Source organism: Babylonia areolata, chromosome 3 (assembly GCF_041734735.1).
Source record: "Babylonia areolata isolate BAREFJ2019XMU chromosome 3, ASM4173473v1, whole genome shotgun sequence".
Taxonomy (NCBI): Eukaryota; Metazoa; Mollusca; class Gastropoda; order Neogastropoda; family Buccinidae; genus Babylonia; species Babylonia areolata.
Window position 1 is genome coordinate 3,925,736 of NC_134878.1, and position 120,000 is coordinate 4,045,735.

General features: G+C 41.4%; 5 protein-coding genes across 12 annotated transcripts; 3 read left to right on the forward strand and 2 right to left on the reverse strand.

The window, feature by feature from the left end:
- The first annotated feature begins 1,539 nt into the window (after positions 1-1,539).
- On the forward strand, positions 1,540-20,939 carry LOC143279674 (E3 ubiquitin-protein ligase RNF14-like). 4 transcript variants are annotated; one of them, XM_076583751.1, is made up of 13 exons: positions 1,540-1,720; positions 2,156-2,303; positions 2,867-2,965; positions 3,540-3,780; positions 4,554-4,788; positions 6,559-6,684; positions 8,849-9,031; positions 11,689-11,788; positions 12,656-12,802; positions 13,968-14,158; positions 15,718-15,874; positions 17,405-17,630; positions 19,182-20,939. In XM_076583751.1, the coding sequence occupies exons 2-12, from the start codon at positions 2,187-2,189 to the stop codon at positions 17,621-17,623; spliced, it is 1,815 nt and encodes a 604-aa protein (XP_076439866.1). In that variant the 5' UTR covers positions 1,540-1,720; positions 2,156-2,186; the 3' UTR covers positions 17,624-17,630; positions 19,182-20,939. The 4 variants fall into 4 exon arrangements, with proteins under 4 accessions (XP_076439866.1, XP_076439865.1, XP_076439864.1 ...); XM_076583750.1 differs by lacking the exon at positions 19,182-20,939 and adding an exon at positions 18,907-19,035; XM_076583749.1 differs by lacking the exon at positions 19,182-20,939 and adding an exon at positions 18,907-19,021 and having other exon boundaries at positions 17,405-17,639.
- Positions 20,940-26,679: 5,740 nt separating this feature from the next.
- On the reverse strand, positions 26,680-42,110 carry LOC143279675 (transcription elongation factor S-II-like). 2 transcript variants are annotated; one of them, XM_076583753.1, is made up of 10 exons: positions 42,041-42,110; positions 40,374-40,459; positions 39,778-39,846; positions 39,106-39,217; positions 38,109-38,357; positions 37,430-37,483; positions 36,780-36,934; positions 36,173-36,319; positions 35,683-35,754; positions 26,680-29,436 (listed from the first exon to the last, which is right to left on the reverse strand). In XM_076583753.1, the coding sequence occupies exons 2-10, from the start codon at positions 40,440-40,442 to the stop codon at positions 29,428-29,430; spliced, it is 936 nt and encodes a 311-aa protein (XP_076439868.1). In that variant the 5' UTR covers positions 40,443-40,459; positions 42,041-42,110; the 3' UTR covers positions 26,680-29,427. The 2 variants fall into 2 exon arrangements, with proteins under 2 accessions (XP_076439868.1, XP_076439867.1); XM_076583752.1 differs by having other exon boundaries at positions 42,023-42,104.
- Positions 42,111-47,729: 5,619 nt separating this feature from the next.
- LOC143280417 (uncharacterized) lies at positions 47,730-53,765 on the reverse strand. Its single transcript, XM_076585054.1, has 3 exons — positions 52,665-53,765; positions 51,717-51,863; positions 47,730-48,234 (listed from the first exon to the last, which is right to left on the reverse strand). Exons 1-3 carry the CDS (start codon positions 52,966-52,968, stop codon positions 48,050-48,052), a joined length of 636 nt encoding a protein of 211 aa, XP_076441169.1. The 5' UTR covers positions 52,969-53,765; the 3' UTR covers positions 47,730-48,049.
- A 3,613-nt stretch (positions 53,766-57,378) lies between these two features.
- Positions 57,379-77,468, forward strand: LOC143279677 (integrin beta-1-binding protein 1-like). The gene is made up of 5 exons (XM_076583754.1): positions 57,379-57,534; positions 60,364-60,528; positions 71,616-71,711; positions 73,645-73,788; positions 75,704-77,468. Exons 1-5 carry the CDS (start codon positions 57,463-57,465, stop codon positions 75,767-75,769), a joined length of 543 nt encoding a protein of 180 aa, XP_076439869.1. The 5' UTR covers positions 57,379-57,462; the 3' UTR covers positions 75,770-77,468.
- Positions 77,469-89,322: 11,854 nt separating this feature from the next.
- Positions 89,323-111,019, forward strand: LOC143279678 (uncharacterized). 4 transcript variants are annotated; one of them, XM_076583755.1, is made up of 5 exons: positions 89,323-89,518; positions 98,168-98,901; positions 100,111-100,200; positions 102,239-102,415; positions 104,330-111,019. In XM_076583755.1, exons 1-5 carry the CDS (start codon positions 89,500-89,502, stop codon positions 104,543-104,545), a joined length of 1,236 nt encoding a protein of 411 aa, XP_076439870.1. In that variant the 5' UTR covers positions 89,323-89,499; the 3' UTR covers positions 104,546-111,019. The 4 variants fall into 4 exon arrangements, with proteins under 4 accessions (XP_076439870.1, XP_076439872.1, XP_076439874.1 ...); XM_076583757.1 differs by lacking the exon at positions 89,323-89,518 and adding an exon at positions 91,490-91,592; XM_076583759.1 differs by lacking the exon at positions 89,323-89,518 and adding an exon at positions 91,510-91,583.
- The last annotated feature ends 8,981 nt before the right edge of the window (positions 111,020-120,000 follow it).

Here is a 120,000-nt window from a genome sequence, read left to right on the forward strand (position 1 = left end):
TAATTTTGAAGAAAAACAAAAACAAAAACAAAAAAACCCACCTCCTTTCCCGGACCTTCTCGATTTCGGGATTTGTGAATGAATGCCAAGAAAGTTACTTATTGGTGAAAATTATTCATTTTGTACTGAACATTTACTGGGGTATATTTACAAAGAGCAGAAGAAATAATCTCTTGATGTCTATAAAGCTCGTGTGTGAGAGAGAGAGAGAGAGAGAGAGAGAGAGAGAGAGAGAGAGAGAGAGGCAGAGGTTGTTGGGGCGGGGGGGGGGGGGGGGGAATGAAAGATGTTCCTGACACTCAGTTTAAAAATGGAAACATAATTAACAGCATTGATGATTTTAATCAACAACGAAAATATTGTTATCCTACTTATACAACGTAGATTTTTGTAATGTTGCGTAGCAGTGAAACCGTGAGTTTAAGGGGGTGAAGAGGGAAAATACAAAGGTAAAAATGACAGGACTGTTTTTAAAAGCGAGTGGGGAACAAAAGCAGTATAAGGGAGGCTATTCAACTTACCCGGGACAACAGATACATTGCAGTTGCCTCCCATTGACTGTAAACAGTATCCTCGAAAGAAAAAGTTACTAAATTTAGCTAAATTCATTAAAGAAGGTTTTAATGTGTTTCGTTAGGAGCCAGTTTCAGTCCGGATTCTTTGCCACTTATGCCTTAACTGTACTTGTTGAATAGGAATTAAAACAATGACTTGTCTTAATCTTGACACTGCATCCCGTACATATCCATTTGTAATTGCATGATCATATTTCTTTATATGTCTTTTTCTCTCCTGTATAGATCAAACCAATCCCAGTATTACTGGCAAATGGGTGCTAAAATAACATGCAAATTATTGTGTATTTTATTTTGTTACACCATGTCATTGTTATTGCTATGCTCCAACTAACCCCCAGTTCTCAGTTCAGGCTCAACTAGTCAGATACAGAGCCGTATTGTAAATCTAAGTTGTGATCTGTGCATTTGTCTATTCCTATTGCATTGTACCAGATTACATTTGGCCTTTTATTTCATTTTATTTTTCCCCCATTTGTATTATCCCCCCTTTTGTTTCTTCTTTTTGAATTATCTTCGCTCTTCCTGTGTGGCCATCATCCTGTTATTGTAATGTTTCCTTGTTTCTCGATGACTCAAAAGAGTTATGGGAATAAAATTTTAAAAAACTCTGAAACTCTGAACTCGTCGTCCGGAGTTTGTCTTGTCTGTAATCCTGTGATAATCCCTGTACAGGGTAACAATCCACAATAAGTCTGTGGGTATTTCTGTTTGTTTGTTTGTTTTTGTTGTTGTTGTTCGTTTTGTTTTTTCGTTTTTTGCCAGTGCGTTCTTCAAACTGGAGCGGCAGAGCAGGTTGATACGAATAGGAATAGATATTGTACACGCACGCTCCCGCGCGCGCGCACACACACACACACACACACACACACACATGCGCGCGCGCGCGCGATACATTGGCATGTTTCGACAAGTTAATTTGTGGGCAGTGCTGTAAAAAGTCAGTTTCGAACGACAACTCTGCGTGCCGCTTGGAGACGATTGCACTTGCTTCGAGCAATCGGATAACTTTTTTGTTAAGTTTCGTATGCTGTTACCTGCTTTCATCATTTCATCGGTATCATTAAATGATTAATGACGCATGACAAAGTCATTGAAAACGAAAGACTCTTAAGGAACTCTTGAAATAATCACACTTTTATTCGGTAAGTAGTTCGACATTGCATAAGACACTCTGTCATAACTTTTCTTTTTTTGTGCAGTAAGTCGATTTTTTTTTTTTTTTTTTTTTTTAAATTCACGAATTCATGCTTTGTGTGCTTGTGCAGTGTGTGTGTGTGTGTGTGTATGACTCGTTATAGGAGCCAGGTCGGCTCTGTATGTGTGTGTGTGTGTGTGTGTGATTCATATGCTGAACATAGTTATTGAACAACGAAGTTATCCATATTGTATGAACATAGCCTAGGCCCAGCAATAATATGCCGGGATAGATACCTTTTTGCATACTAACAGTGACGGGTATTTTTAAGGCAGTCACAAAGTCAGCGTGAGTGTGTTTGTGCTTTTTTGCGTGTGCAGATGTGCATGCATGTACACGCGTGCACACATATGATTCTAAAGAAATGTTTGATGAAATTCAGCCAGGCGAAGTGAAGACATCAAGGTCAGAAAATGGATGGTGACCCAGATGGGGGCTATACACAGCCAGTGTCTGTGTCCACTGCCAGTTTGGAGAACATGGATTCCAGCATTGTTTCAGAGGACAATCTGAATGAACAGCGAGATGAGGTCAGTTTACTCTTTGTTTGGATTCCCCTTTTTTGTCATTAATTATTATTCAATTTGTTGATATTCACAAATGGTTGTATGTTATAAATTATAATACACATTTCTTTAAAGTCGTTGAATTAAAGTGAAAGATGTGGTCAGTCACTCAGTGTGCTTTAGCTACACACAGAGCTAATCAAGTGATAAGTCACACTACTATTTCAGTAATTATAAGTTTATGAAAAGTGAACATGTATATGCCTATATGTATGCAAGTATGTATGAAAAGGAGGCACCATGGTGAAATCAGTTGATCATTGGATCCAGTGTTCACCAGTGATCAGGGTTTTGTGTCCTTTGGAAATGAACTTTACTCCTTTTTTTTCACTCCAACCAGGTGTGAATGGGTACTTGATTTTGGTTGGAAGGAGATGATTGGGTTCCATCTTCCAATGCTTAGAGCTCTGGACACGGTGGATACGAATTAACTGCCCCTGAAAATAGTTGTGTCTTGAAGACAGGAAAAGGCTAGTTTTATATGACTTGTACAGATGATGATGTATACCTGTTTTGGTGTTGAACAGCTGTTGGCCATTCAGTCCATATTCGATGATGGAGACGAAGAGAGGATCACAGTGATCAGTGAACCAGATGAAAAGGGCCAAGGACTGTTTCGCATACAGGTGATGACTATGTGTGTGAGTAGGTGGTGTTTTATGCCTGTGCTGTATACATGTTGTGTGTCTGTGTTCTGCGTGTGTTGTGTTGTGTCAGTATGTGTCCGTGGTGTATGGTATGTGTTTTGTGTACATGTCTGTAGGGATGGTGTGTGTTACTGTCTGTGTTGTGTGAATATGTGTCTGTGTTGTAGTGTGTGTGTATGTGAGAGAGAGAGAGAGATCATGTGTGTGTGTGTGTGTGATGGTGTTTTTGGTGTTTGTAAATTAGTGTGTTCTGTGGTGTGTTTTGTCTGTATGGTGGGGGTGGTGTGTGTGTGAGTGTGTGCACGCATGTTTGTGTGTGTGTGTCTTAAGTTTATCACCAACTGCATTTGCATTTTTGAATGTTGGTTTCCTTCTTTTTTGATGCCATTAAACTTCTTTTGTGGTTGGTGAACAGCATAGCAGGGAATGACAAAAGATGGTCCTCGTGAGCCCATGATGTGTTCTTTTGACAAGAAGAAATGAAGGATACGCCAGTCTAAAGAATAATTTTGATTCTATGAAATATAAAGTTCCACACTATGGTCCACTCCAGATCAAGATACCAGTGGTGATGCCCTATGAGGAGTGCCAGATAGACCTGATGCTGCCCACATCGGAGGACTCCAGCCCTGCCCAGTCAGGAAAGCAGAGTCCCATGGGGGCTGAAGGAGGAGAAGGGGTGGGGGAGGGGCCTGAGGAAGGGGGAGGGGCCCAAGGGCTGGGGGAGGGAGCAACCGCTTCAACTCCGCCCCCAGATTTAGGGAAAGGTGTGGCCTTGCAGAGATCACTTTCAGGTAGGTGGGCTGTGTTTTTAGTTTCCTATATTTTCTGTTGTTTTGTTAGCAAATGTAATTGGGCTGGAGAATGTTTCTCAGTATTTGCAACCCTCCACATCCTCCCCCCAACCGCCCCCCCCTCCCCACACACACACACACATACACCCCCCCCCCCCCCCCCAAAATAAGAGAGAGAGAGATATGAGGCTATTATGTCAGTGCAGGAAAAGCATGAGGGGTGTCTTTCTTTTTTTTTTCTTTTGTTTTCTTAACCACACCTTGTAATTGGATTTTATTTTCCTTAACAGGGGACAGAAAATGTTTGTGCTGAGAGCTGTGCCATGTAACAATGCGATGCAGGAAAACAGGTTGATACAGGCTTCACGGCCCAGCTTTTGTCAGACACCAACAACAAAGAGTTAGGTCCACGATGCTTACAATTTCACCAGTGCAGCTGGTATCAATATTATCATTATTATTGTTGTTATTATTATTATTGAGTTCAGGATTTGGTAAGAAGATACCAACCTTTGAAACCAATACATAAAACAAAAACGGACAAAATAAAAATGACAGGGTCAGCTGGCTCAAACTTTTTGTTCATCATGTCTGCATTTTCTTCTTTTTTGTGTGTGGGTAGAGGATTTTGTGGGTTTTTTCTTTGTTGTTGTTGTTTTTTGTTTGTGTTTTGTTTGTTTTTGTAACTGGCAGTTTTAGATGAGGAAAATGGTGCCATAACTGCAAACACAGTTAACTGTAAAGAAAAAATCAGCAACAACAAATGTTGGCAGGTCAGCGATGGACAGGGTCAGTGAAGGTGCAGTACCTCCACCCGCTGTCCCTCCACTTGACACTGCCCCCCAACTACCCGTCAGAGGTGGCGCCGTCGTTCGTGCTGTCCTGCACGTGGCTGCGAGGTCCCCAGCTCAGTGCCCTCTGCAGGCAGCTGGATGACCTGTGGGAGGCCTCTCCCAACATGCCCATCGTCTTCACCTGGATCGACTGGCTGGAGAAGGAAAGTTTTAGGTCAGTTCTTGGGAGTTCAGCTCAGCTCAGTTCAGTTCAGTTCAGTGCAGTTTCAGTTGCTCAAGGAGGTGTCACTGTGTTCGGCTGGATCCACATACGCTACGCCACATCTGCTAGGCAAGATGCCTGACCAGCAGCGTAACCCAGTGCGCTTAGCTCATTCACCACCAAGTTTGTGTGTGAAAAACACTCCCCTGCGCCAAATATTTTAGATACGATGCTCTCAGTCACAGGCTTCGGTTCATGTCAGAAAACCACGATGGACCTTGTTCACTTCGAACTGGGTGAGGGAGCAAAGGTTAGTCATTGTTCTGTTGGCGGGGAAATGGCTGCAGCTGTCAAGCTTTGATACACCATGAAAAACCGTCCTTTTAACATGATCCCTCAATGTTAACTAATGTGGCGGTGCACCATTTAGTTGACTAAGGTCGTCTATGGTGGTGAAAGAGTTAATCAGGCCTTTCGGGAAAATACAATGAAATAAGATAGATTTTTTAAATGATTGAATAAATAAATGAATGAATAAATCAGTCAGTAAGTAAATCAATTAATCAATCAGTCAATAAAAACAAAAATCAATAATCAAAGTTCTTGGGAATGAGATTCATTGTTTAGTGTGGCATAAAACATGGAAAGGGAGGTTGACAAATGAGACAGTATATTGTGTGTGTGTGTGTGTGTGTGTGTGTGTGTGCATGTTGGAGATGGAGAGAAAAAGATACTTTTTGTTTATGTTGAATACCAAGATTTTTTTTCTTTCATTTTTATCATTTTGAAAAAGAGAACTGTTTAAAAAACCTGTGGCAATGACAGGCTGTACGTCTGTTAAATGCTGTTTGGTGTACTTGATGAGCAAACTGGTCTGTGTATTGTTTTTACTGTATGAATTCTCATTGAAGTCTGATTATTCCTTGATGTCACAATGTTTCTTATACTTCACACACAAATACTTAAATAAAGTCTCATTGTTTATTGCTGTATGAAAAACGAGAAAAGAAAATATTGCAAGGCTGGTAAAAAAAAAAAATAAAAAAATTATTGGCATAGTATATCAGTATCATGGATACCCTTTGTTACCTGACATGTTGATTTCTCTAGGCTATATGTGTCTTCTTGTTCATGCTGTCATTCAATGTCAGCTGCCATTATGGCAGAGGAACAGTAACATTTGTACATACTTCACCTTTTTCTTTTCTTTCTGTATTGTATTATATTGTATTGTATTTTCTTTTTTTGTCACAACAGATTTCTCTGTGTGAAATTCGGGCTGCTCTCCCCAGGGAGAGCGCATTGCTACACTGAGAGCGCCACCCTTTTTTTTTTTTGTTTTTTTTTTTTTCCTGCTTGCAGTTTTATTTGTTTTTCCTATCTGTTTACCTGTGGTGATATTGATTTATTCTGGTGAGTTTTGAATGAATAATATTATTCTGGAGAGCTTTGAATGAATGGAGAGTTTTGAATGAATAATGTTATTCTGGTGAATTTTCAGTGAATGATTCAATTCTGGTGAGTTTTGAATGAATCATTGTTTTCTGGTGAGTTTTGGTTGAACAATTCCAGTCTGGTCAGTTTTGAATGAATAATATTGTTCTGGAGAGTTTTGAATGAATGGAGAGTTTTGAATGAATAATGTTATTCTGGTGAATTTTCAGTGAATGATTCAATTCTGGTGAGTTTTGAATGAATCATTGTTTTCTGGTGAGTTTTGGTTGAACAATTCCAGTCTGGTCAGTTTTGAATGAATAATGTTGTACTGTGAACTTGTTGCAGCTGCCTTGGTCTGACAGACAAGCTTGTCCTGGTGCCAGAAGGGGAGGATGGCGAAAGTGAAGATGTGGACGATCGGGCAATGTCGGAATGCACAGATATAGGGCTGGCAGTGCATACCCTGCTTCAGTAAGTGCACTGCATTGCCTGTAAGAAGGGCTAATGTTAGTGTCAGAAAAAAAGAAGAAGAAAAAAATTGGGGGGAATTTCTTTACCTTTTTTGTGAGAACTAACGGGGAAGCTGGGCATCGTTTAAGATTTGTATTTGTATTTCTTTTTAATCACAGCAGATTTCTCTGTGTGAAATTCGAGCTGCTCTCCCCAGGGAGAGTGCGTCGTTATAATACAGCGCCACCCATTTTTTTTTGTATTTTTTCCTGGGTGCAGTTTCATTTGTTTTCCCTATCGAAGTGGATTTTTCTGTAGAATTTTGCCAGGAACAACCCTCTTGTTGCAGTGGGTTCTTTTACGTGTGCTAAGTGCATGTACACGGGACCTCGGTTTATCGTCTCATCCGAATGACTAGCGTCCAGACCACCACTCAAGGTCTAGTGGAGGGGGAGAAAATATCGGTGGCCGAGCCATGATTTGAACCAGCGCACTCAGATTCTCTCGCTTCCTAGGTGGACGCGTTACCTCTAGGCCATCACTCTACATATGCTTCCTTTCACAATTTATCCCAACGCCACTGAGAGGTAGAGACACCTGCCATACTGGTTAAGAAATTTGAACATCATTCCCAAAGACAGATCCAAAAAGTGGATGGCATTCAGCTTTGTGGTCACTGTCTTCCTATTGGATCACACATTGAGCAGGAGTCAGCCTACAGTGACACTCGCTTTTAAACGCATGCTCTTCCAGTCACTTCTTCTTCTTCTTCTGCGTTCACTCATATGCACACGAGTGGGCTTTTACGTGTATGACCGTTTTTACCCCGCCATGTAGGCAACCATACTCCGTTTTCGGGGGTGTGCATGCTGGGTATGTTCTTGTTTCCATAACCCACCGAACGCTGACATGGATTACAGGATCTTTAACGTGCGTATTTGATCTTCTGCTTGCATATACACACGAAGGGGGTTCAGGCACCAGCAGGTCTGCACCCTTTACCTACCAGGCACCGTCACCGTGATTCGAACCCGGGACCCCCAGATTGACAGTCCAACGATTTAACCACTCGGCTGTTGCGCCCGTCAGTCACTTGTTAATGTGATCACTCCACTGCAGCAGCTGGTAGAAATGAGAGGCACTGCCCTTGTTTATTGTTGTATTTCATTGTAAGTTGAAGGGAAAGCTGTAGGAAGTATGGTGAACTGACTCACTCATCAGTTTTATGTGTGCATTGGTTGTTAGAATCACCTGTAATGGTAAAATTCAGTGACTAAATCGATGATAAGAATTTTGCTTGCCTTTGAATGACTCAGTGAATAAACTGTGTCTGTTCTGTGCTGCTTGAACTGTATGACTGTGTCAGTCTAAGGTTGACAAGTGAGGAATTGCAGGAACTGTCCATATTACTGCAAGAGTGAACGGTGTATTTCATCATATATCCAAACTCATTTTATTGACATAAGATTCAATAAATGATCAGTGTCAGCTGAAAGTGCAAGATATATTTGTCACCTTGAAGACTTGAGTCAGGTTCTGTCACGTTTCATTAGACTTCAGTCAGTTGCTAAGGATTGTTCTTTTTTTTTCTTTTTTTTTTCCCCCTGCAAGGCCTGTCTGAGCATGTTGGGTTATGCTGCTGGTCAGGCATCTGCTTAGCAGATGTGGTTTAGCATGTATGGATTTGTCCAAACGCTGAACTGAACTGTTCTGTTTCCCATTGTCATGAACTTGTGTTTCACTTGTGGAAAGAAAATGATTACATAGTTTGAAAATGATACATATCATCCTTGTTTTCGGATGTCTGTTGCTTTGATTCAAGGTAAAGTAAAGTTAGTATTTGAAAAACCAACAGTGAAAGAGTTAATCAGGCCTTTCAGGAAAATACAATGAAATAAGATAGATTTTTTTTTAAATGATTGAATAAATAAATGAATGAATAAATCAGTCAATAAGTAAATAAATAAATCAATTAATCAATCAATCAATAAAAACAAAAATGAATAATCAGAGTTCTTGGGAATGAGATGCATTGTTTAGTGTGGCATAAAACATGGAAAGGGAGGTTGACAAATGAGACTGTGTATTGTGTGTGTGTGTGTGTGTGTGTGCATGTTGGAGTGGATGCTCGTATTTACTTCTTTCTTCTTCTTCTTTTTTTTTTTTTTACAATCTTATTTGACAGGTACAGTAACCAGAAGGAGGCTGTTGAGTTCTGCAAGTCCATGCAGGAGTGCTGCCTGTGTTTTGATGAGAAGCCAGGAACCAAGTTTTTCCGCCTGGAGCCATGCAAGCATCACTTCTGTTTTGACTGCATCACCACACACTGCAACATGCATGTGACAGATGGCACCATTCAGCTTCTGACGTGAGCATCAGTGGTTTATTTTTGACTCACTTGTGTAAACAAAGTGAGTCTATGTTTTAACCCAGTGTTCAGTTGTCTGTGTGTGTGTGTGTCTCTGTGTGTCCGTGGTAAACTTTAACATTGACATTTTCTCTGCAAATACTTTGTCAGTTGACACCAAATTTGGCATAAAAATAGGAAAAATTCAGTTCTTTCCAGTCATCTTGTTTAAAACAATATTGCACATCTGGGATGGGCACAAAAAAATTTAAAAAAAGAAGCCTAATTATATGCAAACTGCATTTACTGTTATATTTATATTTTTTGTATTCTCTAAACTTGGCACTTTGACCTCTTATTCTGACACAACAACAAGAGCAGTCATTATTATCATTTTTTGTTCAAACAGGAACTTCTTTTGCTAAGCATGGAAGTTTTATTTATTTTGCAAACGTTTTGGTGCAGATAGTAAAAAAAGGAAATTACTCTGTAATTAATGCTAGGGGACTTAATTTATCACAAGTGAGTCTTGAAGGCCTTGCCTCTCTTGTTAATCATTTGTTTATCAGCATTGCTTTATCCCTAGAGGGTGGTGTGTTGTTGTTTTCATCGGGAGGGATAGAAATGTAATTCTGTTTGTGAAGATGTAAACTTTTTTGTAGTCAAAATATTCAAAATATGAACTTTTTTATATTCTCTGGAGGACTTGAACTTATTTCCACAGAATCAAAATTTGGAGTGGAAACAGCAGATGAGGTGAAGGTCCACTGAATTCCAGAACCTGTGACAGTTTCAAAAGAGGGTCCAAGAAAGAGAATATGCCTGTGTGTATTTGTCAGCAGATTTGTGGTGTGGTAAAAAGAGGAGAGGAGCGGGGGGGGGAGAATCTAACAGAAACAGTTGAGGGCTGTTGAGAGTACATTCCCGTCTTTATATCTAAAACCCCTTTCATCCTCATCATCCTTGTCGTTCATTTATCTATTTATTTCATTTCATTTTCTTTTCCCTCAAGGCCTGACTAAGCGTGTTGGGCTAAGCTGCTGGTTAGGCATCAGCTTAGCATATGTAGTGTAACGTATATGGATATGTCCAAATACATGTGGAGTGATGGCCTAGAGGTAACGCGTCCGCCTAGGAAGTGAGAGAATCTGAGCGCGCTGGTTCTTCTTTTGCGTTCACTCGTATGCACACGAGTGGGATTTTACGTGTATGACCGTTTTTACCCTGCCATGTAGGCAGCCATACTCCATTTTCGGGGGTGTGCATGCTGGGTATGTTCTTGTTTCCATAACCCACTGAACGCTGACATGGATTACAGGATCTTTAACATGCGTATTTGATCTTCTGCTTGCATATACACACGAAGGGGGTTCAGGCACTGGCAGGTCTGCACATATGTTGACCTGGGAGATCGTAAAAATCTCCACCCTTTACCTACCAGGCGCCGTCACCGTGATTCGAACCCGGGACCCTCAGATTGACAGTCCAACGCTTTAACCACTCGGCTATTGCGCCCGTCAGCGCGCTGGTTCGAATCACGGTTCAGCCGCCAATATTTTCTCCCCCTCCACTAGACCTTGAGTGGTGGTCTGGACGCTAGTCATTCGGATGAGACGATAAACCGAGGTCCCGTGTGCAGCATGCACTTAGCGCACGTAAAAGAACCCATGGCAACAAAAGGGTTGTTCCTGGCAAAATTCTGTAGAAAAAATCCACATCGATAGGAAAAACAAATAAAACTGCATGCAGGAAAAAATACAAAACAAAAAAAAAGGGGTGGCGCTGTAGTGTAGCGATGCGTTCTCCCTGGGGAGAGCAGCCCGAATTTCACACAGAGAAATCTGTTGTGATAAAAGAAAATACAAATACAAATACAGTGACGCTTCCTTGAGCAACTGAATTGAACTGAACTGATCTGATCTGATCCTCTTCTTCTTCCAGTCTGTTGCTGAAAATAGTAGCGCTGATTGCTCAGAATGGATAAGGGAAGTAGAAGTTAACATTGCTTTGAGTACTGTTACTTTTCTCTTTTTTTTTTTGTGTGAAAGAAAATACTAGTGGTACAAGTACTTGGTTGTTGTTGGGGTTTTTTGACTCAATTGTGTAAACAAAGTGAGTCTATGTTTTAAGTTGTGTTGGAAGTTTTATTTATTTTGCAAACGTTTTGGTGCAGATAGTAAAAAAGGGAAATTACTCTGTAATTTATGCTAGGGGACTTAATTTGCTTTAAACTGATCTTTCTCATCTTAAACATTACATTTTGAAATTATACTCAATACATAAAAAGCTTGGATCTTTTTTAAGTGTATCACAAGTGAGTCTTGAAGGCCTTGCCTCTCTTGTTGTTTTTGTTGTTTTCTTGTTTTGTTCTGTTTCTACACAGATATGATTATTTGAAGTTTTTATTCATTTCACTGCATTATTTTTGTTTCTTGTCAGCTTTCTTATATATTATATTATGCATATATTGTACGTCATTGTTTCATAAAACTTTTACTAAATTGAGATAGATAGTGTGCTGACCCAGCAATAAGTCAGTGATAAGTCTTTTTCAGAAGGCGAAGTAAGGATTGTTTTGAAGGTTTAATGTTTCTTGTTATTGCTTGTTTTGTTTTTTGGAGGAGGTTGCTTTTTTATGCAGTTTAATTGTTTCGATAACTTTTTTTTTTCTTCCACAGTTGTCCATATTCAGAGTGTGAGACAGTGATTACTCCTGACGTCCTGCAGAATGTGCTGACCACTGAAAACTTCATTCGCTGGGAAATGCTGTCGCTCCAGGTATGGTGGAACAGCGCAGAGAGAAGAAAAGTTTTTTGTCACCTTAGTCTTTTTTTCTTTTTTGTATGTGTGTGTGTGTGGGGGGGGGGGGGTCTTTTTCTTTTCTTTTTTTTTTTTTTTTTGTGTGTGCAGCATTCTTTGTGTGGTCTGCACACATGTTTTAGTGTGAAGGGAAGGATCAATTTTACTTTCCAAAGATATCTGTGTGACCCTTCACAACAAGAGGGGATGGAAATCATTGAGTCAGGACTCAACCTTTCATCCTTTTTGCAGCATGTCAATGGCATCAGTTATCAAATGTTGGCAGATTTCAGTTCTGCAGGGATTGCTTTTTTCCCCTTCTGTGTGAAATTACTATTGGGAATACAGATTTTAGATATTTCCTTTGAAAAAAATACGTTAAATGTTGTTTTTTCCAGTGATTATCACGGTATGAAATTTTTACACCACATTTTCTGAGAAAAGATGGGGGATGGGTGCATGATTGGGGTGGGGGTGGGGGGGGGGTTACTTGGTTCAGGAGACAGTAGCTCAGGCACTGTATGTGTGTTGGGAGGAGCATTGAATGCATATATATATATATATATATAGTGTGTGTGTGTGTGTGTATGTATGTGTGTGTGTGTTGGTGCGTGTGTGTGTGTGTGTGTATGGCATGACATGCTTTTGTGTCTGTGTGTGTGACTCTGTGTGTATGTGTTTTTGTCATTCTGTGTGGGGGGGGAGGGGGGGGGGGGGGCATGACATGCTTTTGTGTCTGTGTGTGTGTGACTGTGTGTGTGCGCGTGTATGTGTGTTTGTCATTCTGTGTGTGTGTGTGCGTGTATGTGTGTTTGCCATTCTGTGTGTGTGTGTGTGTGTGTGCAGCGGTCCCTGGACCAGATGGAGGACGTGGTGTACTGTCCGCGGTGCCAGGCTGTAGTGATCCGGGAGCAGGACGCCTCCCTCAACCTGGCCTACTGCATGGCCTGCTGCTACAGCTTCTGCACTGAGTGCGAACAGCCATGGCACCAGGTGACTTACATTCTGCGTCGTCAGCATTTGTGTGGCATCAGAGAGCTCAGCCGTTGCTCGTCTGTCACTGTTGGAGCTGTTTCTGCACGTTCTTCTTCCTATGAGTTCATTCGATTGGTATCCATCGTGCAGCAGATCTTTCAAACTGTTCATGTCATTGTCCCAATGTATGCATTGAAAACAGATCTTTCTAACTATTCTTGTCTATGTCATAGCGTGTACAGTGTACAACAAATCTTCCTAACCATTTATGTCAGTGTCAGAGGGCGCACAGTGTACAACAGATCTTTCCAACCATTCATATCAGTATCCCAGGGTACACAGTGTACAACAGATCTTTCTGACCATTCATATCAATGTCCCAGGGTACACAGTGTACAACAGATCTTTCTGTCCATTCATGTCAATGTCCCAGGGTACACAGTGTACAACAGATCTTTCCAACCATTCATATCAATGTCCCAGGGTACACCGTGTACAACAGATCTTTCTGACCATTCATATCAATGTCCCAGGGTACACAGTGTACAACAGAACTTTCTGACCATTCATGTCAATGTCCCAGGGTACACAGTGTACAACAGATCTTTCTGACCATTCATATCAATGTCCCAGGGTACACAGTGTACAACAGATCTTTCTGACCATTCATATCAATGTCCCAGGGTACACAGTGTACAACAGATCTTTCTGTCCATTCATACCAATGTCCCAGGGTACACAGTGTACAACAGATCTTTCTAACCATTCATGTCAATGTCCCAGGGTACACAGTGTACAACAGATCTTTCTGACCATTCATATCAATGTCCCAGGGTACACAGTGTACAACAGATCTTTCTGTCCATTCATGTCAATGTCCCAGGGTACACAGTGTACAACAGATCTTTCTGTCCATTCATGTCAATGTCCCAGGGTACACAGTGTACAACAGATCTTTCTGACCATTCATATCAATGTCCCAGGGTACACAGTGTACAGCAGATCTTTCCAGCCATTCATATCAGTATCCCAGGGTACGCAGTGTACAACAGATCTTTCTGACCATTCATATCAATGTCCCAGGGTACACAGTGTACAGCAGATCTTTCCAACCATTCATATCAATGTCCCAGGGTACACAGTGTACAACAGATCTTTCTGACCATTCATGTCAATGTCCCAGGGTACGCAGTGTACAACAGATCTGGAAAGACTGGACCAGCAGGCCCGTCGACAGAATCTTGACCAGCGAGCCAGAGACAGATATGAGGACCTGCGGCGACAGGCTGAGGAGAAGGCCAAGACCCTGATTGAACTAAAAGCAAAGACTGTACCCTGCCCTCACTGCAAGGCCCTAGTGGAAAAAATCGAAGGGTAGGAACATTGTTGTGTGACATTGTTGCATCAAAGTTAGAAATTCAGATCACTTTCGTGCACTTTCCATGGTGTCAGAAACACACAGATCAGTGCACACACATCCATGCTTAGCCACAGAGCCATTGTGGCAAAGTGGTCAGCATCACAAAATGATCACTGGTAGATTGTGGATTTGAACTCCATCAAAGGTGTATCATTCTAGCATTTTTTTTGCTTTTATTCCTGTTAATGTGATGTACAGCCTATCCATGGAGTTTTGTAGGATGCAAACTGTTAGAGAAAAACAATTTGGAAATTCAGTATCAAAGTCAAGAAAGGTGCCCAGGGGAGTTTGTCAGGTGATTTTTTATTTTATTTTATTTTATTTTTTTTTTTTAGTATGTAAACTGTTAGAGAAAAACAATGTAGTATGCAAACTGTTAAAGAAAAACAGTGTAGTATGCAAACTGTTAGAGAAAAACAATTTGGAAATTCAGTATCAAAGTCGAGAAAGGTGCCCAGGGGAGTTTGTTTGTCAAGTGATTTTTTTTTTTTTTTTTTTTTTTTTTTTTTTTAGTATGTAAACTGTTAGAGAAAAACAATGTAGTATGCAAACTGTTAGAGAAAAACAGTGTAGTATGCAAACTGTTAGAGAAAAACAATTTGGAAATTCAGTATCAAAGTCGAGAAAGGTGCCCAGGGGAGTTTGTTTGTCAAGTGATTTTTTTTTTTTTTTTTTTTTTTTTAGTATGTAAACTATCAGTTCTGCGTGTACTTTATTTTCAGTTATTGTTCTTATGATATATGTGTTATATAATTGAATTTAATCAAACAGTACTTTGTTTTCAGTTATTATAAGATGGCATAAGTGTTAACTATTGAATCTGTTCTTGGAGAACGTTCTTTTTGGTTATTATTCTGATGGTACTGTTGTTGTACAGTTAATCTGTTCTAAGGGTACCTTGCTTTCAGATATCATTTTGATAGTGTAAGTGTTATACTTATGAATGAAAGGGTACTTTGTTCTCAGTTGTTAATTTGAAGATACAAGTGTTGTATTTTTGTTTTATTTTTGGGGTTGTTGTTTTTTTAAGGTTCTCAGTTATTCTTTTGATGGTACAAGTGTTATATTATTATTTGCTTGCTTTTCTTTAAGCAGATATGTAACATATTCAGATCAGTCAGAATGCTTTGATGCCTTCTAGAAACTGAGTTTCAGTTTCTCAAGGAGGCATCACTGCATTCAGACAAATCCGTACAAGCTACACCACATCTGCTAGGCGTATGCCTGGCCAGCAGCATAACCTAACGCGCTTAGTCAGACCTTGAATGTATACATATGTATTTGTGTACCTAGAAATTGAAATTGAAATGATATTATTGAAGGTGTGTTCTAAGGGTACATTGTTTCCAGTTATTATTCAGATGGTTTCATTGTGTTACGGTGGGTTTATTTGTTTTGTTTGTTTTTCTTACGGCAGATGTGTAACGTGTATGGATCAGTCCACACGTTTTGACATACCACCTTGAAACTTAACCTGATTATTCTGATGGTTCAAGCATAATTTGTTGTCCAGGTGCAATAAGATGACGTGTCGTTGTGGGAAGTTTTTCTGCTGGATGTGTGGGAAAGGCATCACAGGCTATTCTCACTTCACTGAGAAAAGCTGCGTCTTGTTCCGCTACAACCCAGAGCCAGTGACGCGCGTCATACAGCGCCAGCGACCTCCTGACGTGAGTCATTTCATGGCAGGCACAGCAGCCTGATAGTTCTGGCATTTTTCAGTCTGAAGTCCCAGGGTTTGAATCCTGGTCACAGTGCATGGTGGGATATGGGTGGAGATTTTACCAGTCACCCTGGTCAACAGATGTGCAGACTTGCTAGTGGCTGAACCCCCTTTGTGTGTATATACAAGCAGAATGGTACTTGACGTTTTGCCTACACATTTCATCTGCACTCGTTTTGTATAATATATATGCGCGTTTCACCAACAGACTGTCAAGGAGGCTCATTTCGCCTACGCCTTGTGCACCAGACTGCAGTAATGTAAACACCCAAATACTTTTTGACAGAGTTTACCAATGGCATTAATGCCTGTTAAAATGTGCGTTTCAAATCTGATTTGCATATGAGTATGTGTACAAGATTTCCATCAGTCTTTTGCCCATATACAGAGGCATTGTTAATCCTTTCCGGGCATTCATTTTGTCTATGAATGGCTGTTCTTCATGCCCTTCACATTGACCAATGGCTTCAAAGTTCAAAAGTCTGAAAGCATACACAGTTTCAATTGTCCTTTCACTTTAGGTGTATATTTTCATAGTACATTCAGTTGTAAAATCAGAAATTGATTTCCAGTCAGATGAATAAAGATGCATTGTATCCATGCAAAATGTGTGGCCTGCTTCTGTTTTAGAAGCTGAAGTTTAAAAAAAAAAAAAAAAGAAAAAAAAGGATTCAATCAGGAAATGTGAGCATGACTTCACCTGTCCACAAAAACCAATGTGGGTGCTGTGTAGAAATAGGAGTGTGTAGGCAAAACAGCCATGCTGACACAATGTCGGAAAAGGAGGGGGCCGGTTTTGGAGAACAAAGCGCAGGGGAAACGCTGGTAGGTAAAACCCCTGAAAATGAAGTACTGTTGTCTGTATGGCAGGGTTTTAAAGAAGGTGATAGATGTAAAAACACACTTGTGTATTTTGAGTGAACGTGGTGGTGATAGCCCACAAAGCAGAAGAAGGGTGACTTGACACGTGTGGTGTGTGCATGTTTGTGTACTTTGTATTGGTGGATGTGAAAGAAACTGACTGCTTGGGAACAAGTTTCTTTGATCAGGAACATTTACAAGATAAAACAAGAAACCCCGACTTTTCACACATACGCACTCTCACTTGTACAGATGTGTACAAAACATCATTTTTATTCACAAATTTTATGGAATGCCCAAAATTTGCAAATCTTTGTAATGAGTTCATCCCAAAGAAATATTTGAATCCAGAATCGGGTTTTTGTTTTCACAATTTGTTGAAAGCAGGGAGGAGAGAGTGTTTGAAAGTGGGGAATTTCATCAAGAAAGGAACAATTACAAGATGATATGACCGCTGCTTTTTTCAGTTTTTATCACCAATTTCATTGTTTTATTTGTTGTTTGCATTTCAGTTTTTGGTGTATAACACCAATGTCGTTACTGTATACGCTCTATACCCCAACAGGGGTCAAAGGATTAAATATTCTTGACTCTTGAGACCACCATGTGCTTGCAGGCCCTCCTGTGGATGCAGGCCCAGGCAGAGTTGCAGGGCGGGGGGATGGACCAGTCCATACGCTGCCTGAATTGCAAGCAGCTCAACTTCAAGCTGAACAGGAACAACCACATCCGCTGCTGGAACTGCAAAGTCAACAACTGCTTCTACTGCCGCTCCCGCATCACTGGGGTCGTCACCCAGCATTTCATTGCTGGTGGCTGCCCTCAGCATAGCTAACCCTCAGGTCTGCCTGGTCTGTGGATGTGACATTGTGTCCTTGTTTGATAGCGTTGTGTTCTTGTTGGTTTGATAGCGTTGTGTCCTTGTTGGTTTGATAGTGTTGTGTCCTTGTTGGTTTGATAGCACATTGATAGTGTTGTGTCCTTGTTGGTTTGATAGCGCGTTGATAGTGTTGTGTTCTTGTTGGTTTGATAGCGTTGATAGTGTTGTGTTCTTGTTGGTTTGATAGCGTTGATAGTGTTGTGTCCTTGTTGGTTTGATAGCGTTGTGTCCTTGTTGGTTTGATAGCGTTGTGTCCTTGTTGGTTTGATAGCTCGTTGATAGCGTTGTGTTCTTGTTGGTTTGATAGCGTTGTGTCCTTGTTGGTTTGATAGCGCGTTGATAGTGTTGTGTCCTTGTTGGTTTGATAGCGCATAGTGTTGTGTCCTTGTTGGTTTGATAGCACGTTGATAGTGATGTGTCCTTGTTGGTTTGATAGTGATGTGTCCTTGTTGTGTCCTTGTTGGTTTGATAGCGTTGTGTCCTTGTTGGTTTGATAGCGTGTTGATAGTGATGTGTCCTTGTTGGTTTGATAGAGTTGTGTCCTTGTTGGTTTGATAGTGATGTGTCCTTGTTGGTTTGATAGCGTTGTGTCCTTGTTGGTTTGATAGTGTTGTGTCCTTGATGTGTCCTTGTTGGTTTGATAGCGTTGTGTCCTTGTTGGTTTGATAGCGTTGTGTCCTTGTTGGTTTGATAGCGTTGTGTCCTTGTTGGTTTGATAGCGTGATAGCGATGTGTCCTTGTTGGTTTGATAGTGTTGTGTCCTTGTTGGTTTGATAGCGTTGTGTCCTTGTTGTGTCCTTGTTGGTTTGATAGCGTGATAGCGATGTGTCCTTGTTGGTTTGATAGCGTTGTGTCCTTGTTGGTTTGATAGCGTGATAGTGATGTGTCCTTGTTGGTTTGATGGCATTGTCCTTGTTGGTTTGATAGCATGATAGCGATGTGTCCTTGTTGGTTTGATAGTGTGATAGTGATGTGTCCTTGTTGGTTTGATGGCATTGTGTCCTTGTTGGTTTGATAGCATGATAGCGATGTGTCCTTGTTGGTTTGATAGTGTGATAGTGATGTGTCCTTGTTGGTTTGATAGTGTGATAGCGATGTGTCCTTGTTGGTTTGATAGCGTTGTGTCCTTGTTGGTTTGATGGCGTTGTGTCCTTGTTGTGTCCTTGTTGGTTTGATAGCGATGTGTCCTTGTTGTGTCCTTGTTGGTTTGATGGCGTTGTGTCTTTGTTCTTTTGCAGTGAAAACTGCTCCAGTTCCCTCTCTCTCCTTGCTGCTCCAATCATCTTAAATCAAGGGGAGGGGCTATCCTTAAGACAGAACAACTTGACCTTACAGGATTAAGCCAGTCAGTCGTTAACTCATTGAACACTGCACCCAGTTAGTGCTCTTGAGTTTATTAAAACAGTTTCCATGTTCCTACATATGCATAAACTGTGAGCCAAGGGAACAAACACTTCAGTTTTGGGGGAAAACCTGTCACTTTCAGTATATTTTCTGCTTTTTTCCATGTCAGTATGGCAGGGATGGATGCCTGCTGAGGCTGTTAACTCCACGGGGTGAGTGGGTCAAGCTCAGCTCTGCCTGTATCAGGAGATGACCTCCCTTAGTCATCCAGGACCATCATGTGAGGATTCAATCATGTTTGCTGGAAGTTTAGTAACAATAATTTGATTATGTTTCACTGAAAATTTCTCCATGAGAATTCAATCATGTTTGTTGGAAGTTTCAGAAGTTTGCAGTGATACATGTTGAAATTGTTTCTAATCTATATTTATTTGTTTTTAAATGATAATGCTCAAATGTGAAATAAACAAACCGTCTGTAATCACTATAAACACTTATCAATGGTCAAGTTGTTCCTATGGAGGTTGTTTGGGTAGCTGTTTGCATGAGGGGTCAGGTTTTGTTTTGTATGGGGTTATTTGGGTAGTTGTTCACTGGTGGGGTTGATGTGGTAAAGTTCCTCTTACCATCACATTTTGATCCTGCGATATCTTGGCAGTGCAATACCAAAACTTAAGATCATCTACTTTGTTCATATGCATGTCATAAAGATGTGTAAAGGATCTTACTGAGGATTGTATTTTTTTTTAATGTTTTCAAAACTTCCTCTTGTTCCTGGATCAAACCCTTAAATTGTGGACAAAATTTAGGCTGCCTTTACTTGATTGATTTTCATCTGTTTCTGTTGCAAATTACCAGCATTTTATACAAGTTTCTTTTGCACCTCACTGTACCCGTTTTCCTTTGTACATTGGCTCCTGAGTTAAATCTACCTCAAAATGTTTGCCAGAGAAGCTTGACATGGAATTTATTCTTCACAAGCTTCGTGTGAGGATGTGGCTTGGATCAGTCCCACGGCTTTGCTTTTGCCACACCTGTACTTGTAGGAATGCAGTGTTTGCTTGGGTAAGGAATGTGTTCTCTTCATGCTCTTCTTGGACTTGGTGTAGTTTTGCGAGATTTGTACAAAAGCTGTGTGTTTGGTGCTGTTCTGGTTGAAGTGTTGTGGTCTGAGCGCTTCAGGGAGTGGAAGATGCAGCACTGCCGCCTTGTTTTGTTTTGTTCTCATGCTGGCAATAATCAGATTACATGTCCACACTGCATTTTCATTTTCACATACAAGCTTCAAGCAGGTACAATCAAGAAGAAGAAAAAAAGTGTTTTTAAGTAGAGATTTAAAGTGGTTTTTATATGTGGCTCATTTGAATCAAGTGCATGAAGTTAAGTACATGTAGCTTAATTTGAAAATTATGATAACTCATTTGTTTAGTTTATTTGAAATGGAAGTTATACAGCTGCTTGAACTATGTTATTATCTATCTTTAAGAAAAATGCAGCAACCATTCTTTTCTAATATTAAAAAATTAATATTGTGATTTCAACTGAGTAATGATATACAATGTGTGTTTGTGCGCATTTTGATTTTGTTTTTGTTGTAGTTGTTTCTTTGTAACGGAGAAGAAGTGGATTCAGGAAGGAACAGAATATGCTTTCCTTTTGAAAGCTGATTGATGAGTGTAGAAAAGGTGTTCAAAAAGTAATTTCTATTGAGAAAGAATGTTTTTCTTTTTGAAACTACACAACTGCTTCAGATTTATTGAATTTTAGCATCTGCATAATTGTACATTACATCAGTTAGATAACCAAGACTGTCTTATTGCCACCAATTCAGGAATTAAAAGGATTGTAACATGTTCTGTGATATCATGTAAAGTATTTAATTTCTGAACATTTAAAACCATGTTAAAAATAAAATTGAAGAATGACCTACTTAATCTCAGTTTTTTTCTTTTTATTTCTTTCAGTGTGTGAGAAAATAAACATATATGACATATCAACATGACAACACCACAATACATATTTTTCTGATTTTTTGATCACTAGTGTTTTAACATATCAGTCACGATCAGCATGACTTTTTTCCCAGTTCAGTGAAATCCAGCTTTGAAAATGATTCATCAAATTCATGACAATTCTGTACCAAAACTGCAAGATAATTCTGTACCTAAACTGCATCATAACTGCTCAAAACAGCAAAGAACAGTTTAGACTATGTCAATTATATGCATTTCAAAGAAAGACCAAATGGAGGAAGGCAAACAACTGCTGTCAGTGGAGTTGCTTCCCCTAAGTCAACAATTCGCAAGGAACAAGACTGGAATTTGCAGGCTTGTTGGGTGTTGTAACACTTGTTACATTTTGATTTAGTTAAAGTTACAAGTACAAGTGTGCCAGAAAATTGTTTTTTTCGGGTTTCCAAAAGCTGAAGAGAGGTAAGAAATGTTTCTAAACTGATTTCATTTGCATCAGAATGAGACGGAAGCCACTCGAAGTGGGCACAAGGGTCTCAGACAAAAGGCAGATGGAAAGAGTTATTGGAATCTCAGCTGACTGTTACTGTTGTTTGACTTTTCTTGAATTGTTTGGGTACAGGTAAGAGTTTCAGTTTCAGTTTGTTGAGGACGAGTCACTGCGTTCGGACAAATCCATATACACTACACATCTAGGCATATATGACCAGCGGCATAACCTAACACGCCTCGTCAGGCCTTGAGTGCATGCATACATATTTGTGTACCTATGAGAGTGGATTTCTTCTAGAGAACTTTGCCAGAGCATGACACTCCTGTTGCTATGGGTTCTTTTCCAGTGTGCCAAGCGTGGGCTGCACACAGGAATTTGGTTTATCATCTCATCCAAATGACTAGACGCTCAGTTTTGCAGTCTAACTTGGGAGAAAAGGTGAGAGCAGGATTCGAACCCACAGCTTCTTGGACTCTGTGTTGGCGGATGAGCATCTTAAACATTCTGCCACCTTCCTTGTGGTAAGAGAATAATAAGTGTCACACTTGTTTTAGGTGCAGGCACTTGTAGTGTTGGAAATAATGCAAGAGTGAAGCAATATCTTGCAGAGTTGAATAGAGGCAAGAGAATTTTTGGACTGAGGCACACTCGTCTTGTAGTGTTGGGTAAGTATTACAGGAGTGAAGCACACTTGTCTTGTAGTGTTGGGTAAGTATTACAGGAGTGAAGCACACTTGTCTTGTAGTGTTGGGTAAGTATTACAGGAGTGAAACACACTTGTCTTGTAGTGTTGGGTAAGTATTACAGGAGTGAAGCACACTTGTCTTGAAGTGTTGGTAAGTATTACAGGAGTGAAGCACACTTGTCTTGTAGTGTTGGGTAAGTATTACAGGAGTGAAGCACACTTGTCTTGTAGTGTTGGTAAGTATTACAGGAGTGAAGCACACTTGTCTTGTAGTGTTGGGTAAGTATTACAGGAGTGAAGCACACTTGTCTTGTAGTGTTGGGTAAGTATTACAGGAGTGAAGCACACTTGTCTTGTAGTGTTGGGTAAGTATTACAGGAGTGAAGCACACTTGTCTTGAAGTGTTGGTAAGTATTACAGGAGTGAAGCACACTTGTCTTGTAGTGTTGGGTATTACAGGAGTGAAGCACACTTGTCTTGTAGTGTTGGGTAAGTATTACAGGAGTGAAGCACACTTGTCTTGTAGTGTTGGGTAAGTATTACAGGAGTGAAGCACACTTGTCTTGTAGTGTTGGTAAGTATTACAGGAGTGAAGCACACTTGTCTTGTAGTGTTGGTAAGTATTACAGGAGTGAAGCACACTTGTCTTGTAGTGTTGGGTATTACAGGAGTGAAGCACACTTGTCTTGAAGTGTTGGGTAAGTATTACAGGAGTGAAGCACACTTGTCTTGAAGTGTTGGTAAGTATTACAGGAGTGAAGCACACTTGTCTTGTAGTGTTGGGTAAGTATTACAGGAGTGAAGCACACTTGTCTTGTAGTGTTGGGTAAGTATTACAGGAGTGAAGCACACTTGTCTTGTAGTGTTGGGTAAGTATTACAGGAGTGAAGCACACTTGTCTTGTAGTGTTGGTAAGTATTACAGGAGTGAAGCACACTTGTCTTGAAGTGTTGGTAAGTATTACAGGAGTGAAGCACACTTGTCTTGTAGTGTTGGGTAAGTATTACAGGAGTGAAGCACACTTGTCTTGTAGTGTTGGGTAAGTATTACAGGAGTGAAGCACACTTGTCTTGTAGTGTTGGGTAAGTATTACAGGAGTGAAGCACACTTGTCTTGTAGTGTTGGGTAAGTATTACAGGAGTGAAGCACACTCATCTTGTAGTGTTGGGTAAGTATTACAGGAGTGAAGCACACTTGTCTTGTAGTGTTGGGTACTACAGGAGTGAAGCACACTTGTCTTGTAGTGTTGGGTAAGTATTACAGGAGTGAAGCACACTCATCTTGTAGTGTTGGGTAAGTATTGCAGGAGTGAAGCACACTTGTCTTGTAGTGTTGGGTACTACAGGAGTGAAGCACACTTGTCTTGTAGTGTTGGGTAAGTATTACAGGAGTGAAGCACACTTGTCTTGAAGTGTTGGTAAGTATTACAGGAGTGAAGCACACTTGTCTTGTAGTGTTGGGTAAGTATTACAGGAGTGAAGCACACTTGTCTTGTAGTGTTGGGTAAGTATTACAGGAGTGAAGCACACTTGTCTTGTAGTGTTGGGTAAGTATTACAGGAGTGAAGCACACTTGTCTTGTAGTGTTGGTAAGTATTACAGGAGTGAAGCACACTTGTCTTGAAGTGTTGGTAAGTATTACAGGAGTGAAGCACACTTGTCTTGTAGTGTTGGGTAAGTATTACAGGAGTGAAGCACACTTGTCTTGTAGTGTTGGGTAAGTATTACAGGAGTGAAGCACACTTGTCTTGTAGTGTTGGGTAAGTATTACAGGAGTGAAGCACACTTGTCTTGTAGTGTTGGGTAAGTATTACAGGAGTGAAGCACACTCATCTTGTAGTGTTGGGTAAGTATTACAGGAGTGAAGCACACTTGTCTTGTAGTGTTGGGTACTACAGGAGTGAAGCACACTTGTCTTGTAGTGTTGGGTAAGTATTACAGGAGTGAAGCACACTCATCTTGTAGTGTTGGGTAAGTATTGCAGGAGTGAAGCACACTTGTCTTGTAGTGTTGGGTACTACAGGAGTGAAGCACACTTGTCTTGTAGTGTTGGGTAAGTATTACAGGAGTGAAGCACACTCGTCTTGTAGTGTTGGATAAGTATTACAGGAGTGAATCACACTTGTCTTGTAGTCTTGAAGTGTTGGGCAAGGTAAGAAAATGATACAAGTGAGGCAACATTTATCTCGAAGTGTTGGGTAAGGCAAGAGAATGATAGGACTGAGGCACACTTGTCTGGAAGTGTTGGGTAATGCAAGAGAATGACAGGAGTGAGGCACACTTGTCTGCAAGTGTTGGGTAAGGCCAGAGAATGATACAAGTTAGGCACACTTGTCTGGAAGTGTTGGGTATGACAAGAGAATGATACAAATGAAACAACACTTATCCTGGAACAGCAGCAGCTGGGGCCAGCTGACCCAACAACCTAAATTTCTATGGGTCATCTGTGCCAAATTTCAGTTCACTTTCCCAGTAATTCACAGCTTAAAATTAATTGATGACTCGCATTACTGAGAAACATTCAGGACAGTTTGAACATTGAACTGCTAGTGCTACTTTTCACATTACCTTTTTCGTTTTTTCTGTGCACTACACCTTTTATCCATGCTCCATATGATTGTATTTTTATTGATAAGCAACAACCAAGTTTGAAAAACAAATCGATCCTAACTTTGGGGGTTGTGTGTGCTGCTGAGCAGCAACACTGGTCCCTTTACAAGTGAAGGACTGTGGCTCTCGAACTAGCAGGCAAGATTGCACTGGTTTTTAGTGCTGCAGCCTTGGGGGCTAGTTGGCCTTTGGGAACCATCCCAACACTGACTGTCCTAAAACCCTCTTGACTGAGAGAGTGGGGATTTCTTCTTCTTCTTCTGCGTTCACTCGTATGCACACGAGTGGGCTTTTACATGTATGACCGTTTTTACCCTGCCATGTAGGCAGCCATACTCCGTTTTCGGGGGTGTGCATGCTGGCTATGTTCTTGCTTCCATAACCCACCGAACGCTGACATGGATTACAGGATCTTTAACGTGCGTATCTGATCTTCTGCTTGCATATACACACGAAGGGGGTTCAGGCACTAGCAGGTCTGCACATATGTTGACCTGGGAGATCGTAAAAATCTCCACCCTTTACCCACCAGGCGCCGTCACCGTGATTCGAACCCGGGACCCTCAGATTGACAGTCCAACGCTTTAACCACTCGGCTATTGCGCCTGTCGAGTGGGGATATAACTTGGGCAAGACAGCTCTCCACTATTATCAAACTCTAGCCCAGATAGTCGAACAACAGTTACCTCCTCTGCTGTTCTGATGGTCATGGTCAAACATGACTGACTATCACACATTTTAAAACAGACAGAACCCAGGAAAAGCAGTAAATGTGACCCTCTACAGTTGAGTGGAGAGAGTTGTCAAGACACTAAGAATGAAAAAACTCGTTTCTTTTAGTGAAAATATACACAGAAATTTATTTATCTTACTTTTTCACAAAAAAAACAGAAAAAAAAACTGCATTACTAAAGAACTGGTTTACAAATCGACAGCACAGCAGAATAACTGCAGTGGATGTAAGCAGCTTCCAAATTTCATGACTACAAACCAAAATTTAAAACCATCAGACCACACCAAGACCATCTAATCGTTCAAAGCACAGAACTGCGCCAGTCAGCCCTGTGATCACACAGAACACCATAATGAAGAACTTAATACTTTTACAGTCCATCATGTTCAAGTCCACAACACAATTACTACACACAATAGAACAGTCAGATGTTCCCGACATGCTTCTGCGATTACTGCCTTGCACACGAAAGAATTTGGTTCAAATTAAAATATTCTGGGAAAATTATTTCAAGACTTGAAATGAATTGTATACTTTCACACACAGGTAAATAGGTAATATTTGTTTTTGTTTATTTTCGGCAGCCATGCACACGTCTTCACCTAGACATGTCACAAAACACCTGACACAAGTGTACCGTGATAATGTTCACATCCACATCAATCACACTGTATTTACAGATGAAATTACACTGTTCCTTTATAACACATGATAACCAGCTTAGGTAATGATGTTGAAGACTCCACAGTATAATCCACAATTCTGAGTGCTGTCAAACTACAATCCTGTCACCAACATACTCTGTCTTTTAAACAAGAATATAGAGAACGATACCAGTGTAATTTTTCACTATTTCAGCGTACGTCATTTTCAAAGGCTGCTACAGATAAATCCCTAACAAATTTTAACAAAAATAAGCGCACAAGTACTTCAAAAATTAAATTAATCTGCCAGTTGTCAAGAAAAACAAAAGGGGTCTGTGCATGGGAACTGAGTGAAACAGGAGTCAGAAATACATTGATATTCAACTACAATCATGGATTTAAAATTTTAACACCGCAGTAATGAACTGAGAAAACAAAGGGTCTCCCCTTTACCAATTTTTATACTTTTTCCTTCTCTTTTTCAATATAAATGGAAATGAGAAAGAAAAAAAGACACAAAATTATGCTAAATATTTCCTTCTTGTCTTGTTCATCAGCTTTTAAATTGTTTTTGAGCATTAAAAAAAACTGAACTGGTTGAAAATGGCTTTTTTTTTCTTTCTTTTTTTCTTTTTCTTTTTTTTCCAAAATGTTGCAACTATCGTGATTCCCTTTTTGTTTATTTGCTTTTTTTTTTTCCTTTAACTCATTCAAAATGGCTGGACTGGTTACCAAATGCTCATAATCAAGACTGTCCTTTCCTGTTGAGAGCTTTAACACAAACATAGCATTTTGTCAAAAATGGTTTAACTTATTTTGCAGACAGGATTGTACAAGCATTCTATGGCAATGTCACAATGAATCATTGAATGTATCCTTTTTTCTTTTTTTCTCAATGATTGTGAAGGCTTTGTGTCAGTTCATTTAAAACCATTCAGTCACCGTCTCCTTTCTATTCTGCTGATTCATACCACTTCCCAGAGGTTTCAGTCATCAATTTCCTAACATACATGATTTGTGCTGCTAAAACATCAGGATGAAAACACATAAATTCAATTGATCAGACAAACATTTCATTCTTCCTTCACATTAAAGTGATCAAATCATTAATTAGAATATCATTCAAAACATTTTTCTCCAATAAAACAAACCAAAAAGAAAACATTTTTCTCCCCTGTCTCAGGTCAAATCAAGAGACACATGTTCATCCAATGAAATCTGACAATCTGAAACCATGTTTGAGATCAAGTAGCCTTCATGAATAACAGAACATAAGCCTTAGAAACAACAAGAACGTTCTGTACTGCTACTCCAGCAAAGTTGGTAACATTTGTGCAACTACAACAGTCAAGGAGAATATTCTTCTCTATCTTTCTCCCCTAACTCTTTCAGAGTCATTGGGGTGCCACACTGTAGAACTAATCATCACATTTTTCAAGGTTTATCAATTGTGTGTAAAAACCTGGGTCACTGCAGATGGTTTTCCTGTCCATTCTGCAATGTTATTCCATCATTTTTCTCTACCTACTCCTCATCTCCCCCTTCCTTCTACAGGAAGTGATGGTTCCTCCCCCAATGCTGACATGTTTAACTCACTCAGTACGGCCTGTCCTCTCTTCTCCTCTACACAGACCCCTCGGATGTCCAGTGGGTGTCTCAATGACCCAACCTTTAGCTTCCGTCGTAACAACTGTGGTATTCTTTGTCAACATTCACCTCTTCAGTATAAGAGCCTTCCGCTTGCAATATTTTGATGGAGAGAGTTAATGTATCAGTCATGACATGTTCCAGGAACATGTTGCACAGTGTGGGAGACTGAAGACAGCCATGGAGAACTCAGTATGGAACCACTCTCTAACTGAAGCTTCTAAAGTCTCTCTAGCAGAAATTACTAAAGTCTCTACACAAAAAATAATCAAAAGCTAATTTCACACTGAGAACTCTTTTTCAATCAATCTTCCATTCTCATGATATCTTGATCAACATGAAACACTCAATAAAAACTGAACAATTACACATGACCGCTTAAAAATGCTACCGCTGATGCAACTAAAATACTTTTGATGATGTGACAGCTACAACAGATGATATAGGGGAAATAACCGAGAATACAGATAACTAAATTCAAATAGATCCATCTCCAAATCTGCCACCGAAGTCTTCACTAGAGCTATGCCTTCATACAGTTATGATGTTAACATTTAATACAGCTCCAGACATTCATTTACTCTTTTTGTCTATGATGCAGAAAACAGCACAGCAAGAAAAACATACATACCTCCATGCCACCAACACCCCATAGTCCCCACCCTTACCCCCTTACATAAACATATACATTCCCCCAACCATCAAGTTTTAAAATTCAGAAACAAACATTCGATTTTTACTCTTCACAAGAGTTTCTTCAGATCAGATTACAATGGACTTTGATGGCCTCCCACTTGAGTTCTTTCACAATCAAGACCCTCAGCTTACCAAACAATATACACTGGAGAATGCTGCTCAGCCAGGTTCCAGATAACAGTTTATAAGAAATTCATCTGAATTTGTCACTTGGTCAATACCAGGACTTGGCAACATCAAGCAAACATCACCAGACTCAAGCTCTGAATCTGCCTTTTCACTCTCTTGTACCGATGGTAACCAGCCTGGAAACTTAATACATCTGTGAAGTGCTTTACTCAAAAAAGGTTATTATCCAATGAAAATGATAACTTGTTGATACAAGGTCTAAAAATTCACTTACAACGATGTTCACAAAACATGACAATTCCACCAAGTATACAGATGTAATCCACTAAATAACCAGTCCCAAAATTAGGAACAGGTATGATCATTCAAGAGCAGACTGAGAGTAACATGTGACAGCTATCAAAATGACACAATTACTTTCACTGCTTTCAAGCAAAATGGTTCAGACAAAACAATAAAATAAAATGGGTAAATAAAGGTTGACAGCACAGTAGAATTTCAACAGCAAACAATTTTCTTTTCCCCAGTTGTATGATCCATGCTCCATTCTTTACACAGCAGCTCTCTGTTAGTGCAGCAAACCCAATCAACAATCAATACACATTAAGTCTCCAGCGTTTCCGCTACTATTCACAAAAACCACTCTCTACTAGTCCATAAAACCAGGTGGCCGACATGATGGGATGAAGTGCATGGCACCGAAACAGTCAAGTGACGTTGAATGTACACAGAGACGACACAGCTCTCAGAATCCATACACAAAGATGACAGATGATCCCTTGAAGTGAGAATACCCACTCTGGCGTCCGTCAGCAAAACTGCAATACACAAAAAACTGCTGTGTTTACAACTTGCCCAGTTTCAGTGCTCTAAGAGTTCTGTTCAAAACAAATGAAATCCATTTAAATGTGTCATTTTCAATGGCCTGCTACACTGACACACACAGGGCATTCTGCCGCAGCCTTGGGTTCACACAGAGAACTGAGAACTAAATTCAAGATGTAAAGTTTTCAAAAATTCAACGTGCAGAGGAATGGAGCCATGTACGGACCTGAATATGGTAAGCCACTGCTGAACCTGCTTATCATCAGATGGTCAGCCAATCATGTAATGTCTGTAGCAAACAGCTCAGTCTTACCGTGAAGGACATTTCGCTTAAAATGTTGCATAAATTTTTTCACATGATCCAGCGCAATGTCCACAGAGCATCCTAGAGGTAATGATGGCCTAGAGGTAACGCGTCCGCCTAGGAAGCAAGAGAATCTGAGCGCGCTGGTTCGAATCACAGTTCAGCCGCCGATATTTTCTCCCCCTCCACTAGACCTTGAGTGGTGGTCTGGACGCTAGTCATTCGGATGAGATGATAAACCGAGGTCCTGTGTGCAGCATGCACTTAGCGCACGTAAAAGAACCCACGGCAACAAAAGGGTTGTTCCTGGCAAAATTCTGTAGAAAAATCCACATCGATAGGAAAAACAAATAAAACTGCATGCAGGAAAAAATACAAAAAAATGGGTGGCGCTGTAGTGCAGCGACGCGCTCTCCCTGGGGAGAGCAGCCCGAATTTCACACAGAGAAATCTGTTGTGATAAAAAGAAATACAAATACAAATACTTCAGCACATCAGTCTTTGAGCACAGTGAGTGCAGACTGATGAACAATGACTAAGAACTGGCACTCAGTCACAAGAAGCTGCGGTGAACTTATTTTTGGAGAAAGAACACTTGTTTCTTTTACTGTATTAATGGAATCATTTCTTACATTGCACTCTGACTGCCAATGGGCTTGCAAACTACAGCTGCAGCTTTTCTCCCTGTTGTATACACTGCTCCAGTCCACTGATATTGCACCAAAATTCTTTGCATTCACATCGCTGAAACAGTTTCTCAGTCTTTTAAATACTAACAACACATCCACTGCTTTTCTGTTCCGTAGCAACAGCATTTGCTGAAGGCTCCTTTACATGGAGATTTAACAAAAATCTATCACATCTTGGATGCCAAAGGGTTGAAATCTAAGGGCCTTGAAAAGAGAGCTGAGAACTGAAGGAGTTTCAGGGAGCATTTGAACCGCTGACAGGCACAAAACAGGTTAATAATAAATGGCATACTAACACTTGATGAGTGGAAAACATATATACCCTGTTTTGGTTCACAAATCATGTTAATCTGAAGACTTTTTTTTCCTCCCCTCTCGAATGCCACCAACTCTGACTTCCAGTCAATTTGTGTATACTGTGTGTGCACATTTTCATGTATGCATGCATGCATGCTCAAGCATGTCACTGTATATGCATGTGTGTACAGGTTTACACAACGTTACCCTGAGCACGGCTGTGCCGCTTAACTTCCAGCAGAGCTATTTAGTTTCAGAGTTCAGTGAGCGGTCAGGAGCACGGCTGCTGACCTAGATTCCACTGGGATGGGAGGGGGGGGGGAAGGGGAGCGCGCGCCGCGCTCTTTGTGCCTATGTTTCCAGCAGAGAAAGGTGTATTGTTTAAGTGATTTTCATTTCATCATATTCGTGCACACTGGTTTTTGTTTGCTGTCATTTTTGTGTACATGATTCCAGTGAATGTGAACTTTAAGTGTGTTGTGTGATTTACCAGACACTGTCCGAGTGTTTGTGTTACATCCAGTTATTTGACCTAAGTGTGTGTGTGTGAGTGCCGACAAAAATGGAATCTGGTGCGGTAGTGGCAGCATTGCTGACTGGGCAACACACCTTCAGTGAACACTTGAGATGTTTGGATAATATGTGTCGTGTGTGTGGTGAGCGGGTTCTCAGAAGAGATAAAGACAAGGGGTTGAATGCAAGACTTTGTGCCAAGTATTCTTCTGAACTGTTTCGTTTTTTCGGTCTAGATGTTTCGAATGATGAAGAGGGCAAACATCCCACACGCATTTGTATCAAGTGCTACAAAAAAATGATAAAAATGAAACATACTCATGGAAATTCTCAGTTCAAAACTGCAAATGAAAATGTTGCACTTGACATTGACAGAATGTCAGAAATCTGGACAACTTTCGATCCAGATCTATCTTTGGATCAGTGCAAAACATGCTCTTTTCATCACTCAAAAAGTCAGCCTGGTCGTCCGAAAAAAAGACGATCAGCACCCGTAAAAAAATGCACGGATGACAGTTTTGATCCGTCTGACCTCTGCTTAGATACCGACGACAGTGTGTCAACGTCATTTTGTCAGTCCACATCAACACCAGTCAAAAAAACAAGAACGCTGTGCACAAACACATCTCCAATAACACCCAAAACACCTGTCACTGACGCAGCTATATCACCCATCGCACAATTGAAACGTAAGACGGTGTATGTTGACTCAGAGGATGAAGATCTCAATAAATCTCTTACTGAAGAAGAAGAAAAATTATGCACACGACTGATTCGCAGGAAATTGTTTCAGTCAGGAGACAAATCAACAGTTAGATGCAAAACTGGAGGTCAGCCAATACTGTTGAAAAAAGTCACACAACCCCGTAAATCATCTGCCATAGCATCATCTCCTCTGAAGAAAAAACGGTCTCAAATTATGCAAAAAATCAGAAAGCACATCTCAGGGAACAGTAAAGAAGCCATAGTAAAACAGCAGGGGTCAGAAATCAAAAGATCAGCTCACAGCCACAGACAACAGATACTGCAAGCTGCTGGATGTGGCCCAGTGAAAGTGACCAAAAAACAAGGGTCTGCACTGAGAGCCGCCATGGGGTTAAGCTGGGCACAACACAGGATACAAAAGAGGTTTTATGCCAGTATTGGTGTGGAACATGAAGGGGAAAGGAAGGAGAGGGAGGTGCAGAAAGAAGCAATGTTTGGGGAGGTAGAAATAGAAAAGACAAAACTCATCTTTATTGATAAAGAGGGAAGACAAACAGAGGAGGAAACAACAGTAGGAAAAATCAAAGACATTCCAAAGATGGTAGAAAACCTATTAGAGCAGTACGACAGAGAAAACAAGTTGACATGGCATGATGACAGAATACCACAGGATGAGATATGGGTAAAAATTGGAGGGGACCATGGAGGGGGGACATTCAAACTCATGCTTCAAATTGCAAATCTCACCAACCCCAACTCAAAACACAACACGTGTCTCCTGGCCATTGTAGACTGCAAGGACAGTCCAGACAATTTGAGAAGAATCTTAGAACCCTACAAAGAACAGCTAGCTGCTCTGCAGTCAATGACATGGCGAAACAAGAGAGTCAAAGTGACCTTGTTTGGGGACTATGACTTTCTCCTCAAACTGTATGGACTTTCAGGTGCTCAGGGGACACACCCATGTTTATACTGCACAGCATCCAAATCACAAACACAAAATCCACCTCACTGCAATGAAGGCAACATCACACAGCGCACATTACAGGGCATCAAGACAGACTACAGCAAATACAAACACTCCAAGCAGAAAATCGCCAGCCTGCACAACAATGTAGTCAGGGAGCCTATTGTTGACATAGAACTTAGCCAAGTAGCTCCCCCATACCTGCACATTCTTCTGGGAGTGGTAAAAAAACACCATGACCTGCTGGAGGGGGAGTGTCATTCTCTTGACAAAAGGATAGGAGAGTCAATAGCCAGCCAGGGAAAACAGATAGACAGCGACTCAGCCTTTTCTGAGTTTGTAGACAAGCTGAGTCAGATCCAAAGTGCTGAAGAAGAAAAGAGATTGCTAGAAACTAGGATTGTATTTAACGAGCCTGAAGGAGACAGTACACCACTCAGTGATTTCCAAAAACAGCAACGTGAGCTAGCAGACATGGTAGAAGAAAAAGATGCAGACATTGAATATCTCAAGACACAGCTTGACCTTCCACACCTGGCTGGCCCTGTCACACAACACTTAGATGCTGTACTTCAACAGCATAAAATACACAGACAGGCATACCACGGAGCATCATTCATTGGAAACCACTGTCACAAATATCTCAAGCCAGAAACAATAGAACACATCAGTGACAGTGTAGTCAACAAAACAGGTGAACTGACTCAAGACGCGGACATAAACCTCAGAGCTAGGAACATTTCCCAGAAGTTTAAAACACTAAACACGCTGTTCTCACGCATTCACGTAAACATCTCACATCAAAGACCCTTGACAGACAGTGACGTTGACACACTGGATAGTGACATCAAACAGTACATGTCTTTCTTCCGCCAACAATTCCCACAAACACGCATCATTCCCAAGCAACACATCCTAGAAAATCACTGCATTCCATTCATTCATTCTCACAGTTTTGGCCTGGCACTACACGGGGAACAAGGGGGGGAGGCAACACACGCAGTCGTCAATTCACTCAAAAAGAAAGTATTAGGGATGCAGTCACAAGATGACAAACTGCGTGTCATCATGCAAGAGCACATGACTATTGTCTCCCCCATGCTTCAGCAAGTCGTACCCCAAGCAGGAGAATCACGGCACAAATCAAAAAGTAAAGAATAAAGAAATTTTCAGCCCTGTTCTTTTCTCCACCCTGAATCCCTCCCTCCCGCACACACACATTGTAAGGAAAAAACAAGAAAAGAAAAAAAAATGTTTGAGTTTAGTCAGTGTCACACTTCAACTGAGTGGATTACCAACTACAAACAAGGAGTTCATACGGATTTATAAGTTCAGGTAGGAATGGATTTTATTATTTAGAACTTACAAATGCATGTCAGTACGTTACATTGTGATCGTTTACTAAAAGCATGGTATCGTCAAGGTGTATCTTTTAGACTGACCAAATGCATGTCGCAAGCAAAGGCACACATACTGACACGCAAAACATCTAGTCGGCGAAAATCTCTCTCTCCCTCTCTGTGTGCGTCTCTCTCTCTCTCTCTCTCTCTCTGTGCGTCTGTCTCTCTCCCTCTCTCTCTCTGTGCCTCTCCCCTTTCTCTCTCCGTACACGTTCCTCTGTTTCTCAGTATGTCTGTCCCTGCATATATGTCTGTCTGTCCGTCTCTCTTCCCGTGATGTTGAGAGAAGTGTGAAACTTAAGTGGCTGGCAGCAGTTCTCAGTGGAGCTGATCGTTAAATACTGACACTAATTCCGGGGCGGTCTGCCACCTCTAGGTAACGTATCGGCTATATTTTCCTTCCAGTTGTATCGTGGAGACATGCATGTATATCATGATATAAGTTTTATCTCCAAGTAAAACGATGTACACACACAACACGGAGTTGAAATTGAACTACGTTTCGTGTGTGTTCCTCAGTTCGAACAGAATGTTCGTGTGCTCGCTAAGTTTTGGACCGCTTGTACACTGCCTGTAGGAAATTAAACCTACTCATGTTTGGTATCGTTAAATTTGTCAGAAAATCACACATCCATTCACACCCATAGCGCCCTTCTTGTTGCATTCTGACATAGAGTATTATTTTTTTAAAGCACATAACCCTGTTTCTGACAGTTTATCAGCAGCAGCGAAGCTGTTCACAGCTGTACACACTGCCCGTGTAACATGCGCTCCGCTGAGAATAGCGCGAAGTTAGTGGTGCGCCAGAGCGCTGCCCCATATACTGCCTGCCTGTCTGTCCAGGCTATCACCTTTCCAACGTTTCGCGCTCGCTCGCTGTTCATCCCTCTCCCCTCCGCTTCGCGCCAAAACTAAAAGGGCTGCCTTGTGCCGCCGTGTGAGGAACATAAACTGACAAAACCCATTGTGCTAGCATAAACACAATGCAAAGCAGTCTTTGTTTCATTATTCCATTTCAAGCATGTCATCTGGCTTGTTTTATTGTTTGACAGTACATACTTACAGAAGTGGTCATAGTGTAAATGCACTGCCAAAATCCTCTTGAATTTGTAAGAAATATCGAAAAATATTACAGCCATTCAAGTAAAATGTTATTTCTTTTGAAGCACTTATTTCCCATGTGTGAGAGAGACAGAGTGTGTGTGTGTGTGTGTGTGTGTGTGTGTGTGTGTGTGTGGATGGGGTGGGGGGAGTGTGTGTGTAAATGAGTAAGCGCATAAATAAATTATCTTGGTCTAGGTATGTGTGTGTGAGTGTGTGCGTGCATGCGCATGCACAAAGGAAAGAGAGGAAAGCCACTGTACCTTCCACCTGTTGCCGCATTCATTACAAAACACAAAGGTGGTCATGGGTTCATCAGAACTCCTGGTCTGGAGCTGAAACAGACACACAGCAGAGCTCAATGAACCTCACCAAACAACACAAAGCCCTTTATCACTTTAATTTTCACAGCATCATCTCCAGGCGCTATAATCTTTATTCAAAATACACATCTGGAAAAAAAAAAATTTAATCAATAAGTACATTTTCGCCAACAAACAGTGCTAAGTTGAAGGAACTGCAGGACATTATGATAGTCTTACTTGTCCCAATGATAAAAAGGGCAGACTCAAATGAAGTCAGCATACCAAAGGACAGTCCAACACCAATGTATATGCAACAAAGAGACAAAGCACACAGATACGAGAAACAAGTCATGGAATAAACAAATTTTTATGCAGCTATAATATTAAACAAGGTAATAAACACAAACTTTTATGCAGCCAAGAGAGACATTAAACAAACATGTGGTACCTGATTGTAAGAGCAGTTATTTTTGCCGCATTTGCCGCACTTGAACAGGTCAGTGGTGGTGCCTCCAGTCTTGGCCATCTGGTGATCATCAATCGCTTCCTTGGTCAACCTGGCCCTCAAATCCTTCATCTCATCACTCGCCATCTCCTGCAAACAGTTTACTCAACATCATTCCACACTCCAAACACAACAATGGAATGACCACAGTTCGCCCAGCGTTTGAGCATCAACCTGTACAATTCGCTACTCAGTAAAAAGGTTTGTGGATAAAATACAAGGAAAACATTATTAACAAAACCTTTAATGAGTACATCACTGAAGTTGAAACATCACAGAGAAAAAAGCTCATACAGCAGACGCCTATGCATAAACAAATATACAGAAAAGAGTCAAACAATGGGCATGTATGTATAAACAATCTTCAGTAATTTCATTCCCAAAAAGTGTTCACAGTTCAGCTACAGGTATACGATTTTATACAAAGTAAGGAAAGAGAAACCTTTATATTATCATTCCCTGATATGATTATCTCACAAGCTCAAAAACAACGGAACACACACACGGTCCTCTGAAACCTCTCACACAAAAGATAATGAAACCCACTGACCTCTGCTGTCATGGAGGCAATTCTGTCAGGTGTGATCAGACCGACCAGGACGTTCTGCCGCAGCTGTGGATTGCGCTGATCTTTGAGGTTGGCCACTCGACTCCGAACACGATTCTTATACTTGGATTCTGTGTTGCCAAACTCTTTATATATGGCTGAGCAGTTAAGGTACTCACCGAAACAAGAATAAACCAGAAATGGTCTCTTAGTAATAATTTTTTAAACTAACCAACAAACCTGTAGAAATCTAGAGTAAAAGGTACAATAACAGTTCTAACCATACCCCAGGTTATAAAGAGAACTTAAAAGACACAATGATAGGAACTGAGGAGGCAAAAATCTGGCAGAATAATCTACACATCATCCAACATTTGATGTTTTCTGACTGCTGATGGCAACTGATGCTCTAAACTCTGGTTTGAGTGAACTCATGCACATGGCCATGATATCATGACATGTGTCATGCAATGTTTTTATAATTTTGACAGGAACATAATCCATTCTCATCAGTGATGGCCTACACACTCAGCACACACAAACTGACTTTCCCCAACACTTCAGTCACCTGACCTTCCTCACAGCACTGTATAATGCATGACACTGACACAACCTCTCACTATCAACCAACACAGGGAGTAGACGAAGGATACCGTCCTCAATATAAGCAGCCATCTCCACTGGATCACACACATTTTCTGGCACCTCTGCAACAGCCAACATCAACAAGCATTAATTCATAATCACAACAGGAAGCACTGACTCATGTCATAATCACAACCACATGCATTCACGCGTTACCTCATAATCACAACAGAATGCATTAACTCATGATCACAAAGAAATGCATTCATGCATAATCATATCCAAACATTTCTTACATGTATTTCCATGCCCCAAAATAGACATCTGGTAACATATTTCATAAACAAGATTGCGCACATTTATAAGATTGTGCACTTGACCAAGACAGGTGAGAGTACACATGAAATCCCTAAATGGCAGCAGTCAGTCCAGTGAATGCTCTCTAATTACTCACAGTATTTATTTAGTACCTGACACAACAAAGTTTGGCCTCCTAGCAATGAAATAATCAAGGTAGTTGGCACTCTTGACATGAAAATAAATGGTTTTCTTTTGCATTATTTCTTCTATTCAATCTTGTAAGGGAAATTATCTCATAAACACCCAATAGTCAGTACTGGTCTGAAATCTGACTTTTGGAAATAGACTGATCCTCAAACATAAAGGCTAGACACACACACTCGTTCATACACGTACAGACACTCCATACACACACACACACCAGACTCAACACCACTACCTGCTCACCTCCACTTTTCAGAGCATTGGCAAGAAGTTCCCTACACTTGAGTCGCACAACGTCTTGTGTGGGGGGGACTTGAGAGGAGCCATTCTGAGGCTTGTCGTCCTTCTCCTCCTCCTCCTCCTTGCTGCCAGTGGCCGACTGTGAGTCACCCCCTTCTCCTGACTCCCCCTCCTCCATCTTCTGGGAACTACTGCTGCGGCTAAGGGATGAGGAGGAAGACTGGCGACTGAGGCCTCCTTGGGACCCGCCATCTGATCAAACATTTATAACGGAATATTACAGAATGCTCTGCTGATTTAACGCACACTACACAAACATGTATTTCATGGTGAATAGAAAAAATGTGAATACAAACAAAAATAAAGTTGTAGACTCCAAAACAAACAAAAACAAAGTTGTAACTGTTTGTTTGTTCTTGCTATTATTTAATGGAACCCTATATCTACCGCCATATCAGTCTTACTCTCAGATTCCCTGTACAGTTCTAAAGAAAAAAAGAAAGCTAATGAATCAGAGACCATGGCAAATACACAAGTAGGACATGTCCAAAATAAAATTAGGTGAAAATATAATAATACTTGAATAATAAAAGTCATCATCATAAGAAGAAACAATATATACAAACTATCAAATCACAAAAGTCTGTTTCTGTACAGAGTGCTTCATGTGTGTGAATGTGTAAAAAATACTGAATACGCGAGTGTACATGTGTACAGTATATTTAAATCTCAAATTCCTGCAACACCTTCACTACAAGCCACACATACACTTGCTGGTTGTGCATTTCTTTCCCATCTTACATGCTGCAATAAAGCTGCGACAAATGATCACAGAAAAAACTTTGTCATGTTGTTTTTTTCTCCCACTAAACAATTTTTTTTTTTTGAGCAAACAAACGGTATCTCGATAGAAAAAAAAAATAGCTGAATGAATAAACATTGTTTTGATTAAAATGAAAAAACTTAAGAGACAGATGAGGGGCTATGACCAAGGAATCACCTGCAGGCAACAACTTCTTCCAGTTTTTAATGAGAGTTTTGGACAGGGAGATGACTTCTTCATTGGTGCTGGCCTTCCGCAAGTTGTTGACCGTCATGCCAATCCTTGTTTTCTGCAATCACGCACAAGTCAAATCAAAGGACAGCACACATTTATACACTAACCGATGCACTTCAGACAACCATGCATGATCCAAAAATAAAAACTGCCCAATCTCAATACAGTATATGCTAATACCTTATATACATGTATGTGTTAATCAAATCCAGTCAAACACAAATCAAATTAACTGAAACAATTTTTCAAGCATAAACGAGAAAATCAGTTACCTTGAGGGCAACTCTCTGTAATACCCAACAGACAAAAACCAAAAGACTGACACTAGAAAAGTGAAACCTGAGCAGTGCTAAGCAGTATTGTGTTGTTTTTTGGGTTATTTGTTACCCCTGGGCATTACAGTAGAAATATGGCAATTTTTAAATGCATAATCAATAACATCAACTATAAGCTGTTGCCCACTGTCTCTTCTTCTGCCCTGATAATACTGTTTGACTGTTTTAAAGCAAATAAATTAGAACTTGTTTACAAACCTTTGTCTCTTTCCTATCTCATCATTCCTTTTCTTTTTAAACACATTTTTCTCAGTATTTAAAACAAGCTGGAAATACATACTTGTAACACTTCAAGTGACATTTTCAGGTCTTGCAGAGCTTTTAAGAGGTCAAGAGCTTGGGCATGATCCTGCAAAAAAAGATGTTTTTCATCAGTGCTTCCAACTGATCATAAGAATGACTTAGTGCCGGAAGTAAATGAGTCACTTCCTTTTCACAGGTTATACTATCATAGACAAAGAATAAACAACAAATTCAACAACACATGCAAATCAATGAACTCATTCAATACAATTAGAATTCAAATACATAGATCATTTGTATTGTAAATATGGCAAATGGCATAAAAACAACAAACAAAAAAAGCACAATAAAAAAAGTCAATAAAATGCTTCATAAAAGAGAAACTACAATAATTTTTTTTTAAGTAATAAAATGCTGCATAAATTCCAATGCCTAGTCCAGTACCCTAAACAAATGCTGTTACTCATTAAATTCCCATAAACTGATAAAATGGCAAATATCAAAGTCTGCAAAATGATCCCTCAAAATTTAGACACAAGTCACAATAAACCAGAACTATGGGTCACCTCCACTAAGAACACTATTTTCATTCAACAGTACAGCACAAGAGATTCTTTTGGAAAAGGAACTTACTGATGTGTTACTGGAAATCAGCTTGTCAAGCTTTTTTGCAATGCGTAGAACATCGTCTTCACATCCCATTTTGAAGTGAATAACAGCTGGAAATCAACCAAAGAAATATCAAATGAACATACAGTGTTGAAGATGATGACCTTTATTCACAGATCTATCTGAAACCAATTAAAAAAAAAAAAAATTTAAAGATCTGAAACCAATAATAAAAAATATTCTTTTTTTTTAAATAACACTATCAATTATTTTAGTGCTTCATTCAGTTTTCAATATAATCAACAAATGAATTAAATGTCTGTACCAAATGACTGTACTATAAATATATGCACGGTGTACAAATGCACTTAATTGTTTGCATTTATAATTTCAATGCATGCTTATTCAGTGCAAATGTATTTTTCTTATATAATGTGCACATTTCACAGCAGTCAACAACAGCAGCCGGAAAAACTGAAAACAACAACAACAACAACAACACACACACACACAACAACACACACCCACACCCACACGCACGCACGCACGCACACACGCACGCACGCGCGCGCACACACACACACACACACACACACACACACACACACACACACACACACACACACACACACACACACACCATTTCACATGTGTGTGTATAAAAGAGTGCAACAATGTACACATGAAAAACTGTATGCCAGAATGGGGAAAAATGGGGCATTCCCAATGGGGGTGGAAGAAAGGGACATAAATGTTTCCTGACCCATTAATTTTGATAATGACTCATTGATTTTAAGATCAATAGGTCAGATTTCCCACATTGTGCAGAACCACACCTAAACACTGAACATGTGAGGGAAAGCTTTTAAGGCTCGCATGTGATCCTTAATGACTACTGAAACAAAAATATAAAAGTAGGTCAATGGCCACTCACTGTTCAAACCAAAAGTAAAAACCACTAGTGGATTGAGTTTGAACATGATCCTTGTTGAGTTTTCCAAGCTCTTTCACATATGTAACATATAAAGAAATATATGTAAATGCAATTAATCCATTAACCAAAAATACTGATTAAGGGAGTAAACCGTCCTCCGATTCAGGACATAATCTGGACAATGCTGGAAGCGAAACCAGTGACTTACACGACACATATTTTTCAATGTGAGAATCCTACCGCCTCAAAATATAGTTCCAAAGTTCTGGCCTAGTCTTTAATTTTCAAGAATATTGTTCATAGAAGAAACTTTGGTAGGAAAAAAAAGCAACAAGCCTGTATATTATCATTTTGAGTGACAAGTATAACATTAGAGACGATGTGATTATCAGATTGCCGCCACATTTGGCACAATTTTTTACTGCGATCCCAAGCTACTCATAATGCAACAAAAACAGTAAATCAATTATGATCCCATTATGACGTTTTAGTCCTGACACACACTGAGAGTCCCTACAGTCACTATCACTATCGGAGCAGTGTAACAATGTGCTGTAGCAAGTGTAAGACCATGGTGGTGAACCATCAAAATGGCGGCATCATGCCTCGATCGAACAATAACATCTCGTAATCAGATTTCATGGCTAAAAACACCAATTGTAAAATAAATTCAACCCAGCTGACTATAGACATGGACATTAAGAAACGCATTTACATCTGCATAATATTTGTGCCTTACACTATTTCCAATACGCACTGAACAAAGTGACGATTCACACAGATCACGCTCGTTCTTTTGAAACCACAGCCTCTGTTGATACACTTTACATACGTCTTTTTACCTAATTTGTTCGGAAAGATTTACGATTCCCAAATAACACGCAACACAGGACACAAGCCTACTCAAACGCTAGGCCTAATTTACATGTACGTATGTGTGTGTTTCGTATGTTTGATGGTGATAATGTATGTGCGTGTGTATATGTGCGCGTGTTTTGTGTGTGTCGTGTGCGAAAGTATCAGTATCAGTAGCCGTCAAGGAGGCGTCACTGCGTTCGGTCAAATCCATAAACGCTACACCACATCAACCAAGCAGATGCCTGACCAGCAGCGTAACCCAACGCGCTTAGTCAGGCCTCGAGAAAAAAATAAATAAATAAATAAATAAATAAAATAAAATAAAATAACAACAAAATAAAAATAATAAAATAAAATGAAAAATAATACATAAATATATAAAAATACTACTAATAATAATATTTATAAGGCGCAAAATCTTGATGAAGTCAACTCTAAGCGCGCACACACACACTGACGCACACACACACACACACGCACAAGCGCACACACACACCGACACACACACACACACACACACACACACACACACACACACACAAAGTAAGTCGTGCGTAAGTTGTGTATGTATGTGTGTGTGTCAGTGTCAGTCACGGTGTTTGTGCACTGAGTGTGCGCCAGTGCGCCGGCACGCGCGCGTGCAGTGCGTGCTAGTGTACGGATGTTCGGCCTGCACTCGCCGATGGCAACATGTGGATGTAAGACATGGCCAGTTTCTTCAGGTTTGTATTGGAGCCTCAGTCAAGGAATGACTGTTGTCAGTCGACGCCGGCATCCAGTAAAAATCCTTGTTTGTGTGACAATGAATGTTCTTCAAATGACAGCTGCAGCTGATCGAGTGGTGACTGATTTGTTCAAATATCATAGTTTCACTGACTTTGATCAAGACTGAACATTACTTCAGTCACACTGAGTAAGTTCACTTTGCAAATTATCTATTTAATTACCAATGACTAAGAATATCTTCAAGTTAAGGTGTATCCTGATATCTTGCGACTGTATTCTTCTTCTTCAGCAACCATGGGACACATCGCACAACTGTTTTCTCAAGGCCTGACTAAGCGCGTTGGGTTACGCTGCTGGTCAGGCATTTGCTTGGCAGATGTGGTGTAGCGTATATGGTTTTGTCCGAACGCAGTGACGCCTCCTTGAGCTACTGAAACTGAAACTGAAACTGCTTACGACTACTAGTACATGTTCAGCGCCCACTAGTTAGTCGCGGCCCGTAGTAATAACATGAACTGAAGCGCGGCAACAAAGGACTGCCACTCTTGTCCAGTTTTAGTTTCAGTTTCAACTGAGTCTCAAGGATGCGTCACAGCGTCAATTCTGACAAATCCATATAAGCTACACTATTTGTATTTGTATTTGTATTTCTTTTTATCACATCAGATTTCTCTGTGTGAAATTCGGGCTGCTCTCCCCGGGGAGAGCGCGTCGCTACACTACAGCGCCACCCATTTTTTTGTATTTTTTCCTGCGTGTAGTTTTATTTGTTTTCCCTATCGAAGTGGATTTTTCTACAGAATTTTGCCAGGAACAACCCTTTTGTTGCCGTGGGTTCTTTTACGTGCGCTAAATGCATGCTGCACACGGGACCTCGGTTTATCGTCTCATCCGAATGACTAGCGTCCAGACCACCACTCAAGGTCTTGTGGAGGGGGAGAAAATATCGGCGGCTGAACCGTGATTCGAACCAGCGCACTCAGATTCTCTCGCTTCCAAGGCGGACGCGTTACCTCTAGGCCATCACTCCACAATTCACTACAGTTGCTAGGCAGATTCCTGGCCAGCAGCTTGACCCAGCACTGACGCTTACTAGTCAGGCCTTGGGTGCATGCATATAGGCCCTATATTTGTGTGCCCGTATCGGAGAGGATTTATGTAACACAATTTTGCCAGAGGACAACACTGACTCTCGTTACCATGGGTTTTTTGGGGTTTTTTCAGTGCGCCAAGTGTCGCTGCACACGGCCGGACCTCAGACCGGTTTATCGTCTCATCCGAAAGACTAGACGCTCAGATTGATTTTCCAATCAAATTGCCGGGGAGAAAGAGCGAGAGCGGGATTCGAACCCACATCCTTACGGACTCTTTGTATTCAGTTGGCAGATGAATGTTTTAACCATTGTGACACCTTCCTCCTTGTCCCAGCATTTTGGTGGCCAGTCTCTGAATGGTAACCCGGGCCAGGTGGGTCGCTCGTTATTCGAGTATCTTTCGATGACTCTGGAGTCCAGTCACACACAGTAGAGTTGGTTTCTGTAAAAAAAGCTTTTTTCTTTTTCTTTTTTTTACGGGACCGAGTTCAGTTGGCCCTGTGCCGGGTAACCCCTTAAAGGATCAGTGGAAAGCCGAGTTCAGTTGGCCCTGTGCCGGGTAACCCCTTAAAGGATCAGTGGAACGCCGAGTTCAGTTGGCCCTGTGCCGGGTAACCCCTTAAAGGATCAGTGGAACGCGCTTTGTTCGGTCTCTACCCTTCGACCTTTCCGGTCATTCGTTTGTCAGCACATCCACCCGCACAAAATCATTTTGAGTGCCCTTCCTGGTTCAAATCATTCTGAGTGCCCTTCCCGGTTCAAAACTGGGTGGGTCACATTTCACTTCCGTTTCACTTTTCTCGATGATTATACCCATCAATGTAGCACCTTTATCATTCAGAAATAGGAATTTTCAGAATGCGTGTGTTGTCTGACTAATTTGAACTAAGGGTGTAGCGTCTGCAGCTGTGTTCCCTCTGAGGACCAACTTCATCCTACGATCTCTGTACAACCTCCTTCCCTCCTTCCCTCGAATACAAAATGGGGTAAAGCAGAGGACCCTGCGTGCCCACTCTGCCACGGCAAACAAACAGTGGAACATGTCCTCAGCTCATGCAAAGCGGCGTTGAGCCAACGACGGTACACATGGAGGCACAACCAAGTGCTAAAAGAAATTGCACACCTGGTGAGCGCTCTCCAAGGAGCACCAACCCCACTGTGACAAGAAGTTCCAGTAGAGTTCCTCTTTGCAGAACTAGGCAATAAAGACTGGCCAGGAACAGCTGTGACATCCAAAGCATGGAAACGTGGGCTGCTTGATCAGTGGTGCCGAAGATTTGGAATGCACATGTGACCCACTAGAGGGGTAGAAACACCTGGAAATCATCAGCAAGAGCTGCATGAGTCCTGACAAAATACTGCACACCAAGGCAACGAAACAAGTGATTCTGACTGAGCTCACTGTGCCATACTGACGAAAGCAGAATGGAGGAAGCCCACATCTACAAGACCAAGAAGCATCTAGTCTAGCCAGCAGCCTGAGACAATCTGGCTTCAAGTTCCATGCCATAGTCCTTGCCATAGACACTGGTGCACTGAAGAGGGTTTGTGAGCGTATAACCTCATGAAACAGCTGTCGATTTCTGGCAGAGAGAGGACAAGGGCTCCCAGTGCAATGGCAGAAGCAGCAGAAAAGAGTTCCAGCTGGATCTGGTCGAAAAGGAAATGAAAGTAAACTTCGTAAGGATTGAATTTCCCTACTGCGCCGGCTCAACGATATCAACAACAAACAAAAACTCCACCCTCAGTCTAAAATGAGTCGGTCAAACATGCAGAAAGCTAAACATTTCCGTATTTAACAAACAAAACGAAACAGGAACGCCGGGAAAAGGCAGATATATAATTATGCAACTCGACTGGTACATTCTACCGGGTTGTACATTTTTATGTATCTGCCTCTTTCTGTGCACGTGTCACAGTTTCCGTCTAGTGTGTGTGTGTGTGTGTGTGTGTGCGCGCGCGCGCGCGCGTGTAAGCCATGTATGTGTGTGCGGTGTGTTTATGTGCGTGCACGCGCGTGCAGGCCGTGTGTGTGTGCGTGCTCGCGCGCCGCCGAGCGCGTACGCATGAGCCGTATGAGAGTGAGAGAAAAGTGACAAAGGCAGGTTGTTGTTTTTTCTGTGCTTCAAAATCATGTTTCTTTATACCAAGTCGTATACCCTTATGAAAACGCGTCCTGTCGATTGGAATAATCTGTCCGCACCTCGTCATAATGCCATGCAGTGACCGTGTACATTTATAACCTGCAAGTATTAAAATCAGTCGACTTACGGCTTTTTTTCCCCACCCAAGACGTTTATGATTTTTTTTTTTTTAACTAAATACGGGTATAACAAGGAATGGTCATGTATGTAAGGTGAGACACGTGACCGATGAAAAGGGGAAAGTATCACAATTCATTTGCACATGTGATGAGTGTTCTACTTTGTTATCGTGTTGCTTGTGTGTGTGTGTGTGTGTGTGTGTGTGTGTGTGTGTGTGTGTGTGTGTGCCAGTGTGTGTGTGTGTGTGTGTGTGTGTGTGTGTGTGTGTGTGTGTGTGTGTGTGTGTGTGTTTCTTGTTTGTTTCTGTTGGATTGTTTAAACAGAACTAATCCGATCCTGTCAGATATGTTTTACACAGTACTTAATGTTTCACGTCATCTTCGAACGGATGACCTGGAAAAGGACACAGTTTTGACATGAGATGTTTGTGTCGTTTGTTGTTCGTGACAGTGTGTGATGTTCGCCTTGTTGATGACAACGAGTTTGCTGTCAAAGCCTGTGCAGGTACTTTTCAACGGAGACTGAGCAAAACAAAATCGTTTCGTGCGTCCATACAAAATGACAAGAAACCGGTGGTAGAGTTCGTGTGTGTGTGTGTGTGTGTGTGTGTGTGTGTGTGTGCCTGTGTGTGTGTGCCTGGGTGTGTCTGTGTGTGATTTGGGTGCGTGCGTGCGTGAGTGCGGTTTTTTTTTTTTATAGTTTTTTTGTTTTTATCCGCGTTGAAGTCTGTATTGTGAATGGAATGCTAAGAACACACGCATTTGTCACAACTAACTAGTATACCCGTGCAATAAGTGAAAGATTCAAGTGGATGGAAGAAGTGAATGGTAAAGGTGAATTGATTTTTTTTTTTTTTCCTTTTATTGACACAGACAAGTTGGCTACAATAGGTATGCCGCATTTCAAACTCACAAATAATTTGGAAACACTGTGTAACTTCAGAGTACACATTTACACAAAGCACTGAAGCTTCAAAAAGCAGATTAATTCATAATAATAATAATAATAACATGCGTGAATAGGTTTCAGCACTTTCGCTTTTTCAAGCGTAAAATAGTGGCGCAGACGACAAATTATACAGAAACAGAAGCATGTAAATAAAAGGAACAATCAACATGTGTGTGAGAACTTCAAATTTTTATTTCCAAGCAAAACAAAACGTACACAGAGCAAGAGCTCTTCTCTCTAAACACGGGAAGAAAAACTGAATTAATATCAGCCGCAAACAGAAACAAATACATGTCCGATGATACGGTGGGTGCGCGCGCGGAGTGTGGGTGCGTGCCGGTGAGCCTGGGGTGTATGTGTGGGTGCACGTGTTGGTGTCAGTGCGTGTGGGTGAGCGCATTCTGTTGTTGTTTCTTTAGGCCTATATGAAACAGTCATTGGCGTGGACTAGCTTTACAGTGAAGAGATTTACCATTGACAGTATAATGCTGCTTGAAACGAGTAAATAAACAGAAACATAAATTTCATTAAGACGCTCTGTGTGTGTGTGTGTGTGTGTGTGTGTGTGTGTGTGTGTGTGTGTGTGTGTGTGTGTGTGTGTGTGTGTGTGTGCGGTGTGTGTGTACGCGCGCGCGCGAGTGTTTGTGCATATGCGTCTGTGTGTCAGTCCATGTTTATCTCTGTGAATCTTTTTTTTTTTTTTTAACACTTTAACGTCTAAATTTTTCTGTTAAAGTACAGATACTATAAAATAAAAAAAAACAAAATGAAAACAGGGGGTTGGGGCACGCAAAACATAAGAGTACACCTTTGTGTAACTGTCAGTCGGTCTACAAGCATAAGCATGAAATGGAAGCCCCACGAAAGAAAGGACATTCACTGCAAACTCTGGTAAGCCGATGTTCGGTTGAAGAAGGCAATGACGACACCGTTGACAACGAGGAGGATGCTGGTGAAGATGGTGAAGAAGAGGGTCCAGGCAAAGGAGTAGTGCTGGCTGCCCCTAACCGTGCTGCCCAGCTTGCCCACAAAGATGATGCTGCCTAGGAAGCCCAGCACTCCTGGAAAGGAAAAGAACGTTAAAAATCCCACGGCAACTAAAGGGTATGTCCCTGTCAAGATTCTAAAGATCACACCAAACGTTACAGAATGAACGATAAAAGTACTAGTGAATCACTGAGTTGTCGGACAACGAATAAAATATGGAAAGCGCCATTTCGATGTTCCAATGTCACATGTCACGAGTATAATTTTTTTTTAAATGAAAAAAGGAACGTCTAAAATGGAAAAAAAAGTGATAATATATTTTGTTAATGATAGTATCTTTTCTTATAATAAAAAAAATTACGATAATCTGTTTCAGACATGAAGTCAACATCGACTTCAAAACTTTTGGCTTTGAAATTGTTGATTGTCGGAATTCATCTCAACATAGTAATGTCAAAAGGAAGCGGACACCATGACATTGATAATCCTACAGCAAGTGCGGTGTACCATGAACCAAACCAAAGCTGTTTTGCTCGGCAGAAAGATTGTCACGTCGACTAACTTCTTCTTCTTCTTCTTCTGCGTTCGTGGGCTTCAACTCCCACGTTCACTCGTATATACGCGAGTGGGCTTTTTACGTGTATGACAGTTTTTACCCCGCCATGTAGGCAGCCATACTCCGCTTTCGGGGGTGTGCATGCTGGGTATGTTCTTGTTTCCATAACCCACCGAACACTGACATGGATTACAGGATCTTTAACGTGCGTATTTGATCTTATGCTTGCGTATACACACGAAGGGGGTTCAGGCACTGGCAGGTCTGCACATATGTTGACCTGGAAGATCGTAAAAATTTCCACCCTTTACCCACCAGGCGCCATCACCGTGATTCGAACCCGGGACCCTCAGATCGACGTCGACTAACAAAATGTCGATCATACGACAACCACTGAGAAAATGAACAGTTCGCCCCACCCTGTGCCCAAGCAGTGCTCGATCATCAGAACTCATCAAACTGGATCTTCAAACTTTCAAGTTTTAACGATTACGGAAGGGACACGACTCTTGAAAACCTTCCAGGCAAATTTCTCAGTGATGCAGTTTGAGCACAATCCGAACATTTTCAAGCTTTTCTTCCCCACGTTTCATCAAGAGCACAACACGTAAGGTATTAAACATACTGTTCCACCAGCCGCCGTGGCGAAGTGGTTAGCGTCGCGGACTGACGGCTGGGAGGACGCGGGTTCGAATCCCAGCGGAGGTGGGTTTTTCGGCCCGTGGCCGGCTCCTACCCAGAGTTGAGTGTGCTGTGGGCTTAAATGGGGAGACTGGGACCACACAGTCGAGTGTCATCCGCTTCAAGGATGCGTCTTTGGGTGTGTTGCTCTAATTACCTGACCAACACTGCAAGTGTCTGTATCTCTCGGGCCTGGTTAACGCCGGGATATCATTATGACAGGAAGCGTAGAGTACAGCCTTGTTACGCAGTCCCAAACCAAAATGGACCTCTATAGCAACATCGTCATCATCATCGTCATCCTCCTGCTCCTTCATCGTCATCAATATAAACAAAATAGTCTCAAAGTCTGTGGCCTTTCATGCCCTGCTCTCATGGTGACCTCAGTTTTGATACCCCTCCACTTCCGTGCTTGGGGGGAGTCTTGTCAATGGCCTCAGTGTCGGCAGATTCATGGGAGGGGCTGTTGTTTGAGGGATGTGGTGGCGGTCTCCACTCTGGGAGGGACGCTCACTCAGTCTGGCTCCGCGACTAAGCCATTATTGTCGTTAGTAGGGGGCTTAGTAGGTGGTGTCCTAAGTACGTTAAAACAGAACAGGCACCACTGAACACCACCGAAGTGACTCAGCAGCAGTGCAGGGTCTCCTCTGGTGTGTGGCCTCCTGGCGACTTAACATCGATGGTTCCCTGTGGACTGCCGACGCTGGAACTGCGACGGACGAACCCGGGTGTGGCCGTGTATGGGGGAATCTAAATGAGCGGCGTGGGAGTAATGCCACTGAAACGGTGCAGATGATGGGGCAGCAAAAAAAAACAACAAAAAAACAAAAAAAAACAAACATACTGTTCCTGTATGTATTCAGCGGTTCTTTTGATCCAGATCATGACACAGACAACGATCGTTGAGCACACCGACAGATGAGGCGTTATGTGAGTGGTCTTCGCGAACTTTTAGCCGGTTTTTAAATCATTTAAATCACTGTTAAAACTTCTTCACTCATCACTGTAGGTGTCAGAATGGTTAGTACGCTCGTCTGCCAATACAGTGTCCGTGAGGATCTGGGTTCGAATCCCGCTCTCGCCCTTTCTCCTACGTTTGACTGGAAAATCGAACTGAGCGTCTAGTCATTCGGACGAAACGATAAACCGACTACCCGAATGCAGCGCACAATCGGCGCACTGAAAAAGAACCAAACGGCAACGAGCGTGTTGTCCGGCCCTGGCAATATGCTGTAGAATAAATGTACTCGGATACTGAGGTACACATATACAGGTTATATGCATCACAACTATAGCCTATGTGCATGCACTCAAGACCTAAGCGCGCTGGGTTATGCTGCTGGTCAGGCATCTGCCTGGCAGATGTGGTGTAGCCGCGGCGTATTCATCCGAACGCAGTGACGCCTTCTTGACAAACCGTCTGAAACTGTTGAAACTCCCTGGCATGGAAGGGTACACGGGCATCATAACAGTACTGAAAAGGTTAAACCCTAAGCTCTACGTACAACGTCACTCGAAAAGAGCCGGTAAAGAAGTACGTATGTGGGTGTGTATTGAGAGGGGCTCCCAACTGGCCAAACCTTGTTGTAGCAAGCGAAAAAGAGCAACAAAAAACGTATACGTCATTTCCGGTTCCGATTCACCGTCGAGAACCAAGCAGTGGCTGCTGAAGCGATGTTGAAATGCTGTTTGTGTTTCACTGTGACAAACAACTGAGCTTTGCGATCGAGAGCAAGGATACCAGCGACTAGAGCCAGTCCGGATCGAGACATCAGTCCAGCAATGGACGCGCAACCGCGACAACTACGACAACATACGTGGTTGTTACCGCCAGTGGATCATGTATGCAGAGGAAGCAACTTCTGTCCCGACTTTCTCGGCTAGAATTTGATCATAGTGGGCGTCTTGCCCAAGTTACACCCCACACTCTCCCGGCCAAGGGTCTTTTAGAACAGACGGCATTGGGATGGTCCCCAAAGGTCAACTAGCCCCCAAGGCTGCAGCACTGACTAAGACCAAGTGCAATCTTGCTTCTTAGTTTGAGAGTCATAGTTCTTCACAAAAGATTAAGTTGTAAATGACTTCCCATTGCAATGGGGGAAAAAAGATCATACAGCTCTCACTTTGCTGTTGGCCCAGCTGTGTCATGTGAGCTGAGTGTTGGATATGACGGGCCTTGGATCAACAAAAACGTGCCAACAGTGGTTCGCACAGCGGTCATGACGTGACCAAGCCCAGAGGTCAAGGAGAAAAGCGGCCAGGTGTCACGGCGTCACGTGTCAGATATAGACAGACAGACAGACAGACAGACGCACATACCGGCAGCCAGTGCGGCTATCTCAACAAAGGGCCTTCTGGGTCCAAGCTCAGACTTGCAGAAGTTGACCCTGATGGTGTAGATGCACGCCAACAGGAGTACCAGTGCACCTGTCACTTCAAAAGCTTGGCACACATGCACCCAACCACCTGAAAAGACAGAAAACAAAATGTCAGTGTCGTAACAACTGCTCACGGTGTGTGCATTGACACTGTAGTCCACACTGTGGTGAACCTGATACCGAACACATGAAAAGGTTACCATCGTCGTAAGTATAAATGGAGCGTCCTTGCACAAGTGACCATGACACTGTGTCAAGGTTACTCAGGAGGTTACACGATGAGGTGAACAAATTGAAGTGAAGGAGAGAGAACAAGCACAATGTCTTGAGGTTTCAAAATTAGCAGAACTGCATCTGAATATACTAGTCGGCCGAAGAGGCTTAAATGGATGAAATCGAATTTCAATATAACTTTATTGACATTGAAACTGTGCCGAGATATAAAGAATAAAAATAAGATAACATAAAAAACAAAAATAACTGGTGAATTGTATGATAGATTTTGAAACAAATCTGGTCCCGATATTCCTGTTCCTGGTGCGAACACTGAGATTATGTCCACTTGCACACACACACACACACACACACACACACACACACACACACACACACGATGATAATGATGATGATGATGATGATGACGATGAATATAGTGAAGGACTAAAACGAGAACAAAAAAAAAAAAAAAAAAGAAATTGGAAAAAGAAACACCAATGACAACAACAACACAGAGAGAGAGAGTGACTTATGATGATGACGACGACGAAGAAGATGATGATAGTATCACTTCAGTTAAATACCCACCCGACACCCCATACCACACCCACCACCACAACCCGAACCCCCAAGCCCTTCACTTAGAACCCACCACGGCTCATGACAGACTCACCCCCAGCGGACTTCACGAAGAAGCCAGTACCACACGTGTTGGAGTCGCTGGAGAAGAACCCGGACAACGGGGGATTGTAAGTTCCGTTCATCCTTTCCTTGAAGCATCCCGTGAGGACGCTGGAGAAGGCGGAGACCTCCCTGTACCTGATGATTCCTCCTTTGATGGGCACGTTCAGCTCGGTCTTGGAGTAGTGGAGCCACTGCGGGGTCAAGTTGCCGACGAGGAAGAGAATGGTGACGATGTACAGAGACACCAGGCCAATCTTGTAGCCCAGGTGACGTGATGAAAAGGCGAACTGCATTCTGATTTTTGTTCGTCTTTTTTTTTTTTTTTTTTTGTTTGTTTGTTTGTTTATTTTCTCGCCCTCCGACTCTGTTTTAACGATTTACACTGATCGTGAATTTTGATGTGTTCAGTTCTAGACTGGCGGTGTGTCGGCACTGAAAATGAAAATGTTCCGTGCCCCAGCCAGTCAAGCCCAGCTGGAAATAGGGAATTCTAGTGTCTATGCTGTATACAGCCACTTTTTGTCTTCCTTGTCTGATTTCCGTCCGCGTCACATAGCTGGTTTGCGTCAGTCGACGGATAGCTCTGTTGGTTCCTCTCTTGCAGCATTAAAGTATACGTCCGTCTGCGTCGTCTAGTTAACTGCTTGAAGCTGTCATGTCTTCAGAATTAATGTGTCAAAATCACACATAAATTATTCCTTTCCGATTCTCAGTGCCCGAGGTTTCAACTTCTTTTTTTTCCAAAACCGCCAGTTGATCAGCGGTGATTGAAATTTATTTTGAGAAATAAATAAACTAAAACAAAAGCAAAAATACAGATTAAATGGAAGGGGTATCGTTGGTTAACACTCTCGGAGTGCCGTAAAACTGCAAGAAGATTAAGTTCTGATATTGGTATCGATCATAAAGTTGGACACAAGTTAACACGAAAATGGTAAGTTACCACGGTTGAAACGAAACGCTGACGTCGCCAGCAGTCAAAGCTCCATGCACCATAGAACTGTTAGTGCTGTGTCCGTTCAGACTGTCCTCTCTCCGTACGAGTGTCGCATAATTGCGCCGACCTCACACACACACACACACACACACACAGTGTCGACGGAATGTTTTGGACACTGCGCTTTTGATGGAGGGGGCACTGGGCAAAGGCGCTTGCCTTTTTTCTTCTTTCCCCTCCTTTGTAACATTACCCTCACAATATAAAGGATAATGGTTTTATCTGTAATTTCTATTGTAAAAATTGTCCGTTTCCTTGTGCATCCTGTGCCCCAATCAGTTGTGTCAAAATGACTATTGATCTATAACATTAACACTGATCTGCGTAAATATGACTCGCCGGCGGTCAGACTAGAGTCACAGTGTCACAGTGAGCACAAAATGTAGCGTGAATACACAGTTGCAAACGTTCAAGTGCGTGCGTTTATGAGTTCACTGTCCTGAAGTGTGTGTGTGTGTGTGTGTGTGTGTGAGAGAGAGAGAGAGAGAGAGAGAGAGAGAGAGAGAGACAGACCGTGTATAATCATAGTGTGTAACTGACTTGCATCGGAGCCACATCTATGAACAGAGTATGTACACTCTTTCCCCAGCCTCATCTGGGGACAGTTTGAGTCTGGGGGTGAAAGTAGTGATTGATACTTTGGAGAGAGAGAGAGAGACAGAGAGTGGGACGGAGAGACAGACAGACAGAGTCAATTAGACTGGTAGACTGATAGAGAAGGAGAGAAGGGCAGAGGAGGGAGACAGAGAGAGAGAAAAAAAAACTCACATGATGCAACAATTGCTTCAAACACATTTCTCTCTCAAAGGCAAAATAAAAGGCGTTCCAAAATGTCAGTCAAAAACAAAACAAAAACAAAAACGAAAAAAAGAACCGTTCGTCACACGCCTGTGCAGAAGTTCAGTATCAAATCACTGCAAGGGCTCGTGGCCTGTTCCTTTTCCTTCTTCCGGGTTTTCAAAGGGAGAGGGGGAAAGTCCCACCAGCACCGCGGTATCAAGACAAGACCTTTTTTTTTATTTATTATCGAGGATAATATATAAGCACTGGCGCGCTTTTTTTTTTTTTCATCCAGTCCCCGCCCTGAAACATCGTCTACACTGCACAAAACAACATTATATATGTCATTGCATGCACTACACAATGCTACTTAAAGTCATAGAATGCGAATACTATACTACTGACATAAACTGAGGCATAAGCATGGTAAAAATAACACACACACACACACACACACACACACACACACACACACACACACAGGCACAAGCATGGTAAATCGACATATTAAAAAAAACAACAACAAAAACAAACAAACCAACAGAACACACACATACACACACACGCACACACACACACACACGCACACACACACACACACACACACTCTCTCTCTCTCTCTCTCTCTCTCTCTCTCTCTCTCTCTCTCTCGCACACGCACACTTATACACACTTAAGCATACATTGTGTATGTTAAAAAATACTATACTAATGTGAATATAACAGTAAGTCTAGTAAAAAAAAAACAACAACAAAAAACGCATTGCAGTAACCGGGGGGAGGGGGGATAGGGGGATGCTCATTGCCAATGGAAGCATAATTCAACATATAAAATAGTATGAGAATAAAAATGTCACAGGTGAACGAGAGACAGACAGACAGAGGGAGACTCAGAGAGAGAGAGAGAGAGTAAAACAATATCAACTAATGAATAGATAATCTCATATTGCATGGACCATGTGATAGAGAACAGCAGGTAATAATAATAATAATAATAATATTAATACATAGTTTTTCTATGGCGCGATATCCAGCGGCACCAATGCTGCTCAAAGCGCCTTACATCATCCAGTAGACTCAGTATAAACATGCCTTAAAAAACACATCAACCGCTATCTGACAATGGAAACATCCAGTGTGTTCATATGAATGAAAAAGCACACCTAAGAGATGAATCAGATTATAAAAGCTATGAAGTAAATTAGGCTTAGATTAAAACAAAATGCATTTCATAAAACACACACACACACACACACACACACACACACACACACACACACACACACACACACACACACACACACCCCTATATATATGTGTGTGTGTGTGTGTGTGTATAAATATCGATGTCCCTCCCTTACACTGAAACACACACACACAATCACACACAAACACACACACGCTGACATTAAATATCAACTGCACTAAAAAGAAAATTGCATGAGCATTAAGATATTTCTTATTTTCTAACATAGAATTCTGTTCGGGTATACTGACACTGATGCCAACACACTTACACACGCGTACCAGATCACTGTACCCTCACAAACACACGCACGCACGCACGCACGCACGCACGCACGCACATTAAAAAAATAACCAGATAGAAAAAAATGCCATCACATCTAAGACCAAAACTATATGAAATACACAATGCATTAAAACAGGACTACAAAAATACTAGTACAAAGATACTTGTTAACAGGCATACCTTGGTTTAACCGTTTCGCCCAGAGTGAGCTGTCCTCCACGGCTCTCTGGGGCATGGTGTTCCAATCCCGGATGGTACGGCGTGGGAGGAAACCAGCCTGCCTGTATTCAGTTTTTACAAAAGATTTGCTCCAGTTGCTCAGTGTGGGTGCGTCGTTGCCGTGGTGGTGGTGACACCAGCTTTGCTTTCAGTGAGTCCAGTCTTACATGATTATGTTTGATTTAATACAGTGGCATGTTCAGTTTGGCGGCGTTGTTGCAGGGAGGCCATCCAAGATCTTGTAGCATTGCTGATACACTTGGGGTGTTCTGCCTGGTGTAGCGTCTCAGCACAAATCTGGCTGATCGTCTCTGGCGGACTGCCTTGAGGAGATCAATGTCCTGTTAAATTGTTGGTAGTGATCCCAGACTGATGACGAATGCTCCGGGATGGCCCGGGCGGCAAATGCCCGGCCCGGACTTGTACGCTAGTTCCCTGATGGTCTGGGAACTAATTTTCAGGTTCCTCCTCAAAAAGCCTAAGGTCTTGTTTGCTTTGGGGCAGATGTTTTCAACTGATATGCTTTCTCCAGCTCAGGTCTTTCATTACAGTAGACGTGATTTCTACTAGATATTTGGTGGAGTCTATACCCTCTGTAGTGTTTCGGTCCGTGGAGCCGCGCATAATCATGCTCTTTTGGGTTCAGTCCTGCTTTTGGTCACGATCAAGGTGTTGCATTTGCCAGGATGGAAAACCATGTCCCAGCTCTTCTCCCACTCAGCAAGTTTGTTGAGGTCTCGTAGCTGGGCGGCATGGTCCTGGGTGACGTCACCGTGACGTGCTGCTCCGAGTCAGTATTCAGTACTTTGAAAATTGCAGTGTCGTCTGCAAACCGGCAGCATTGCTTTCGATGATAAGTTCTCAGGCAGGTCGTTAATATACACAAGGAAGAGGCATGGTCCCAGTACTGATCCTTGGGGTTCTCCGGAACGCACATCTGTGAAACTGCTGAGCCAGCTGACTGCTCCATTCACTGGCTTCCACTGCTTGCCTCCGGTTTTTGAGGAAAACCGTGACCCATTCTTTGGTCCCCTGTGTGTGTGTGTGTGTGTGTGTGTGTGTGTGTGTGTGTGTGTGTGTTCTTGGGGAAAGATTGAATAAGATTTATCCATGTGTGAGTTTGAGCAGGAAGATACCTTTCGGGGTTATTTGTGTAATAAGATAGGAACAGTTATTTCCCTTCGAGCACAACCCACACAGCCCAACAAAGTTTGTTGACAAGTCCACACCATTCGTGGACGGGGGCTGAAAGATACAAACATGTTCAAAAACAAGAAAGCTCATCTGAAGCAACCAACAGCTGTCGCCAAGGATATTGAAGACAGTTTAATGGTGAGAATTGTGATGTGACGTTTAGGGGAACTGTGCTCTGAGTCTCCAAAAGCCCGCAAATCACAAGGAAATAAACTTGTCGTCTGCAATGCCATCCAATAATTCTCACCAGCGATCAGTTCTGTTTTAGGAAAAAGACTCTGAGATGGGATTGAAATCTTGTGAAAATTACTGGAACTACTTCTTCGTCGTTCGTGGGCTGCAACTCCCACGTTCACTGGCATGTACACGAGTGGGCTTGTACGTGTATTCATGGACCGTTTTTACCCCGCCATGTAGGTAGCCTTAATCCGTTTTGGGGGGTCTGCATGCTGGGTATGTTCTTGTTTCCATAACCCACCGAACGCTGACATGGATAACGAGATCTTTAACGTGCGTATTTGATCTTCTGCTTGCGTATACATACGAAGGGGGTTCAGGCACAAGCAGGTATTCTTCCGTAAAGTCTCCTCAATCAACAGGCTGATTATTATGAGACTTTGAAACGGGGGATCAGCTTTAAAAAACACACACACACACACACACACACACAAAGAGATCTGTTCTGCTTCCTATTTCTTTAGCATGAGATTACTCATATTCATACCTCAAAGTGACACCCCCCACCCCTACCTTACCTACTCACTAGACTACACAAAAAACAAAACAAAAAAAGGTAAAAGCTAAGTGCGGAGCTGCCAGCAGGCAACCACAGTGTCCGCACATATGTTGACCTGGGAGATCCCGTAAAAATCATCACCTTTACCCACCAGGTGCCGTTACCAAGATTCAAACCCGGGACCATCAGATTGGAAGTCCAACACTTTAACCACTCGGTTATTCAGCCCGTCGACCGGAACAAATATTAGGAGACTAGCACGAGCATTTCCAGTTCTTATACCGACTGGCCTTTTTACAGAATATTTATTAAATGAATGAAGTTAAGAATTTATACTTTTTATATATATATATATATATATGAATGGAGTCTCCCGTCAGACTGATGGATGAGTAGGCAGGCAGGCTTATCTGTCGGTGTGTGTCCTCATATGGGAGAAGAAGCCGATTCTGGGTGCGCAGCACTTCCCACAGGTGTTGCAAGGGAAAACGTCTCCAGAAGTTGAGCCCTGCTTCCATCGCTCATGCTTCTACTTAATGGCCAGCATTCTCTTGTTTTCAAACGTCTTTATGCCACTAGAGCACAGCATCCTCCAGCGAGAGCGGTCAAGGGCATCAGTTTCTCAGGAAGCGATGTCTGTGTCACAGGCTTTGAGGTTTGTCTTCAAGGTGCCCTTGAAGTGCTTGCAGGGTCTTCCAAGTTCGCGGTGGCCTTCCTTCAGCTGGCCATACAAGAGCATCTTCGGGATCCTGCTGTCAGCCATGCGGACAACATGTCCTGTCCAGTGTAGCTGGCATTGGATCAGCAGGCTTTCGATGCTGGGCAGGCCGCTACTCTCTAGGACCTGGAGGTTGGAGACCGTGTCTTGCCACTTTATGCTGAGGATCTTTCGTAGGCATCTCTGGTGAAACTGCTCAAGTTGTTGAATGTGACGGCGATACGTCATCCATGTTTCACAGCAGTACAACAAGGTGGTCAGCACAACAGCTCTGTAGATTTTGATTTTGGTGCTGAGCCTGATGCCTTTGTTGTTCCACAGCCTGTTGTTGAGTCTGCCAAAGGCGGTGCTGGCCTTGGCGATGCGCAGCGTCACTTGCAAGGGCTCCGTTGCTGCATAGGGTGCTGCCCAGGTAGTAAAACTGACTTGATCTCTGTGTCATCGATCTTGATTGAAGATGGGGGGGAGGCACTGGCGTTCTGTGAGCTAGCTGGTTGGCACATAATATATATATACAATGTTTAAAAACAAGTATGCTGTGTAGTCCATGAAATCTTTTGCATCCGCAATCTTTTGACATTGTATGAGTAGCCTGTGTGTTGCTATTTAAAGATGCTTAATGAATTAATCTTACAGTGTTTAGTATCGATGATCAACTTAAAATCTCATCACACTCCATTTTTACAGTGCACCCTTACATGTGGGTACCCAGCCATCACTGATTAGTTTCAATGATTCTGTTTTCCTAGGGGTTTCATTTTTTACAGACCTTATGTTGTTGTTTTTATTTTGTTTTGAATAATATGTGTATGGCAGTGAGTACATGTTATTGAATGTTATTTTTCATTTGTGTGCATGTGCTTTCTGTATGTGCAGATGTTGTACATGCACACATGCTCAGAGACATGTGCAAGGAAATATTTGATTTGTTTATTGCATACCTTGTCTTAAAATGATTTCACTGTGTGAGTGTATATTACGGTGTACTTTCACTTACCTTGTTTTATGCACATGCATATGTATTATGATATATCATGTATGTTGTGATATGTGTATGTGTGTAGAAAATTTGAAAAAAAAGGGCAGTGTTTTAGCAGGAGGCCTCTCTTTCTGTTAAAAGTTGAAGATTAAGAATGTTAGATATGGTTTTGTTTAACATTATTAAACAAAATATGTGTATGGAGAATTTCGGTGTCAAATAGTAACAATATAGATACAATAGATAACAAGCAAAACACATAGCACATTAGCAGTTGGTTGGCTCTTAGTATATCTGACTGGCACATATTGTTTTTGTATACACAAGTCAGATTGTTTTTTTTCTGTATGAAATGCTGCTATTGCAAAGTATCCTGTGCTGTCTTAAAAGCCAAAAGAAGCTGGTAACGAGTGATAAATGTTGGAACGGGTTCAGCAGGTGACCATTTCTTTCCGTTCTTGTTTTTGGTGGGTTCAAGGAAAAATAATCCAATGTTTTCAGATCATTTAAAGAAAGAACATTGCTCTTTTGCAGAGCGGTGGCTCAAGCACGGAGAATCTGGCAAAAGAAGATCGCATCCTTCATCAGAGAGTTCACTTCAAGCTGTTTTATGTTGGATGTTTACCAGATATATCAGGACTGAACTCAAAACGCAGGGACACAGAAGCTCAGCTTATTGACTATGTTGAAGAAAAACAGGTAATGATGATGTGAAATGGGTTGAAAGTTACACTTAATAGTGATGATGGATCAAAAATGTGTGAATGGACTATCTATTCAAAATGTTGTTCACAGTGTATCCTTTTCCTTTTTTTTTTTCATTGATACATTGGAAATGTTTTCAATTTTGAAAGAGAAATGATTTCAACATTTGGGTTCAGAATTAATTCACAAAGTCTTAAAACATGACACAGTGTACACAGGATACTTACTGTATATAAAATGAACAGTTAACTCTAAACAGTTAACTCTAAACCAGCACACATTTGTTGTTGTTGTGGTTGTTTTGTTGTTGTTGTTGTAGCCCTACCAGAATAAATAAACTTTCAATGTTCATGATTAAAATCTTCTTGCTAAAAGTTTTGAGTGCTGGCATAGTTGATAACATGCCTTGAAAGGATTTTCTTCTCCTTTGTTTGATCTTTCTTTGTCGTTACTGATTCGTTATTGGTTAATGTGCTTGTATCAGATACAGATAACAGAATTCTGTTTTGCAGTTTGTACAGCCCCAGTCATCTTGCAGAATGAGAAAGCGGGGTGGAGTGGGGGTGTGGGGGGGGGGGGGGGGGGGAGTTGAAAGAGTTTCTTTGCACACCCATCACTCTCTTTCTATCCACCCCCAAGGAAGGAAAGAGGGGGTGAGGTAGGAAGAAAGAAGACAGTTCATTACATATTGCTTAGACATGAAGGTAGGAAGATGGCAGAATGGTTAAGACACTGACCTGCAAATACTCTGTCCGTGAAGGCCTGGGTTCCAATCTCTGTCCTTCCTTTCATGCTCAATTTGCTCGGAAAATCTAACTGAACATCTAGTTATTCAGATAAAACGAGGTCCTATGTGCAGCACGCAATTGGCACACTGAAAAAGAACCCATAGCAAAATAAGTGTTGTCCTCTGGCAAAATTCTGTAGAAAAAAAATCCACTCTGATAGGTACACAAATGTATAAGCATGCACTCAAGGCTGGTCAGGCACCTGACTTGCAGATGTAGATTAGCATTTATATAAAAATGGATTTGTCCAGACGCAGTGATGCCTCCTTGAGAAACTCAACTTTCAGATTTCACCATTTCCATACAGTGGAGTGATGGCCTAGAGGTAACGCGTCCGCCTGGGAAGCGAGAGAATTTGAGCGCGCTGGTTCGAATCATGGCTCAGCCGCCGATATTTTCTCCCCCTCCACTAGACCTTGAGTGGTGGTTTGGACGCGAGTCATTCGGATGAAACGATAAACCGAGGTCCCATGTGCAGCATGCACTTAGCGCACGTAAAAGAACCCACGGCAGCAAAGGGGTTGTTCCTGGCAAAATTCTGTAGGAAAATCCACTTTGATAGGAAAAACAAATAAAAGTGCACGCAGGAAAAAATACAAAAAAATGGGTGGCGCTGTAATATAGCGACGCGCTCTCCCTGGGGAGAGCAGCCCGAATTTCACACAGAGAAATCTGTTGTGATAAAAAAGAAATACAAATACAAATACAATGTGCATTTCATGAAATTTCTTGCTTTCTTTCTCTTTTGGATAGAAGGCAGTCTCTTGGGGTTGGAGTCGATGCTGGATGGAAATAGATAGATGAAGGCTGCTCACTTTCTGTTAAACATTATATTTTAATATAAGAAGGTGGTTGATGAAAGGGAGTTAGTTCCTGGGTCAGTTTCATTAATGAGATTTCAAAAGCAGTTTGCTATAGTGAAGAATCTTCTGTGTATTGTTTAATGTCTGTAAACCTGTGAAGTGATAGATTTGCATGCATGTAATTTAACCACGTTTGCACACACACACATGCACGCACGCACACACGCATGCATGCATGCACGCACACGCATACACACACACTCACGCACGCACGCACGCGCGCGCACGTACGTGTATGTGTGTGTGTGTGTGTGTGTGTGTTGTTTGAAATTCTTGCATTAAAGGGGCTTTTGAACATCAACAAAAATGAAGACAAGAAGTCTTATTTTCAATGAGATAATGTGATTCCTGTTTTGTTCTATATTGTGTTGCTTTCTTTTCTTTTCTTTTATTGTGGGTGGGTTTTGTTTTGTTTTTTTGGTTTTTTTGGGTGGGGGTTGTTTTGTTTTGTTTTATTATATTTTCATCTAATATTTACTTTATTTTAATGCATTTGTTAAGAAAACTCTAACAGTAAATAATTTTCCCAGCTTAGTTAAGGTTTTATCTTATGTCTTTGTTGCTGTTTTTCTCTCACATACAACCACACCTACATTTGCAAGCATGCTTGCGCTGCGCACATAGGTGTGTGTCCATGAACACACGCACACACGCACACACACACACACACTTATATACATACATATATATATATATATATATATGTATGTATATAAGTGTGTGTGCGTGTGTGTGTGTGTGTGTATAAGAAATGATGTCCAACCATTCATTATTGTTCGAAGTTGCTGAATCCCTGTTACATAGTCCAATAGCAGTGTTTTTATGATGTGACCTAGAGATATTTGATTTGATTTTTGTTGTTGTTCATGTTGTTTTTGAATTGCTGTTAAGACAAATATTTATGGATTATTGATTCCATTGTTCTAGTTTATCCTTTCTCTCTATATTCTCCTTTAACCACCACCCCCACCCCACCCTACCTCCCATACACAAACACTCACACACACATGACACATCTGATATCACTCAGTTAAAAGATTAAAGAAAGAACACACACACACACACACACACACACACTCTCTCTCTCTCTCTCTCTCTCTCTCTCTCTCTCTCAACACCAAGCAGGGTTTAAAAAGGACTGCTCTACTATTGACCATATGTTTACGCTGTTAGCACTGATACAGAAACAGTTCTGCCTGAATCGTAAATTTTATGTTGCATTCATCGATTTCGAAAAGGCTTTTGATTCCGTAGATAGAAAATTACTGTGGCCTATACTCTGGAAGAATGGTGTGAGAGGTAAACTTTATAAATGTATTCATAGCATGTATGGCAGTGTCAAAGCAAGAATTAGATGTAGGGCTAAATTGACTGAGTACATTAACTGTACCCAAGGCGTGAAGCAAGGAGATGCCTGTAATCCTGTGTTGTTTTCTTTATTCATTAACGAGTTAGCATTAGAAATTATTAGAGAGGGAAAGCATGGTGCAACATTCACACATGACTATTTAGAGTTGTTTTTATTGTTATTGGCTGACGATGTTGCCTTATTGTCTGAAACCGTTATTGGCTTACAAACGCAGCTGAATAGTTTGTCTCATGCAGCCTCTGCACTACATTTAAAAGTGAACATGGATAAAAGTAATATCATTGTTTTCAGAAAGGGGGGGTACTTAGCTGCCAGAGAAAGATGGATTTTCAATGGAGTATCTGGTGGTGTGTCCATCGAGATCGATGATGACCATCGTTGTCATCCAGCTGGGGTATGGGGGGAGGGTGGTGGTGGGGTGGGGGGGAGGATGCTATCTATGAATGCACAGATGGCTGAATAGTCCAATCTGCGCACGAAATGTTCGCTGACAGTTGGGGCAGAAAAAGACAGGCATATCATTGTCAGGGAGCTTGTTTGCCCGTGTATTTCTGGCCTGCCTCTTCTGAACAGCTGCAGCAGTCCTGTTGGCCTCGCACAACTTGGCGCCTTTGTGCACAGCAACGCGCCATTTGTCACGGTCCACTGCAGATTTCTCCCAGGAGTCAGGGTTGATATCAAATGCTTTCAGAGAGACTTTCAGAGTATCTCTGAAGCGCTTCTTCTCACCTCTGTGTGATCTCTTCCCTTGTTGCAGCTCGCCATAGAAGAGCCTTTTGGGCAGCCGATGGTCTGGCATGCGCACCACGTGTCCAGCCCAGCGAAGCTGGGACAGCATCAGGATGGTGAAGATGCTGGGAAGGGTGGCTTTTGCGAGCACCTCTGTGTCTGGGGTCCTGTCTTGCCACTTGATGTTCAGTAGCTTCCTGAGGCATGTTGTGTAGAAGTGGTTCAAGTTTCGCAGGCGTACAGTAGTGTGGGGAGAACTACTGCTCTGTAGGCCTTTAGTTTGGTCTCAAGACTAATGCCTCTTCTGTTCCAGACATTTGCATTGAGTCTACCAAAAGTTGCGCTTGCTCTTGCAATCCTGACGTTCACTTCATCGTCGATGGTCGCATTTCGTGACAGTGTGCTGCCAAGGTATGTGAACCGCTCCACCGCACTGAGTCTCTGACCGTTGACTGTGATGTTGGGCTCAACGTTGGGTTTCCCTGGGGCTTGGTGATGACGAACTTCAGTTTTCCTCGTGCTGATGGTAAGGCCGAAGTTCCTGCTGGCAGTGGCAAACTTGTCGACGCTGAGTTGCATGTCAGCTTCAGATCCAGCGTTGAGGGCACGCACAATCATCAGCAAACAAAAAGTCTCTGATGATGTCTGTCATGACCTTCGTTTTTGCTTGAAGCCTTCTGAGGTTAAACAGCTTGCCATCTGTTCGGTACTTTAGGCCAATTCCAACATCGCCATCTCTGAAGGCATCAGTAAGCATTGCAGAGAACAGGAGGCTGAACGCTAGAGCGTTGGAGCCAGGACGCAGCCTTGTTTGACACCATTTGTGACAGCAAAAGGAGCAGATGTTTCGCCATTGTCCTGGACTCGAGCCTGCATGCCTTCATGGAATTGGCTGACCAAGGAAATAAATTTCCGAGGGCATCCGTACTTGGACATGATCTTCCACAGTCCCTCTCTACTCATGGTGTCGAAGGCCTTAGTGAGGTCGACATAGGTGGAGAACAGATCAGCATTTTGCTCCTGACATTTCTCTTGCAGCTGCCTTGCAGCAAACACCATGTCGGTGGTTCCGTGCTCTTTCCGGAATCCACATTGGCTCTCAGGCAAATGACCTTGGTCAAGGTGTGCTGTGAGGCGGTTTAGTAGGATCCTGGCAAGTATCTTGCCTGTGATGGAGAGCAAGGAAATGCCCCGATGGTTATCACAGGCTTGCCGGTTCCCCTTTCGCTTGTACAAGTGAATGATAAATGCATCTTTGAAATCCTGGGGGATCGTCTCTTCTTTCCACATGAGTGAGTACAGCTGATGGAGCTTCTCAGTCAGCACAGTGCCTCCATCCTTGTAGACCTCTGCTGGTATGGAGTCTGAGCCACTGGATAGCAGACGGATTGCTTTCTGGGTCTCAAGAAGTGTTGGCGGATCGTCCAGTGCTTCGTTGATGGGGACTTGTGGGAGACGGTCTATGGCTTCATCATTTATGGAGGAAGGGCGATTTAAGACACTGTTGAAGTGCTCAGCCCAGCGTTCGAGAATTTTCTCCTCGGTGATCAAGGTATTCCCATCTGCACTGAGGAGGGGGGATGATCCTGAGGATGTGGGGCCGTCGACTTCTTTTAAGGCATCATAGAACCTCTTCATATCGTGCCTGTCAGCATAACCCTGGATCTCATCAGCTTTGTCACTCAGCCACTTATCCTGCATCTGGCGTAACTTTTGCTGAACAGTCCTGCGGATGGCATCGTACGCATCCTTTTTTGATGTGGACTTTGGGTTGCTCAGGTAGGCTTGATGCAGACGGCGTTTCTCATCTAGAAGCTGCTTGATTTCATCACAGTTTTCATCAAACCAGTCTTTGTGCTTTCTGGTCATGGGTCCCAGGGTCTCTGAAGCTGTACTATAGATCAGCTCATGCAGGGTCCTCCAGTCAGACTCCAACATTCTGGTTGTCCAGAGAGGCGGATTCCTGACGATCTTCCAGCAGCTCCACAAAGGACTGTTTGATGGTGATGTTTTTCAGCTTAGCGATGTTGAGCCATTTTGGAGCCTTCTGGCCTTAGGGGCGTCTCTTGGGCTGGATTCGAATATTCAGCTTCGAGACTACAAGGTGATGGTCTGTCCAACACTCGGCGCCGCACATGGTCTTTGTTACACGTACATCTTGCCTATCCCTTTTCCTGACGATGACATAATCGATGAGATGCCAATGCTTTGAGCGAGGGTGCATCCATGACGTCCTGTTACGGGTAGGGAGGCAGAAAACTGTGTTGGTTATCAGCAGTTCGTGTTCTGCACAGGTCTGAAGCAAAAGCAATCCATTTGGGTTGCAGTGGCCCACACCATGCTTTCCAATCACTCCATCCCAGGAGATGTAGTCAGAGCCAACTCTAGCATTGAAGTCCCCAAGAATGATGAGCTTGTCTGCTTTAGGGATAGCAGCAATGACAGAGTGAAGGTCCTCGTAGAATTTCGCCTTCACTTCATCCGGATTGGTCATGGTTGGGGCGTAGGCACTGACAATGGTGAGGTGCTTCTGGCCAGATGCCAGTGGGAGTTTCATGGTCATAAACCTATCGTTGACTCCCTTTGGGATTCCATCTAGCTTGCTGACAAGTGCTGTTTTTACTGCAAAACCAATGCCAGCCTCACGTCGCTCTTCGCTTCCTCGTCCACTCCAGAAGAAGGTGTAACCAGATCCCCGTTCACAGAGCTCGCCTTCGCCTGCAAGCCGAGTCTCACTCAAGGCTGCGATGTCAATGTTGTATCTGGCGAGTTCGGATGCAACTAGTGCCGTTCTCCTTTGGGGTTCTCTGTCCAGGAGAGTCCTTATGTTCCAAGCACCAGTGGTGAGAGGAACAATCCTTGTTTTTTTCTTTTCTTTCTTGTTGTTTCGACCGCTGATGTAGGGTCCCCGCCAGCCGCGGTATCCTGGCCAGGGTGATATGGAACAGGCAATTTTTAGGGCACCTTTTCTAGCCCCTTCCTCATGCCGGGGAGGTGAGCAGTGCATTCCTAAAGAGGGCTGCTCAGACGCTCAGACGGCTGCCGAGCTCCATCGCTGCTCCTGTCGACAAAACGACCCTATGGCCTGAGCCGCCTGCATGCAGGTCTGCGGCTGCAACTGCCAGTGTACCCACACCTGTCGTTTCGTGGCTTGCCTGTCGCCACAGGACTTGGGGGTGATGAAATGATGAAGGATAAAAGGTCATTAAGGATGACTGATGACTTGCGCGATGAGTTTGTTTAAAGTGAAGAGGAGTTGCGCAACGTTGACCTCACTCTCTCGTCTGGGTCCACCAATTTCCAGTGGCAAGACTAAGTTGAGACGACTGGAGGATGAGCACGGATGTAGTGGATGACCAAGATATCCTTTCGGTGTCTCATCTTGCTCTCTGCACTCCACAGTGCATTGCTGTAACCGCCTTCCTCTCCGTTGAACCGATAGGTTTCTTCCGCAGATTCTGCCGGATCCAGACTTCGCATGCATGGGTGGACACTCCCATGCCAACTGCGTGTGGCATGCACACAGCACGGTGGAGCTAGATAGCCGTTGGTGGCTCTCCTGAGCCGACGCCCTTTTATGGATCTCCATAAGGGTGTCTAGCCACCCGTCTCACCAGTCCCGGAAGGGAGTGGTGGGAGTGCCGGTTTAGTCGCCGGCAGCCGGACCCTGAACAGGTTGTACTGGATAACAGGTTACCAGTAGCAGATCTAATGACCTGACCTGACAGAAAATGGAGTATGTATTGCCTGTAGTGAATGCATACAAATATTTAGGAATTTATTTTACTACAAGACTGAGTTTTGTGGCAGCATGTGGTGACTTAGTAAAGCCAAAAACGCATTATTGTGTATTCTACAGTAATTATACAAGCTAAAAAATAATTCCCTGAATACGCTTTTAAAGTTATTTGATTCACAAGTTCAACACATGTTACAATATGGTGCTAAGATATGGGGCTTAGATAATGCAGCATTTCTTTGTGAAAAAGTACATTTGTTTGAATTCAAGAGATTTTTAGGAGTAGAAATGCGACCTGACGATTTTGTATATGGAGAAACAAACAGGTACCCTATTTATATAAATTCATGTATAAGATGTATTAGCTTAAGTTAACGAGAATGAATGCGTCTAGATTACCACACAAATCATATCGAACCTTGCTCGATCTGGATGCACGTGACAAAAGAAACTGGGTTTTGAACATCCGCTGTAAATTGTATATATTTGGATTTGGTTATGTTTGGTTAAACCAAGGCGTAGAGAGTATTGACGAATTTCTTAGAGTATTCAAAGAAAGGGTAGTTGCATGTAGATGGCAGGAATGGGATTTTCATATTAGTAATAGCGAGAGGTTTAATGTTTACAGAACGTTCTGCACCATACCGGATGTCAAAACGTATTTATTTTTAAACATAGAACGACACTTAAAGTATTCAATGGCAAGATTTAGGCTTGGTATTTCTGATATTGCAGTACATTATTACCGATATAGAATACATCATGCAACTGATCTAAGGTGTAAACTTTGCAACAAGGAGGAAGAAAATGAAGTACATTTCATCCTAACTTGTACTGTCCTGCATGACTTAAGAACATGGTATGTATCATCCAGATTCTCTAAATTTCCCAATCAGCATAGATTAGCATTACTCATGGCTTCTCAGCATGAACAGACCATTCGCAATTTGTCAGTTTATTTGTTTAAAGCATTCAGACTGCGATCAACTCTGATGTCTTAGAATATTGAAGTTTGTTCTTGATGATATGACTGCTCATTTCTTGTTGCTTTTCTTACATGATCATGTGTATGTAGCCCTTCATGAGGGGCTATGGTCTATACATGAATAAATTATCCGTATCCGTATCTCTCTCTCTCTCTCTTCTCTTTCTTCTTTCTATCTGTACATCTCTCTCCTTCCCTCCCTCCTCTCTAACTCTCTGTTGCTCTCCCCTTGATCTGCCAGCTGTCTGACTGTCCGGGATTGGGAACAAGGGAACTGTTGGCACAGGTCTTTGCTCTGTGGCTGGTGTCACGGCCTGTGTGTTCCTGATAGCGCAGAGAGCTGCCAAATCCAGGTCACTTGGGTGGTGGGGTGATCTTCCGGCTGTTGTCTCTATGAGCTATATATTTATTATATAGAACCGTGTTGTCGGGGTTTTTTCTCTTTTTTCTTTTTTGCTGCCCCATCATTTGCACCGTTTCAGTGGCATTACTCACACCGCCCATTCCGAGTCCTCCATACACATTACAGTGTTTCTTTCTTGAACCTTCGTCAAACAACAATCTGGACAGCATAATAGCCAGTTTGTGTGGGTATATATCAAACAGGATGTGCTGTCCACACCAGTTGTATGAGGCCATCATCTCAACAAAAATCAGCAGGAAAAGAAAACAATATAATACTGAAGTATTTGTGTCAGTCCATTTGTCAAGTGCCTGTTGTTGGCTGCTTTCCATTATTTCTCAGTGAGCACAGAGACAGTTGTCTCCACAACCCGCTCCTCGTCTGGTTTACTGAGTCTTTGTCTTGCTTTCTTTTATTTTATTATTTTTGACTCACTTGTGTAAACAAAGTGAGTCTGTGTTTTAACCCGGTGTTCGGTTGTCTGTGTGTGTGTGTCTGTGTGTCCGTGGTAAACTTTAACATTGACATTTTCTCTGCACATACTTTGTCAGTTGACACCAAATTAGGCATAAAAATAGGAAAAATTCAGTTCTTTCCAGTCATCTTGTTTAAAACAATATTGCACCTCTGGGATGGGCACAAAAAAGAAAGAAAAGAAGAAGCCTAATTATATGCAAACTGCATTTACTGTTGTATTTATATTTTTTGTATTCTCTAAACTTGGCACTTTGATGTGATATTCTGACCCAACAACAAGAGCAGTCATTATTATCATTTTTTGTTCAAACAGGAACTTCTTTTGCTAAGCATGGAAGTTTTATTTATTTTGCAAACGTTTTGGTGCAGAGTAGTAAAAAAGGGAAATTGCTCTGTAATTAATGCTAGGGGACTTAATTTGCTTTAAACTGATCTTTCTCATCTTAAACATTACATTTTGAAATTATACTCAATACATAAAAAGCTTGGATTTTTTTTAAAAGTGTATCACAAGTGAGTCTTGAAGGCCTTGTAGTTTTTATCTTCTTCTTCTTCTTCTGCGTTCGATGTTTTGGCTGCGTCAGACGGTCACCCCTGTCGCCACGATGTAACCCACGGTCTTCTCCAGGTCGTGGCGGTCTCCCCAAAGCTGCGCCTGTAGCTCTGTGCCCCCTGGCCAGGTTTGACGCTGTAGAGCTTCATGGGTTGCGCAGTGTTGAAGGATGTGTTCAGGGGTCTGGGGTCCAGTGCCACATGGACACTCATCAGTGTGGGCGATCTTCATACGGTGAAGGTGACTCAGTAGTCGGCAGTGGCCAGTTCTCAGTCTGAAGAGGACTGTCTGCTGGTGTCTCTGGAGCTGGTGGATTGGATCGACACCACTGTTTGCACCCAGCCTTCTCTTCCACTGGTTCTGGTATCGGTTGTGGATGATGGTCCTGGCCTCTCTGTAGGTCACGGGGTGGCTGAACTGCTTCATTTTGCTGCCTGCCTTGGAGAGAGCATCGGCCTTTTCGTTCCCCGTGACCCCACAGTGAGAAGGAACCCACCGAACAGTGATAGTTTTTATCTTATTATACAGGCTTTCCTTTCTCTTCTTAAAACTTTGTTAACTTTCCCTCCCCTTTTCTGTTCTGTCTCTCACTGGCATGCCTCTGTCTTTTACTTTTTCTTTCTTTTTGTCTGTCTCTCTGTTCCATCTTCCATATCTGTTTGTCAGTCACTTCAGTTTGCTTGCATTAGATGAAAGGGATCTTAAAATGAGCACCGTATTGAATGTATGACTCCATGCAGTCGATGTGGGTGTTCTGCAACAGGTGTGAATGAGTGTGGCACACCTTTTGGCAGTAGTGCAAGGTCTCTAGAGCAGTCTTTTTCCTGAATACACAGGCCACAGTGCTATAGTGATGGTTCTGATGAGCGAGCTGTGTTTTGTGAGGGTGTTCTTGAGCCATAAAGTGGAACTGAGAATGTGAAGTTCATCCTGACTGGTCCATTCAGTTTCAGCATAAAGTGTGGTATATTTAAAAAGCAAAGAGTTCCTGGTCATTTATTGCTTCATAATCATTGAAAGAGCTGTCTGCACTGATATCTGTTTTTGTTTTAGTTATCTGAATGTGAGGTGACTGTCAGAGGGTGATTAAATTGTTAGGGTAATCAGGTGGGTACAGTGTTAACATTTTAGGCATTACACAGGGAAACTTACACCTGTATTTGTTTACTTTCCAGATAGAAGGAAAGCTGAAGATGACAGTAACTGAGGAAGACAAGGTGACCATTAATGTGTCCCGCTATGGGTTCAAGGTCTTGGACACTTCTGGACAGGTACACAGCTGTTTGGATAGTTATTCTCTGTGTTTGTGTGTGTGTGTGTGTGTGTGTGCGTGCGTGTGTGTGTGTCTCTGTGAGTGATATGCAGAAGACCCTACTGTAAATACAATATATGTAAGCATAAAAAAAGAAATATTTAGGTGTCATTCTGAAACACAATGAAAATATGCGTAATTTGTTGAGTGATGAGACCATGCATATCAAATCTCTCTAGCAATTTAGCAGATTTGAAGAGGATTCCTAAAATATGAATACTATCTCTAAAACGATTGTTACTTAAACATTATAAAGATGACATGAATGGAATAATTTCTTCATCTTACTGAATTCAACAGCCTATTTTTTTTTTCTTTTTTATATGTTGAAACATTTCAAGCAATGCACTCAAATCCGAATTAGACAAAGAGGGTGCCCACACATTTCAACGAAATGTTAAAACATATTTCATGCATGTATTGCTGATGAATCTTAGGTACTTCTGACTCGCAATTTGATCAAGACTCGCAATTTGATCAAAGCAACATATCTCTCCCCCAGATCTGTATGTCAGCTAAAGCCTTGAAGTGGACTGCCACATTATTGGCTGATGAATTTTCAGCAAAAAACATGCATATCGTCTTCTACACTGGTGTCTGTATTTTGTGTAAAGTGATGAATGTGTGCATTGGTTCATGGCCTTTGCTAGTAAACACAGGTGTAAGTGATGTTTTGTTGGTGGGTTTGTGGGTTTTTATGTTTTGTTTTCTTGTTCAAATGCAAGACATTACATACATGTTACTTAGATCTGAGACTCAAATAAGTCATTTTGATCAAAACGTGACAGATTATTATCCAACACGCATGCATAGGGTACTCATGATAATAAGAATCTGTCTCCAGTTGGTGAAAAATATATTTCAGTCCCAGATGAAAACAATGTGTACTGTAAACTATCTTGTATGCCCACCCCCACTTTTTACACATTTCACCCTTAAGTTGGGGGTAGGTGTTTACTGGGTACTTTACGCTTTGTGGGATCCCATTCCCTGACTTGGTTCCATCACATAGCGCTGGCCGGGCTGGCAGTGCCTGACTTGGTTCCATCATATAGCGCTGGCTGGGCTGGCAGTGCCTGACTTGGTTCCATCATATAGCGCTGGCCGGGCTGGAAGTGCCTGACTTGGTTCCATCACATAGCACTGGCCGGGCTGGCAGTGCCTGACTTGGTTCCATCATATAGCACTGGCCGGGCTGGCAGTGCCTGACTTGGTTCCATCACATAGCACTGGCCGGGCTGGCAGTGCCTGACTTGGTTCCATCATATAGCGCTGGCCGGGCTGGCAGTGCCTGACTTGGTTCCATCATATAGCGCTGGCCGGGCTGGCAGTGCCTGACTTGGTTCCATCATATAGCGCTGGCCGGGCTGGCAGTGCCTGACTTGGTTCCATCATATAGCGCTGGCCAGGCTGGCAGTGAGTACAGAATGCAAGCTTCTGAAACAAGACACTGTGTTCAGGCTGTGACATGCTCATGCTTAATCTTTCAATTACTCATTGACATGTCATGCAGGCGTTCTGATCTTTATTTCTAGGTATGTATCTGCGCTGCTTTGTAAAGTGAAATGATCACAGATAGCAAACTGAACTGTCATTACTTCAATATAATTTCCTTCTTTTTCTTCAAAGTGAGGGTGGGCATTTTTTAGGTATTTTACACACTGCCCAGTTTTTAACCCAAAATTGATGTGTATATAATACAAGGCATTTTACCATTTGCACAATTTGTAACCAAAAATTATGGTGTTTACAAGGTAGTTTACCCTTTGCGTAGTTTTTAAACCCCAAATCAGGGCAGTTTACAAGGTAGTTTACCATCTGCACAGTTTGCACAGTTTTTAAACTCAAAATCAGGGCATTTGCAAGGTAGTTCATATGATGAATGGTGGCAGGAGGTGATTCAACGCCACCCACTGCACACCATCTCCCAGCTGATTCATTACACGGACGGGGCAGGCAAAGCCAACATTGCCCTGAAGACTGGCCAGGTGGGCAAGCCTGTGTTCCATTGCTACATCTTCCAGTGTCACACCGAGGTGAGTTGGCTGCATAGCTACATCTTCCAGTGTCACACCGAGGTGAGTTGGCTGCATAGCTACATCGTCCAGTGTCACACCGAGGTGAGTTGGCTGCATAGCTACATCGTCCAGTGTCACACGGAGGTGAGTTGGCTGTATAGCTACATCGTCCAGTGTCACACCGAGGTGAGTTGGCTGCATAGCTACATCGTCCAGTGTCACACAGAGGTGAGTTGGCTGCATAGCTACATCGTCCAGTGTCACACCGCTACATCGTCCAGTGTCACACCAAGGTGAGTTGGCTGCATAGCAAGATCATCCAGTGTCACACGGAGGTGAGTTGGCTGCATAGCTACATCGTCCAGTGTCACACCGAGGTGAGTTGGCTGCATAGCTACATCGTCCAGTGTAACACAGAGGTGAGTTGGCCTTTGGATAGTCAGTCTTTCCACACGCTTTGGCACGTCCTGTCAGCCTTGAATCTGAAACTGATTAAGCAAAAGGAAATAGAATGGCTGATTTTATCACAGTGGTGCTGTAGTAGTTGTTTTTACTTACTTGGTAGCATGTCCGATATTTTCTCATTGATTGGTATCAGTGCAAAGACATGCAAATACACACAAGCACATATGGGTGGATTCACATGCATTCGCACATGCTCACCCTCTCACTGTGTCTGTGTGTCTCTTATACCTATGTTTGTGTCTATATATGCATCTCTGCAAAGGCCAAGTCAAGGTAAATGTCATTGTCAGTGCATAATATATTTTGCTTGTGTGTGTGTGTATGTGCATGGCTTTTTTGCCAGATTATCTGTTTCGCAGTGTGGTTGTTTTTTCTGACCCCATAAAGTGTGTATCACAGGCGAGTCCTGAAGGCCTTGTCTCTCTTGTGTAATGAATAATTTTGCTCTCTGTTTTGGGGGAAACCCAACTGCAGCTGTGCATCCAGGTCTCTACATGCCTGGCATTTTATTTACTGCGCTGTTTACGTCGCCACACCTTTTTTTGTTAGATGGTAGATAGCTTTGATGTGGTGTTTTATTCAGTCACTAAATTCTATATTGTATATTATGTTGGGATATTATGTATGTGTGTTTGTGTGTGTTTGTTCATCCACCATATGAGATCCCAAACATGCAGGTCACCTGAAAGTTGACCAGGAAGATGGCAGTTCTTCCCCCCTATCCCCCACCATGTTTGTCGCTGTTGAACCTGGACTTCAGGACAGAAATCAGACATGTTCATGTTTTACATCATGGGCTTACTCTTTGTGTTTGCGTAGTATCACTCTGTTTTGTTGTTTGTTTGCTTTTTTTTGCTGCTTTTTTTTTTGTTATGACGTTGAGGTGGAAAATTCCTCCAGCCCTGTGGGAGTTCGTTGATAGTGATTGAGGGCAGTGGTTCACGCAGAGTTCAGGCCATCAGCAGTGTTGCGTCACTGTCTGGATGGGTGGCTGATAAGGGGACAGATAGCACAACAGTCCCACACTTTTGTGTTGACAATAACGATAAAACCTTCATCTTTCTTGTTGTTTGTTTTGTTTTTTAATCATTTTTCTTTATTCTTTGTTCAGTACCTTGACCCATACTATGAAATGACAGATACCAGTGATTCTTGCTCAGTCTGTGCAAAAAAAAACAACATGATTTTTGTTTCCATGTTGTGAAGTATTGAACACCGAAATGTATAAGGGATTCAAACTGACAGAAAAAAAATATAGTTGTCTGAGAAAGATTAAGTGCTGCCTTATTGATAGTATGTGTGTGCTTGCACAAATTGGTACGCCCACACACAAGCATGCACACATGCAGGCATGCATGCATACACTCACATTGCATATATGTATGGATAGATAGGTAGGCTGTTCACACTTGTCCCAGTGACAACATGGATACCTGTGTATTTTAGTAGGTATGTATTTATGTTACAGGATCAAGCGCAAGCGGTGTGCCAGTGTGTGAGGAGGATCTTTGATGCCATCACGGCAAAGTCATGACGTCAGGGGACAGAGAGACTTAGTGCATCGCAAACATCATATCTGACTGGTGCCTTGTGACTCTGCCACAGAGAAAGAACAGCATGGCATACATAGGCAGTTCTGCTAGAGTCAGCTGCTGCATGGTGCTATCACTTGTTCATTCTTCTCCTTTTTCTGAAGTTCTTTATTCCTGGCTTCCACAATAGATGCCTTGAGGTTTGCCCTCAAATCCGAAGAGTTGGGTGAGGAGCTGTACTTTTTTTTTCCATGCCATCGAAAAGTAAGATATTTTGTGTTTAACATTGTACAATGTGCTATGTTAATAAAAGGATATTTTTCCAGACAGGCCAGATTTGATCAGAGGAAATCTTCTCCCTCTGTGTTCATGGGCTGCAACTCCCCATGTTCACTCTTATGTCCGAGTGGGCTTTAACTTCCATGACTGTTTTAGCCTTGTCATATAGGCATCCATACTCCATTTAAGGGGTGTTTATGCTGGGTATGTTCTTGTTTTTATAACCCATCGAGCAATGACATGGATTACAGGATCATTGATGTGCACATTTGATCTTCTCTATGTGTATATATGCGAAGGGGGTTCAGGCACTAACATGTCTGCAGATACGTTGACCTGGGAGATGAGAAAAATCTTTACTCTTAACCCACAAGGTGCTCCAAAACTGAGCATTGAACTCCGGAAGACTGGGTGAGAATCTCGTAGCACTGTACCTGTTTGGCCACCACACCCATCATTAATTCAAAAGAAATCGAATGACATGTTTGGTGTTTTTTTTTACATCTTTTCTTTTTAGTGTGTGCTACATCCATTTACAAATCCTTCTCCCATATTTAAGAAATTATTTTTTGTCAAGATTTTTAAATAACTCCGTTTCAACAACTCAAACTTTTTAAACTTCGCATCTCAGTTTTAGAAACAAACATCCCACCCCCTCAGGGAACAATTTAGAGGTTTGGGTGGGGGCTGTGCGTGTGGGTGGAGTGGGGGGAGGGACAGGAGAGACTCCAAGAACTGGTGGGAGAAAGTTACCACCATCTTCAGTCCTCCGTTCTTTTCTCTTGTTGAAAAATGGTAGAGTTGGAAAACTAGTTCCATAGTCAAGAGAGATGGTGCTGTGTTTGGAATGGCGGAACTCATCATATTGGGTGTGCAGTAATCTGTGTGTGAGAGAGAGAGAGAGTTTTATGTGTGTGTAGGTGTGCGCATGTGTGTGTTGGTTATTTTTGTTTGTTTGTTTTCTCTGTGTGTGTGTGTGTGAGATAGCAATGCATTTGCATACATTACATGTGAATATGTTCATTTTTTAGGCTGATTGTGCACACTGCTAATATGTGTATTTATAAAGGTGAGAGAGAGAGAGAGGTTTAACACAGGCAAGTAATTTACAAAAAGGATTTGTGGAAAAAATGTTTTCTTTGTGATCAGGTTATAGAAATATTGTTGTTTTATTTGTTGTTTGTTGTCGCACTTGTTGAAAATCATTTTGCAACAGATGTTTATTGTTAACAACTGCTAAAGTCCAAATCAGAAAGGTGGTCAGAGTTTTTAATTGTTACCTAACTCATGTCTGCTCATTTGTTTGTCAGAAGTTAAAGAGAATGTACTTATATCTGGTTACAAATTGTCTGGTACTATCATGGGTTGTGTGTAGCCAAATTGAAAACAACACAGATTTAAATAAAGGATGAGGCTGTACTACTTCTGGAATCAAATGGAGTTCTTGAGACAACAGAATGTTCACACACATGCATGCACACACACAGTCACACACACACACACACACACACACACACACACACACACACACACACACACACACACACACATTGCTTTATCTTCCAGTAACAATATTGGAGACATTACTGTCTGTGCAGTTGTCTTATATCTAAAGAAAATGAGGCTTTTACTGAGATAAAGTAGGGACATATATTTTTCAAAAATCAAAAACATAGAAGAAAAGGAGAGACATGGTTTGGTGACAAAAGGCATAACATATACATTGTGTGTGTATATATATGTGTGTGTGTGTTACTGTGTGTAGGTTCTTTTGAGTCTGACAACAAAGAATTGATCGTGAAATTAACACATTCTTATGGCTTTCAAAAACACAAGAACCATAGCATACAGTGCAAACTGACCTAAGAGATAAATACAACCAACTGACATGAACAATCACTCACAAAGGTAGCCAGCTGCAATGAACAATTGCACACACTGTTTACTTCTCTTTTTTTTTCTCTCTCTCTCTCTCTTATTCAGACAGTAATGTCCATGGGAAAAAAAAGCCCTGTAAACACACAGAGTTGAATTTAGCTACCTTTAACATTTGCCCTCATATAATTCTCCTTCTTCTTCTCCTTCGTTCATGGGCTGCAACACCCACGTTCACTCGTATCCATGTAAACGAGTGGACTTTTACATGTATGACCGTTTTTACCCCGCCATGTAGGCAGCCATAGTCCATTTTTGGGGGTGCCCTCATATAATGTTACAGCCCATATTCTGATTGTTGCGGCTTTCATGTGTCCCCACTGTCCTCAAGTGTGCAGTTCTTGCATCAGACTCACAAGCCACATCTGAACCCTTAGAACTGAAGAGGGTTGCACGAGCAGCCTTTGTCGTCTATAGCGGACCACCAGTATGTGTGTGTGTGTGTGTGTGCATGTACATATGTATATGGAGAGAGAGAGAGAGAGATTTAGACATATATATATATATATATATATATATATATATATATATATATATATAAAGAGCACCACCCTTTTCTTCTGCCTGTAAGTGTATTTGTTACTCTATCAAAGTGGATTTTTCTACAGAATTTTTCCAGGGGCAACCATTTTCTTGCCATTGGTTCTTTTATGTGCACAAAGTGCATGCTGCACAGGGGACCTCAGTATATCATCTCTTCCAAATGATGAGTGTTCAGACCACTACACAAGGTCTAGTGGAGTGGGCAGGGAATACTAGTGAGTGTGGGATTTGATCTAATGCACTCAAATTCTCTTGCCTCCGAGGCGGACACATTACCACTAAACCACCAATCCACCTGATAATATGTTTGTGTGTGTGTGTTTGTGCGTCAGTGTGTGTGTGTGAGTGTTTATGCATATGTGTGCCATTATGTGTATGGGTCTTTGAACATGCTTGTTATCAAACCTGATCTGGAATACATTTAGGCGATGTTTCATAATTGTGTGTATGACCACATAATTGTAGGTTATACACAAGCAGGTTATGGATTGTGAGAAAAGCCATGATCCACAAGTAATCTTTCCTGTGCATTCATGGACTGCAACCACCAAATTCACCCACTGCTACAATTAAAGTAGACTACCATATGTATAATTGTCATCATTGAGGCAGTCATACACATTGAGCTAGCTCCTATTCAGCTCAGTGGCCTCACACCATTTTCAGGTTGGCCCATACAGCTGTCATGTTCCTGTTTCAATTACACACAGAATACTGACATGGATTATGGGATCAGTGATGTGCATGTTCAACCTTATGAATGTACTGGCACACACACATTATAAATGAAATAAAATAAAAAGGAAATGAAACAAGAGGTTCCATTCATTTGTTAACTTTAGCAGGAAAAATCTCCACCCACAATGAACCAGGCTCTGCTTGTATTTGAACCAGACTTGGACAGGTCACTTGGCAGGTGGGATTTTGTTGTCGTTGTTTGCAACCGGGAATTCGCTAATTGAAAGTAGTGATCATTTGAATTGCATGGGTGAAATAAGATGGAAACTCAGTGTTTGACAAACATGGAGGGCAGCAGCACAGGTTCTCCTCTGGTTTGTGGTCTTATTGCGACCTCACATCATCAGTTCCCTGTAGACTGCCAGCGCTTAGATTGAGGCAGAGGAACCTGAATGTAGCTGTATGTTTGGGCAACTCAGAATGTATAGTGTATTAGCAATGCCAGTGAAACGGTGCAGATGATGGGACCCCAAAAATAAAAAAATAAATGAATATGGATCATGTATAAATGCACAGTCTCTCCTCTCTCTCTCTCTCGTCGCATGCACGCGCATGCACACACACATGCGCACGCACATTGTGTTTATTTTTTGCCCGTACATTTCAGCTGCTGTTAGATGAAGACTTTATTGCTGAATTAGATAAAAAAAATTAAAAAAAGAGGCATCAAATATTAATTATCAAACCACGTGCATTCAGATTTTTCTACGTACCTGCTTTTTGAGTAAACCCCATTGTGCTCATGTGTCATATCTTGCCAGCATGAAAGATGGGTTTATTCCTGCGTGTAGAGATGCAGATGTGTGAGTGTGTCTGCCTGTGACTGTGTGTGTGTGTGCTTCAGTGTGTGTTTGCAGTGAGTGTGCATGTGTGTGCCAGTATGTGTATGGGTCTGAGAACATGACATGCTTGTTATCAAACCTGATCTGGAATACATTTGGGCAATGTTTCATGACCTGTTAAGTGCTACCTGCAGACTATCAAAATTGTTTCTTTTGCTTTTGCAGTTCTTATTGCGCGAGAATGTACATAATACACAATGATTGACTCTTTGAATTTCAAATTTCTTATCAATACTCAGAAACATTGTTCAAGTTTGTTTTTTCATGTGATATACTTCATACCAGCACAAGTACCTGGCTTCACCAGCCAGCCTGTATAGAACAGACATCAGGTGGGTTGGAGACTGTATTAGGCCTATAGATGTGGTTTGACTCATGAGACATGCGGTTGATCAGAAGGCACAGTGGTGGAGGGAGACTGGTGGGAGAGCACATGAGCTGAGATGTTGAAGCGTGTGACGACTGGTCATTGACTTTTTTTCTTCTTTATTTGGGAGGGGGTGGGAGGGCAGCTTAGACTTTGACCATGACATCCGAGTATCGTATTTCAAGAGTGGTAGTACTTTTCACACTCAACCATCAATGCATGAAGAAATGACATGAGGTTGTAGACCTGCACGCTAGTTTTATCACCGTGGATACTAAGGTGAGCATTGGGTCAACAGTGACTAATTAACACCTAATCTAATATTCATACTTTTCACGCCATGGAAACTTGGATAGAAGGGGAGAGGAGAAGGACACAGATAGAGACAAGGAGAGAGAGAGAACCTCAGAACTTTCATCTTAGTTGATCCCACTCACACGCCCTGGTAAAGAAAGACAATTCATTTCAAGATGAACATTAAATTATTAAAAAAAAAAGCATCTTTGATTAAACTTTTTTCATCCAGGATCGAAAGGATACATACTGCTCTTCCATTTTCAGATGAATACCATGAAATAAGTAATTTCTTAGATTACCCCCCTTTTTTCTCCTCTCTCTCTCTCTCTCTCTCTCTCTCTCTCTCTCTCTCTTATTTTCTAGTCTGGGATCGAAAGGATGCATTTGTCCGAAAGTTGTGAAGTTTTCAACTTGTCAGCTTCTGGCATCAACTCTCTGGGTTTTACCCAAGAGTTCCGAGATTCGCCCATGAATTTGTGTGTGTGTGTAAACTGTGGTTTACTTGGGAATTCCGGGTCACACAATCTGGTGGGATATCTTACCCCCATATGATACTGGTAATTTGCATCTCCACCATCTGCATTGATGCACAGCTGTTGCTTTTCAAGAAATGGACACCCAGAGAATACTGTTATTTGTTGGGAAGGGAGAAACAAATGAGCGCATGGTGATATATATCACTGTTTGTGACATTCACAGTGGCCTCACATCAAAGTCAAGGCCACCAAAAACACTCTCATATAGCACAGCTATCACATTTTTTTATGCTCCCAACTTTTTTTTTTTTTTTTTTTTTCATCCCAACCGGTTTTCGCCTCCCCCCCCCCCCCCCCCCCTTTTTGTGCACGACAGTGACTCGGCCTCCATTGGACGATGACAGGGACGTCACATCACTCGATAATTAACGTGTCATGTGCGTCACGTGTTGTGGGCACGTCAGCTGTGGCATTGCCCGGGTCAGTGCGTGTCCAGAATATCATTAAAAACAAAAGAAAAAGAAGAAAGCCGAAAAAAGATCGCATGGGACATCGCGAGTCAGTGACTGCCGTTTTCCAGACACGTGTACCTTTCTGTTGATTTTTTTTTTCGTAAGATAATTAGTAATGTGATATACGTTTTGTCAGTATAATAACCTCCGTCTCTTATCTGTCTCTGTCTCTGACTGACTGACACACACTCACACACACACACACAGGGTCGTTCAATCTCTCTCTCTCTCGGTCAGTTTCTCTCACTCTTTCTCTGTCCCTCTCAGTCTATCTGTCTCTCGCTCACTCCAGTCTCTCTCTCTCTCACTCTGTGCCTAACAGTTTGCCTCTCACTCTGTGCCTCAGTCTGCCTCTCTGTTTTCAGTTGCCCCACTTTCCCGGCCCTTGCCTCGACCTCTTTCACCAGTGTCAGGCACGAAAAATCTCTGTACTGCCTCAGGGCAGGCTGTCTTTTTCGGCGCTGGGTTTGTGCCGTGCGCATGAATCAGATTAAAAAGACACTGACGGGGGACTGAAGGAATAGAACAAGAAGAAATCGAACAATAACAATAAGAGAATGAATTACAGGCTGAAGCCAGTATATGTCGGCTGTCCTTAGTTCACAATGGCGCGCTTGCGCTCCCTCTCCCCACTCAACACACACACACAAACACGTGCGGTACAGTCATACACACACACACACACACACACACACCGCCTTTCTTCGATCATCACTCGCGGCCTGCCGTTTCGACAATGAAAGGAAAGCAAGGAAGATGACGAGGCGAGGGCAAAGATTGGGTGGAAAGAGCTGTGCGAGGGAAGAGGGGGGGGGGGGGGGGGCTCAATGGGGACTGTCATGGGTCTCAGGCAAAAGGAGCCGCTTCGGTTTATATAAAAATAAAAAAATTAAAAAAAATCCCGAGTCTCACCCCTTCTTGGCTCCCAGGCGTACTACGCACGTGTGGCCTAATTTTGGAAGAAGAAGAGAGAGAGAAAAAAAGGAAGAAATTATGCAAAATTTTCTGGCCGATCATGCGGGGGGCTCGGGATCAAGAGAGCAGAGGAAAGAAAAAAAAAAGAAAGAAAGATGCTCCGCGGTTGATAGGCCCCCCACACCGTGACTGAGCTTTGATTTATCAGCTGGTGTTGAAGGGAAATGAAATAGACTGCCACCCGATGTCACCGACTGCGAATCAGTGTTGATTTTCGTTTAGTTTATTCAGTTATTTATTTATTCATTTATTTCACTATCCATTTACCTAACTAGCTAGCTCTTTACCAGTTGTTTCTCTTGTTGAATTAACGACTTCTCTTTAGCAAAGTCTATTATGTACAGTTTTCTTCATTTTGTACTTCTCAATAGTCTCAAATAAGAGTCAGTTTTCGATTCGACTGCATGTATGGCTTCCACCTTCCCCGTTATTTCACCCATCTCACCAGTCCCCTCGCCCTCATCTCCTACTTTTTATTTTATTTTATGTATTTGTTATTCGTCAGTATATGATGGTTATGATAATATTCAAACTGGTGTGATAATCGTTATGCTGGTTGTCAACAACCGCCAGTGTGTGCAACAGGACGTGACATGGAACAGAATTCCTTCCCTTTTATATACTGTCCCCTGCTTCTGAGTCGGCTTCACCGATGTCTCTGTCTCAATTTCTTACTGACTCTCTCCAATGTCCAAACAGGTCGATAACCCCACACTCTCTCTCTCTCTCTCTCTGTCTCTCTGTCGCACTGTCTACCTCTCACAGTATCTTGAGGTAATTTAGGCCTGCTTGTCTGAATGAAACCATGCTTGTGGGGTTGGTTTTGTTGTTGTTGTTGTTGTTTTGTGTGTGTGTGTGTGTGTGTGTGTGTGTGTGTCCGAAGAATATTTTTTTTCTCAGCTATGTACTGTATTCTTACAATTGTCATGGTAGCGTTCTCTCGCGGCTGGATTCAATCAGCTCTCCCGCTCTCACTGAGTCACCACCGAGAGACCGGGAGCGTTTCAAATAGGGTCTGACATGGTAGTGCCACTCGAGCTGATCACAAAAGCTGAAACAGGTATATCATGGATTGCTGTATCCATGTAGGGCCTACTTCATTAATAGTTTTGTTTATACACATGTATTTTTAGTGATACCGTCTTTAAACACTTTGTCAAAGGCCGTTGTCGATTCAGTCTAAACAGACAAAACGAAGTTAATGTTTTCTGTTGTTTGTTTTTTGTGTTGTTCATAGTTATTGTTTTCAGGTTTGTTTGTTTTGTTTCATTTTAATTCTTTTTTTTCTTTTTTTTGTGGGGGGGGGGGTATCTATTCATACATCTTTTATCTTTCATTTGTGTGCTTGTTTTGCCGTCGCTCTCGACTGATGTCTTGAGCGAGGCCGGGAAGAAACCTGGTTTTCAGTGCTTGTATGTGCCGCTCTTTTCACGGAGATAGGATTGGTAGAGTCGAGTTCGACGGCATAGTATTGTCCAGCGCCCTTGACTCAGGTCAACTGAGTTGTTCAGGGCTTTGGTCTTTGTTCGAAGGTTTCGTTGTCAGAGGCGGTGAGTCGTGGATGTCTGTCCAGCTAGCGTTCCAAAGGGGGTTTTGGGGGGCTGATAACAATGGCGGGGGGAAGCAGCTCTTTAGATGTAGGTGCACAGACAGGACTATACAGATCAGTGATCTAGCTGTGTTTGCTCTTCCTGTTCTCTTCCCCACTAAACGGGGTATCATGATGTCTTCCGTTTGATTCGGAGTTCCCCGTCTGTGATGACATGTGTTTTCGGTGTGTTTGTGTATGATTGTGTGTGTGTGCGCGCGCGCGCGTGCTCAGTTTCTGCGATACTGCTTGCGCGCGTGACACGGCTGCCCGTGACCCAAATTCGCCGCGGCGTCGGAATTCAAACCTCGAAAGCCGAACTATGTCAGAGGAACACAGCCCCCTCAGCATGGCAAAAAGTAGGCCCTGCTTGGCGGCACTTGTAGCTCCACTGACCTATATTTATCTTTTCGGAGGAGCGGGTACGTTCGATTAAGCACGCAGACTGGGAGACACACTAACCTCCTTGGGGGATTACGTAAAACTGATCACGCACGTCAGATGGACCCCCCACCTTCTTTGTGGAAATTAGACCAGGTTATGAAGACACAACTGGAATAATAATACAAGAACTCATAGTATATGCGACTTTTGTCTGGGTTTGGTTACGTGCATGTCGTCAGTCATATAGGCCTGTGTTTTCTGGGTTTTTTTTTATTAGTTTGTTTTCCTTTGTGCGTCGGCCCAACAGCACGTTGTCAGTGGCTTTTACTGCCCCCTTCCCCCCTCTCATTCCTCCTCCGCAGCCCCCACCCCCCACCCCACACGGCCCCAGCACGGCTGCCTATGTGTGTACGTTGTGTGTGTGTGTGTGTGTGTGTGTGAACATGAAAACAAAAAAACAACAACAAACACGTGATAAGACCAGTGCAAAGAGAAACTTATGTATTTTATTTTATTTTCATCAGGTTTTTTTTAAAGGTCACATTTGTAGGTATGGGTGGGTGGGTGTAATGAGTATGCGTGTCTGTATGTATGTGTGCCAACGATCATGTGTGCCGCGTATGCGCAAGTGTGCATAGAGGCGTTTGTGTGGAGTATGTGTCCGTAAGGTAGTGTCCGTCAGTACTTGAGCAATGTGTGTGTGCGCGCGCGGGCGCCGGCATTTTGTGCTGTCATCCGATCTCAGTGATCAAGTTAATCGCTCCAAAAAACCTTCGAAGGCAGAAGGAGAGAAAGGAATAAAAGTACATTTCATCGTAATGTATGTGTGCGCACCTACTTGCACGAGCATTCAGTCGCCAAAGCCGAATTTCTACCTGATTTTTCAGTCAGTTGCTTCATTCTGTGCTTATAGTCAGTAGCACGCTGCCTTCTTTGCCCAGCCTGGACTGAATCTTCTGTTGCTGTAAACCCTCTGCAAAATATGGAGTTACAGCTCAGTCTCAGCTATCGAGACCTCCACTGAGATAGGACTGAAGTTAAGTCTTCACTGTCCAGGTCATAAAAGAGGATCTGTACGTCTGTCTTTATGTAAGCTTCCGTAACTGAAAGCCTGTCTTCGAGTTTGTCTCTCTTCTGTCTGTCTCTGTTTCCCCCTCTCTCCCTTTCTCTCCCTGACACCCCCACCCCTACCGTGACCCCCGGCATTGACTGATCAGTCTCTCTCTCTCTCTGATTCTCTCTCTACTCTCACCAACACTGAAACACACACGCACGCACATACATACGCACACTACACACACACTTGAATAAACACGCAAACACACGTGCACACACACACCTTTTTTCATAACACACACACACACACACACACACACACACGGCACACACACACACCGGTTACGGCGTGCGCACTGACTGGACGCACGCGCGGCGTGCACAATCTCTCTCTCTCTCTCTCTCTCTCTCTCACACACACACACACACACACACTGACAAATGACACCCTTCCAACCCAGCTCCGCTGCGTCACGGTATTAGCGGGCTACACTTCCCCTCAGTGCTATGCTGTTCATGGAATGAATGTCATGTCAAAAACTGCAGACAGCCTCTTCGTAAAAAGATGACTCATCGCCTCCTGTTCCAAATAAATTCCCAATAGAGCGCGATGCCTGAGAACTTTCATCAGTAGGGACTGAGAGGGACCGATGTATAAATGTCTGGACCGGCTACAAATGCGGCCTTTTCAGAAAAAAAAAAAAGTATTATAAAAAAAAAATTTTTAAGTTAAAAAGAAAAAAAAAGCGGCCTCCTTTTTGCACTAGTCCTGTGTGTGTGTGTGTGTGTGTGTGTGTGTGTGTCACATCCTTGAAGTCTTATCTTTGCTGTCGGTAAGTATTTTAGCATGAAACTGCCTGAAACTGTAGTATTTTCAATGTTTTCAGGTGCATGCGCTGTTGGTACTGCCGGCTGCATACATGATCGTCACTTAAGTCAACGTTGCGAAGTGCATGTGCATTTGACTCCACTGAGACGTTTCTGAAATGACGTCAGCCGATGATGTGACAACACACTCAATGACTGCAGTACTGAAGTAATTATAAACTCTGAAGTTATTTTGATCTGGGATCTAACTTAGGCGAAGTTCAAAAGATTATCAGCATTACGGGAAATATTTTTTGTTCAAACACAAATGTGGTCTTTTTATCTGTTTTTTTTGTTTTTGGTGTTTTTTTTTTAACACACTGATTCGCTGTCGCAGTTGACTCTGCTCTCTTTGTGCCATGACATCACTCCTCCACTTGCCGTTCTTGACTTCGTTTGAGAATACAGAGAGAATATTAAATTACCCGTGCATTTTTCATATAGTAGAAATTTATAGTTAACTGAATTCTGAATCTCCTCCCCCCAAAAAAATTGTGGTAGTTTGCTGGGATTATAACCATTATTAAAGAGGATCGAATGTGTTTTTTCTACAGAAAACTCAAAACCATTAGAGTGCATATGGCTACTCAGTCTATCGAGTTCACCCTGAAAATGTTCCTGTACATAATTGATGTAATGTAGGCTTGTCCTTTTCCTCAAGGATGTCTGAATCCATATAGCAATATCATCAGCATATTGAGCCAGCTTGGTAGATGATGAAAAACATGTGTGTAAATCATACAGCATAATGTTGAACAACAATGGAGAAATAATGGAACCCTGCGGGATTCCCATGTTTATAGGCCTAGAGGTTGATAAAGTTTCTCCCACTTTTGCCACTATATATCTCCCACTTAAAAAGGATTTAACATAGTCATAAACATGACCTGACAGACCAATTTGTTTCAGCATAAATAACAGTCTGCTATGCCATACTCAGTCATAAGCTTTAGTAAGATCGAAGAAGGACGCAAGGATACGTTTTCGCTTGGAAAACTGGGTAACTTTCTGAAAGTCACCGTCACCGATCCCTCACATTCCGAATCCTTTGGGGCGCCTTCGAAGCTTTGTCAACCACCTTTCTCCAGTCCTCGCGTCTCTCGGCCGCTCTCAGGGTGTCTCTCAGCTCCATGCCTGTCCACTCTCGAATGTTGTCCTCCCATCTCTTCCTTTGTCTGCCTCTTCTTCTTCCTCCCCTCACTGTGCCTTGTAAGATTGTTTTAGCAAGACCAGAGGAGCGTGTGACATGACCAAACCACTTCAGTTTTCGTTGTCTGGCGAGTGTTTGAAGGTCAGTATGGGGCCCGATTTCATTGCGGATGCGTCTCTTGACTTCTTCATTCGTGATGTGGTCTTTGTATGAGATGCCTAAGAGTCTTCGGAAGCACCTCATTTCTACAGCTCTTATTCTTCTCTCTAAGTCCGCTGTGAGGGTCCATGATTCGCATGCATATAAGAAGATTGACATGACCAGAGAGCGCATCAGTCTGATTTTGGAACTGATGGCGATTTTTCTGTTTCTCCAGATGGGTTTGAGCTTGGTCATTGCGGCTGTGGTCTGGGCAATTCTTGACAGTATTTCTCGTTTTGATCCCTCGTCTGTCACGATAGATCCCAAATATTTGATTCTGTGAACATTTTCAAGTTTCTGGTCTTTGATTTTGATTTCTGATGTGAAGTTGCTGTTTGTCATCACTTTTGTTTTTTCCCCGCTGATTTCCATAGAAGCACTAGAAGAACATGAAGGAACAGTGAGCATTGGAGGGCGAACAATCACAAACTTGCGCTTCGCTGATGATATTGACGGATTAGCTGGTCACGAGCAAGAACTAACAGACTTAGTGAACCGCTTAGAAGAAAAATTCTGAAAGTACATAAATGTAAAAAAATGATAAAGTCCGACTTAAGCCGGGTTTTCGCGTGCTGCGAAACACTCTGTGTGTGTGTGTGTCAGTGTGTGTGTGTGTGTGTGTGTGTGTGTGTGTCTGTGTCTGTATCTGTGTCCCAGTGTGCAGCCGGTGTGTGCTTTAGACTGAGTTTTAATGCCCGATGTAGTATATCACGGACTTGCAGTTTAGTTATCATTATAATTAAGACACTGTCCACTATTAACAAATTCTAGCCCAATTAGTCAGTCGGGACAGTAGTAACCTACTCTGCTGTTCTGATGGTCATCAGTGGTCGAACACGACAGACTATCATACAGTTATCATTAATAACAAGTAATAAAAGAAAACGGAGGTTTGTCTTGCAAAAGTCAACCAGGATGCCTACACTCAAGTACAAAGATGTGTATGCACGGAGGCCGGAATCACAATTGTATTCGGATTTCATTTACTACCCGATGAACACCATTTGCACTCGGCCTTATCCTCCACCTCATGTCGGTCTCTTCCCGGCCGCTACCCTTCCTCTTTCCTTAACCCCTTACTTCCCTTTCCTCTCCTGCACACCTGTCTCTCCCAGTAAAGCAATGCTGAATGTGTCATTGAAGGACAACTGGAAGAAAAATGTGATTCAAATTTTAATTCTTGTGCAGCATACACACGCACGCTTGGCCCAAATCACAGCAGGGCATTAAATTGGCACATCACGCACGTCATTTAGAAAGATACAAAGGTTCAAAACGGCCCGGGGGTGGGGGTGGGGGAGAAAAAAGTTTGAAAAGCACGCAATATATGGGACTGAAAGACGAACCCTGAATTCAGATGACTGATATTGGTGGACCCGACTGCTGCTGCTGTTGCTGCTGATGATTGTGAGAATCCAAAGTTTGATGCAGAGACGTCAAACAGTGTGCGCCGTTTTGGTAGTTGACATCGCGGTGGCGTGGAACCCGAGGGAACATATCACGTGACCAGGAGTTGCTGCAGATGGGTATGCCTACCTTGGGTAAGTTGTTTATCAGTTTCATTGAAGGTGCAGGGTTGTTGGTCACAGTGTAATGAATAATGTTTGAACGGAGAGACAGAGAGAGACAGATCAGTCATGTCACATTATCATATCAGTTGAGAGCATACCGGTAGCCTTACGACTGACCGGCCCTCATGCATCATACCACAACTGATTCGCCGGGCAAGAATCAGTCAAGTGTGTTTTGAAGATTTACATCAGCTAGATAACATAGTTCAACATGAATCAGCAGAGAGGATTCATTGTACCGGAAGCGACGACAGATTACTGATGTCAGATAGGTCTCAGTGGTAAAGAGCTGAGATCAGTCTGATCCTTTTGATTTTCGAGATGGAGAAACATGTCTCAGTTAAACCGAGAACCGTCAAAAGTGTGCACCTTTAGACATTATTTTGTTGAAAATTTCATGTCAGTATCGGCGCCGCGGGCCAGAGGCCTGGCATGTACACCACTGTTTTGCCTACGGTGTCACTGTCAGTCCGGCATAGTTAGTCAGATTCAACGGCGGAATCGGTGCAGTCGGCAGTCTCAAACTGAGTTCTCACCTGCTGCACCGGTTCATCACTCGAACTAGGTAGGAGGACTAATGGCGCGGTTTATCTTTTGAAACTTAAGTTGTGACATGATTCATCAAATAAATTACTCAGTTCTGGCGAAGGAAGGTTTGAACTGATGATTTTAATTCACTACAGTATCAGTGTCAGATGTACATAGATTTACTTGAGACAAAGACAAAACAGGATTTTATTGCACCTTTTTCTTCTTCTTTTTTTTTTCTTTCTTTCTTTTTTTTGGGGGGTGGGGGTTTAAAAAATGACATAGGAAATTGTTGTGGCATTGTTCGTTCACTCGTCAGTCCTAAAACACACGACCGTGCACATCAGTTTTCCACAAGACTGAAGCGAAACACATTCACTGAGTTAAAAGCATGAAAGTTGAAGCATATGAACTCACTGGCCAGCAAACACTGAGACAGGTGAACATTCAAGTTATGTAATCATAAACTAATGAACAGAAGTGAATCATTCCGGCATCGCCTCCGTCGCGCGGCCGTTTACTCTGGCAGGACCCCGTGACCCTCGACGCGCGGCCACTCGCCAGTGTGAAGGACAGCAAAAGTCCACTCGACCTGTCTGGGTCAGTGACCCAGTTCACAGGGACACTGACCCTTTTGTGCCGGGCTGGATTGTCACTGAGTCATTCCTTATCAGCCATTCGCCTTGCTTAATATTTTTTTTGTCTCCGGCTTCACCCTTGCCGGCAAACAGATGGTTCTTTTCCTCCTTTAGAATTTGATACATTCCAAAACCCGAACGTACAACTTATTCATCAAATACACATCGCGAAGAGAGAGACAGACAGAGAGTCGAATAATCATCCTTCCAGTATTGATGTTTCGATGATATGCTTTCCTTTTTCTTTTTCATTGTACTGCAGAACTGTGGCATGAGATGACATTATGATCACACACACACACACACACACACACACACATTGTGCAACAGTCTATTACGCAATGTCTCACGGTACCGCCGCGGAGTCAGAATGGAGGCTGGAGTTCAGTCGTCGGTGCAAGACGAGACTTTTAATAAAAGTTGCGCACTCAATGTTGAAAAATGCATCAGACATATGTGGGGACTCTCTTTTTCTTCCCCACATCAAGCGGGCAAAAGGCCTCGTCAGGCCTGCACGCCTTGATATGATATGATATGATATGATATCCAAAGAGATAAGCCGAACATCGTCGTGATTATTATGATAATACAATAAAAACCAGTCCACACTTGATTCATTCAAACGTCAGATAAAACTACTGCCATGACCTACGCTCGTGCACAGCGCTTCCCCTCCCCCCCCTAAATTTCATTGTTGCGTGCGTTTGTGCATCACCCCGCTGCCGCACGCAGTGGTCATGTGACCAGCATAGTAAACATTTCTGGGTCATGTGATCGCATTGCCAAACTGGTTGGATCGAGTAGAAGAAGCGAGTGGCTGTGTGCTACGGCATTACTCTTGAGGTCACTACAGTGCTGTTGAGGACACGGTCAGTCTGGTAAGACGAACGAAAGGAGATTATTTCACAACAAAGAGCTTAACGGTTTCGTCTGGAATCTTATCACGTTGTTAACCGACGCTTTTCCATTCCGTCTATGTCTGTCAACATGGTCGCAGGTGTTGAAAATGAAACGCGTTGTGGTCTGTTTTGTATTTCGATCTCATTTCGGTGATAATTCATGCATGCAGTTGTTTTGAAAATTAAGTCGTCTGCTAAGTTGTCTCGGTTAACCATTATGGAATGGAAGATGTTATGATTTTCATAAACTGTGATTTTTTGTTGTTGACTGCGCAGTTTAGACGTTCTCCGCCCACCAACAATGTGTTGTTGGTTGTGGATGAATCTTATAATTATTGTGTGTGTACCATTTCTGGTGGTTACCAAATGGCACGAAATATTACGTTGTGCTAGGTAGTGTTTCGAGTATGTTGCTTTGATACCCACTGCGTGTGTGGGTGGCTTCATGTAATTGCCCAGAAATAATGGCTACCTGGATCATACACATTCACTCAAAATGGTTGACATACTAGTAGTGGATCATGTGTGACTGTTGTATACCACAGTATTAGTTTGTATTGTGATTGCCTTCAAGTACAGAGAAGAGCATTAGAGTAAAAATTCCACAGAATTTTCAAAAGCCCTACACCTATGGGCCTATATTTAAAAGATGCACTCATTTCGATTATCATGGTTGAACCAGTTTTCAGGACATTACACACTGTGCCCAAATCAAATTTTTAGTGATGAAGTGTTTGCCCGTTGATATTGGGATTTCTTGCAATAATTTCACTTCCTGTTGATTTTTACACACACACACACACACACACACACACACATCAAACTTTAGATCAATTCCATTTATCAGTATGATATTTCTGCAGCCAGGTTTTTTGTTTTTTTTCACTGGACTATACCATAACCACATTTTCTGAATTCATTTTTTTTATTTCAACCCTTGTCTATGACAAAGACATGCAGTGTGTGTCAGTGTGTGTAACCAAGTGTGTGTTTGAGAACATTTGTGTGTTTGTGTGCGTCTTGTGTGTGAGGGAGAGAGAGAAAAGGTTCGTATGTTGGTGTGTGCTTGTCAGTGTTGACATATATGTGTTAACTATAAATTGTTTTTAAGTGAGAAAGAGGGTAGATTACTGTGAGTGTTTGTGTGTGTGTGTGTGTGTGTGTGTGTGTGTGTGTGTGTGACAGTGTTAAGTGTGTATGTTAGTGTGCTTGTTAATGTTGTCATATATTTAATACATGTGTTAATTATGATTAAGTTGTTTTTATTGGAGTGTGAAAAATAATTGATTCTATGCTGTTTATCATTTGCATTTTTACTATTTTGGGAACAACAGTAAAACAGCACTACAGTTTGTCATGGAAACTCAGCAATAACAAATATGTTGTATAAACACACAATCTAGGTCTTAGTAGTTTCAATGTTGCTTTATTAACTCAGTTGTGTTGAAACTTGAATATAATCTAATGTAGTTGTTAAAGATGTATCAATAGTTTTATTGTTGTTAGCATGACCACTTTAAACATATAAACCTTTATGGTGACCCATGGCCTTAATTAGTTAATAATAACTGTTCAAGGTTTGGAACAATACTAACACTGTTTAAGGCAGAACTTTGTGCAAGTGTAGTATAATTTCTGTATTTGTCAGTACATATATGCTGGATTATTTGTGGTGGAACACAGCCAGAATTCTACCACTAGTACCAGACATAATTTGTGTAGGCACTGTCACTGTTTGCTTGGTACCACACAGCTCAGTTTAGCAAAGGAAACAGAACCTTGTAAAGATAATTTTTTCAAAGAAGTATGCGAAATTCAGTTAATGAATTTAATAGGGATGACCTTCGATAAGCATTATATTATGAAACAAAGACCATTACATGTGCCAGTCATTTGAAATAGGGAATGGGCAGGGATGGTCATCAACAGTTTCTTAAGTCTGTGTGTGATTAAAAAACAAAAGAAAACACCTGACATACCAAAACAACCTTGGGGGTTCAGTTGAACACCAGCACATCTGGCCTCATTTGAATGTTACCTCAGTAGGACAAGAGACACTTTATTATAAACATGTTCATGTTTGTCAGAGTGAATTTTGTTGAACTAAACAACTTCTGATGGGGTTCTATGCAGCAGAAATTATTATATTTGTAAATGCCAAATTGTGAACCAGTATTGTACTATTTTATTGACTGTACCAAGGCACTGGTTCATTTTTTTTTTTTAATGAATGCGTGTGAAAATTTGTATACAGATAATGGATATTATATTTGTGAGGGTTTAATTAGAGTTTTCACACACACACACACACACACACACACACACACACACACACACACACACACACACACACACACACACACACAAGCATCATACAAACATACATAATTATGTGAAATAGCTCTGCTGAGTCATAACTGTGACATTGTATTTGCACATGTGTGTGCGTGTGCATGTGTGCGTGAGTGGTATAAGCATGAGTGATTGCCCTTGACAAAGACACCAGCTGATGAGAAAAAACATCACAAAAGATTAATTAGAAAATTAATGAAACCTGGCTTTTCATGACCATGTTTATTGAGACCTTGATGAGGGTCAATTTCCACAGAGAGCATCAGATTGAAATACTCCAGGTGGTGCAAAATCACACATATATATATCAATTTGTCTATCTCTAGCTCTATTATGTGTGTGTGTGTATATATATATATATATAGAGAGAGAGAGATAGAGAGAGAGAGAGAGAGGGGGGGGGGGGGGGGAAGCAAGTGCTGTAAAACATACATTTCCATATTTAAAAAAAAAGTTTGCATAAATCTTTCGGATAAGTAATATATATATATAAAGTTTGCATAAATCTTTCGGATAAGTATATAAAGTTTGTATAAATCTTTCGGATAAGTAATATATATATATATATATATAAAGTGTGTGCTATTTATTTATTCATTTTATTGTAATTTTTTTAGAGATGTCTTGTAGTGTATATGGATCAGTCTGCATGCTTTCAATTCAGGTCTCATTGAAACTGTGTATGAAGGGAAGGGACGTTAGGAGAGAGGGGCATCAAATCATTCAAGATAGTAACTGGAAGTCCATTGAAAATGTAAAGGAGGGAGCCACTACTTTGTAATAATTATGAAGATATTCCTGGACACAGATGAAGCAGCTGAGATACAGTTGTGTACATTTTTCAGTTGCAGGTCAGAGACATTAAACTGTATGATAGCTTTAGTGGATATCAGCAACAAAACCTTAAGAAAACTTGGCTTAGCAGTGACCAGTCATGAAACATCAAATGTGTGTATGAGAGAGAATAGCAGGACAATGTCATGACAATTACACAGCTTGCTGTTCAGGCTGTTTTGATTTGAGATTTATAAAAAAAAAAATATTTGTGTGTGTATGCGTGAGGGGAGGTGTGAGATGTATGTTGTGTTGAGTGATGTCATTGGTAATCAATAGTATTTCTTGTGAGCTCGTATCTTTAATGTTTTTCATTCCCCTGTGCCGTATTCCATCCACGTGTGCAGTTAGACCAGCAGGGTAAGCAGTTAGACCAGCAGTGTAAGCGTCATACATGTAATATGTGCACATTCTTGTGTTAAAAGTACCACAGCTGCTAGGGTAACACTGAAGCACATTGCATCCTCCAACCAGGACATTGCTTCACCCCCATTATTTTATCCTCTGCCTCGGTCAGTCTATTGGACAAAAAGAGATTTTTCACTCTCGCGTATCCACCACTTTATATATATATATATTTATTTATTTATTTTTTTTTTTAAACTCTCGCAACTCTCAGCATGATGTATAACAGTTCTTCCCACCCTCTCCTTTATATTCTCACCCTAAAAATAATTATATGAACTGGCTGGGGTCAGGGCTTCGTGTATCAGCCACAAGTTAGACAGTGGAGCTTTTTTGCGACTCTGCATTGGTGCTTGGCGAATGCACAAGTCACCTTGACCTTGGGCTTGATAATGGCTGCTGGGAGAATCCCGGACTTTGGCCTTACACTGATGGAGAAACCCCAGTGCTGGGGAAGGAAAGGAAAGGGGAGGGGAAGAGGAGAAAGTCGGTCATCACAATGTTAGTGTGACACAGTGCAGCCTTGCCCTCAAAATATGTTTAGAATTCGTGTGCGCATTTTGCCAATTTTGAGAGGGCTAGTGGTTTGAGTGTTGTATGTGGCTCTATTTCTCTGGTCGAGTGTTTTCTCTGCTGTGATCGGATATGGTAGGTATATATATATTTTTTTTTCTTCTTCTTCGTTAACGCTGTAAAAGCAATAGATTAAAATGGAAATAAAATAAATACAGCTTTCCAATTGAAAATGATCGAGTGTGTGTTTGTGTGAAAAGGCATGGTTAATTTATGAATTGGAAACAAACGTGGAACTGAGTTGTTGCTCACAAAATGAAATTATGTCCTCTCTTTCGTTGTCATAGTCACAGATTTCACATGAAATATAAGTTTGTAATGGAGTCGCAGAATCCACATAAAATAACAGTTAGTAATGGACCCATGAACTGAATTATAAAAAAGAACATTCATTTGTGTGTGTTGTTGTTGCACTCTGTGTTAGGAGCAACCACTTTCCAACGTGTCGTCACAGTCTGGAATAGCCTTCCTGACAGTGTTGTAACCGCCTCATCCGTCAATACGTCTAAAAACAGGCTGGATGCGAATTGGAGGAGTGTACTGACTCTCTATGACCCAGAATGTTACTACTAGTCTGTGCCATGCATGCCACACACAGTCTAATTTCTTTTTCCTGGAATGGTGAACAGGCCTGTTAGGCCTTCTACACCACAAGAATCAAGTATCAAGTATAAGTATTTAAAAGTGCATTGACTTGTTCATTCAGCTAGTTATCTGAATATCTGGGGGTATTGTGTAAAAGTTGAGTTAGACCAAGTCCTGTGTGCAGTGTGCACTTAGTGCACTGAAAAAGAACCCACAGCAACAAAAGTGTTATCCTCTGGAATATTGTGTTGATGAAATCCAGACATATATACAATTACATACATATATTCATGCACTCAAGGCCTGACTAGCACGCTGGGTTATGCTGCTGTCAGGCAGCTGCCTAACAGGTGTGTAGCATATATGGATATGTCCAAGCACAGTGGCACTTCCTTCAGAAACTAGTATTGAGAACTCACACACACACACACACACACACACACACACACACACACACACACACAGAAAATGGGTCATAATGGACTTCAGTACAAACATTACAGAGTATAGTACAAAGAAAAGGAACATTGATATTTTCATGGTCTGGTGTCAAGCTCTATATTAGAATGGCATTGTCTACATTTGCATTTTATTGTGAATGGTAAAATCATGGAACAGAGGATATGCATGTATAAAAGTGGCATTTTAAAGTGCAGGCTTTTAAAGGCTTATTTTCATTGGCATATATTATATAAAGAGAAAGACAAAAAAATGTTTGAGATATTGAACTATAAATCATCACCAGAAGCAGAACTGCATCCATATAATTGCACGAGAAATAAATAGGTTTGTCAGATGTTCACTGACAATTGACATGTTTTTGTACAGGTATCTCCAACAACATTCATTCTGCCAGGTTCAGTGACCATTTGGATTTATTTTTCTTCATCTTTGGTTTGGTACCCACAATCATCAGTTTGATTTTATGGGTACTTTTCAAGTTGGGGCTTGTAGGTGGGAAAAAACAACAACACACAAACAGCAAATTCAAAACCACAAAACCTGACAACTTGAAAGGAGCTAATACCATGCTAACATTCCATCTGCCCATACCTGTTCGGATTGCTGAGCCTTGTTGAGCCTTTCAGTGACTCAGAATAGCAGGCTCCTTGATAGTATTTGTACTTTGCTTTTAGTTAACAAAGCTCAGAAAAGATGGGTGTACATACATATATGTACATGTAATCATGAAACAAAGTAGTAATTGTTTACATGACATGATTGATAAGATTTATTAGATACTTGTTTAGTTTTCTTATGTTTATAACTTTATATATGATGCATACCATTTGAATGAGTTTGTGACCTGTTGAATCTACCATAATATTTTCATTCTCTCTCTCTCTCTCTCTCTCTCTCTCTCACACACACACACACACACACACTAACACAATTATGCACACTTCCATTAATTTACTTCAGTACAGGGGTTGAAGGATCTCTGAGTTTGCATACCATGCCTCACAAAATATGAGCTCTGCTTGTGCTTTGTTTACTGGTAATTGAAAGTATGTTCACTTCTGGTCATATTATACTTTAATAAATTAAAAAAGCTAAAAACTTCAACTATAGAATTTTTTTTTTAATGATTTTAGTGCATACTGTTAGAAAATAGCAGATCAGTGCTAGAGTCAGCAAATACAGATAACAGACAAAAGTATTGTGCTTAAACTGGAAAAAACAAGACCCACACAAAAAACAAGAACATAGGCATGCAGTATGAAAGGGGAAGAGAAGAGTCATGTAAGAAACAGACAAAAGTGGGGTGGGAAAAAACCAACATATTTTTGTCCTGTCTGTTTCAGTTGTGAGAAAGATGGACGGTGAGGTAGAAGAGAACCGAGTCGAGGCTGGTGCGTCACCTCGAACAGAGACCCCAGTGTCTCCTCCAGAGACTCCAGTTCCCTCGGAGCCAGAGCCCCCTCCAGAGACCACGGATGCCTCTGACGAAGAGGGGGAAGAGGGTGGGGAAAGCACCGGAGGGGCTGCCCAGGATTTCTCTGACGCAGAAACCCTCCCGGCGTCTTCCCCTCCGCCACAGCTCCAGTCGCCCAGCAAGTCGCGGCCAGAGACGCCCCTGTTGCCACGTCTGGACCTGACCCGGACAGCTTCTTCTGTTTTCTCTTCCGTGGACTTTTCCCAGATGGACCCACGCTTTTTCTCCATCCAGGACATATCGGAGATGGAAACGCCTTTCGTTCAAGTTCCCATTCCGGATTCTCCCACAGAAGATCCCTTGTTACCGCTACCTCTGTTGGCAGGACACCCCGCTGTCCCCTTGGGGTTTGGGATGGACAGTTTTGGGATGGATGGTTCTGACAACGGTATTCACAGTTGTTTGTCCAGCATGCGGAGTCTGGCCAGCGCCATGTCCACACCCCTGGTCAACAAGAAGTTCAAAGCCCCAGACTCAGACGCAGGAACAGACTTGCTGCCGGTGTGCAGAATCTGCCAGCTGCCGGGCGACAAAGAGGACTTTCTGTTTTCTCCCTGTCGCTGCTCAGGGACAATGAAATTTGTGCATTATCTCTGTCTGTTGGTGAGTGTGCCCGATGTTCACATGACGCATGTGTGCCACAGCTGGGGTTGGTGTTCAGTTACAAATAGATGTTTGTCTTCTCTGTGGAAGTGTTCGGAACGGGTGAGGAGTGTGGATGGTGAAACAAAATTGGTTTGTGAGTGAATCATATTTGTATGAGTCCACAGTTCTAGATTTTGTGTACATTTGATTCATTTTCTTGTTTACTTGTTTGTTTACTTTATGATGTTCTGATTGGTTGAGAGAGGGATTGAATGAGTGGGTGATTGTTTGATGGTTGATTAATTTGATATTGTTAGAGCAGTAAATTCTGTAATGAACAAAATTAATAGCTGGATTAACTGGAGTGCACTGATCCAGAAGAGAAGAACATCTTGTCAAAAATGCGGGGAGTGGGAGGGGGGGGGGGAGATGCAGTGTTTTGCTCATGTTATAGATAACTGCTTATTGGCAGCCTGTATATAGTCCGATAATCAGAAGGAAAAAAAATCCAGAAAGAAACAGTGATGCAGAATGCACTGTTATCTTCTGATTACAGACATAATTAACAGAGTTTTGATCCTTGGCTTCTAATACTTAAGTCATCTCATTGTTCCATACACTGATTGAGCACAGCGAATGCAAACACATTGTCTTTGTTGGACAGTGTGTCATGTGGAAGGACTTGCTAAAAAGTAAAATCCATATGTGATATATTTTAGGTTTTACTTGAGTTTACTACTGATCCCCAGTTTTGACAGAAGAAAGACTGTTGGATTCCCACCAACCTCCAACCCCACCCCTTCCTCACACAAACTTGGCCAAGTTTCAGAAGTTTCCAGGAATACTTTCAACATTGAAATTTCTTTTCAGTAGTGGAGTTCTACCTGGTCAGGGCAGGAGAGAGAGGCAAACATTGTGCATGTGTTTGTGTGTGTGTGTGTGTGTGTGTGAGTTTCATTATATGTGGGTGCGTGCTTGCTTTGTGGGAGTGGATGTGTGTGTGTGTGTGTGTGACTTAAATACAAAAGTAGATTTTTTTATAGTAATTTTACTGTGTGGTTTATCCAGCTAAAGCAATGGGACCAGAAGACCACAGCCCTGAGTTAAAGCTGATACAGTTAGAGCTCCCTTGTTTTGTTTTGGTTCATGTTGTTTCATCATGACTGGTTTTGGGGTTTTGATTTTTTAGTTTAAGATCTGATATTGATTGATGGGCTTTTTTTTCAGAAATGGATTGAAATCTCAACTCGAAAAACAAAGAAGACTCCAAGATGTGAACTGTGCCACTTTGAGTATATTCGTCACAAGCGTTTCAAGGTAAGTGTTTGCGATGGAAAATGTATCAGTTTGTATTAAAGCAATCTATCACTGTATCAGTTTTCGTTAAAGCATTTATCACTTTGCTTTCAATCATTTTTTGCTTGAATCTGATCTCAAAGTTTGATCCAGTATGGAATGATTTACAGCATACTTCTGTACATTGCATGTGGTGTTAGAGCTGATTTACATATAAGTAGATGATGCACCAGACAAATCAGTTTTTATTATTTTTATTGTCAGCAATTCATAGTCAGCCAGACTGGTCCTTGTCTTCAGTTTTATTTCTGCTTAATGCTTTCATCAGTTTTGTTTATCTACCTTGATTTATCTTTAAGGTGCTTCTGTATATAAGTTAATTATGTCACAGCTCCAGAATAAAAAAGAATAAGTGAAAAATCCTGGAGTAACACGCACTTGTGTGTCACTTTTAGGCAGAGCTAAAAACTCTCATAACTTTTAGTTGTCCTTGGAACACCCCACCCCCTTATTTTAACCCTCCTCCCCCATCCCCCCACCCATTTTTTACTTGTCCTCTCAGTCTTAACCCGGAGAGCGCGATGAGCGACGATCGTGGCTTTCCCGGTAAAGTGCGATGGGCCACGATCGTGGCTCTGTTTACATAAGGTCCGACATCATACGGCTATACTCGGCAGCCTTTGTAAAACTGCCTCGTTCTGGTGTTACTGCCTCCCTGCTTGTGTTTGCACAAACTTTGACCGAGTTTATAAGTCCAGATCTTCGTATTTTTTGTAAACAATGAGTGACACTGAAGTTGACAAAGCTCAGGAAATGAGTGACCTTGTCACTAGTGATGATTCGTTTGCTGACAGGGATTCTGGTGAAAACGGCTTTGTTATTTTGACACTTGGGCATGCTGGCTTGCTTGTTGTTCATTCAGTTTTGTGTCTCCAGCCACAAAAACTGGGGGCTGGGTGATGGGGGTGGGGAGGGGTGGTAAAGTGGGTTAGGCATGGATCTATTGCGATTTCTTGACCAAATCAAGCTAGAAAACTGGAAATTATTTTGATTTAAAGCATTCTTGCTGCTTTTGAAAGCAACATGAGCTAAAAGAAAACATTTATTTCTGTTTTTGCCTGTGATTGCATAAAGTATTGTAGATGTGCGCGTGCGTGGCGTCGGTGGGTGTGTCTCAAATAAATAATACAATGCTTATAATTTTATTGTTTCAGTTATATTCATATCATAATTCTGCAGCCAGAACATTTTTTGTACAGTTTAATTCCAATTTTGAGATTTTGACTCTGTAAAAGATGTGAAAATACCTATAAACATTGTGGTTGACGTTTTTGGAAAACAAGTGTGCAAAATTTGTTAATTATATCCTATGGAATATCTCCAACTACATACAAGGTACAGCCTTTTTCTTACTTTTATCTGATTCTTCATTCATTCTACTTTCCAAAAATGTATAGGTTTACCTATTTATTCTTACTGATAAGCATACAAATGCCCCAAATCAGAGCACAGGTAGCGGAGGCAAACTATCCCTTTGTTTTAAGCATGATTTCTGTAAGTATGTTTTGTTATATCCAGCACTTTGAGGGTTAAGAGACAGCAATGACATGTCAGCCAACATGATTATGTAAATGGTATATTTTACAGAAAGTTGAGATATCTGTTATGAAGTCCAATCTGTGGTCAGAAATTTTTATGTATGTTTGTGTTTTTTATAGAAAAATTTTTCATTAATAACAGATATGGAGACTACTGCATTAGTGGGACTAGGAGCTTCACCTGTTGACTCATCTTACTCTTTCAGTCTTTGATGTAAATATATGAAGAATGCAGAAGGCACTATGTTATTCCTGCGTGTGTGTATGTGACAGCGTGTGTGTGTGTTTAAATGATAGTCTCTTTGTGTTGCGTTGCATGCAAGTTTGTGTGGGTACACAGTGAAGACTGCTGAGTTACTCTTGACAAATTTGGCTAATCTTAATCCAGACTGCAAGTTCATTGAAAACTTCAGGTAAATTTGTTCATTCATTATGTACTGTGGTTATGTACTAATTTTCAGTTCACCCACTGGCGCATGCCCCGAGTGTCGAAGCGCGACAAATGCCTCCACAGTGTGTTCTTCCTCAACCTGCTGGTCATGGTGACGTGTGCCGTGGCCACCATCCTTTGCTTCCTCTCAGACAAGGGACATTTGCAAGAGCTGCCTCGGCGCTCCAACAATAGCAGTGATGCCCAGGTATGTCATGTCTGCATTAGTGCATATAAGTCTGTGTAAAATATGCATGACATGTCTGCATTGGTGAATGTAGATCTGTGTGAAATGCGCATGACATGTCTTCATTGGTGAATATAGAGCTGTGTAAAATGTGCATGACACGTCTGCATTGGTGAATATAGATCTGTGTATACTTAGGTATTTTCCAGGTATTAAAATTGACACCAGGTATGACATCCCTGCATTGGTGCATATGTAGACCTGTGTAAAAAGTAGGTATTTCCAGGCATTTAAAGTGATGATTTCATTGATGCATATAAATCTGTGTAAAATTGAGTATTTTCTAGGCATTTTAACCCTCAAAGTGCTGGATATAATAAAACATACTTACAGAAATCATGCTTAAAACAAAGGGATAGTTTGCCTCCGCTACCTGTGCTCTGATTTGGGGCATTTGTATGCTTATCAGTAAGAATAAATAGGTAAACCTATACATTTTTGGAAAGTAGAGTGAATGAAGAATCAGATAAAAGTAAGAAAAAGGCTGTACCTTGTAAGTAGTTGGAGATATTCCACAGGATATAAACAACAAATTTTGCAAACTTGTTTTCCAAAAACGTCAACCACAATGTTTATAGGTATTTTCACATCTTTTATAGAGTCAAAATCTCAAAATTGGCATTAAACTGTGCAGAAAATGTTCTGGCTGCAGAATCATGAAATGAATATAACTGAAAAAATGAAATTATAAGCACTGTATTATTTGTTTGAGACACACCCACCGACGCCACGCACGCGCACATCTACAATACTTTATGCAATCACAGGCAAAAACAGAAATAAATGTTTTCTTTTAGCTCATGTTGCTTTCAAAAGCAGCAAGAATGCTTCAAATCAAAATAATTTCCAGTTTTCTAGCTTGATTTGGTCAAGAAATCACAATAGACCCATGCCTAACCCACTTTACCACCCCTCCCCACCCCCATCACCCACCCCCCAGTTTTTGTGGCTGGAGACACAAAACTGAATGAACAACAAGCAAGCCAGCATGCCCAAGTGTCAAAATAACAAAGCCGTTTTCACCAGAATCCCTGTCAGCAAATGAATCATCACTAGTGACAAGGTCACTCATTTCCTGAGCTTTGTCAACTTCAGTGTCACTCATTGTTTACAAAAAATACGAAGATCTGGACTTATAAACTCGGTCAAAGTTTGTGCAAACACAAGCAGGGAGGCAGTAACACCAGAACGAGGCAGTTTTACGAAGGCTGCCGAGCATAGCCGTACGATGTCGGACCTTATGTAAACAGAGCCACGATCGTGGCCCATCGCACTTTACCGGGAAAGCCACGATCGTGGCTCATTGCGCTCTCCGGGTTAAGTGACACTGGGTATGACATGTTTGCACTGGTGTGCAGAGGTCTGTGAAATGTTTTTCAGACAACAGTATGATTGCACCATTGTCTAGAGGTCTTTTTATTTCTATGTGTACCATGTTATTAGCTGTGGCCAGTGCTGCAGCTCTGGAACTAAAACATTTGTTCTGTGTGTTGATTTTCTCATGTTGCAGTAATTTGAACAATGGCTTCATTGGGATGATTCAAGCCATTGTCATTTTGAGGTTTGAAAAAATGTTTTATGTATTGTTGCTGAAATTAAAACTTTTTAATGTCACTGCCATGAAATTAAAAGTTTCAATAAGCTCCCTGTGATCATGGGTATGTTTTAGTCAGAGCAGACATGATTCACTTTCGATGAAATGATCTTTTTTTTTGTATCGTTATCAAACTTGCCTGTTGTAGCAGTACAATGTTGTTGTTTTTTTTTGTTTTGTTTTTTCGTATTTGCATTTTTGTTTATATTTCTAAGAATATTTTTTTAGAAATCAATAACATATATGTCTATATAAAGAATGATTGTTTCCCTTTGTTCCAGGTGGAGCTGACGATGGAGGAGATCATCACCCTGGCGTGCGGCATCATGTTCTTCGTGTCCTTTTTCATCGCCATGACGGTGGAGATCAAAGCCAGACACACCATCTACAGACTGTGTCTCAAGTTCATCTCTCATAACACCGAGTGGCAGATCGAACCTTACCAGTCGGCCAAGGACTTTGAGCTGAACGGAGGACCACGGACAAACTCGCTGTGAAGAGAGCCATACTGAACAAAAAGCACAAGATTCAGCAAACCCGAGTCAGATGTAACTCCTTGTGTTTTCTGTGTAACAGCTTGTGTATGATATGTAGTGTTTTATGAAGTATTCCTAAAGGGTTTTTGTTGTTGAGTTTGTTACTACAAAGTACTGTAACAGAGGAAGGTTTGAAAGGCTATTGAAATTTTTGTGTTCGTTGTTGTTTTTTTCTGGTTAAGATAACCAAAGAAAGGAAAGTGTTCACAGATGTGTTGGGTATTGGAGTGTGCGATTTCAGTATTTCTTTACAAGTCAGAAGTTGTTGGGTTTTCTGTACAGTGACTTTCATTCTTTATTGATTTTAGACAAATTCAAATGGCAATGAATTTATGTGGTTGTATATGTGTGCATGTGTTTGTGTTTGTGCCATGTGCTACTTGTAGCAGACTGGGTCAGTAAAGGAGTGTCAGTTTGAAGTATTTATACTCGGTAGTTAATCTGTTTTCAGATTTGTGTCTGTTCAGTTTTGTGGACAGTAATCATTTTTTGAATCGGTTCTGATTCACAGTGTAAAGCGTCTCACATTGTTCACCAAATCATGAACAGAGACATATTCTAGTATTTCCTTTGCACATGAACAGCTAGGTGCTTAATCCTGCTATGTCCTTATGACAGACAGTCTCATGTTTGGACTGTACTTGTCGTCCTCTTTTTTCCTTGACTGTGTGAAGAGTCGCTGGCGTGGTGCACAGTAGAACTGTACACCAGATTCCTCCCGGTGGATGGGTTGTGTGTCAAATCCTGGGTTTCTGCAGAACTGCAGGCTTGTGTTCTCGAGGGGCTGGTTACAGGGGAGAGGACAGGCAGCTTTCACACTGAGTGTGCCCCTACAGTCAGATGTCATCTGCCTGAGTGATCTGTTCCTTCAGATCTGTTTCAGTTTCAAGGAGGTGATGAAGTGTGCAGACTGATCCCTACTCCAGATCTGCTCTTGGGGGATGGGGAGGGGGGGCAGATGTTTGGCCTGTACTCATTGGAACTTTCACAATGTACTGTACTCATAAGAACTATTCTCATCTTTCAGTATGGCCAAACCTATTGTTATACAGTCCAGCCTGGTATTGGTATTGCCAGCAAATATCGGTCTGTCTTAAATCGTGAATGTAGTGTTTATGCAGTATGGCTGAATCCTGGGACATGAATTCTGTTAAGGATTGTTTTCCTTCAGTTTGAAGTACTTGGGGAGGAGGAAGGCCAGGGTGGTGGGGATGTAAAATTTGTTGAGGTTTTTATTTTATTTTTCTTTTGTTTAAAGTTTCTTAATCAGCAAATTTTCTCAATATAATGTTTGCATCAATGAAAGTGCGGCTGAAGCCATCTGACCAGTTATATTTAAGTGGTTCATAACAAGACACAAACCTAGCATAGACTGCCAAAGCCTGATCAGCATGTGGGTTTATGCACAGATTAGGCATCAACGTCTTCAAGTTTGTTTTTTTTCCCCCAAGCAGATGTGTAGTATATATGATATAGTCTACAAGCTTTGACACCTCGTTGAAGCTGAAACTGAAAGTGGGTATAACTCTTGATTGGAAATCATTTGTTCCTCCAAAGCTTGTCACTCGCACCACACTGTCTCTAAGTCTGCAGTCAAGTCCAGCACCCACATAAACATGACAAAGGTTGGACTGAAATGTCAGAAAGCAGAACATGTTCAAGCTGAGTACAAACATCAAAGTAATAAGAACTGCTCCTGCGCAACAGATGTTCACTTCAGTGAGTCAGTTCAATGTCTTTTGTGGACAAAGTGAAAATGAGTCATGGTACCTGTCGAAATCTCAATCAGTGCATGATGTCAAAAAAGTATCGTGCATTTACTTATGTTCTCTTTATTCCTTTTTTTTTTTTTTCTTACGATTTGTTGGACTGAAGTGTGTTGAAGTTAGTGGCTTGTGAGAGTTGATAAAAGTGCTTATGTATAATTTATCTTACCTTTGAGTAAATGTGTACAGTTGTGCGATGCTTCTATTAAAAACGATTGTAAATACAGTTAATATGTAAATTAAAACATTTTTCTTTTGTGTAATTTACCCAGTTGTTGATAGTGACTGATAAAAGATTATGAAAAGAAAAGGAAAATAATATATAACACTTGTTAATTGTGTGTGTGTGTGTGTGTGAAAGAGAGAGAGTGTGTATGTGTGTGGGTGTGTGAATTGAGTTTAGTACCTGTCTAAACTCTGCTGTACAATCCAGAAGATTAACTTGATGAAGCAAGACAATGGCAGACCGAATAGGAACTTGCCAGTTACTTACATCAGACTTTTATCCCAAAGATGTGAGAACTCTAGATTCAAAACCCAACACCACCTATTCAGATTAAGGTTGTAAACTGTTCTGATTAATTGGGTCTAATTTTGAACTGTTGTTATAGTTAAGAATATGATTTTTTTTTCTTTTCTTTTTCTAAATATATTTTTTTACACTACTGATAAAATAGCAGGTATGAAGATTTATGGTATTTTTTTCTTTTTCTTTTTTTAAGGTGTCACCACTCCTGCAATCTGCTTTTCAGAGAATTACAACAACAACAAAAAACCACCTCTGTGAAACCACAATCAACACTTTCAAAAAGCAGAAACATTTTTCATCAGAAGAGGACAAACTCCTCTGTGGAGTTTGCTCCCAGTTCTCAGCCAGTGTTTTTATGTCCAAAGTGATCAGTCAGCTGACGCCAAGAAGTGAGCATGGACAGATGTTGTTGGGAAAAAACATTTTGATTTGGAACAAAACCTGAAGGAAAGACAGTTCAGATCAGCTCAATTCAGTTTCTTAAATAGGCGTCGCTGCCTCCATACATACGCTACACCACATCTGCAAAGCAGATACTTGACCAACAGTGTAACCCACCGCACTTAGTCTGGCCTTGAGGGAAAAAAAAGTGAAATGAAATACATAGGCAAGTAAATGGATAAGTCATTAAATGAATGAATAATGATAAATAGAAATAAGCAAATGGATAAATAAGGGGGGACAAAGAAAAATGAATAAAGTAATTGCAAAGAGTGTTCAGCTCCAGTGCAGTCCTCGGTTTCAGTTTCAGTAGCTCAAGGAAGCGTCACTGCGTTCGGACAAATCCATATACGCTACACCACATATGCCATGCAGATGCCTGACCAGCAGCGTAACCCAATGCGCTTTGTCAGGCCTTGAGAAAAAAAAAAAGGATAATAATTTAAAAAAAAAAAAAAAATTATAATGAGGTGCACTGTAGATTACTGAGAGAAGGTAAAAAGATAAAGAGTTGAGGTACACTGTAGCAGACTGACAGAAGAAGAAGAAGATATAAAAAAAAAAAAAAGCAAAGAAAAAAGAGCTGAGGTGCTCAGTGCCCAACAGACTCAATGGACTGTTGTAGACTGCCAGTAAAGACTGACAGGAATGCCCACCCTGCACAGAACAGACCATCAATCAGGACATCACTGGTCTGGGGCATGATACCTGCCCTTACACACTGCATGTTGGAGAACCGAAGGACCCAAGTCAGACATTTACTTTACCACTTAAATTGTTTTTCCAACATAAACACACTTTTGACTCAGTTGCTTAGACTGTTTGATAGCCTAGTTAAGTTTATTCATACATACCGGTACATAGCAAACGTTAATAATCTTGTTTGCTTATTAGATTATTCTTGCCTGCTTAATTTATTTAAATTGCAAATTCTGAAACACGAACAAAATTCACTAAAGTTATGTCGTATTTTTCACTTTTTTTGTCTGGTTAAAGATGTTGAGTTAAAGGTGGTTAAAATAAAAATTAAAAAAACTATGGGATAGAGACAGGCAGCTCAGTTGTTTTCCATAATGGGGAGAAATCGAAAGGTTAGTGTGACCAAACTGTTGAATGTTTACACCCAGTGATGAGGGCTGAGTTAGACGATGAAACATCTGTGTCATGAAACACGCAGTCACATGCAGCAGAAGAAACAGAAAGCTGATGCTTGGTTTGATATCCTGCCAGTTATTACATGGTGACACAGACTTGTACACACCACTTGGGTGCAGCATACACTTGGGTCACCTTGTGGTCTGGCTTGCTGAGCAGCTGTTTGATTTGAAACTTTGTTAGTCAGTTCTGCTTGGTTTGAAACTTTGTCAGTCAGTTCTGCTTGGTTTGAAACTTTGTCAGTCAGTTCTGCTTGGTCAGTCAGTTCTGCTTGGTGTGAAACTTTGTCAGTCCGTTCTGCTTGGTGTGAAACTTTGTCAGTCAGTTCTGCTTGGTGTGAAACTTTGTCAGTCCGTTCTGCTTGGTTTGAAACTTTGTCAGTCCGTTCTGCTTGTCAGTCAGTTCTGCTTGTCAGTCCGTTCTGCTTGGTTTGAATCTTTGTCAGTCCGTTCTGCTTGTCAGTCAGTTCTGCTTGGTGTGAAACTTTGTCAGTCCGTTCTGCTTGTCAGTCAGTTCTGCTTGGTTTGAAACTTTGTCAGTCAGTTCTGCTTGGTTTGAAACTTTGTCAGTCAGTTCTGCTTGGTTTGAAACTTTTGTCAGTCAGTTCTGTTTGAATTTAACCTTTTTCCAGTCAATTTTGTTTTTACTAAAACTTTTCCAGACAATTTTGTTTTTACTAAAACTTTTCCAGTCAGTTCTGTTTTTACTAAAAACTTTTCCAGTCAGTTCTGTTTGGATTGAAACTTTGCCAGTCAGTTCAGTGTCTGTAAATAGTGTGATAATGTTGATACAGTAATGTTTTTGTTTTAATTTTGTCTTGTTGAAGCTTTGTAGATTTGAGTTTGGTCAGCAGTGCAATAAGCAACAAAGATAAGTAAACGATAATAACGTGGAGATAAGCTTTGACGATTTATCTCTCCCGGTTCGCATTTCCAGAATTTTGTTTTATATTTTGAACACTTGCTTTCTGTACATATTTTCAGTTTGTATTCTGTTTCAGTTTATTTACTTGTTTGTATATCTGGTTTATTTGTTTTATTTCATTTAACTTTTGTGTTATAAAAAAAAAAAAAAAGAAACATATATTTTAGACATTTTTTCCATGCAGTATTTGGTCGGCTTTGAAGTCATAACCAGCGCATTAGGTTTCTGCATAGGTCAGGCATCAACGTTTTTGAAAAAACAAACGGATGTTGTGCATTATGGATCATCTTGCCTGCTTCCTCTTAGAAACAAACTAAAACTGAAACTCACAAGAAAAAACAGATGTAGTGCGTGCAGTATGTGTACAGATCAGCATGTATGCTTTGAAACAAACTTAAACTCCCAGTCAAAATGTTTTACCTCCTTGCCTGTCATCAGGTTGTCATGTGATATATATGTGATCTTTGATAAATACTTTTCATGAGAGATTACTGTGTCATGAAAATAGAAGTGGTTTTATTTATGGTAATGCTGTCAGGGATGCAAAATACATCACCTACATCACTACATGTGAGAGTTGTACTTTCACACAGTCGTGCTGCATGCAACTGTTGCATTATACCAATGTTTCATCATCAAATTCAGCCCTCAGAAACCTTTGACCACGTGTCAAAAAGAAGCTTGACTTGTGTCAGGTTAACCGGTACACGTGTATGTATATGTACATATTTGTTTACATGATATATATCTATATCTATATCTATGTGTGTGTGTGAAGACAAAAACTGGAGTGGTAAATTGTCTACACTTTTATCTTGCCATGTAAATGCATGTCATATCCATGTTTTATTTAATCCTATATGTTGTACACCTTTTTTCTTTTTATACTGTGTCATTCAGTTAAGTAATGCTTGAAACTGTGAGCCATATATTGTGTGATTTGTATCCCTGGGCTTTTTTTATGATAACTCTTGCACTTCCTTTTTTAACTCCTTGTTTCTTGCCTAGAAATATGCTTACTGGTAAATTGATATACATTTATTGCCTAGATGTGTGATACAGTATCACTCAACTTGCTTGGTGACCACATGACCTGTCTATATAACTGGCTAAGCTGCACACACACTGTTGGGTCCTGTGCATTGGAGCATGAATGGGAGAGTGTATGCATTCCAAGTAAACACTTCACACTTGGTGCCAAATCATGAAGAAATTGCCTGGATAACCACTTCTTGTCATATTCGATGGGTATAATATTGTTCCACTCAATCTTTCTTTTTGTACTATGGATGATAAAGAGTTTGGTGTTAAGTTCTGGGTTTCAGTTACAGTCAGATATTGTTGACAGTATTGCTGATGATTGTGTTTAAAACCTTTACTCTATTTTGTATTTTGGGGTCTGTGTTATTGATAGTTAGCAGGCTTGATATAAACCAGGAATGTATTGTTGCATGTCTTCACCCATATTTACTCATGGATTACTGCTGATGTGTGTGTGTATGTGGTGTTTTGTGTGTGTGTGTGTGTGAGTGAAAAGGAAAAAATGTCTGAAGCTGAAAGTGAAGAAGCAGACAGTGTGATGATGAGGAGAAAATAAAATTGTATATTGTACAAATGCTGCTAACTGTTTGTTTAATCTTCTTATTTCTCTTTCTCTGTCTTTATGTGCACTCATTTCTGTTGTTCATTTTCATTTGGTTTACATTTTTCCTTCAATTTTTTTCTTCTATTTTTGTTCAACATTGGTGTGTTTGTATGCAGGCATGTATGTGTGTGTATGTGTGTGTGTTTTCTTACCATTTTCTTCTTTTATTCCCATTCCAGTCCACCATTGCCCTGTTGAAGCTAGGCTTTCAAAACAGCGCCAAATAAACTTGAACAAACAAAATACATTGCAGATCAAACAAACAAAACAGTGCACAAACAAGATGAGGAATGTGCAGTAATACCAAAGACTGGATTTCCAGTGTTTTCAAACTATTGTCTTGTTGGTATTTCCCCTGCTGTTTTTAAGCTGTTGCCATATGGGCTTCCCTCTCCAGTAGGCTGTAGTGTTTTCAAACTATTGCCATCTAGGCTTTTCCATAGTATTTTGAGACGTTTGCTGTATGAACCTCCCCCTTAGTGTGTTTAAGCTGTTTCTAAATTGACTCTTTTCCTGTTATGTTCTTAATTCACACTTTTGCCATATTGGCTTTCCTCTATATTTTTTAACTATTGCCACATTGGCTCTTAAGTGGGTTTTTTAAATCTATTTTTTATTTATTTACTATTGCTATATTGGTTCCCCCACCCCTACGCCTGTTTTAAACCTATTGCCATATTGGTTTTCCCCCTGAGTGTTTGCAAAATGTTGCCATATTTTTGGCTCCACTCCCATGTGTTTTTGAACTAGTGCCACTGCCCCCAGTATATTTTAGCTGTTGGCATATTGGCTTCCTCCTGGTTTTAACTAACTATTGGCATTCTCCCCCAACCCCACTCCTGCGCCCGCACACCCCTTATTTTTTAACTTTTACCATTTTGGCTTTCCATTTCTTTTCTTTTTTTCTTTCTTTTTTATTTTATTTTAAACTTAACTATGCCATATTGGCATTTCCCCAGTTGTTTTTAAACTATTGCCATACCGGATTCCCCCCCAACCTCTCCCTCATGTTTTTGTTCTTATTTTTTATTTTTTTTACAGTTGCCATATTTGCTTTTCCTCCAAATTTTTAAACCTCCACCAAAAGATTGCCTCCCCCCCACTCCCTCCAAGTCTCTTTTTGTTTTTCTTGTTTTTTTTTTTTTTTTTTACATTTGCCATAATTATTGCCTTTCTCCCTGATTGTGTTTTTGAACTAAAGCCATGTTGGTTTTTTCTCCATAGTGTTTTTTTAAACCTATGCCAATAGATTTTCCTGCAAGAGTTGTTAAACCCTCGCCACGTAACATTTTCCCCCAAAAGTGTTTTTCAAGTATTGCCTTATTGGCTTTTTCCTTGTAAGGGTTTTAAACTGTCGAGATATTGGCTCTTCCCCATTAGTGTTTTTATTTGGGGGGGCCAGTTGTTTTTTTGTTTTTTTTAACATTTTTTAAGCATTGCCATATTGACTTTCCCCCGAAGTTTCCTTTTACTGTTGCTATATTGGCTTTCCCCCAGTGTTTTTAAACTATTTCCATATTGGCTATTTCCCCCTTTATTTTTTTTAATTAAACCTTGCCATAATGGCTATTCCCTCTATGTTTTTAAACCATTGCCATGTTTGCTTTTCCTCTTTTATTTTTTATCATAAACTTGTCATATTGGCTATTCCCCCAGTGTTTTTAAACCATTGCCATATTGGCTGTTCCCCCAGTGTTTTTAAACCATTGCCATATTGGTTATTCCCCCAATCTTCTTTAACCTTTGCCATAGTGGTTTTTTCCTTTTGTGTTTTTTAACTATTGCCATATTGGCTTGTCCCTATAATTTTTTTTTTTTATTTATTTATTTGTTTAATATTCATGATAGACTTGTCATTTTGGCTCCCCCCCCCCCCCCCCCCCCTCCCCCCAGTGTTTTAAAACAACTATCATATTAAATTTTCTCCCTGTTATTTTATTTTTAGATTATTGCCACACTGACTTTCCCCCCCATGTGTTTCTGAACTTTTACTATATTGGATTGTCCCCATTGTGCTTTTTTTGTAGACTGTTGTCAAAGATTTTCCCCCAGTGTGGGATTTTTTGGGGGGTGGGGGGGTGTTTTGGGTTTTTTTTGTAAATCTTAAGATGTTGTTTTTCCCCCTGTTATTTTTAGATTATTGCCGCGTTGACCTTTTCCCCCATGGTGTTTTAAAACTATATTGCTGTATTGGTTTTCCCCTATGTGTTTCTAAACTATTGCCATTTTGGCTTTCTCATCCCCATTTTTTAAGCCATTGCCATAGTGGCTCTTCCCCTCAGCGTTCTTTAAACTATTGCCATTTTGGCTTTCTCATCCCCATTTTTTAAGCCATTGCCATAGTGGCTCTTCCCCTCAGCGTTCTTTAAACTATTGCCATTTTGGCTTTCTCATCCCCATTTTTTAAGCCATTGCCATAGTGGCTCTTCCCCTCAGCGTTCTTTAAACTATTGCCATTTTGGCTTTCTCATCCCCATTTTTTAAGCCATTGCCATAGTGGCTCTTCCCCTCGGCGTTCTTTAAACCATTGCCATTTTGGCTTTCTCATCCCCATTTTTTAAACCATTGCCATAGTGGCTCTTCCCCTCAGCGTTCTTTAAACTATTGCCATTTTGGCTTTCTCATCCCCATTTTTTAACCCATTGCCATAGTGGCTCTTCCCCTCAGCGTTCTTTAAACTATTGCCATTTTGGCTTTCTCATCCCCATTTTTTAAGCCATTGCCATAGTGGCTCTTCCCCTCAGCGTTCTTTAAACCATTGCCATTTTGGCTTTCTCATCCCCATTTTTTAAGCCATTGCCATAGTGGCTCTTCCCCTCAGCGTTCTTTAAACTATTGCCATTTTGGCTTTCTCATCCCCATTTTTTAAGCCATTGCCATAGTGGCTCTTCCCCTCAGCGTTCTTTAAACTATTGCCATTTTGGCTTTCTCATCCCCATTTTTTAAGCCATTGCCATAGTGGCTCTTCCCCTCAGCGTTCTTTAAACTATTGCCATTTTGGCTTTCTCATCCCCATTTTTTAAGCCATTGCCATAGTGGCTCTTCCCCTCAGCGTTCTTTAAACCATTGCCATGTTGGCATTCCCCCTTGTGTTTTAAAACTAGCCGTATCGGCTTTCCCCTCTAGGTTTCTGAATTATTGCTATATTACCTTTTCCTCTTTGTTATTAAACTGTTACAACACTGGATCTGTTCTCTGTGGTGTTCTCAAACTTTACATCATGTATTGTTCTGTTCCTGATTAAGTTTGTTTCATAGACATGTCCAGTTTTCTTTATATAAGTTGAAAAAGTGTAGAGTTAAACAGGAAAGGATTTGGTACAGATCAGTATCTCATCAGATACATGTGTCTGAGTCTGTTTCCAGGGAGTATTATATCGCACGCACACACACACGCACGCACGCACACACACGTGCGCGCACCCCCCCCCCCCACACACACACACTCACACCACACAGACACACCACACACACACCACACACACACAAGCTGTCATTATCCTCTCAGTCCTCAGCCCTTCACAAATTGTACTCTTTTTTTTTCCTCTGTGAGTGTGTGTTTGTGCAAGCATTAACATGAATATATGTATTTGTCTGTGTGTATTTGCATGCGCCTGTGTGTGTGTATATAATATTGGCCATCTAGAAATTGTACAGTTTTACTTTTCTCTTCGTGTGAGTGTGTTTATGTGTGTATGTGTGTGTGCATGCCTGCATGTGTTTGTGCGTGAGTGTGTGTGTGTGTGTATGTGATCTCCATTCACTAGAATTTGTGCACTTTCTTTTCTCTCTTTTGTTCATGTGTGTGTATGTGTATGCATGTGTGTGCAAATGTGTATGTGTGTGCTTTCATGTGTATTTGTGTGTGTGTGTGGTGGCGGAGGGGGTGGTGGGTGTGGGGGGATGAGTATGTGTGTCTCTCTGCTTTCTGGTCCAGTTTTTTGTTTATTAGTTTTTTTTTCGTGGCCAGACTTGATATTAGGCAAGATATATTTATGCATTTTGTTTGTTGCTTAGATATGAGTCTAACCTTTTCATCCTTTCTGCCTTTTTCTATAGAACTGTATTGTTTGTGTATGCATGTATTCCTTGATATGAACAGTAGGAATTCATAAACTGGCCTCTTGAGGAATGGCCAGGGTTCACAGGCATAATGAAGATGAAAAATATTCATGCAGAGTTTTCTGTCGTTGTGATAGATTAGAGACTTATAGGGCAATTTATGTTGTTTGGTTAGCCCTTATAATTATGCTAAATATCCCAGCTGCTGCACTCACTGTTCACTGTATACAACTGGGTATATATGTGTGCACATCTGTATGTGCATGTACGTCTGTGTGTGTGTGTACATCTGTATGTGCGTGCACGTTTGTGTGTGTGTGTACATCTGTATTTGCGTGCATGTTTGTATGTGGTTATACGTCTGTACCCTGTGTGTGTGTGTGTGGGGGGGGGGGGGGGGGGGGGGGGGGACATGTTATGCCTCCATTTTGTTTTTAATCTGTTGTTTATCTGTCTGCCTGTGTGTGTGTGTGTCTCTTCTTCCATCATTAATTTTAGTTGTGTCTATTTTGAGGAAATATATACACAGACAAAAGCATTTAGAAAGCGTCCGTTTTGCATTCATACACAAACACTTATGTATGAGGTTTTATGACCATGATTTAGTATGTTTTCCTAACCAAACCCCCTTAGAATTGAAAAGAAGAAAAATGAATACGCCGAATGCATGCATTGTCTCATACTTCCAGTAAATCAGATAATGAAGTGTGAGCAGAAAGGGCATTAATATGATCAGCATGGCTAGCAAACTCCTGATCTTTGCAAGCGTCAACAGTGACATGCTAAGAGATATTTCCAGTCCATATGGCTGTTCGGCTTTGGAATGTGTCAACAGTTCTGCTTGCAAACATTAGGAGGATGGGGTGTTTTGCCTTTTGTACTTGATGGTTATTTAATTATCAACATGAAGGATGTTGGAACTTAACATTTAATTCCTTGATGGTGGTGGTTTATAAGTGTGTATGCATTTATGTCATTTCAACTAACTTCATCGAAATAATTTGATCATCAGTCCAATTTACTGTTTTTGCATTTATATTCTTAAAAGAGAGATATATAGAGAGAGATAGAATATGCATACTGGTAATTATTTGTCACAATGTTTGACAGTGTACTAGCAGTGCATGAACACATGTATGTGTCACACACACACACACACACATATCAGTATGCTTATACTATATTATGTGGGACAGAAAAAGCAATATTGTTTTTTATGGTTTATAACTTTGCAAATAAGGTATTGCATGTGTGGTTGGATGGGAGATTAGCAGCAAATCCCTCCCCCCCCCAAAAAAAAAAACAAAAAGAAAACTGAAAGAAATTAATTGTTACAGTTCCCACGTGCATTGCAGATGAGTACCATTAATGGGTTATAAACCTTTTTATATGTATATATATACATTTTAATCAGCATTGTCTTGCCAACTGCTGTTTATCATGAACAGTTCTTCTTCCGTCAGTGATGACCACAACTTATTTAATGCTTTATGTGTGTGTGTGTGTGTGTGCCTTTCATGGCCGAGACAGTGAAAAGATATCTTGCTTTAAAGTTACGGGAAGTAGATAGCTCAAAGTCTTCCTTAAACTTCCATGTTTTCAATGTTTTGCCCTCTTACATAACAGTATTTCTTTTCTTTATCCTCCTGCTCCAGTTTATCCCCTGTTTTTTTATAATCGCTTTTTTTCATATTTTTTGGCAAAACCACAGTGTAGAAATGAATGGGATTATTTCCCCCTCTTTTTTTTCAAATTTATATCGGCCATTTACAAGCAGTAACTTGCTACACTAGACAAATAGTTTGGCTTATTGCCCTTTGGTTATGTTCTCCTCTGCTTATTGAATTGTTTCCCTTGTTTCTCTCTGCTGTCTCTGTCTGTCTGTCTCTCCCCCCCCCCCATCCCCCAAACCTCCCCAACCCCCAACCCCCCACCCCCACCCCCACCCCCCTGTCTTTCATTTAATAAGCCTTGCATGTTAAAGATCAGAAACAGACTGTTGTGTTCCAAAAAATATTTCTTGAAATTAAGTGAAGAAAATTATGTAGTGATGTAGTGCAGCGATAAATAATTAAGTTGTAGATTTGAAATATTTGATGGAGATGACTTAATAAACAGATAACAAAGACATGTATGTTCAGTTGAAGAGATGTTTGGACTGTGTGTATGCTGTGTATTCTGTGTAGGGGGGACATGCAGTTTATTATTTACGTGTGTGTACTGTGCACAGGTCTTCTGCTTTTGTTTTGTGAACTTGAGGTGGACATTGTACACAAATCTCATGCTTTTGCTTGTATTGTAATTGTTGATTTTCGTGTTGATTGCATCTTGTAATAGAAGAAGAAATTTTCAATTTTTTTGTGTTTGGGTATGCTGTTGGGAAAGATGATTGTGGTGTAAAGTGTGTGTGTGTGTGTGTGTGTGTTATACATTTGTGTTTGTTAGTATGTATGTGTGTGTGAGCATGTTTATGTACACATGTGTTCATGCGTGTATGTCTGTGTGTGCATGGACATCTGCTATCGATCACTCCATTACGTTTGAGCATATGTGTATATAGTTTTTATGTAAAGTCTGAAGTGCTTTCTTTTATTGCATATTTCATTAAATGGCTTCAGGCATGCATTCAGTTGCCCTAGCTGTTGATCAAGAAAGCTTGACACAACATTATTATTCTTAGTCCTTTTTTCCCTCATGCCATGAAGGTTATAATTCTCTCAAGAGATGACCTTTCAAATAGTGACTACAAAGTATTTTCATACCCATTGAATATGAGAAATCTAATATCACTTCACGTGGAAAGACGTTAAACTGAAGACGAACGAACGAATATGAGAATGTTTAAGTTCACAGCTACTGTTTTCTGATTACAGTGTTACTAGAAACGACAACAACGATGATAATATTAATGATGAAACCTATACCATGCACACTGAATATGTTGAATATGTTAAAAACAAAAAAAGGAGAAAAATCTAAATATTCATGAGATACTGCGGTGTTTCATTCCCATTAAGCAAACATCAGTCGAAGTGGTGTCGGGTATATGATTAACATACATAAACAGTCAGCCTCAAGTTGCATCCTGCTATCGATCAGTGGTTCACAATTATATGCCACTCAGACAAGAAATCCACATAATTATGTTCGTCTTGGCAGTATGTTAGTTGGTTTGTGCCTCGGTTTTAAAATTGTTCTAAAATTCAAAAGCAGTGGTCACGTGTCTTCAAGCCTGCATTTGTTTAGGAAGAACTTTGTGGATAGTAATCCCATGTCAGAGGGTCAGTGATGAACAGAATGAATTCCCTGGTCAGAGAGTAAAGTCTGTGTATTGGCACAGTTATTGTTCAAGAAGATCAGTAGATCCAAAAAAAAGTGTGACTATGCTACATGAAAAGAATGATTTGTTTCCCTCCCCTTTTTACAAAACGAACATTTGTTTCAGTTTTCCTTGGTAACATGCGTTTTCTCAAGAATAATATGCGTTACTTGCAAATATTCTGCGGACAATTCTCATACACACACACACACACACACATTTTAGTACGATTTCTTTCATCGTATTAATATTTTTTTTTTTCTGTTCTGTTCTCTTTTTTTTTACTTTTCTTTTTTGTTGTTGTATTTTAGAAACTATATTATGTCTCAGCTCCAGTTCACAATATCAAATATTTCTGTCTGTTCCAACTCTCACAACAGTTGAGCTGTATACCGTCTGTAGTCATCAGATCATAATATAAACTCGTGATCCCTTTCTGACACTTCATAGGATGCCTAGTGCCTATGGGGGTATTACTAGAATTATTGGGTCAGACAGAATGCCTAGAACTTTGGGGGCATTACTGGAATTATTGGGTCAGACAGGATGCCTAGAGCTTTGGGGGGATAACTAGAATTATTGGGTCAGACAGGATGCCTAGAACTTTGGGGGCATTACTAGAATTATTGGGTCAGACAGAATGCCTAGAACTTTGAGGGCATTACTGGAATTATTGGGTCAGACAGGATGCCTAGAACTTTGGGGGCATTACTAGAATTATTGGGTCAGACAGGATGCCTAGAACTTTGGGGGCATTACTAGAATTATTGGGTCAGACAGGATGCCTAGAACTTGGGGGCATTACTAGAATTATTGGGTCAGACAGGATGCCTAGAGTTTTGGGGGCATTACCGGAATTACTGGCTCAGACAGATAAAAAAAAAATAAAATAAAAGATAAATTTTTAAAAAGTTTGCTGAGCAAATAAATGTCTTCATTGCTTGTGTGTAGCGGAAGAAGTCAATAACATTGGTTTCAACTTTACATTCACACACACACACGCACGCGCGCGCGCGCGCACAGATTGACCACACATTTACTTTAACACAGATTGACCACACATTTACTTTAAACATTGTCGATTGATGTGGGTAATGAGAGTGAAAATTAGCTCATTTTGTCATCACGGCGAGTGCGCGAATTTGAATTTGCCGTCAGTTCATTAGCACAAATACCCCTGACACTTTGAGCAAAACGTAAATTACGTTTTCACTGACGTCACCCGGCTGCCCTTTCGGTTTTTTTTTTTTTTAAGGAAGATTGATTACCTGGAGGCAGCCTTTTTTTTTTCTATGGCAGCATGAAAGCGTGAAGAAGAAGATTTATAGTGCCAAAGAAATGCCGTATTTATTCTAAACTTCGTGTTTCTGGATTTTTGCTGTTGTTGTTCCCTTCTGTGTGCCTCTGAAAGAATGTTAAAGACATTAAGCCTGTATTGTTTTTGTACGACCACGACTGCTTGTTTTTTGTTGTTGTTGTTTTTTTTTTTTTTGGGGGGGGGGGGGGTTTTTTTTTTTTTTTTTTTTTTTTTTTTTTTTTTTTTTTGGGGGGGGGTTGTGTTTTTTAATATGGAGCT

What these genes read in the sequence shown, in the direction of transcription:
- LOC143279674 (XM_076583751.1), top strand. Translation starts at nt 2,187, where the DNA reads ATGGATGGTGACCCAGATGGGGGCTATACACAGCCAGTGTCTGTGTCC. An exon ending in TGAATGAACAGCGAGATGAG is followed by an intron (nt 2,304 to 2,866) that starts GTCAGTTTACTC and finishes GGTGTTGAACAG; the next exon opens with CTGTTGGCCATTCAGTCCAT. An exon ending in AGCGCCAGCGACCTCCTGAC is followed by an intron (nt 15,875 to 17,404) that starts GTGAGTCATTTC and finishes ATGTGCTTGCAG; the next exon opens with GCCCTCCTGTGGATGCAGGC.
- LOC143279675 (XM_076583753.1), bottom strand. Translation starts at nt 40,442, where the DNA reads ATGGGATGTGAAGACGATGTTCTACGCATTGCAAAAAAGCTTGACAAG. An exon ending in CAATGCTCTGAAAAGTGGAG is followed by an intron (nt 37,484 to 38,108) that starts GTGAGCAGGTAG and finishes TGGCTGTTGCAG; the next exon opens with AGGTGCCAGAAAATGTGTGT. An exon ending in TTGCCTCCATGACAGCAGAG is followed by an intron (nt 36,320 to 36,779) that starts GTCAGTGGGTTT and finishes AACTGTTTGCAG; the next exon opens with GAGATGGCGAGTGATGAGAT.
- LOC143279678 (XM_076583755.1), top strand. An exon ending in TTCGTCACAAGCGTTTCAAG is followed by an intron (nt 100,201 to 102,238) that starts GTAAGTGTTTGC and finishes ACTAATTTTCAG; the next exon opens with TTCACCCACTGGCGCATGCC. An exon ending in ACAATAGCAGTGATGCCCAG is followed by an intron (nt 102,416 to 104,329) that starts GTATGTCATGTC and finishes CCTTTGTTCCAG; the next exon opens with GTGGAGCTGACGATGGAGGA.
- LOC143279677 (XM_076583754.1), top strand. Translation starts at nt 57,463, where the DNA reads ATGTTCAAAAACAAGAAAGCTCATCTGAAGCAACCAACAGCTGTCGCC. An exon ending in ACTATGTTGAAGAAAAACAG is followed by an intron (nt 60,529 to 71,615) that starts GTAATGATGATG and finishes TTTACTTTCCAG; the next exon opens with ATAGAAGGAAAGCTGAAGAT. An exon ending in TCTTCCAGTGTCACACCGAG is followed by an intron (nt 73,789 to 75,703) that starts GTGAGTTGGCTG and finishes TTTATGTTACAG; the next exon opens with GATCAAGCGCAAGCGGTGTG.
- LOC143280417 (XM_076585054.1), bottom strand. Translation starts at nt 52,968, where the DNA reads ATGCAGTTCGCCTTTTCATCACGTCACCTGGGCTACAAGATTGGCCTG. An exon ending in CTTCGTGAAGTCCGCTGGGG is followed by an intron (nt 51,864 to 52,664) that starts GTGAGTCTGTCA and finishes CTGTCTTTTCAG; the next exon opens with GTGGTTGGGTGCATGTGTGC. An exon ending in GATAGCCGCACTGGCTGCCG is followed by an intron (nt 48,235 to 51,716) that starts GTATGTGCGTCT and finishes TTTCCTTTCCAG; the next exon opens with GAGTGCTGGGCTTCCTAGGC.